This window comes from Cheilinus undulatus, linkage group 9, assembly GCF_018320785.1.
Source record: "Cheilinus undulatus linkage group 9, ASM1832078v1, whole genome shotgun sequence".
Lineage (NCBI taxonomy): Eukaryota > Metazoa > Chordata > Actinopteri > Labriformes > Labridae > Cheilinus > Cheilinus undulatus.
Window position 1 is genome coordinate 110,307 of NC_054873.1, and position 125,231 is coordinate 235,537.

General features: G+C 39.8%; 5 protein-coding genes across 5 annotated transcripts; 3 read left to right on the plus strand and 2 right to left on the minus strand.

Annotated features, from left to right (window-relative positions):
* Window positions 1-754: 754 nt before the first annotated feature.
* Window positions 755-27,715, plus strand: LOC121514999 (transcription initiation factor TFIID subunit 4-like). Its single transcript, XM_041795525.1, has 6 exons — window positions 755-926; window positions 3,215-3,345; window positions 5,481-5,606; window positions 7,383-7,439; window positions 8,377-8,499; window positions 23,456-27,715. Exons 1-6 carry the CDS (start codon window positions 788-790, stop codon window positions 23,618-23,620), a joined length of 741 nt encoding a protein of 246 aa, XP_041651459.1. The 5' UTR covers window positions 755-787; the 3' UTR covers window positions 23,621-27,715.
* A 45-nt stretch (window positions 27,716-27,760) lies between these two features.
* Window positions 27,761-45,101, minus strand: LOC121514998 (BTB/POZ domain-containing protein kctd15-like). Its single transcript, XM_041795524.1, has 5 exons — window positions 44,582-45,101; window positions 31,081-31,256; window positions 30,485-30,629; window positions 29,891-30,193; window positions 27,761-29,703 (listed from the first exon to the last, which is right to left on the minus strand). Exons 1-5 carry the CDS (start codon window positions 44,606-44,608, stop codon window positions 29,542-29,544), a joined length of 813 nt encoding a protein of 270 aa, XP_041651458.1. The 5' UTR covers window positions 44,609-45,101; the 3' UTR covers window positions 27,761-29,541.
* A 12,763-nt stretch (window positions 45,102-57,864) lies between these two features.
* Window positions 57,865-78,736, minus strand: LOC121515346 (carbohydrate sulfotransferase 9-like). Its single transcript, XM_041796051.1, has 5 exons — window positions 78,642-78,736; window positions 70,388-70,587; window positions 61,011-61,085; window positions 60,627-60,655; window positions 57,865-60,128 (listed from the first exon to the last, which is right to left on the minus strand). The coding sequence occupies exons 2-5, from the start codon at window positions 70,497-70,499 to the stop codon at window positions 59,148-59,150; spliced, it is 1,197 nt and encodes a 398-aa protein (XP_041651985.1). The 5' UTR covers window positions 70,500-70,587; window positions 78,642-78,736; the 3' UTR covers window positions 57,865-59,147.
* A 2,870-nt stretch (window positions 78,737-81,606) lies between these two features.
* Window positions 81,607-86,801, plus strand: LOC121515566 (carbohydrate sulfotransferase 8-like). Its single transcript, XM_041796394.1, has 5 exons — window positions 81,607-81,637; window positions 83,679-83,730; window positions 85,164-85,279; window positions 85,399-85,430; window positions 85,824-86,801. The coding sequence occupies exons 1-5, from the start codon at window positions 81,607-81,609 to the stop codon at window positions 86,799-86,801; spliced, it is 1,209 nt and encodes a 402-aa protein (XP_041652328.1).
* A 1,935-nt stretch (window positions 86,802-88,736) lies between these two features.
* On the plus strand, window positions 88,737-93,894 carry LOC121515568 (carbohydrate sulfotransferase 8-like). The gene is made up of 5 exons (XM_041796397.1): window positions 88,737-88,767; window positions 90,815-90,866; window positions 92,192-92,376; window positions 92,495-92,526; window positions 92,920-93,894. Exons 1-5 carry the CDS (start codon window positions 88,737-88,739, stop codon window positions 93,892-93,894), a joined length of 1,275 nt encoding a protein of 424 aa, XP_041652331.1.
* The last annotated feature ends 31,337 nt before the right edge of the window (window positions 93,895-125,231 follow it).

Here is a 125,231-nt window from a genome sequence, read left to right on the forward strand (position 1 = left end):
GAGTTGGTTGGCCTGCGTTGTCTGTTCGCAGACAAAATCACTGGTATGTCCTCATTTATAAGGCTATTCTTAATTTGCTCCCCTCTTACTTATGTGATTATATCAAGTTGAGAAATGTTGGAACTTACAGTCTTCGCTCTGTCTCCCATTCTCAAGATCTATTCTTGCTGTCTGTTCCTAAAGTACGACTTGAAATGGGAAAAAGGAGTTTTAGATATGCGGCTCCTGCTACATGGAACCTCTTGCAGGAGGAGTTGGGCCTGAGGGAGCAGGTCCCTTTGAAACCTTTTTAAAAGTAGACTGAAGTTGTTGGAGGATGATGCATCAGTTTGTAAATGCTTTGATGGTTGCTTTATTTCTCCTCTGATGTTAAACTGGATATGGTGATCTGCTTTTGTCATTGTTTTGTATCTTTGTCTGTAAATGTGTTCTTTGACGTGCTGCTGTCTTGGCCAGGACACTCTTGCAAAGGAGATTTTTAATCTCAATGAGGCTTTCCTGGTTAAATGACTTTTAAATAATAAAAAAATTAAATAAGATGATTCTGATTATGAGCATGTTTAGATTGATACATAACACTGAATGGTTAATATTAATTTATAAAATATGAATATGTAATAGTTTTAGGTTTTTCTCCTTCTCAGATGTTTTTGTTTTAACTTATTTTTTTTCTCTCTATCTGCAGAAATGATTTTTTAGCTTAAAGGCCGTGCTATTATTTTTTAATATTTACTTTATTTTCTCTGTAACCTTCAGAGATGATGACGACATCAACGACGTGGCGTCCATGGCGGGCGTCAACCTTAATGAGGAGAATGCCCGTATCCTAGCGACCAGCTCAGAGCTGGTGGGGACAAAGATACGGTCGTGCAAAGACGAGTCCTTCCTGCCCACCGGCCTGCTGCACCGCCGCATCCTCGACACAGGTAAGACACCTGTCAGAGCCTGAGGAGGCGGGGCTTGGAGACCATGTGGTTAAAAGTAATAATAATAAATTTATTTATAAAGCGCTTTCAGGCAAAGTGCTGTACATTGAGATAAAATCAAGTTGACAATAAAAACATCAGAGAATCCACATATACAAACATACCGAGACAATACAATTGGACATCAGTAAAACAAACAATTTAAGACTCATATGTAACAGTAAACAAGTGGGTCTTCAGCTTTGCTTTAAATACATCGATGAAGATGCCTGCCTGATTTCACCAGGTAGACTGTTCCATAATGTTGGTGCATGGAAAGAAAAAGCCCGTTCCCCAACCGTCTTTTTTCGGACCTTTGGGACGCTAAGAAGCCCAGTCCCCTGAGAACGCAAGGCACGAGTAGGGACATATGGGTTTACCAAATTTGATAGGTAAGAAGGGGCAATGCCATTTACAATTTTATATGTTAGCAGCAGCACCTTAAAGTCTGCTCTAACATGAACAGGTAGCCAGTGAAGAGAGGCCAGCACTGGAGTGATATGCTCATATCTACTCGCTCTGGTCAGAACATGAGCTGCTGCATTCTGTACCATCTGCAGACCATGAAGGCTCTTCTTTGACAAACCTGACAAAAGGACATTACAATAATCTAAACGTGACGAAACAAAAGCATGAATTAGGACCTCAGCATCCTGTGTCGATAGAACTGGTCTAATTTTGGCAATATTTCTGAGGTGGAAAAAGGCCACTCTGGTCACCTCTTTAACATGGAACTCGAACGAAAGAGTTTGATCAAAGACCACACCTAGATTTTTAACTCTGTCTTTACAACGAATAACACAGTCACCTAAAGACAAAGCGAAATTATCAAACAGAGGATTGAGTTTTGCTGGCCCAATAACCATCATTTCTGTCTTTGCAGAGTTCAGAAGCAGAAAATTTGTTGAAAGCCAGCTCCTAACAGCTGAAAGACAGGCCTGAAGTTTATTAGTGTCAGATCCACTATGAAGGACCAGCGGCATGTATAACTGTAAATCATCTGCATAACAATGAAAAGAGATCCCAAAAGAATGCAGAAATTGGCCCAAGGGTGTCAGATAAAGAGAAAACAACAGTGGACCCAGTACAGACCCCTGTGGTACCCCATGCCTAACAGCACGGGACTCAGAGAACACATTGTTAAAGAAAACACGTTGAGATCTCTCTGACAGGTACGACCTCAGCCACTGGAGCACCTGGCCTGAGATGCCAAAATAATTTTCAAGTCTGTCCAGTAAAATACAGTGATCCACCGTATCAAAAGCAGAACTTAAATCCAGCAACAACAGAACAGATGACGCCTCCGAGTCAACATTTAGTAACAAATCATTCACCACTTTTGTCAGCGCAGTTTCTGTGGAGTGATTCACCCTAAAAGCTGACTGAAGAGGCTCAAAAAGATTATTACATGACAAATACTTCAAAAGCTGATTCGAGACCACTTTCTCAAACACTTTTGACAAAAAGGACAAGTTTGAGACGGGCCTATAATTAGTTAGGGAGTCAGCGTCCAGACCAGGTTTCTTCAACAAGGGTTTAACAATGGCAGATTTAAAACAGACTGGGAAAACTCCAGTGGAAAGCAATACATTCAAAATATACAATAAATAAGAGCCTAAGGTGGACCAGAGCTCCTTAATAACCCACGCTGGCAGAGGATCAAGAGAGCAAGTCGTACACCAAGCCGCCATGACAACCTTGGTGAGACTGTCTAAAGAAATAGGCTCAAATTCAAAGAAGCCTACACCACCATAGATGGGAAAAGTAACTAATCCCTCTGCTTTGTCATTTGACGACTGAGGAATTTTAGTTCTGATATCCTCTACCTTGTCATTAAAATACAATTAAAAAAAAAAAAGCGTTGGCCTGAGTTGGCTGGAGACGTCAGTCTGATCAATAAAGTAGTCACCAGGTTTAAACCCTGATCTGATGGGTAGGATTGAGCAGACCTTTATGGATCACAGACTCTGGAACAGTTCAGACTCTGATCAGGAGTCAGGATTATTGATCTGTGAACACCAGAAATCAGCTGATATCCTGTGACCAGGGTTTCTGATTCTGCTGATGATGTAGAGCTGATCAGCAGCAGAAACTCGAGTAAAACAGAGAACCATCATGAGATCATTGAACACTAGGTCTGTAATGATCCATGTATATCCATACACTGACTGGTTGATTAGTTATCCAATCAGATCAGGGTAGGGGTAGCATTAGGGTTAACATGGGTGTCATCTCTGATCTCTGTCTAGCTAAGAAGATGGGCGTCAGCGAGGTTCCTCTGGACGTGGTCAACCTGGTCTCTCACGCCACCCAGTCCAGACTGCGGTCTCTGCTGGAGAAGGTTTCAGCCGTAGCTCAGCACCGGACCGACGGGGGAAAGGTAACAGACTTCAGACACTTTGGTAAACGTCTGAGCAGAGGGGGACAGAGGATCCTGAGGACAGACACGTGTCTAAATAATGATCTAAGGTTTCTACCACACAGGAAGCTAGGAGGGCTGCTTTATTCTCAGAGTGTTTGAATTGAACTTTGATTTTAAAAAAGGAAATGTGCGTCTGAATCAGTGTTACAACCAGCTCGCTAGGGGAAAGGGAAGTAACATAAAAAAACCCAGATGTTCAAGGTTTAAACAAAGTTATTTATTAACAAAAGTAAAGTTGGGTTGATAATAAACAAAGTGAGGCAACTAAGGACAAAAAGGTGCTGTGCAAAATGGAAAAACGAGAACAAAAATAGACTCTAACTTAGAGCTATTAAACTAAACTTTAGCAACACAAGAGAAACCAAAAACCTAACTACCCTAATCAACAAAAGAATCACAAAACAGCACCCAAACTAACAGATAGACTAAGTGTGTATATGAGGTAACTAAACTAAATGATACAAAAACCAAAAACACTAGTGCCTCAACAAGGTTACAGAAATACAAAAGTTAACAACTATGTCAACTGGCAAGAGGCACGTGAGCATGGCTGGTTACAGCTTGCTGCTGTCTTCTGGTGGCTGGCTCCTTTTATCCTCTGCATTCTCTTCTGGTTGGTGGATTGGGCTGCAGGACCTCCAGGCCAATCAGGCTTCTTCTACACAGGTGGATGGAATCACTGCAATAAGCCTATGCAGCAGGGGCAACCTGAGAGCTGCAGCGTGCCAGGCAAACAAGAACACTCACACACACACACTCAAATGGGGAGGTAAAGATTCCCAGACGGCGGCGGCCGTAACAATCAGGAAGACTAAGTCTAAAAATGTCCCCCCTTTAAAGGGACTGACCTGATCCAACAGACCGTTGGAGCTAATCTCACTGTTAGTAACACGAGGATCTGTGATTGTAGTAGAAAGACACCTAAGTCTGGAAGGTCCACTCACTGATAATCGGTATTCCTGGCCACCATTACACCATGGAGACAAAAGAACACTCAGAGAAAAGGTGATTGAAAAGTCTAAGTCAGTGGATGGAGTCAGAAACATCTCCAAGTCTCTGAACATCCCCCAGACTTCAGTTAAATCCATCATGAAGAAATGAAGGAATATGTCACATGTGTAAATCTGCCTAGATCAGACCGTCCTCACAGACTGAGTGGGCGTGCAAGAAGGAGACTAGTGAGAGAGGACACCAAGACACCTATGACTACTCTGAAGGAGCTCCAAGCTTCAGCAGCTGAGATGGAGAGACTCTGCAGACAACAACTGTTGGCCGGGTTCTTCACCAGTCAGAGCTTTATGGGAGAGTGGCAAAGAGAAAGACACTGTTGAAGAAAACTCAGATTCAATCTGGACTAGAGTTCACCAGAAGGACTGTGGGAGACTCCATGGTCAAGAGGAAGAAAGGTCTTTGGTCTGATGAGACCAGAATGGAGCTTTGAGACCATCAGACAAGACGCCAAACACTGACATCACCACAAACACACCATCCCCACTGTGGAGCACGCTGGTGGCAGCATCATGCTGTGGGGATGCTTTTTAGCAGGCTTGTAAAGGTAGAGGGGAAAATGAATGCAGTAGAATCTAGGAACATCCTGAAGGACAATCTTCTTCAGTCTGACAGAGAACTACGGCTTAGAGAAGATTTATTTTCCAGTCAGACATTGAGCCGAAGCATCCAGAGAAAGCTACACAGAAATGATTTAAAGACAAGGAGAATGTTCTGGAGTGACTGAGTCAAAGACCAGACCTTAATCTAATAGAGGATTAGTGTCTGGACTTGTAAAAAGCTGGTCAGTCCTGATCCCTGATCAACCTGACAGAGCGTAAGCAGTTTATCGAAGAAGAACAGAGTAAAATGCGGGAGTCCAGATGTTTGATCCTGACTGAGACCTATCCACACAGACTCAGAGCTGAGACTGTAGACAGAGGAGACTCTACTATAGACTGACATGAAGGAGGAGTATTTATACAGTCACTGGTTTTACATCACGGATTTTTATTTAACCTTTGTAGAAATCTGTTTTCACTTTGGCGTTAAAGATGGTTTGAATTTATTTTTTCTCTCTGATTTCTCTCTCTCTCCTCCTCCAGGACGAGGAGCAGCATGAGCAGATGTCTGATGTGCGCTCTCAGCTGCGGTTCTTTGAGCAGTTGGAGCGGATGGAGAAACAGAGAAAAGACGAGCAGGAGAGAGAGATCCTGTTAAAGGCTGCCAAGGTAGAAACAGACGGACCTGCTGATCCGTTTTCTCTGAGGGTCTGTGTTAGGCCCGTCTAGGGGTGGCCAGGACACAACATGAAAAGGACCCATTTCACTCATTTCTCCAAATAGCTGAATGACTAAATCTCAAGATTTAACAAATAGTACAATTTATTGACATAAGGGTGAGTTTACAACAACAAAGAATGAGAAATACCTAAGGGTGAATCAGAAGTATCAGTCTGGCTCTGAGGATCTGACTCTGAGGGTCTGGCTCTAAGGGTCTGGCTCTGAAGGTCTGGCTCTGAGGGTCTGGCTCTGAGGGTCTGACTCTGAGGGTCTGGCTCTGAGGGTCTGACTCTGAGGATCTGACTCTGAGGGTCTGACTCTGAGGGTCTGACTCTGAGGATCTGACTCTGAGGGTCTGACTTTAAGGGTCTGGCTCTGAAGGTCTGGCTCTGAAGGTCTGGCTCTGAGGGTCTGACTCTGAGGGTCTGGCTCTGAGGGTCTGACTCTGAGGGTCTGGCTCTAAGGGTCTGACTCTGAGGGTCTGGCTCTGAGGGTCTGACTCTGAGGGTCTGACTCTGAGGGTCTGACTCTGAGGGTCTGGCTCTGAGGGTCTGGCTCTGAGGGTCTGACTCTGAGGGTCTAGTTCTGAGGGTCTGACTCTGAGGGTCTGGCTCTGAGGGTCTGGCTCTGAGGGTCTGACTCTGAGGGTCTAGTTCTGAGGGTCTGACTCTGAGGGTCTGGCTCTGAGGGTCTGACTCTGAGGGTCTAGTTCTGAGGGTCTGACTCTGAGGGTCTGGCTCTGAGGGTCTGGCTCTGAGGGTCTGACTCTGAGGGTCTAGTTCTGAGGGTCTGACTCTGAGGGTCTAGTTCTGAGGGTCTGACTCTGAGGGTCTGGCTCTGAGGGTCTGGCTCTGAGGGTCTGGCTCTGAGGGTCTGACTCTGAGGGTCTAGTTCTGAGGGTCTGACTCTGAGGGTCTGGCTCTGAGGGTCTGACTCTGAGGGTCTAGTTCTGAGGGTCTGACTCTGAGGGTCTGGCTCTGAGGGTCTGGCTCTGAGGGTCTGACTCTGAGGGTCTGGCTCTGAGGGTCTGACTCTGAGGGTCTGACTCTGAGGGTCTGGCTCTGAGGGTCTGGCTCTGAGGGTCTGACTCTGAGGGTCTGGCTCTGAGGGTCTGACTCTGAGGGTCTGGCTCTGAGGGTCTGACTCTGAGGGTCTGGCTCTGAGGGTCTGGCTCTGAGGGTCTGACTCTGAGAGTCTCTACATGCTGAGAATAAACAGGCCTAATTAGCCACCAGCTCTTTAAACATACTTAAATAACACACTGACGTAAAGTTAAAGGTGATAGAACAGGGGAGGTACCATCATGACCTTGTGCAGACAAGGTTTCAGACAGCTTCATGTAAACTAAATCCTGGTTTAGGAGTCTGAGAGTCCACACATAAACAGACCATCTACATCAGCTCATTGGCTCCCTCATGTGGCCTCAGTTAGACCTGAGGCAATGATTTACTGTGATCTGCTCTAAAATACTGTTAGAATTAATCTTTTTATTACAGGATAGACTGATGATTTTAATGTGTTTACATCAGAATAAATCCTCTCAGCAGCAGCAGAGCTGGTTTCAGTGATTCTGTTGATCAGTTTAGTTTGGGTCTAACCGATCATTCAGAGGGTTGAGTATTCTTTAAATGATTTCATGTTCCATTCTGATCCTGGATTGATCTCAGACATGTCAGCTGATTAATGTTCCTCTGAAAGGTAAAGGTGATGTTTGTCCCTCCTTAGAGCCGAGCCAGACAAGAAGACCCAGAGCAGGCCCGCCTGAAGCAGAAAGCTAAAGAGGTAGGAATTAATTTAACCACCAGCATTATCAGTGTTCATTTCTGTATATCCAGATGGAGTTTATTTATCCACTAGCATTAACAGTGTTCATTTCTGTGTATCCAGATGGAGTTTATTTAACCACCAGCATTATCAGTGTTCATTTCTGTATATCCAGATGGAGTTTATTTAACCACAAGCATAAACAGTGTTCATTTCTGTATATCCAAATGGAGTTTATTTAACCACCAGCATTAACAGTGTTCATTTCTGTATATCCAGATGGAGTTTATTTATCCACCAGCATTAACAGTGTTCATTTCTGTATATCCAGATGGAGTTTATTTATCCACCAGCATTAACAGTGTTCATTTCTGTATATCCAGATGGAGTTTATTTAACCACCAGCATTAACAGTGTTCATTTCTGTATATCCAGATGGAGTTTATTTATCCACCAGCATTAACAGTGTTCATTTCTGTATATCCAGATGGAGTTTATTTAACCACCAGCATTAACAGTGTTCATTTCTGTATATCCAGATGGAGTTTATTTAACCACCAGCATTAACAGTGTTCATTTCTGTATATCCAGATGGAGTTTATTTATCCACCAGCATTAACAGTGTTCATTTCTGTATATCCAGATGGAGTTTATTTAACCACCAGCATTAACAGTGTTCATTTCTGTATATCCAGATGGAGTTTATTTATCCACCAGCATTAACAGTGTTCATTTCTGTATATCCAGATGGAGTTTATTTAACCACCAGCATTAACAGTGTTCATTTCTGTATATCCAGATGGAGTTTATTTAACCACCAGCATTAACAATGTTCATTTCTGTATATCCAGATTGAGTTTATTTAACCACCAGCATTAACAGTGTTCATTTCTGTATATCCAGATGGAGTTTATTTATCCACCAGCATTAACAGTGTTCATTTCTGTATATCCAGATGCAGCAGCAGGAACTGGCTCAGATGAGACAACGAGATGCCAACCTCACAGCGCTCGCCGCCATTGGGCCCAGAAAGAAAAGGAAGCTGGACTCACCAGGGAGTTCCACGGCAGGCTCAGAGGTGAGAATTCAAATCAGATTTATTTTATGGTTTATTTCATATGGTCAGTAAAATCTAGAATTCCCTGTAACTGACTAAATCGGCTTAATTTTAATAACCAGCTGTATTGCTACATTACTAAGTTGAACCCGCGTATGTTCTTTTCTACATGTGTTTAAAAGTTTCTATGTTCACATGTTCCTCTGCTCCTGGGTTCCTTCATTCCTACTTGTGTTCTTGTGTTCCTGCACATGTTCCTACTTTCTATGTCTCTACATTTCTAAGTGTGTTCCTCCGTGTGTACTTAGGTATGTTCATATTTTCCTCCGTGTGTTCTTAGGTATGTTCATATTTTCCTCCGTGTGTTCTTAGGTATGTTCATATGTTCCTCCGTGTGTTCTTAGGTATGTTCATATGTTCCTCCGTGTGTTCTTAGGTATGTTCATATGTTCCTCCGTGTGTTCTTAGGTATGTTCATATGTTCCTCTGTATGTTCTTAGGTATGCAGACCCGCCAACCTGTACGCATTTTGCGTACGAGGTACGCAAATTGACATGTAAATACGCTGGTACGACTTTGCCTCTCTAAACTACGCAAAAAGCTGCAGACGTGTGAGCTCTGAGGGAAATGTGCACGTGCCGTTCTCATGTCTGACAGCACGACGCAGCAGCATGGTGAAGCAGTTTCAACCAGTTATGCAGAGTAGCAGAGAATAACGAGTCTACTGAACCTATAGCGTTATATCCCCGCTCCCCCTCCTTCCTGCCCTCTGCCTCCCATCCCTCCTTTTGCTATGACAAGATGAGAGAGGTGCGTGCGTGCCAGGCGCTCAGTTTGACCTGTTGGTACAAAACTTCACTCCACTTTGATTTAAGGTGTGAGATTCATGCCCAATCCTTTCATTTTTATTTCCTCTCGTCGTGCGTAATCCTCAGCGTCTGGAGCAGGCGCCGCCACGCTCCACAGCTGATACGAGAGAAAGGCGAGAAGGTGACCTGCACGAGCTCATACAGACGGGGCAGGCTGAGGGCAATAGCAGTACAGGAGGTTGTCATGTTTAAGAGGAGAACTGCTTCAATCCCAAGTTTTTTATTGAGGCAGGTAGGCTGGACAATGTTAAAAACGAGCAGGCTATCTGCTAGCTAGCTTCTCCATTCTCCTCGCCCTCTCCGAATACGTACGGATAGTCGCGGTGTGTTGGCTGTCAGTGAGAGGACAGAGCGCTCAGTCTGCGCTAACTGCTGATAAAATATAAATGTATAAAATGATGCATTTTTTCTCCACTAATACCGTAGCTGCTGCTGTTTGGTAAACAAGCCAATACAGGTCTGAATGTAGCATACAGGTCTGAATGTAGCATACAGGTCTGAATGTAGCATACAGGTCTGAATGTAGCATACAGGTCTGAATGTAGCATACACGTCTGAATGTAGCATACACGTCTGAATGTAGCATACAGGTCTGAATGTAGCATACATGTCTGAATGTAGCATACAGGTCTGAATGTAGCATAACCGTCTGAATGTAGCATACAGGTCTGAATGTAGCATACACGTCTGAATGTAGCATACAGGTCTGAATGTAGCATACAGGTCTGAATGTAGCATACAGGTCTGAATGTAGCATACAGGTCTGAATGTAGCATACAGGTCTGAATGTAGCATAACCGTCTGAATGTAGCATACACGTCTGAATGTAGCATACACGTCTGAATGTAGCATATGGGTCTGAATGTAGCAAACATGTCTGAATGTAGCATACGGGTCTGAATGTAGCATACGGGTCTGAATTTAGCAAACATGTCTGAATGTAGCATACAGGTCTGAATGTAGCATACACGTCTGAATGTAGCATACAGGTCTGAATGTAGCATACAGGTCTGAATGTAGCATAACCGTCTGAATGTAGCATACAGGTCTGAATGTAGCATACACGTCTGAATGAAGCATACAGGTCTGAATGTAGCATACAGGTCTGAATGTAGCATACAGGTCTGAATGTAGCATAACCGTCTGAATGTAGCATACACGTCTGAATGTAGCATACACGTCTGAATGTAGCATATGGGTCTGAATGTAGCAAACATGTCTGAATGTAGCATACACGTCTGAATGTAGCATACACGTCTGAATGTAGCATACACGTCTGAATGTAGCATACAGGTCTGAATGTAGCATACAGGTCTGAATGTAGCATACACGTCTGAATGTAGCATACACGTCTGAATGTAGCATACAGGTCTGAATGTAGCATACAGGTCTGAATGTAGCATACACGTCTGAATGTAGCATACGGGTCTGAATGTAGCATACACGTCTGAATGTAGCATACAGGTCTGAATGTAGCATACACGTCTGAATGTAGCATACAGGTCTGAATGTAGCATACAGGTCTGAATGTAGCATACACGTCTGAATGTAGCATAACCGTCTGAATGTAGCATACACGTCTGAATGTAGCATACACGTCTGAATGTAGCATATGGGTCTGAATGTAGCAAACATGTCTGAATGTAGCATACACGTCTGAATGTAGCATACACGTCTGAATGTAGCATATGGGTCTGAATGTAGCATACAGGTCTGAATGTAGCATACAGGTCTGAATGTAGCATACACGTCTGAATGTAGCATACACGTCTGAATGTAGCATACAGGTCTGAATGTAGCATACAGGTCTGAATGTAGCATACACGTCTGAATGTAGCATACGGGTCTGAATGTAGCATACACGTCTGAATGTAGCAAACATGTCTGAATGTAGCATACGGGTCTGAATGTAGCATACACGTCTGAATGTAGCATACGGGTCTGAATGTAGCATACACGTCTGAATGTAGCAAACATGTCTGAATGTAGCATACACGTCTGAATGTAGCATACACGTCTGAATGTAGCATACACGTCTGAATGTAGCATACAGGTCTGAATGTAGCATACAGGTCTGAATGTAGCATACAGGTCTGAATGTAGCATACACGTCTGAATGTAGCATACACGTCTGAATGTAGCATACACGTCTGAATGTAGCATATGGGTCTGAATGTAGCAAACATGTCTGAATGTAGCATACACGTCTGAATGTAGCATACACGTCTGAATGTAGCATACACGTCTGAATGTAGCATACAGGTCTGAATGTAGCATACAGGTCTGAATGTAGCATACACGTCTGAATGTAGCATACAGGTCTGAATGTAGCATACAGGTCTGAATGTAGCATAACCGTCTGAATGTAGCATACGGGTCTGAATGTAGCATACACGTCTGAATGTAGCATACACGTCTGAATGTAGCATACACGTCTGAATGTAGCATACAGGTCTGAATGTAGCATAACCGTCTGAATGTAGCATACACGTCTGAATGTAGCATACACGTCTGAATGTAGCATACACGTCTGAATGTAGCATATGGGTCTGAATGTAGCAAACATGTCTGAATGTAGCATACACGTCTGAATGTAGCATACACGTCTGAATGTAGCATACACGTCTGAATGTAGCATACAGGTCTGAATGTAGCATACACGTCTGAATGTAGCATACGGGTCTGAATGTAGCATACACGTCTGAATGTAGCAAACATGTCTGAATGTAGCATACGGGTCTGAATGTAGCATACGGGTCTGAATTTAGCAAACATGTCTGAATGTAGCATACAGGTCTGAATGTAGCATACACGTCTGAATGTAGCATACACGTCTGAATGTAGCATACGGGTCTGAATGTAGCATATGGGTCTGAATGTAGCAAACATGTCTGAATGTAGCATACGGGTCTGAATGTAGCATACGGGTCTGAATTTAGCAAACATGTCTGAATGTAGCATACAGGTCTGAATGTAGCATACATGTCTGAATGTAGCATACAGGTCTGAATGTAGCATACAGGTCTGAATGTAGCATACAGGTCTGAATGTAGCATACACGTCTGAATGTAGCATACAGGTCTGAATGTAGCATACAGGTCTGAATGTAGCATACAGGTCTGAATGTAGCATAACCGTCTGAATGTAGCATACACGTCTGAATGTAGCATACACGTCTGAATGTAGCATACACGTCTGAATGTAGCATATGGGTCTGAATGTAGCAAACATGTCTGAATGTAGCATACGGGTCTGAATGTAGCATACGGGTCTGAATTTAGCAAACATGTCTGAATGTAGCATACAGGTCTGAATGTAGCATAACCGTCTGAATGTAGCATACACGTCTGAATGTAGCATATGGGTCTGAATGTAGCATACACGTCTGAATGTAGCATACAGGTCTGAATGTAGCATACAGGTCTGAATGTAGCATACAGGTCTGAATTTAGCAAACATGTCTGAATGTAGCATACACGTCTGAATGTAGCACACACGTCTGAATGTAGCATACAGGTCTGAATGTAGCATACACGTCTGAATGTAGCATACAGGTCTGATATAAGACGGACAGACAGCAGTGTGAGGGAGAGATGAGGGAGAATGACAGGAGCACACTGCATAAACTTTGTGTGTATTGTTAGGGTAAAGACACATTTTGGTGATAGATTTTTTGTTTTTTTTTTTACCATTGATCTCCAATAGTACTGATGTTGTCATTACTCTGTTAGAGAGAAAAGAGAGATTTATTCACTGACATTAGCTCTATAACATCAGACCCCAGTGTGATAGTGCAATATGGACAAAACAGTGTTTAATGAATTTCTAATAATGTTCAAGTTATTCTCCTATTACTGAGTATCAGTAGATATTTAAGGGGTGTCTAAACTATGGCCTGTGGGCCAACTGTGGCCCTTGGTCCTTTTGAATTGGCCTGCAAGAAATCCATTAAAAAGACCCACATAAGAACATAAAACTTGTACTTCACTCTATTTCTTAGTTTGACTAGGATTAACAATATTGAGGTTTATACAGTATGGAGATATTTACAAATTAAATTTAGCTGACATCAGTACCAATATAAAAATGCATAGACCTAACACTTCAGTCCTTGAAACACAGTTAAAAGATGAACAAAGAAACATACTTCAGTCTTTAGAACAAATTTTAAAGTTTAAGTAATAAGGATGAACACAGAAAAAGACTTCAGCTGTCAGTTGGTCCTGCCTAAAGTAAAAAAAACAGAATGATTAAAGGATTACAGCAGCACATAGCAGCATGAATGGAGCGCATATCTTCCTCTGTCTGATCTGAAATGAAAATGAAATGAAAGAAATTTATTTCAGTTCACTTGATCAAATAAAGCAATTTACAGGATCAAGCAATTTTTAAGTTTCTGAGCAAACTGAAAGGGTGTAGGCAGAAGCTAAAGCTTATTAAAGCCTACCCCTCTTATTTTACAGATAACAAAACCATCACAGAAATAAATGCATGGCAAGAACATTGTTGTTCTTTACATCCATTGGTACATTCATTAGTCAATTAATGCATAATAACATATTCACATTAACTTACATTTTTCATGGTGTATTTCAAAATCAACTGACTTTTATACAGTCTTCTCAGCCTTACCAATGTACTGCATGTTTTTGAAATATCAGAAGAAGAATTCCACAAATTCACCCCTCTAAGTGACAGACAATGAGATTTGACATTTGTGCGTGTCTTTGGTTTCTGAAAAATAAATGTTCCTCTCAGATTGTATTGACTGTTTCTCAGTATAAACGACTTCTGGATCCTTGCTGGTAATAGTCCAGTTTTAGTTTTATACAGTGTTTGTATTGTGTTATATTCACCTAAGTCTGGAAATGTTAGTATATTTAGTTGCAAAAAAAGAAGATTGGTTGGTTCACCTTGGGTTTTTTTTTACTTATAATACATATGGCTTTTTTTGTTACAGAAAAATAGAGTTTGTATTTGTTTTATAAGTGTTTCCTCAAACCTCTACACAGTACGTCTATATGGGACGGCGAGAGAGTAATAGAGAGTGAACAGAGATTTCTGGTTTAAGAAATATTGAGCTTTATACAGAATTGCAATGGATCTAGACATTTTGGTTGTGACATGGTTTATATGGGATTTCCAGTTTAATTTATTGTCAATCATTACACCTAAAAATGTATTTTCAGACACAGTTTCAATTTCAGCATCATTTATTCTGATCTTATGGCAGATGTCTGATGCCTGGTTTCCAAAAGTCATGCATTTTGTTTTACCAAGGTGAAGTGATGATTAGTTAGCATCAAACCATTTTTTAAGTTTCTGAAGTTCACTCTCTACTGTATCCAGAAGTTGTTTTAGATGTTTCCCACTGCAAAAGATTGTTGTATCGTCAGCAAATAAAATACACCTGAGTGACCTTGAGCCCAAACATAAATCATTTCTATACAGTATGAACAACAACGGTCCAACCCTGCGGCACGCCACACATAACTTTTAAAAGGTTTGAGTTTGTATTATTAATGTATTAATTCAATATGTCAATATTAATGACAAATTGGTGCCTGTCCTCTAAATAGCTGGTTAGCCAATCATGAGCCAGTCCTCAGATACCATATTTCTGTAATTTAGACATTAATAATTTATGGTCAATGGTGTCAAAGAGGGATGCAATGAAAATTCGGCCACCGCAAATTTTCGGCCGAAAGACTTTTATCACTGAAACAACAAGGCCAAAACACGACGTTGTGATGACGCAAGCAAAAACCGCGACCTGCACGCGCTTGGATCAGTGGTTCTCAAATAGGGGTACGTGAAGGCACTCCAGGGGGTACGCAAGATTTTAAAATACATGCAGACTATTTAAGAAAAATAGCGCCTTTCTTTGCATGTCAGGAGCGACACATTTTTGCGAGTATATTACGTAATTCTAAAATCACATTCGTGCTGCGAACATCTGCGGTGTGTTTTCTCTGTCCTCTGATAAACACTGATATTTATTGAAGATAAAAGGAGGTGTGTCCCTCTCTGTCCTTCACTCCGTGTGTAACGCGGCACTTTTACGCACAGCCAGGCTGTCAGAGCCGTTTAGTTTCACTGTTTCATTCACTGCCAGCCACGTTTGTAAGAGGAGGGACTGACCTTTCATTCATTGCATGTCAAATATGATCAATCAGAGTTATAATATCACACAGCTGAGGCTGGCGGTGGGAGGAGTTAACTCTCCACAGACTGGCTCACCTGTTTGTGTTCCAGACTGGTCAGAGGAGTCATTTAGCTGGTTGATCTGGAGCTTTTATCAGTCGTATGTCTGAGGTCAGAGGAGACTGTGGTGGTAAATATTTCAATAAAGTCCCGTTAGTTTAGAAACAGCTCCAGCTGTGTGAGTTTCATGGTGGTGGTGGTGGCGATTTTTAAGGCAGACAGAGGAACAAAAACGTCGTCCTCTCCAACACCACCTGATGTTTGATATCTCCTCATATCTGTCTGTATCAGTTCTTGTGTTGTTGCCTCTTTTTTATCCTGGTAGAGAGGGAGACAGGCAGCAGGCAGCCCCACATGTCCATATGAGTGCAAATGTGCTGCTTAAATATCCGCAGCAATGTCGCGCTGCGAAATGATGCTGCAGGTGAGGAAGCTTGCTTTGACTCCCTACAGGTTCAAATGTAAATATTTTGTGTGAATAATTTGCATGAAAAAAATTGCGCATAGAGTGTAAGGACCTTAAGTTTATAAACTGGAGTTAATATTTTGTAGGCTCTTAAATTTAATCACCCTAAACCCCCTGAGTCTCCCCCATGGCAGGATGGTTTGACCCACACTGGAGCATGCCTGTCAGTCACTGCATTCACAACCTCTCCATTCATAAAAAGGTTTAGGATTTATTTTTGTGAAGAAATGCTGATCTATAACTAAGTTCACTAAGTCTTTTTTATATATTTTTTTATTATTCACAGGTTTTTAGTTCTCTCTAGCTCTGTGTTTTTATTTCCATGTTGTTCCAGAGAGACGCTGCAGCTGAGCAGAGTTTTACACACTTCTGGGTTTAAAGCCTTTCAGTCTGTTTTCAACAGCTACATTCATTTGAATTCCCACATTTAGAGATGAGAAGATGGGCCATGACTTTAGTCATGCATTTTTAATATTTAAAATGTATGAAAAAAATTCTAATATTTGTCATTTGAAAGTGTTTATCAGTGACAAAGTTTGATAAATCAGAGGCTGTCTCAGCTCTTTAATGTCTTTCTTTTTGGCCAAAAGCCTTGAGCTGTTTGGGGGGTACCTGACTGAAAAAAGGCTGAGAACCACTGATATAACGTAGACATGAGTGTGGTCAAGTTAAACATTTTATTTTGTATTTTATTTTATTTTATATTGTGTATGGTTGGAATGAAGTGCTTAATAAATATTTACATAATTCTGTAATTGATTTATTCTTTGAAGCATTAATACTATTTTTTGCAATTGTAATTGATTTCAGTGAGGTTAGTACGCAGTCATAGCCATAAATGCAATGGTACTAATAATTGGCATAATAATTTCTTTCGGTTTTTTGGTTTTCGGCCTTGGTTTGCTCATTTTCGGTTTTCGGTTTTGGCCAAGAATTTTCATTTCGGTCCATCGCTAGTGTCAAATGCTTTTTGTAAATCTGGAAATATCCCAGCCGTGTATTCATTTCTCTCTGTAGCAGCTGTAATTTGTTCTATGAAGTCTATGAGAGCAAGTGAGGTGTTTCTGTTTTTCCTGAACCCATATTGTTGTTCACAAAGTATGTTGTGCTTGGAGATGAAGTCATTAAGCCTTTTAACAAATATTTTTTCTAAAATTTTTGAAAATTGTGATAACAGAGAAATGGGTCTGTCATTTGAGAACGTGTGATTCACCTGATTTGTAAAGTGAAATGACTCTGGCTATTTTCATTCCTTTAGGACATTTCTACGGTGGCCCTGAAGGCCAACACAAAATAAATATTTCAAAAGCGCAAAATATATTTCAGAAAACACAAAAACATTTCACAAAACACAAAAACATTTCACCGATCGCAAAATACATTTCACGAAACCGGAAAGGGTAGGACCATGGTGCTTGTTTGTGATTGGCTAAACCCAAGTCTGTCCGGCATCAGTCATTTATCATTTCCTGTTTACACTTCTTACCGCCAGCACGAAACTTCAAGTGTCTACCGGCATGGAAGAGGAACTTGAGTTGATAGCGGAATACTTCAACAAGGGAAATACATATAGTGTGATTCCTGATATGCTCTCCTCGTATCATGACATACACATTTCAGTTGGAAGCCTAAAATCGCGCTGAAAGTGTCGTGCCAAAAGAAGTACCCCCGGTAGGATTTGTATCCCCCTGCCGCCTTTGCCGAAGGAGCTGACTATCGACTATCAGGCGTAGATTTCGCCTCAGTGAATAAAAATGACAATAAAAGAATGTATAAAGCAGAAGATTAGTTTCGATCATCTGTTTTATTCTTCATTATCGTGTTTTTGTCAGTAATATCTTTTAAAATAAGATCTTTTAAGTAAACGTTTTAATACTGCAGCTTGGTGCACACTCATTACGCTGAACTGAGAACGCATCTTTTTCCTCCTGCGTCCTGTCATTGTATTTTGGCGGCGTGTTTGTCATCAAATCTGGGTCCACGCTGCTGTACATGAGTAACAGACATATTTTCTTCATAACTTTTATCATCTTCTATTAGCGCTGTTTAGCGTCAAGCTGCCGACATGCACTCACCACTTCCCACTTCCGCCTCGAGGTATTTCAAAATAAAGGTCCTGCATAGCCATTTCACTGAATATTAACTTGTCAATTGACCAGTCTGAACAAGATTTATGTACAGAGAGATCAATTTCAGACCATTTATTTCAACACATCGTCCACTTCGACTGCATCCCACTCTAAACAAGTGTTTCACAGTGTAAAGAACTGTAAAAAACAAAGGAACATTTCATTGCGATCAAATATGTCATCTCTTCAGGGTGTATAAATGGTGCAAAGTGTATCCCCCCCCCAGGATGCTCAAATCATGAACTACCATCATAACATTCATTTTGTGTTCATTTCTGATCAAGCCTGATAATACTGGAGAGTTTGAACAGGTTAACTCACTTCTATTTCAAGTTACAGGGGATACAAATTATTATGTCCTCTCTTCAGGGTGCATACATGGTGTACTACTGCCTTGTCTTTGCTTTAATGTAAATTACAAATGATTTTAGGTCTCATTTTAGCCTGGCCAGGATTTGTACCCCCCATCCACAAGGAAGAGGTGGGGCCCCCTGCTCTCATGACAACTGATGACATTTGTGAAATTGGAACCGTTTTGAGCTTTCCTCTTGAAGTTAGAGGGGATATAACAAATCAGGCCCTGATTCGGCCCTGAAATAATTTGTATCCCCCTGTAACTTGAAATAGAAGTGAGTTAACCTGTTCAAACTCTCCAGTATTATCAGGCTTGATCAGAAATGAACACAAAATGAATGTTATGATGGTAGTTCATGATTTGAGCATCCTGGGGGGGGGGTACACTTTGCACCATTTATACACCCTGAAGAGATGACATATTTGATCGCAATGAAATGTTCCTTTGTTTTTTACAGTTCTTTACACTGTGAAACACTTGTTTAGAGTGGGATGCAGTCGAAGTGGACGATGTGTTGAAATAAATGGTCTGAAATTGATCTCTCTGTACATAAATCTTGTTCAGACTGGTCAATAGACAAGTTAATATTCAGTGAAATGGCGATCGGTGAAATGTTTTTGTGTTTTCTGAAATATATTTTGCGCTTTTGAAATATTTATTTTGTGTTGGCCTTCAGGGCCACCGTACATTTCCCAGCCATGAGAGATCGATTACAAATATAAGTGAAAGGTGTAACAATACAATCAATAATTTTTTAGTTTTAGTTTTGTGCACAATATCAGTTATTTCTTTTTCATCAGTTGATTTTATGAACATAGAGTAAGAGTTCATGTCAATAATACTAGGACTGACTCCAACTGTATTTCCTGGAGAGCTGATTGAATGTGCTAAATTTTTCCCCACATCGACAAAATATTCATTAAAGTGATTTGCTGTTTATTCATTTTCTTTTATCATTACATTGCTTGAAAAAAATAATGTGGGTAGTTTCTTCTCCCTTTATCCTTTTTAATAATTTCATTTGGGACTTTCCAAGTATTTTTAACATTAGACCTGTTTTTTTTTTTTCAAGTAATTTACTATCATTCTTTTTTTGCAGCTTCTCATAATACTTGTTAATTTATTTTTGTATTTCTTATATCTGTTTTCAGCTTCTTTTGTTCTATGTTTGATAGATTCCTTAAACAACACATTTTTCTTTTTACAAGCATTTTGTCATGCCTTTGTTATCCATGGCTTGCCAGCATATTTACTTTTATCTACTTTAACAACTAGAGGACAGTGTTTGTTGTACAAGTTTAATATAATAGAAATAACTATGTCATAGGATTCGTCTACATTTTCAACAAAAATATCATACCAGTCATTAAGTCCTTCCTAAGGCTAATGAAAGCATTATCAGTTACGTCTTACAAATGTCATGTTTTTGTTCTATATTACTTTCAACGGCGACATCATGGGCTACAAACACTGGCAAATGATCAGTAATATCATTTATGAGTAAACCTCCAGATATACTGCCCTCAGTTACATTTGTGAATATATTATCAATAAGAGTAGCAGTGTTTGCTGTGATCCTACTAGGATGTGTGATTGAAGGACACAAACCAAGGTCTTGAGGTCTGATTTCCAAATCATATTGTTCTAATCGTCTTCAAGCACCAACACTTCTATGAAGTTAGTCAGCTTCCTGCAGGTTGCTCTTGTTTTGTGTCTGGATGTGGAGATGAACCATCAGTGTCTCTCTTCTCTGCTGCACCCCAAAATCCTTAACAATGATTGGCAGTTAGCTTTGTTAGACATTAATGTAGGGCTGTAATTTAGACTGTTTTCAAGTTCTTCCACTTACTGAGCATATATTTTGGTTACACGTTGGTTTTAGAGCTCTAACAAAATGTTATATATTGTGCTACAGGTTTTAACTTTAAAAGCCTCCCATGGACAGGTGTTGAAAATTAGCACTTAGCTATAAACACTTACAGCAGTGCATCTGGGACCTGTCCATGTCAAATAAATGCTTAATAAATACAAAAATAATTTTTTGTTCTGTGCTACAAGATTGTAAACCTCTTTAGCACCAGTGCTATGTAAATGTATGTGCACACACATCCCAGTTAGTGAAGAAATCCAGACACTGAATGGGGAAATTACTGTGCAAAGCAAAGGAGTTTCAAAAATATGCGAGACATGCCGCACCACACAAGTGGTACTCAAAATATTTTGCCAAGGTTGGCAGGTCTGGGTATGATCATATGTTCCTCCCTGTGTTCTTAGGTATGATCATACGTTCCTCTGTGTGTTCTTAGGTATGTTCCTACGTTCCTCTGTGTGTTCTTAGGTATGTTCCTACGTTCCTCTGTGTGTTCTTAGGTATGTTCCTACGTTCCTCTGTGTGTTCTTAGGTATGTTCCTACGTTCCTCTGTGTGTTCTTAGGTATGTTCCTACGTTCCTCTGTGTGTTCTTAGGTATGTTCCTACGTTCCTCTGTGTGTTCTTAGGTATGTTCATACGTTCCCGTGTTCTCTCCTTCACTCTGTGCTGCAGTGACTACAGCTGAGTGAAGGGGGTCAGTGTCTGCCTGGAGCTTTGTTATGGCTCTGGCTGCCCCCTCTCCCCCAGGAGGGGGCAGCCATAGATTGAGCTCTGCAGAAATGAGCCCGGGGCATGGAGGGGGGAGGTTTCAAAGCCTGGGGGGGTTTCCTGCCTCGTGCTCCCCCGCCCTCACCCACATGCTCTCTCCACACATCCCGCCTGAGGCTGGCCCTCCAGTAAACCCAGACAAAGAGGAGAGTGATTGGGGGGGCTCTGACAGGGGGCAGTGAACTCTGGCAAATGTGAACTATTCACTGGCCTGATGTCAGGATGTAGCTGTGTCAGTCTGCCAGATCACCACTGTAAAAGAATTATAAACTTTAGTCAATTTAACCAACCAGGACCTGCCATCATAGGGACCTGTAATCTTCAGAGGGATCAGTGAAGCAGAACCAAGATTCTTATAAACAATGACAACACTAGGATGTGTCTATAGACGATGACAACACTAGGATGTGTCTGATAGACGATGACAACACTAGGATGTGTCTGATAGACGATGACAACACTAGGATGTGTCTGATAGACGATGACAACACTAGGATGTGTCTGATAGACGATGACAACACTAGGATGTGTCTGATAGACGATGACAACATTATAATGAGTCTATAGACGATGACAACATTATAATGTGTCTGATAGACGATGACAACATTATAATGAGTCTATAGACGATGACAACATTATAATGTGTCTATAGACGATGACAACATTAGGATGTTTCTGATAGATGAGGACAACATTAGGATGTGTCTGATAGATGAGGACAACATTAGGATGTGTCTGATAGATGAGGACAACATTAGGATGTGTCTGATAGATGAGGACAACATTAGGATGTGTCTGATAGATGAGGACAACATTAGGATGTGTCTGATAGATGAGGACAACATTAGGATGTGTCTGATAGACGATGACAACATTTGGATTAGTGTTTTTTTTTTAAAGTGACATATTTTCTCTTTTCTGAAACATTAATGCGAATAAATCTTAGTACATTGTTCTAATGTAATGTTTTTGTAATTGTCGTCTGATCTCGGAGCGCTTAACATGATGTTTCTTTAACAAGAACCTATCTCTTATTCTGATTTTCTGTTTATGTAGACATCAGGCTTCCCTGTGTTTCTGTCCAGTTGGCCGTCTCCATTTATGGTTTCATATATTTTTACATCACAGTTGTAGAGTATTTTGACATTTTTGGCTTACAGCATTGACTAAACTTGATTTCATAAACTCATATTTCTACTTTAGTTGCAGACGTTTGGTGAAACTCAGCAGTTAAAGGTGGCTCAGCTTATTTGTTGTTTGCCTCACCAGGAGAACAAAGCTGCTGCGTTGCTAGCATGTATTCATAACAGGCTGCAGCCCCAGGGCACTGGGGGAGGAGGGGGGAGGGTGGGACTATCTGAAGCCTGATCAGGCCTGCAGACGGGAGCTAAAGGGCCTACTGCAGATGCCTGAGGGCCCGTCAGACTCTCAGACTCCTCACACAATCATTTTCTCTGCAGGAAGACGTTATAGAGGATTAAGCTGAACCAGACAACATGGACGGTCAACACTTGAAATATGGGAAATTATTTTAATTCAGGTTACTAAACATTCAGAGTTCTTGAAAAAAAAATGTAAAAGAGCTGTGTTTGGATAACTAACATTCAGAATCATTCAAAATGTGTTTAAAGGAGCTCTGTGTCTATGTCTGTGAGCCTGCAGGCCGTGTGGCTTCAAAATGCTCTGATTGTTCCTGTATAGACCTGGAGCTTCATTCCTATCCTGTGCTGTCAGCTCTGCCTGCAGGCTCTACTCACAGCAGCTCAGTGATCTACTCAGGCGCTAGGGCTGGGTGGTTCACACCATCGTACAATACAATACAAATCAGGATAGCGAGGGAAAAACAGGATACATAGCCCTTGTAATGTGTGGGCAAAGAGAAGGTTCTGGTTGATAGCTAACTGTTGGTAGTTAGGACCTGTTGGAGCAGACTCTGAGCAGTAGCTCCAGGGCTCAGGTGTTTCCTGCCCTCTGGCTGGTGACACACCTCAGAGATGAAGGCGTGGTGATCCTCCTGCAAGTCTAGACTCAGGGGGATCAGAGTGGGAGATCTAGTTTTAATCTGGTTTAATGATTCAGACTGATCCAGCAGACAATAACAAATCTGTAAAGGTGAAACCAGACCAGGATCCAGATAAAGCTCTCACCAGTTCATTCTCTTCAGAGTGGATTTGATTGATAGGGGCCATAGAACCACCTGCTGTAGAGGAGTCAGCTTCTACCCCTCCTTTTCTCTTCTTTTACCCCTCCTCTCCTCCTTTACTCCTCCACTCCTCCTCTAACCCTCCTTCTTTTGCCTCTCTTCCTCCAGGTGGCGTCAGGCTCAGGTACAGGCTCCTCCCCCTCAGCGGCGGCATCCCGTCAGCAGCTCCGTCAGAGGATAACACGAGTAAACCTCAGGGACTTCATCTTCTGTCTGGAACAGGACCGCTCCACGGCTCGCTCTCTGACGCTCTACAGGGCGCTGCTCAAATGACCAGGCTCCGCCCCTTCCACTTCCCACTCTCTGACGCTCTACAGGGCGCTGCTCAAATGACCAGGCTCCGCCCCCTCCAGGGCTGGCTCTCTGACGCTCTGCAGGACATTGTGGAAATGACTAGACTCCACCTCCTCTAAGGCTTGCTCTCTGACACTTTACAGGGCATTGTTGAAATGACCAGGCTCCGCCCCTTCCCTGACTCACATCTTCTGATTGGTCAAAGGTGGCAGTTCAGTCCGACTCCTGCAGCATCGTCCCGCCGGTCCTCTGGTCCGCTCAGAGATGACATAAAAGGAAACGTCCGAGTCTAACTAAGCTGTTGCCATGGCAACCCTTAAAGGGCCGGGTCATCTACTGTTGAAATGATTGAAAATGCGTTGACAACTTTTGGTCAGAGGTTGGAACCCTCCAGAAGCTCCGGTTTCTAACCTCTGGTCCAAATGTTGCCAACTGGTCTCTGCAGTTTAACCATTTAAGGACTGAACGCCAGCGGCCATCTTCACTCTACAGACCAGAACGTTGGCGGTGTTTTTGGACAGTTTAGACCAGGATGCAGGAGTTCACCTGAGTAGAAGCTGTAGAGGAGCAGAACCCTGAGGAACTCCTCTGACCATCATGAATTTAAACTCTGGTTCTAGAAGAGATCAAACAAAGACCCAGGATTTAGACTGCAGGGGTCACGCTGGATAGGACGTGTAGAGGAGCAGGACCCTGAGGAAGTCCTCCTAGTAAAAGCCTGCAGACATACTCCTCTTCACTCCTGCCAGGATCTGTTACTGATCATTCATGTAGATAATCCATCAGTGTGATCAGGATCCATCAGTGTGATCAGGATCCATCAGTGTGATCAGGATCCATCAGTGTGATCAGGATCCATCAGTCTGATCAGGATCCATCAGTGTGATCAGGATCCATCAGTCTGATCAGGATCCATCAGTGTGATCAGGATCAATCAGTGTGATCAGGATCCATCAGTCTGATCAGGATCCATCAGTGTGATCAGGATCAATCAGTCTGATCAGGATCCATCAGTCTGATCAGGATCCATCAGTCTGATCAGGATCCATCAGTCTGATCACCTCTAAAGCTAACATGACAGTCAGTCCAATGCTAAGTCTGTTAGCATGTCAATGGCAGTGTTCATTCTGTGCTAGCATCAAGCTAACAGGCTCAGAGTAGTCCTCCTCTAGGACGTCCCGTGTTCGGAGGTTTTATTGTTTAAAGATGAAAAGTTGCAGACGGACTCCTGATTGCTGTCTAAATTGTCCAAAAACATCCCCAACGTTTGTACGGGGGTGTTCAGGTGTGAACCATGGTCCTGCAGTCAGTGATGTCACACTGCCAGGTGAGCTCTACCTGAACAGGTGTGTGGTCTCTGTTCTGATGGGTGGATCACAGCCTCTTTTTTAAAGGTTCATCTGCTCCGGTCTCTTTAGACGGCTGACAGGAACGCTGGGATAAATGAAGAGGACTAACACGCCTGCTGTGGTTTCCTCTCAGTCCCATCAGTGATGAACATCGCTTCAGTCTGTCTCCTTTAAACGTGCCACTTATCCAACGCGTCTTCTTTATTTATTTATTTCAGAGCGACCTGATTGGCCGTCAGATTTTGAATTTTAGTAAACCATGAGGGATCATCATGTGGTCCCCGGAGGAGTCTAAGGAGATCCTGGATCTGGATCTAAGACCCAGATGGTTCATTATTTTAGAGTCTATGTGTTTGTTGGTGCTATAAGGGTGAGTGAAGGATTATGGGAAAAAGACACCATCAGAGGAAACCGTTAAAGGAGCAGTTCAACTTCTCTAATAACACATTAGCTTAGCTTAGCACAAAGAATAGAGACTAATGGAAACTGTTAGCCTGACTTCTCTGTCTCCATCAGCCAATCAGATTCATTTCATCATTTCCTGTTCCAGCATCCTAACAGCAGCACGCCATTTTCACCGGCGCTGAATGGTTGAGTAACGGCAGAACTGTTCTGATTACACCGTTATTACTACTCTGTTATTATTAACAGGATCAATCTGGAGTCTGATTGGCTGTCAGTGAAGAACCCCAAACAAATACTGAGGAGCATAAAAAGTTTTTACAGTACTGCTTTAATAAAAGTTCATATTTTCAAAATAAAGGTCCACAGCAGCTCTGTAGTTCATCAACAGTTCTCAGCAGACCCTGTACAAAGGGGGCAGGTCTGGATCTAGGTTTTATCTGGTCTCTGTTTCCCTCTGTTACTCTCACGCACGTGTCAGAGACACGTCTCTGAGAGGACATTTTAAAGGGTTTTATGCTAAGCTAACTAGCTCTGGTCAAACTGTTTTCAGTTGTTAGCCTAAGGAGGCTAGTTTAGCCTAGCATAATGACTAAGAAACAGGAGGAAATGTGTAGTTAGCATTTAGCTTAGCATGCTATTAAAGGTAGCCTCTAGGCTAGGTTAGCTTAGCATAATAAATAGTGACATGCTAATGTAGCTTAGCATAGGACAACATTAGTAGACGGTGCATTAAATGAACTAAATTACAGAAACTTTTGTCTAAATAGTTCCATTTTCTTCTAAATGTTGCGTGTTTTTAGCCTCCAGCAGTGAACACATTACATCACCAGCCTACTAATAAAGTTATTATTATTACTCCAGACAGCCACAGGGGGGCGACTGAGATAATTGAGCCTCGTGTCTCTGGGGCTGCCGTGGAGTTTGATGTGAAAACGCTGCGTCCTCATTGGTGAAAACTCTGTAGGCATCGTAACAGGAACAAAAGAAAAGACGCCCTAAATGCAGCGATAGATTTACTTCCCCTGAACTTTTTCTCAATTTAATGGAGCTTCTGGGGGCCGGATGTGGGCCCCGGGCCTCCAGTTGATGATCAGTGGCAGAGGACAGGGAGCACAGGAAGGTTAAAAACCAGCTAGCTAGTTTCCCTCTGTACTTGTTTATTTTAGCTCTGTTAGCCGTTGATCATGCTAAGCTACCTAGCTTGTTTCCTAGTGAAGCTAATGGTTAGCTCAGTCAGAGAAGAAGAGGGCTGACCCTGACCCTTGAACTCTAAACTCTGACCCATTCAGAGATCTAGATGTTGAACTGCTCCTTTAACACATCGCTGTTGTCGTTAGCGCTGTTAGCGTTGTTAGCAGCGTTAGCACCGCCGGTCACAGGGAGCTGGATCTCCTTAAACCCCCAGACTCAATCAGACCACCATCAGGGACGCTGTAGACCCACGGACGGACCAGAGTCCTCCTCTTCGTCTTCATCACTGCTGGTCAGAGAATTTTATCACCAACAGAACTTTTATTTTGAAATGGGAAATTTAAAATCCAGTAAAAACAAACTGTTTCCTGTTAACCTTCAAAAACCTTTTTGGGAGTTTTCATCTCAGGATCACAAAAATCCAAAAACCAGCCGTTTGTTTTTCCCACAAAGGAAATCGTTGAACAGAACGGTAGGATGTGACATTCTTTTTCCCAGTATGTTACCTGTACAGGTGTGGTGGAAAAAAGAATGTTACATCCCCAGTGTTCTGTTCTTTGATCTTTTTATTAGTTTACTGTAAATTCAACATGAAAACCAAAAATAAAGGCTTCATGGTTCTGGATCAGCGTGTTCTAGTTTCCTGTTCTAGGATTAAAAATAATCCTAATCCTTCAAAATAAAAGTCTGTTGTCCCTGGACTGACCTCTGACCTCAGCTGGTTTCACTTTCATCGAGTCATGTGACTCAGCGATCTCTGAACGATGGGTCAAATATGAACTGATCACAACCTGATCACGGATCAATCATGGATCGATTAGTCGATCAGAGTAGTTGAATATGCAGTTTTTTTCTTCTTTGAGAGTTTTGAAGGTGATTTTTGCGAGCGGCGTGTACATTGAAGGTTTTTAACGCTTTAACTGTCTTTCCTGGTTTTCAGGCGTCGGTAGAGTCTAGAGCTGCTGTGCTGGTCCTCCATCATTCAGTCACAGTGTCGGCACATGGAAGGACGATTTTTCTGACTATTTATATTTCCTACATTCTGTATCAATCCTGACGCATTTCAGGCAATGCAATTTTACAGTTGTTTGTACCTTTGCAAAAAAAAGAAATAAAGAAATGAGACTCAGAGTGACGATCACGTTTTTATTTCTCTACAAAAGTCAGAAAGAAGAAAAAACCCTGAAATAGTCCTTTAACACTGCAGATTAGAAAAGTTACATCATTCAGCTCTGATGGACCAGGAACAACCAGACCAGATCCACCAGGACCAGATTCACCAAGACCACATCCACCAGGACCAGACCAGATTCACAAGAACCAGATCCACCAGGACCAGATCCCCCAGGACCAGTTCCCCCAGGACCAGATCCCCCAGACTGCTTGGATCCAAACTAAAGTCACCGATACTGATGATCAGATCTGGAGGCTGAGACAGGGTCAGGGTCTGATTTGAGGTTTTTAAACCATCAGAGAGAGGGGGGGGAGAAAAGGAGCCACATGGAGGATTTAAACCTGACAGACCAGACCCTGTACCTGGAGAACTCTTTACTGCTGAGACCTGGACGCCCCGGCTGGACTATCAACCCTTTCCTACCGCCACAGTTTGTTTAATCCTAAAAATAAATATTAAATGTAAAATCTTTTATCGTCAATGTTCACTGAAGGTTTTAACGTGGACTGGTCTGCTTTATGTCCTGGTAGATTCTGGACTAGTCCAGTTTTTATCTCAGGTTATGAAAGACTACTTCAGATCTCTTAATGAGAGCATAAAATCATTAATAGTAGAGTTATTGATGATTCTGTCTGGTCCTGTTGGTCAGTAACGTTTAAATCCTGATGTGGATCAGACTTGAGTCTGTTTAGAGGATTAGGAACTGGCCTAGAGTCTGTGAGGACCCCGTTGTTTCTGTATGCACCCCCAAACAAGAGATAGGCGACTGGATGAAAGTGGGTGCACGTTTCATGATCAGACTAAAAAAGTCTCCGGGGGCCGTCCTCTAAAACGTACAGGAAGTGCACTACAAACAGCTGAAGGTCAAATTTTGCCACTTTTAGCCGATTCACAAGTTTCATATTTTAACCAACTAGTCGGAGGGATTTTAGCCGAGTGAGTCCAGATTGTTTCTGCTCATTCTAGACCGCCTGGAGATCTGAAGCTGAGCTGTCAGTTTTTACAGTTGGGCGGGGCCAAACTCAAACTACTGTCTGATATTTTCACCAATAATGCCTCAGAACTTTTTAATGCTAATGTCAATCCTCAGCAAACTTCACAGAGACGACCACACACTGATCCTGAACACATTCAAACATCAATGTCATTACTTTGTCACAGCGCCCCCCTCTGGCTAGTCAGCATTCCTGCCTCTGAGTTTTAAAATGTTCCTTTTAAATATTCAGCCCCTGCACACCATTCAGCTCAGGCTCGTGGTTTTTGGTCTGGTTTATGGGTCATCATCAGACCTACAAAAAGTCTCCTGGACCCATGCCAGAATCCCAACAGGAAGTCCACCAGCCTTATCTCAATCTCAAAATAAGGCATTTTTGACGGTGCTATATGATTTGAACCTGTTCTAACTTTAGTGAATACTCTGTGATCTTCTGCTCGTTCTCAGAAGACAACGGTATCACACTGAGCACGCTCACATGCTAACATCTCATCTTATTGCCCCCACTGGCAACAGGAAGTGATTCAGTTGGCCCATTTCTCTATTATCCCGCCATCTCACAAGAAGTCACTGTAACTCTGGCTGGCTTGAACCTTTATGACCTCTGAGTGAACCAAAAAGCCCGTGTGACTTATCCTCCAGAGTCCTATCTGTACATAGCATCATCATCCTCATCTTCATCATCAGGCTCCAAATTAAATACTTAAATCCAACGAGAAACTCTAACGTCCTCCACCGTTGTCTCCTGTGTCAACACGCCAACTCTCCAATGCTGACGGTTCACTGGTCAGTCCAGAGGCTCCTGTTTGATCCGGATCGGGGTGCTGGTTATGGACTGGCTGTACCTCAGATCCCGACACAGGACGTACTCGCTGAACTGAGATGAGTCCACACCGCCGCCACAGGACGCCCTGATGGTGAAACCTTTCTGGAAGAGACGCTCAAGGACCTGAGGACACAAAGACAACAGAGACGTCTGAGAGGTTGGACTAGTACGGGTTAAAAACGGGAACAGGAAACACGGGGAACTAAAAACTAAGATCAACAGCTAACCCTCTGGTGAGTCTGAGCAGGACCTTAATCCTGTGTAGACCAGATGGATTGACCAGCTGATTGTGGTCCAGGTGAGTCCTTACCTGCACAGAGTTCAGTCTGCAGTACCCGTTGAGGGGGAAACGGATGACGTGGGTGGGGTCTTGGTTCCAGCCAGCATTCACAGAGTTACACATGACATCTCCAGTCTCTGGGAAGACCTCCTCGATCAGGACTTTCTCTCCACTCAGAGCGATTCTCTCTCCAAGGTCTGGCGTCACCCGGACGACCAGGCACTCGCAGGGCGGTGTCCTCTGGGCCTCCCTCTCTGCCTGCCAGCGCTCCAGCTCTCGGACCATCGGGGTCAGCTGGTAGTAGCGGGCCTCCTCGTAGAGCTGGGGGAAGTCCTGAAGGAGACAGGGGGGTCAGAGTCAGGACCAGGTAGAGCTTCAGTTAGATGTTCTAACCTTTGACAGATTATTTAATTTTAATGCCTTTATTTCTGTTATTATAGAAAGGCCCTTGTTAAAGACACTTAAATCAACCTTATCAGAAGGCATCACTATTAATGGATGTGAGTCCTTAGACCTGTCCCCCATAGACCTGTGGGAATGATTTGGTGGATCGGGGTACAGAAGGAAGAGCCTCTGTCACTCTCATGTTTGGTAGAGTTCTGCATCCTCTGATGTCAGACTCACCTTAAAGTCTTCAGGTAGCAGAAGTTTACAGGTTCGCAGGAAGCTGAGGATGTAGCGGAAGATGTCTCCATCTCTGTCAATGAAGTAGTGCTGCTTCAGACTGTCCAACACGATGGGCTCTGTGCCATTAAACAGACGACTAATCCTACACACCAGAGACACAAGAACGGGTCAACACAACAGGATTCAAACAGACTTCCTAGAGAATCGTCTGCTTAAGTAAATAGTCCCCTCAAAAATGCATCACTCCCTATTTTTGTTCTATTAAACTAAGACTGAGTTTCAGTTTAAGTGTTTTTAAGGAGTATTTTGAAGGCTTTTATAACTTAGTTATCTGGCTTTAGATGTTTTAGATAAAGTTAAAAGTTAAAGACGTTTTACATAGAGCTTAATGTTATAGAGGTTTTAAATAAAGTTAAAAGTAATAGACACTTTAAATAAAGTTTAAAGTTATAGATGTTTTAAATAAAGTTAAAAATTAACAAAATTTTAAAAGCTATAAATATTTAGAGTGACATTTTAACAGTTTGCATGATAAATCCTGTTCTTTTTCTTAATGGGAGTATTTTCATTGGTCTTGTAATTTTAGTTCTTACCTGGACTCGGGGTACTTGGTGAGCGTGGCCAGGCTGCTGGTGTACATGTGACCCCCCACATCGATGTGGACCGGGGCGTTGGCCTTTGTGAGCTGAGCGGGGGAGGGGATTCCCTGAGCAGAGATTGGGGACACAGGTGAGCGGCTCAGAGACACCCTGGACAGGCTCCGCCCCTCCTGAAGGTAACAGCAAACAAACAAAAAACAAACAAGGTGAGAACAGTCGGCTCAGATTGAGAGGACCAAACACTGCAGTTCCTCTAGTGTCCACCAGAGGTTGAGTCTTATTCTAGGTCAGCCTCACCTTTCATCCTCCAAGTGTAAAGGAGAGTGCCAAATACGTGGACAAGTGTGTGCCGGGGTTAATCTCACGGCTGATTTAACCTCTCTGATTATAAAGCTATAATACCAAACTGAATTAACTTACCTCTAATTCTATTTCATGTCATCAAGAAGTGAAATTGTGATCTTGATCACTGACGTTTGAACGGAGCATCGTTTATTAACCCTGTGGCGTTTTCACTTCCAGCTCTCATCAGATGGTTAAAATTGTTCCCGTCACGGTAAAAAATCTTTTATCTGAACATTTAATCCTGATCTGGACACAGGCTGTCCTGTGGCAGCAGGCATCCAGAATTACGCAGAGAGCGGGCACAGTTCATGGAGCATAAAGGAATGTTAGGGGGATTCAGACAGAATACAGACACACAGAGGAACGACTGTAGGGGCTCAGACCAGTTACAGAGTCCAGGTTTCATTCAGCAGAAGTTTGGAACTTCTGATCAGGATCCAGATTAGATGCTGTGAGCGATAATTCTCCACTATGAACCTCTCTCTCTCTCTCTCTCTCTCTCTCTCTTTGGGGGGTTACTGAGGGTTTCTGGGGGGTTGTTGGGGCGGTGGTTGTTGGGGCGGTGGTTGTTGTCCCACCCCCCAGACTCTGTGTGGTTGTAAAGACAAGCTCTGAAGCATGAAGGTGAACAGGAGGCGGGCTCTGCTTCGGCTCTGCCTCGAGGCCCCTGAATGCACCCTGGGGCCGAACCGACAAACACGCTCGCTGTCCTCCGCCCGTCTGCCGCTCTCAGAGTCAGAGCGAGAGGAACACGCCACGCTAGGGACGGGAAAAAGGGCCCATTAATAATACACACAGAAATACAGTGCTGTGAAAAAGTAATCACCCCCCTTGTTAAATCATGAGTTAACTGTGATTATCATGAGTTAACTGTGATTAACATGAGTCAACTATGATTATCATGAGTCAACTGTGATTAACATGAGTTAACTGTGATTAACATGAGTTATCTGTGATTATCATGAGTTAACTGTGATTAACATGAGTCAACTATGATTATCATGAGTTAACTGTGATTAACATGAGTTAACTGTGATTAACCACAGTTGTTGGAAAGCTGAGTTCAGTTTCTCTGGCCACACCCAGGCCTGATTACCTCCAGATTAGTTGAATGAAGAAAAGATTGGAAATCTATCAGTCTGGAGAAGGTTACAGAGACATTTCCAAGGCTTTGGGACTCCAGAGAACCACAGTCAGAGCCATTATCCACAAATGGAGAAAACTGGGAACAGTGGTGAACCTTCCCAGGAGTGGTCAGCCAACCAACATGACTCCAAGAGAGCAACAACGACTCATCCAGGAGGTCACAGAAGAACCCAGAACCACATCCAAAGACCTGCAGGCCTCACTGGCCTCAGTTAAGGTCAGAGTTCATGACTGAACCATTAGAAAGAGACTGGGCAACAATGGCATCATGGTAGGGTTCCAAGGCCAAAACCACTGCTGACAAACAAGAACACAAAGGCTCGTCTCACATTTGACTAAAAACATCCTGATGATCCCCAAGACTTCTGGGAAATATTCTGAGGACTGACCAGACAGAAGAGGAACTTTCTGGAAGTAGTCCCACCTGGAGTAAAAATAACAGCATTTGATAAACAGAACATCATGCCAACAGTCAGACATGGTGGTGGCAGTGTGATGGTCTGGACCAGGACCTGGACCACTTGCTGTGATTGATGGAACCATGAATTCTGCTGTCTACCAGAAAATCCTGAAGGCCAAAGTCCGGCCATCAGTTCATGACCTCAAGATCAAGAACTCTTGGGTTATGGAGCAGGACAACGACCCGAAACACACCAGCAAGTCCACCTCTGAGTGGATCAGGATAAACTAAATGAAGGTTCTAGAGTGGCCCAGTCAGGGTCTGGACTTAAATCCAACTGGGATGCTGTGGTGTGACCTTAAACGGACAGTTTATGCTGGAAAACCCTCTAATATGGCTGAGTTAAAGCAATTCTGTAAAGAAGAGTGGGACAACATTCCTCCACAGGGATGAGAAAGACTCATCAGCCGTTATCACAGCAGTCCTCATTTAAGCAGCTATTTTTAATTTTAGTCTTTAAATGAAATGTTTTTTTTAGTTTTAGTAACATTTTAGTCATTTCTATTTTTGTTAGTCTCAGTCTAGTTTTAGTCATCGCAGATCTATTTTTGTTAGTCTAGTTTTAGTCATCACAGATCTATTTTTGTTGGTCTAGTCTAGTTTAGTCATCACAGATCTATTTTTGTTAGTCTAGTTTTAGTCATCACAGATCTATTTTTGTTGGTCTAGTCTAGTTTAGTCATCACAGATCTATTTTTGTTAGTCTAGTTTTAGTCGTCACAGATCTATTTTTGTTAGTCTAGTTTTAGTCATCGCAGATCTATTTTTGTTAGTCTAGTTTTAGTCGTCACAGATCTATTTTTGTTAGTCTAGTTTTAGTCATCACAGATCTATTTTTGTTGGTCTAGTCTAGTTTAGTCATCACAGATCTATTTTTGTTAGTCTAGTTTTAGTCGTCACAGATCTATTTTTGTTAGTCTAGTTTTAGTCATCACAGATCTATTTTTGTTAGTCTCAGTCTAGTTTTACTCATCACAGATCTATTTTTGTTAGTCTAGTTTTAGTCATCACAGATCTATTTTTGTTAGTCTCAGTCTAGTTTTAGTCATCACAGATCTATTTTTGTTAGTCTCAGTCTAGTTTTACTCATCACAGATCTATTTTTGTTAGTCTCAGTCTAGTTTTAGTCATCACAGATCTATTTTTGTTAGTCTAGTTTTAGTCATCACAGATCTATTTTTGTTAGTCTAGTTTTAGTCATCGCAGATCTATTTTTGTTAGTCTCAGTCTAGTTTTAGTCATCACAGATCTATTTTTGTTAGTCTCAGTCTAGTTTTAGTCATCACAGATCTATTTTTTTAGTCTCAGTCTAGTTTTAGTCATCACAGATCTATTTTTGTTAGTCTCAGTCTAGTTTTAGTCATCACAGATCTATTTTTGTTAGTCTAGTTTTAGTCATCACAGATCTATTTTTGTTAGTCTAGTTTTAGTCGTCACAGATCTATTTTTGTTAGTCTCAGTCTAGTTTTAGTCATCACAGATCTATTTTTGTTAGTCTAGTTTTAGTCATCACAGATCTATTTTTGTTAGTCTAGTTTTAGTCATCGCAGATCTATTTTTGTTAGTCTCAGTCTAGTTTTAGTCATCACAGATCTATTTTTGTTAGTCTCAGTCTAGTTTTACTCATCACAGATCTATTTTTGTTAGTCTCAGTCTAGTTTTAGTCATCACAGATCTATTTTTGTTAGTCTAGTTTTAGTCATCACAGATCTATTTTTGTTAGTCTAGTTTTAGTCATCGCAGATCTATTTTTGTTAGTCTCAGTCTAGTTTTAGTCATCACAGATCTATTTTTGTTAGTCTCAGTCTAGTTTTAGTCATCACAGATCTATTTTTGTTAGTCTCAGTCTAGTTTTAGTCATCACAGATCTATTTTTGTTAGTCTAGTTTTAGTCATCACAGATCTATTTTTGTTAGTCTAGTTTTAGTCATCACAGATCTATTTTTGTTAGTCTCAGTCTAGTTTTAGTCATCACAGATCTATTTTTGTTAGTCTCAGTCTAGTTTTAGTCATCACAGATCTATTTTTGTTAGTCTCAGTCTAGTTTTAGTCATCACAGATCTATTTTTGTTAGTCTCAGTCTAGTTTTAGTCATCACAGATCTATTTTTGTTAGTCTAGTTTTAGTCATCACAGATCTATTTTTGTTAGTCTAGTTTTAGTCATCACAGATCTATTTTTGTTAGTCTAGTCTAGTTTTAGTCATCACAGATCTATTTTTGTTAGTCTCAGTCTAGTTTTAGTCATCACAGATCTATTTTTGTTAGTCTCAGTCTAGTTTTAGTCATCACAGATCTATTTTTGTTAGTCTAGTTTTAGTCGTCACAGATCTATTTTTGTTAGTCTAGTTTTAGTCGTCACAGATCTATTTTTGTTAGTCTCAGTCTAGTTTTAGTCATCACAGATCTATTTTTGTTAGTCTCAGTCTAGTTTTAGTCATCACAGATCTATTTTTGTTAGTCTCAGTCTAGTTTTAGTCATCACAGATCTATTTTTGTTAGTCTAGTTTTAGTCATCACAGATCTATTTTTGTTAGTCTAGTTTTAGTCATCACAGATCTATTTTTGTTAGTCTCAGTCTAGTTTTAGTCATCACAGATCTATTTTTGTTAGTCTCAGTCTAGTTTTAGTCATCACAGATCTATTTTTGTTAGTCTAGTTTTAGTCATCACAGATCTATTTTTGTTAGTCTAGTTTTAGTCATCGCAGATCTATTTTTGTTAGTCTCAGTCTAGTTTTACTCATCACAGATCTATTTTTGTTAGTCTAGTTTTAGTCATCACAGATCTATTTTTGTTAGTCTAGTTTTAGTCATCACAGATCTATTTTTGTTAGTCTAGTTTTAGTCATCACAGATCTATTTTTGTTAGTCTCAGTCTAGTTTTAGTCATCACAGATCTATTTTTGTTAGTCTCAGTCTAGTTTTAGTCATCACAGATCTATTTTTGTTAGTCTAGTTTTAGTCATCACAGATCTATTTTTGTTAGTCTAGTTTTAGTCATCACAGATCTATTTTTGTTAGTCTCAGTCTAGTTTTAGTCATCACAGATCTATTTTTGTTAGTCTCAGTCTAGTTTTAGTCATCACAGATCTATTTTTGTTAGTCTCAGTCTAGTTTTAGTCATCACAGATCTATTTTTGTTAGTCTCAGTCTAGTTTTAGTCATCACAGATCTATTTTTGTTAGTCTAGTTTTAGTCATCACAGATCTATTTTTGTTAGTCTAGTTTTAGTCATCACAGATCTATTTTTGTTAGTCTCAGTCTAGTTTTAGTCATCACAGATCTATTTTTGTTAGTCTCAGTCTAGTTTTAGTCATCACAGATCTATTTTTGTTAGTCTCAGTCTAGTTTTAGTCATCACAGATCTATTTTTGTTAGTCTAGTTTTAGTCATCACAGATCTATTTTTGTTAGTCTAGTTTTAGTCATCACAGATCTATTTTTGTTAGTCTAGTCTAGTTTTAGTCATCACAGATCTATTTTTGTTAGTCTCAGTCTAGTTTTAGTCATCACAGATCTATTTTTGTTAGTCTCAGTCTAGTTTTAGTCATCACAGATCTATTTTTGTTAGTCTAGTTTTAGTCATCACAGATCTATTTTTGTTAGTCTAGTTTTAGTCATCACAGATCTATTTTTGTTAGTCTCAGTCTAGTTTTAGTCATCACAGATCTATTTTTGTTAGTCTCAGTCTAGTTTTAGTCATCACAGATCTATTTTTGTTAGTCTAGTTTTAGTCATCACAGATCTATTTTTGTTAGTCTAGTTTTAGTCATCACAGATCTATTTTTGTTAGTCTCAGTCTAGTTTTAGTCATCACAGATCTATTTTTGTTAGTCTAGTTTTAGTCATCACAGATCTATTTTTGTTAGTCTCAGTCTAGTTTTAGTCATCACAGATCTATTTTTGTTAGTCTAGTTTTAGTCGTCACAGATCTATTATTGTTAGTCTAGTTTTAGTTGTCACAGATCTATTTTTGTTAGTCTAGTCTAGTTTTAGTCGTCACAGATCTATTTTTGATTGTCTCAGTCTAGTTTTAGTCGTCACAGATCTATTTTTGTTAGTCTAGTTTTAGTCGTCACAGATCTATTTTTGTTAGTCTAGTTTTAGTCATCACAGATCTATTTTTGTTAGTCTCAGTCTAGTTTTAGTCATCACAGATCTATTTTTGTTAGTCTCAGTCTAGTTTTAGTCATCACAGATCTATTTTTGTTAGTCTAGTTTTAGTCGTCACAGATCTATTTTTGTTAGTCTCAGTCTAGTTTTAGTCATCACAGATCTATTTTTGTTAGTCTCAGTCTAGTTTTAGTCATCACAGATCTATTTTTGTTAGTCTAGTTTTAGTCATCACAGATCTATTTTTGTTAGTCTCAGTCTAGTTTTAGTCATCACAGATCTATTTTTGTTAGTCTAGTCTAGTTCTAGTCATCACAGATCTATTTTTGTTAGTCTAGTTTTAGTCATCACAGATCTATTTTTGTTAGTCTAGTTTTAGTCATCACAGATCTATTTTTGTTAGTCTCAGTCTAGTTTTAGTCATCACAGATCTATTTTTGTTAGTCTAGTTTTAGTCATCACAGATCTATTTTTGTTAGTCTCAGTCTAGTTTTAGTCATCACAGATCTATTTTTGTTAGTCTAGTTTTAGTCGTCACAGATCTATTTTTGTTAGTCTAGTTTTAGTCATCACAGATCTATTTTTGTTAGTCTAGTTTTAGTCGTCACAGATCTATTTTTGTTAGTCTAGTTTTAGTCATCACAGATCTATTTTTGTTAGTCTAGTTTTAGTCATCACAGATCTATTTTTGTTAGTCTCAGTCTAGTTTTAGTCATCACAGATCTATTTTTGTTAGTCTAGTTTTAGTCGTCACAGATCTATTATTGTTAGTCTAGTTTTAGTTGTCACGGATCTATTTTTGTTAGTCTCAGTCTAGTTTTAGTCGTCACAGATCTATTTTTGTTAGTCTAGTTTTAGTCATCGCAGATCTATTTTTGTTAGTCTCAGTCTAGTTTAGTCATCACAGATCTATTTTTGTTAGTCTAGTTTTAGTCGTCACAGATCTATTTTTGTTAGTCTAGTTTTAGTTGTCACAGATCCATTTTTGTTAGTCTAGTTTTAGTCGTCACAGATCTATTTTTGTTAGTCTAGTTTTAGTCGTCACAGATCTATTTTTGTTAGTCTAGTTTTAGTCGTCACAGATCTATTATTGTTAGTCTAGTTTTAGTCGTCACAGATCTATTTTTGTTAGTCTCAGTCTAGTTTTAGTCATCACAGATCTATTTTTGTTAGTCTAGTTTTAGTCATCGCAGATCTATTTTTGTTAGTCTCAGTCTAGTTTTAGTCATCACAGATCTATTTTTGTTAGTCTAGTTTTAGTCGTCACAGATCTATCATTGTTAGTCTAGTTTTAGTTGTCACGGATCTATTTTTGTTAGTCTAGTCTAGTTTTAGTTGTCACAGATCTATTTTTGATTGTCTCAGTCTAGTTTTAGTCGTCACAGATCTATTTTTGTTAGTCTAGTTTTAGTCGTCACAGATCTATTTTTGTTAGTCTCAGTCTAGTTGTCACAGATCTATTTTTGTTAGTCTAGTTTTAGTCGTCACAGATCTATTTTTGTTAGTCTAGTTTTAGTCGTCACAGATCTATTTTTGTTAGTCTCAGTCTAGTTTTAGTCATCACAGATCTATTTTTGTTAGTCTCAGTCTAGTTTTAGTCATCACAGATCTATTTTTGTTAGTCTCAGTCTAGTTTTAGTCATCACAGATCTATTTTTGTTAGTCTAGTTTTAGTCATCACAGATCTATTTTTGTTAGTCTCAGTCTAGTTTTAGTCATCACAGATCTATTTTTGTTAGTCTTAGTCTAGTTTTAGTCATCACAGATCTATTTTTGTTAGTCTAGTTTTAGTCATCACAGATCTATTTTTGTTAGTCTAGTTTTAGTCATCACAGATCTATTTTTGTTAGTCTAGTTTTAGTCATCACAGATCTATTTTTGTTAGTCTCAGTCTAGTTTTAGTCATCACAGATCTATTTTTGTTAGTCTCAGTCTAGTTTTAGTCATCACAGATCTATTTTTGTTAGTCTAGTTTTAGTCATCACAGATCTATTTTTGTTAGTCTAGTTTTAGTCATCACAGATCTATTTTTGTTAGTCTCAGTCTAGTTTTAGTCATCACAGATCTATTTTTGTTAGTCTCAGTCTAGTTTTAGTCATCACAGATCTATTTTTGTTAGTCTCAGTCTAGTTTTAGTCATCACAGATCTATTTTTGTTAGTCTCAGTCTAGTTTTAGTCATCACAGATCTATTTTTGTTAGTCTAGTTTTAGTCATCACAGATCTATTTTTGTTAGTCTAGTTTTAGTCATCACAGATCTATTTTTCTCAGTCTAGTTTTAGTCATCACAGATCTATTTTTGTTAGTCTCAGTCTAGTTTTAGTCATCACAGATCTATTTTTGTTAGTCTAGTTTTAGTCATCACAGATCTATTTTTGTTAGTCTAGTTTTAGTCATCACAGATCTATTTTTGTTAGTCTAGTTTTAGTCATCACAGATCTATTTTTGTTAGTCTCAGTCTAGTTTTAGTCATCACAGATCTATTTTTGTTAGTCTCAGTCTAGTTTTAGTCATCACAGATCTATTTTTGTTAGTCTAGTCTAGTTTTAGTCATCACAGATCTATTTTTGTTAGTCTAGTTTTAGTCATCACAGATCTATTTTTGTTAGTCTAGTTTTAGTCATCACAGATCTATTTTTGTTAGTCTCAGTCTAGTTTTAGTCATCACAGATCTATTTTTGTTAGTCTCAGTCTAGTTTTAGTCATCACAGATCTATTTTTGTTAGTCTAGTTTTAGTCATCACAGATCTATTTTTGTTAGTCTAGTTTTAGTCATCACAGATCTATTTTTGTTAGTCTCAGTCTAGTTTTAGTCATCACAGATCTATTTTTGTTAGTCTAGTTTTAGTCATCACAGATCTATTTTTGTTAGTCTCAGTCTAGTTTTAGTCATCACAGATCTATTTTTGTTAGTCTAGTTTTAGTCATCACAGATCTATTTTTGTTAGTCTAGTTTTAGTCATCACAGATCTATTTTTGTTAGTCTAGTCTAGTTTTAGTCATCACAGATCTATTTTTGTTAGTCTCAGTCTAGTTTTAGTCATCACAGATCTATTTTTGTTAGTCTAGTTTTAGTCATCACAGATCTATTTTTGTTAGTCTAGTTTTAGTCATCACAGATCTATTTTTGTTAGTCTCAGTCTAGTTTTAGTCATCACAGATCTATTTTTGTTAGTCTCAGTCTAGTTTTAGTCATCACAGATCTATTTTTGTTAGTCTAGTTTTAGTCATCACAGATCTATTTTTGTTAGTCTCAGTCTAGTTTTAGTCATCACAGATCTATTTTTGTTAGTCTCAGTCTAGTTTTAGTCATCACAGATCTATTTTTGTTAGTCTAGTTTTAGTCATCACAGATCTATTTTTGTTAGTCTCAGTCTAGTTTTAGTCATCACAGATCTATTTTTGTTAGTCTAGTCTAGTTCTAGTCATCACAGATCTATTTTTGTTAGTCTAGTTTTAGTCATCACAGATCTATTTTTGTTAGTCTAGTTTTAGTCATCACAGATCTATTTTTGTTAGTCTCAGTCTAGTTTTAGTCATCACAGATCTATTTTTGTTAGTCTAGTTTTAGTCATCACAGATCTATTTTTGTTAGTCTCAGTCCAGTTTTAGTCATCACAGATCTATTTTTGTTAGTCTAGTTTTAGTCATCACAGATCTATTTTTGTTAGTCTAGTTTTAGTCATCACAGATCTATTTTTGTTAGTCTAGTTTTAGTCATCACAGATCTATTTTTGTTAGTCTAGTTTTAGTCATCACAGATCTATTTTTGTTAGTCTAGTTTTAGTCATCACAGATCTATTTTTGTTAGTCTCAGTCTAGTTTTAGTCATCACAGATCTATTTTTGTTAGTCTAGTTTTAGTCATCACAGATCTATTTTTGTTAGTCTAGTTTTAGTTTTCACAGATCTATTTTTGTTAGTCTAGTTTTAGTCATCACAGATCTATTTTTGTTAGTCTAGTTTTAGTCATCACAGATCTATTTTTGTTAGTCTAGTTTTAGTCATCACAGATCTATTTTTGTTAGTCTAGTTTTAGTCATCACAGATCTATTTTTGTTAGTCTAGTTTTAGTCATAAAAGATCTATTTTTGTTAGTCTAGTTTTAGTCATCACAGATCTATTTTTGTTAGTCTAGTTTTAGTCATCACAGATCTATTTTTGTTAGTCTAGTTTTAGTCATCACAGATCTATTTTTGTTAGTCTAGTTTTAGTCATCACAGATCTATTTTTGTTAGTCTCAGTCTAGTTTTAGTCATCACAGATCTATTTTTGTTAGTCTAGTCTAGTTTTAGTCATCACAGATCTATTTTTGTTAGTCTCAGTCTAGTTTTAGTCATCACAGTTCTATTTTTCTTAGTCTAGTCTAGTTTTTGTCATCACAGTTCTATTTTTGTTAGTCTAGTTTTAGTCATCACAGATCTATTTTTGTTAGTCTAGTCTAGTTTTAGTCATCACAGATCTATTTTTGTTAGTCTCAGTCTAGTTTTAGTCATCACAGATCTATTTTTGTTAGTCTAGTTTTAGTCATCACAGATCTATTTTTGTTAGTCTAGTTTTAGTAATCACAGATCTATTTTTGTTAGTCTAGTTTTAGTCATCACAGATCTATTTTTGTTAGTCTAGTTTTAGTCATCACAGATCTATTTTTGTTAGTCTAGTTTTAGTCATCACAGATCTATTTTTGTTAGTCTCAGTCTAGTTGTAGTCATCACAGATCTATTTTTGTTAGTCTCAGTCTAGTTTTAGTCATCACAGATCTATTTTTGTTAGTCTAGTTTTAGTCATCACAGATCTATTTTTGTTAGTCTAGTTTTAGTCATCACAGATCTATTTTTGTTAGTCTCAGTCTAGTTTTAGTCATCACAGATCTATTTTTGTTTGTCTCAGTCTAGTTTTAGTCATCACAGATCTATTTTTGTTAGTCTAGTTTTAGTCATCACAGATCTATTTTTGTTAGTCTCAGTCTAGTTTTAGTCATCACAGATCTATTTTTGTTAGTCTCAGTCTAGTTTAGTCGTCACAGATCTATTTTTGTTAGTCTCAGTCTAGTTTCAGTCATCACAGATCTATTTTTGTTAGTCTAGTTTTAGTCGTCACAGATCTATTTTTGTTAGTCTAGTTTTAGTCATCACAGATCTATTTTTGTTAGTCTAGTTTTAGTCATCACAGATCTATTTTTGTTAGTCTCAGTCTAGTTTTAGTCATCACAGATCTATTTTTGTTAGTCTAGTTTTAGTCATCGCAGATCTATTTTTGTTAGTCTCAGTCTAGTTTTAGTCATCACAGATCTATTTTTGTTAGTCTAGTTTTAGTCGTCACAGATCTATTTTTGTTAGTCTAGTTTTAGTCGTCACAGATCTATTTTTGTTAGTCTCAGTCTAGTTGTCACAGATCTATTTTTGTTAGTCTAGTTTTAGTCATCACAGATCTATTTTTGTTAGTCTAGTTTTAGTCATCACAGATCTATTTTTGTTAGTCTAGTTTTAGTCATCACAGATCTATTTTTGTTAGTCTAGTTTTAGTCATCACAGATCTATTTTTGTTAGTCTAGTTTTAGTCATCACAGATCTATTTTTGTTAGTCTCAGTCTAGTTTTAGTCATCACAGATCTATTTTTGTTAGTCTAGTTTTAGTCATCACAGATCTATTTTTGTTAGTCTAGTTTTAGTCGTCACAGATCTATTTTTGTTAGTCTAGTTTTAGTCATCACAGATCTATTTTTGTTAGTCTAGTTTTAGTCATCACAGATCTATTTTTGTTAGTCTAGTTTTAGTCATCACAGATCTATTTTTGTTAGTCTAGTTTTAGTCATCACAGATCTATTTTTGTTAGTCTAGTTTTGAGTCTCACAGATCTATTTTTGTTAGTCTAGTTTTAGTCATCACAGATCTATTTTTGTTAGTCTCAGTCTAGTTGTCACAGATCTATTTTTGTTAGTCTAGTTTTAGTCATCACAGATCTATTTTTGTTAGTCTAGTTTTAGTCATCACAGATCTATTTTTGTTAGTCTAGTTTTAGTCATCACAGATCTATTTTTGTTAGTCTAGTTTTAGTCATCACAGATCTATTTTTGTTAGTCTAGTTTTAGTCGTCACAGATCTATTTTTGTTAGTCTCAGTCTAGTTTCAGTCATCACAGATCTATTTTTGTTAGTCTAGTTTTAGTCGTCACAGATCTATTTTTGTTAGTCTAGTTTTAGTCGTCACAGATCTATTTTTGTTAGTCTAGTTTTAGTCGTCACAGATCTATTTTTGTTAGTCTAGTTTTAGTCGTCACAGATCTATTTTTGTTAGTCTAGTTTTAGTCGTCACAGATCCATTTTTGTTAGTCTAGTTTTAAAGAAAGGCTGTGGATGAACATTTAATCAGAGTTTAGACCAGTTATCAGGGTTATTGCTTTTTCACACACAGACAAATAGGTTTGGATTTTTTAACCTTAATAAATAAAATCATCATTTAGAAACTGAATTTTCTATTTTCTTGGGTTTTTCTGTGAGATTTTAAAATTAGTTTGATGATCCAAAACATTTGAGTGTGATAACAATGCAAAAAGTCAGGAATCAGAAAGAGGTGAATACTTTTTCACGGACTGTACACATCTACCTACCTGTTTATATCTACATATAAATATAGATCTAAATCTCCCCTTCATTAGCCTCTAAGACTCTGAATAATAATAATAATAATAATAGGGGAACCGTGACTGTAAAGCCCTGATATCTGACAGAAAGACTTACTGATCCTCCATTTTACCCACAGATTGATTTTTTATTTGTTGAATCTATTTTATTTTCTGTCTATAAATCTGTTTATAAATCTTAAATCTATCTTTGATTCTGGATCCTCAGATACCTTAGCCCGGTCTAGACCCTGACTCCAGGCTCTCGGGGATTGTGGTTCTATTCTAGACTCCATTTAGAAATGTGTAGTTTTAGGTTTTCCCCCTTATAGTCCAGGTTTAGCGTCTTATAGTCCCCATTTCAGAGCTGGTCTTAGTAGGTTAAGCCCTTCTGTTGAATCCGGGACCTGGTCTGGCCCCCGTCTGCCGGTCGGTTTCTATATCTTTAACTTGAACCACTCGGTGATCCGGATCGTCCCCGTGTTAGCTGGGCGGTCATGGTGGCAGAAAAAGAGCCGAGGTCTCAGACAGAGATCTGGTCTTTCTTTATATCCGGTCTGATCAGAAACACCAAACCGGAGCCGATTTAAGCTCGGAGACCCAGTCCCACTGATAAGGGTTTAGATTAGTCTAGACTCAGTCGTTACGAGGGCAAAACAACCGGAAACTCTAAAGCTGAGCTTTCTAACATGGACTCTGGTAGACCAGACTCTCTGATCCTCTCGGTAAAACCTCGGACTGATTCCGGGTTTAAACTCCGGACTTTGGTCACCTTTAGACGTCTAAATGTCCCATGATGCTGTTCGTCCTTACCTGAGAGGAGACCGACACCGAGGACATGCTGACCGGAGCCTGGAGGAGGATTTAGCTGCGGGACCGGCTCTTCCTTCAGTCGGGCTTCCTGCCTCTGTATCCCGGTGACTGAGACCCAAGCAGGCCCGTCCGAGGTTCCTCCGAGAGAAAAGGGAGGGAGGACTGGCCCAGGGCCCTTCAGACCCCCCAGGGCCAGGATTAGGACACAGTAAGGGTCTGGTGTGTGCTCCTGTCCCGCTCAGACTCGTTCATAGACCAGATAGAGTCGGTCTGGTTCCGTCTCAGTTCGTCAGTCCCTGGATTCAGACCTTCCTCCGTAGACTGACCGAGGATCTGTCCTCTCAGGAGTCCTCCGTCTCCGCTCCTCCTCTCGGTCCGCTCCTGTAGTCTAACACCAAACAGCCCTCAGGCTCCGGGGCCAGATGACGTCTCCCGTCATGCATTCTGCCGCTCCAGCTGCCGCAGGCACAATGCGCCATTTCAATTATCGCGCGCTGCTAGATGGAGATGTGCGCCGCGAGGCTGCGCACAGATCCGGATTATTCTCCCATCAGTCTGCGGGAGGAGGGCTGAGGAGAGGGAGGGGTCAAAGGATGGGGGGTGGGGGGTGGGGGGGGGGGGCTTCTGCAGGAACCATCAGGTCCTAGCAGGAACCATAAAAAAAAAATGTGAAAGTAAAATTCTTGAAAAAAAAATCCTGAATCATAATTATGAAATAAAAAGTCATAATAATGACATAAAAGGTCATAATAATGAAATAAAAGGTCATAATAATGAAATAAAAGGTCATAATAATGACATAAAAGGTCATAATAATGAAATAAAGGGTCATGATAATGACATAAAAGGTCATAATAATGACATAAAAGGTCATAATAATGAAATAAAAGGTCATAATAATGAAATAAAGGGTCATAATAATGACATAAAAGGTCATAATAATGACATAAAAGGTCATAATAATGAAATAAAAGGTCATAATAATGACATAAAAGGTCATAATAATGAAATAAAAAGTCATAATAATGAAATAAAAGGTCATTATAATGAAATAAAAGGTCATAATAATGAAATAAAAAGTCATAATAATGAAATAAAAGGTCATTATAATGAAATAAAAGGTCATAATAATGAAATAAAAGGTCATAATAATGAAATAACGTCATAATAATGAAATAAAAGGTCATAATAATGAAATAAAAGGTCATAATAATGAAATAAAAGGTCATAATAATGAAATAACGTCATAATAATGAAATAAAAGGTCATAATAATGAAATAAAAGGTCATAATAATGAAATAACGTCATAATAATGAAATAAAAGGTCATAATAATGAAATAAAAGGTCATAATAATGAAATAAAAGGTCATAATAATGAAATAAGGTCATAATAATGAAATAAGGTCATAATTATGAAATAAAAAGTCATAATAATGACATAAAAAGTCATAATAATGAAATAAAAGGTCATAATAATGAAATAACGTCATAATAATGAAATAAAAGGTCATAATAATGAAATAAAAGGTCATAATAATGAAATAAAAGGTCATAATAATGAAATAAGGTCATAATTATGAAATAAAAAGTCATAATAATGAAATAAAAGGTCATAATAATGAAATAAGGTCATAATTATGAAATAAAAAGTCATAATAATGAAATAAAAGGTCATAATAATGAAATAAAAGGTCATAATAATGAAATAAGGTCATAATAATGAAATAAAAGGTCATAATAATGAAATAAGGTCATAATAATGACATAAAAGGTCATAATAATGACCTTTTATGTTATAATTATGAAATAAAAAGTCATAATAATGAAATAAAAGGTCATAATAATGAAATAACGTCATAATAATGAAATAAAAGGTCATAATAATGAAATAAAAGGTCATAATAATGAAATAAGGTCATAATAATGACATAAAAGGTCATAATAATGAAATAAAAAGTCATAATAATGACATAAAAGGTCATAATAATGACATAAAAAGTCATAATAATGACATAAAAGGTCATAATAATGAAATAAAAGGTCATTATAATGAAATAAAAGGTCATAATAATGACATAAAAAGTCATAATAATGAAATAAAAGGTCATAATTATGAAATAAAAAGTCATAATAATGAAATAAAAGGTCATAATAATGAAATAAGGTCATAATAATGAAATAAAAGGTCATAATAATGAAATAAAAAGTCAATAATGAAATAAAAGGTCATAATTATGAAATAAAAAGTCATAATAATGAAATAAGGTCATAATAATGAAATAAGGTCATAATAATGAAATAAAAGTTCAAAATAATCAAATAAAAGGTCATAATTATGAAATAAAAAGTCATAATAATGAAATAAAAGGTTATAATAATGAAAAAATGTCATAATAATGAAATAAAAGGTCATAATAATGAAATAAGGTCATAATATTGAAATAAGGTCATAATAATGAAATAAAAGGTCATAATTATGAAATAAAAGGTCATAATAATGACATAAAAGGTCATAATAATGAAATAAAAGGTCATAATAATGAAATAAAAGGTCATAATAATGACATAAAAGGACATAATAATGACATAAAAGGTCATAATAATGACATAAAAGGTCATAATAATGACATAAAAGGTCATAATAATGAAATAAAAGGTCATAATAATGAAATAAAAGGTCATAATAATGAAATAAAAAGTCATAATAATGAAATAAAAGGTCATAATAATGACATAAAAGGTCATAATAATGAAATAAAAAGTCATAATAATGAAATAAAAGGTCATTATAATGAAATAAAAGGTCATAATAATGAAATAAAAGGTCATTATAATGAAATAAAAGGTCATAATAATGACATAAAAAGTCATAATAATGAAATAAAAGGTCATAATTATGAAATAAAAAGTCATAATAATGAAATAAAAGGTCATAATAATGAAATAAGGTCATAATAATGAAATAAAAGGTCATAATAATGACATAAAAGGTCATAATAATGACATAAAAGGTCATAATAATGAAATAAAAGGTCATAATAATGACATAAAAGGTCATAATAATGAAATAAAAAGTCATAATAATGAAATAAAAGGTCATTATAATGAAATAAAAGGTCATAATAATGAAATAAAAAGTCATAATAATGAAATAAAAGGTCATAATAATGAAATAAAAGGTCATAATAATGAAATAAAAGGTCATAATAATGAAATAACGTCATAATAATGAAATAAAAGGTCATAATAATGAAATAAAAGGTCATAATAATGAAATAAGGTCATAATAATGAAATAAAAAGTCATAATAATGAAATAAAATGTCATAATAATGAAATAAAAGGTCATAATAATGAAATAACGTCATAATAATGAAATAAAAGGTCATAATAATGAAATAAAAGGTCATAATAATGAAATAAGGTCATAATAATGAAATAAGGTCATAATTATGAAATAAAAAGTCATAATAATGACATAAAAAGTCATAATAATGAAATAAAAGGTCATAATAATGAAATAACGTCATAATAATGAAATAAAAGGTCATAATAATGAAATAAAAGGTCATAATAATGAAATAAAAGGTCATAATAATGAAATAAGGTCATAATTATGAAATAAAAGGTCATAATAATGAAATAAAAGGTCATAATAATGAAATAAGGTCATAATTATGAAATAAAAAGTCATAATAATGAAATAAAAGGTCATAATAATGAAATAAAAGGTCATAATAATGAAATAAGGTCATAATAATGAAATAAAAGGTCATAATAATGAAATAAGGTCATAATAATGACATAAAAGGTCATAATAATGAAATAAGGTCATAATTATGAAATAAAAAGTCATAATAATGAAATAAAAGGTCATAATAATGAAATAACGTCATAATAATGAAATAAAAGGTCATAATAATGAAATAAAAGGTCATAATAATGAAATAAGGTCATAATAATGACATAAAAGGTCATAATAATGAAATAAAAAGTCATAATAATGACATAAAAGGTCATAATAATGACATAAAAAGTCATAATAATGACATAAAAGGTCATAATAATGAAATAAAAGGTCATTATAATGAAATAAAAGGTCATAATAATGACATAAAAAGTCATAATAATGAAATAAAAGGTCATAATTATGAAATAAAAAGTCATAATAATGAAATAAAAGGTCAAAATAATCAAATAAAAGGTCATAATAATGAAATAAAAGGTCATAATAATGAAATAAAAAGTCAATAATGAAATAAAAGGTCATAATTATGAAATAAAAAGTCATAATAATGAAATAAGGTCATAATAATGAAATAAGGTCATAATAATGAAATAAAAGGTCAAAATAATCAAATAAAAGGTCATAATAATGAAATAAAAAGTCATAATAATGAAATAAAAGGTTATAATAATGAAAAAAGGTCATAATAATGAAATAAAAGGTCATAATAATGAAATAAGGTCATAATATTGAAATAAGGTCATAATAATGAAATAAAAGGTCATAATAATGAAATAAAAGGTCATAATAATGACATAAAAGGTCATAATAATGAAATAAAAGGTCATAATAATGACATAAAAGGACATAATAATGACATAAAAGGTCATAATAATGACATAAAAGGTCATAATAATGACATAAAAGGTCATAATAATGAAATAAAGGGTCATAATAATGACATAAAAGGTCATAATAATGACATAAAAGGTCATAATAATGAAATAAAAAGTCATAATAATGAAATAAAAGGTCATAATAATGACATAAAAGGTCATAATAATGAAATAAAAAGTCATAATAATGAAATAAAAGGTCATTATAATGAAATAAAAGGTCATAATAATGAAATAAAAGGTCATTATAATGAAATAAAAGGTCATAATAATGACATAAAAAGTCATAATAATGAAATAAAAGGTCATAATTATGAAATAAAAAGTCATAATAATGAAATAAAAGGTCATAATAATGAAATAAGGTCATAATAATGAAATAAAAGGTCATAATAATGACATAAAAGGTCATAATAATGAAATAAAGGGTCATAATAATGAAATAAAAGGTCATAATAATGAAATAAAAGTCATTATAATGAAATAAAAGGTCATAATAATGACATAAAAAGTCATAATAATGAAATAAAAGGTCATAATTATGAAATAAAAAGTCATAATAATGAAATAAAAGGTCATAATAATGAAATAAGGTCATAATATTGAAATAAGGTCATAATAATGAAATAAAAGGTCATAATTATGAAATAAAAGGTCATAATAATGACATAAAAGGTCATAATAATGAAATAAAAGGTCATAATAATGAAATAAAAGGTCATAATAATGACATAAAAGGTCATAATAATGAAATAAAAGGTCATAATAATGAAATAAGGTCATAATAATGAAATAAAAGGTCATAATAATGAAATAAAAGGTCATAATAATGAAATAAAAAGTCATAATAATGAAATAAAAGGTCATTATAATGAAATAAAAGGTCATAATAATGAAATAAAAAGTCATAATAATGAAATAAAAGGTCATTATAATGAAATAAAAGGTCATAATAATGAAATAAAAGGTCATAATAATGAAATAACGTCATAATAATGAAATAAAAGGTCATAATAATGAAATAAAAGGTCATAATAATGAAATAAAAGGTCATAATAATGAAATAAGGTCATAATAATGAAATAAAAGGTCATAATAATGAAATAAAAAGTCATAATAATGAAATAAAATGACATTATAATGAAATAAAAGGTCATAATAATGAAATAAAAGGTCATAATAATGAAATAAAAGGTCATAATTATGACATAAAAGGTCATAATAATGAAATAAGGTCATAATTATGAAATAAAAAGTCATAATAATGACATAAAAAGTCATAATAATGAAATAAAAGGTCATAATAATGAAATAACGTCATAATAATGAAATAAAAGGTCATAATAATGAAATAAAAGGTCATAATAATGAAATAAAAGGTCATAATAATGAAATAAGGTCATAATAATGAAATAAAAGGTCATAATAATGAAATAAAAGGTCATAATAATGAAATAAGGTCATAATTATGAAATAAAAAGTCATAATAATGAAATAAAAGGTCATAATAATGAAATAAAAGGTCATAATAATGAAATAAGGTCATAATAATGAAATAAAAGGTCATAATAATGAAATAAGGTCATAATAATGACATAAAAGGTCATAATAATGAAATAAGGTCATAATTATGAAATAAAAAGTCATAATAATGAAATAAAAGGTCATAATAATGAAATAACGTCATAATAATGAAATAAAAGGTCATAATAATGAAATAAAAGGTCATAATAATGAAATAAGGTCATAATAATGACATAAAAGGTCATAATAATGAAATAAAAAGTCATAATAATGACATAAAAGGTCATAATAATGACATAAAAAGTCATAATAATGACATAAAAGGTCATAATAATGAAATAAAAGGTCATTATAATGAAATAAAAGGTCATAATAATGACATAAAAAGTCATAATAATGAAATAAAAGGTCATAATTATGAAATAAAAAGTCATAATAATGAAATAAAAGGTCAAAATAATCAAATAAAAGGTCATAATAATGAAATAAAAGGTCATAATAATGAAATAAAAAGTCAATAATGAAATAAAAGGTCATAATTATGAAATAAAAAGTCATAATAATGAAATAAGGTCATAATAATGAAATAAGGTCATAATAATGAAATAAAAGGTCATAATAATGAAATAACGTCATAATAATGAAATAAAAGGTCATAATAATGAAATAAAAGGTCATAATAATGAATAGTCATAATAATGAAATAAAAGGTCATAATAATGAAATAAAAGGTCATAATAATGAAATAAAAAGTCATAATAATGAAATAAAAGGTCATAATAATGAAATAACGTCATAATAATGAAATAAAAGGTCATAATAATGAAATAAAAGGTCATAATAATGAATAGTCATAATAATGAAATAAAAGGTCATAATAATGAAATAAGGTCATAATAATGACATAAAAGGTCATAATAATGAAATAAAAAGTCATAATAATGAAATAAAAGGTCATTATAATGAAATAAAAGGTCATAATAATGAAATAAAAAGTCATAATAATGAAATAAAAGGTCATAATTATGACATAAAAGGTCATAATAATGAAATAAAATGTCATAATTATGAAATAAAAGGTCATAATAATGACATAAAAAGGTCATAATAATGAAATAAAAGGTCATAATTAATGAAATAAAAGGTCATAATAATGAAATAAAAGGTCATAATAATGAAATAAAAGGTCATAATAATGAAATAAAAGGTCATAATAATGAAATAAAGGTCATAATAATGAAATAAAAGGTCATAATAATGAAATAAAAGTCATAATAATGAAATAAAGGTCATAATAATGAAATAAAGGTCATAATAATGACATAAAAGTCATAATAATGAAATAAAAGGTCATAATAATGAAATAAAAGTCATAATAATGAAATAAAAGGTCATAATAATGAAATAAAGGTCATAATAATGAAATAAAGTCATAATAATGAAATAAAAGTCATAATAATGAAATAAAAGGTCATAATAATGAAATAAAAGCTCATAATAATGACATAAAAGGTCATAATAATGAAATAAAAGGTCATAATAATGAAATAAAAAGTCATAATAATGAAATAAAAGGTCATTATAATGAAATAAAAGGTCATAATAATGAAATAAAAGGTCATAATAATGAAATAAAAAGGTCATAATAATGAAATAAAAGGTCATAATAATGAAATAAAAGGTCATAATAATGAAATAAAAAGTCATAATAATGAAATAAAGGTCATAATAATGAAATAAAAGGTCATAATAATGAAATAAAGGTCATAATAATGAAATAAAAGGTCATAATAATGAAATAAAAAGTCATAATAATGAAATAAAAGGTCATAATAATGAAATAAAAGTCATAATAATGAAATAAAAGGTCATAATAATGAAATAAAAGTCATAATAATGAAATAAAAGGTCATAATAATGAAATAAAAGGTCATAATAATGAAATAAAAAGGTCATAATAATGAAATAAAAGGTCATAATTATGAAATAAAAGGTCATAATAATGACATAAAAGGTCATAATAATGAAATAAAAGGTCATAATAATGAAATAAAAGGTCATAATAATGACATAAAAGGACATAATAATGACATAAAAGGTCATAATAATGACATAAAAGGTCATAATAATGAAATAAAGGGTCATAATAATGACATAAAAGGTCATAATAATGAAATAAAAGGTCATAATAATGACATAAAAGGTCATAATAATGACATAAAAAGTCATAATAATGACATAAAAGGTCATAATAATGAAATAAAAGGTCATAATAATGAAATAAGGTCATAATAATGAAATAAAAGGTCATAATAATGAAATAAAAAGTCATAATAATGAAATAAAAGGTCATAATAATGAAATAAAAAGTCATAATAATGAAATAAAAGGTCATAATTATGAAATAAAAAGTCATAATAATGAAATAAAAGGTCATAATAATGAAATAAAAAGTCATAATAATGAAATAAAAGGTCATAATAATGAAATAAAAGGTCATAATAATGAAATAAAAGGTCATAATAATGAAATAAAAGGTCATAATAATGAAATAAGGTCATAATAATGAAATAAAAGGTCATAATAATGAAATAAAAGGTCATAATAATGAAATAAAAGGTCATAATAATGAAATAAAAGGTCATAATAATGAAATAAAAAGTCATAATAATGAAATAAAAGGTCATAATAATGAAATAAGGTCATAATATTGAAATAAAAGTCATAATAATTAAATAAAATGTCATAATTATGAAATAAAAGGTGATAATAATTACATAAAAGGTCATAATAATGAAATAAAAGGTCATAATAATGAAATAAAAGGTCATAATAATGAAATAAAAGTCATTATAATGAAATAAAAGGTCATAATAATGACATAAAAAGTCATAATAATGAAATAAAAGGTCATAATAATGAAATAAGGTCATAATAATGAAATAAAAGGTCATAATAATGAAATAAAAAGTCATAATAATGAAATAAAAGGTCATAATTATGAAATAAAAAGTCATAATAATGAAATAAAAGGTCATAATAATGAAATAAAAGGTCATAATAATGAAATAAAAGGTCATAATAATGACATAAAAGGTCATAATAATGAAATAAAAGGTCATAATAATGAAATAAAAGGTCATAATAATGACATAAAAGGTCATAATAATGAAATAAAAGGTCATAATAATGAAATAAAGGGTCATAATAATGACATAAAAGGTCATAATAATGAAATAAAAGGTCATAATAATGAAATAAAAGGTCATAATAATGAAATAAAAGGTCATAATAATGAAATAAAAGGTCATAATAATGAAATAAAAGGTCATAATTATGAAATAAAAAGTCATAATAATGAAATAAAAGGTCATTATAATGAAATAAAAGGTCATAATAATGAAATAAAAAGTCATAATAATGAAATAAAAGGTCATAATTATGACATAAAAGGTCATAATAATGAAATAAAAAGTCATAATAATGACATAAAAGGTCATAATAATGAAATAAAAGGTCATAATAATGAAATAAAAGGTCATAATAATGACATAAAAGGTCATAATAATGAAATAAAAGGTCATAATAATGAAATAAAGGGTCATAATAATGACATAAAAGGTCATAATAATGACATAAAAGGTCATAATAATGAAATAAAAGGTCATAATAATGACATAAAAGGTCATAATAATGAAATAAAAGGTCATAATAATGAAATAAAAGGTCATAATAATGACATAAAAGGTCATAATAATGAAATAAAAAGTCATAATAATGAAATAAAAGGTCATTATAATGAAATAAAAGGTCATAATAATGAAATAAAAGGTCATAATAATGAAATAAAAGGTCATTATAATGAAATAAAAGGTCATAATAATGACATAAAAAGTCATAATAATGAAATAAAAGGTCATAATAATGAAATAAGGTCATAATAATGAAATAAAAGGTCATAATAATGACATAAAAGGTCATAATAATGAAATAAAGGGTCATAATAATGAAATAAAAGGTCATTATAATGAAATAAAAGGTCATAATAATGAAATAAAAGGTCATAATAATGAAATAAAAGGTCATTATAATGAAATAAAAGGTCATAATAATGAAATAAAAAGTCAATAATGAAATAAAAGGTCATAATTATGAAATAAAAAGTCATAATAATGAAATAAGGTCATAATAATGAAATAAGGTCATAATAATGAAATAAAAGGTCAAAATAATCAAATAAAAGGTCATAATAATGACATAAAAGGTCATAATAATGAAATAAAAGGTCATAATTATGAAATAAAAAGTCATAATAATGAAATAAAAGGTCATAATAATGAAATAAGGTCATAATAATGAAATAAAAGGTCATAATAATGAAATAAAAAGTCAATAATGAAATAAAAGGTCATAATTATGAAATAAAAAGTCATAATAATGAAATAAGGTCATAATAATGAAATAAGGTCATAATAATGAAATAAAAGGTCAAAATAATCAAATAAAAGGTCATAATAATGACATAAAAGGTCATAATAATGAAATAAAAGGTCATAATTATGAAATAAAAAGTCATAATAATGAAATAAAAGGTCATAATAATGAAATAAGGTCATAATATTGAAATAAGGTCATAATAATGAAATAAAAGGTCATAATTATGAAATAAGGTCATAATAATGAAATAAAAGGTCATAATAATGACCTTTTATGTTATAATAATGACATAAAAAGTCATATAATGAAATAAAAGTGCACAATAATGAAATAAGGTCATAATAATGAAATAAAAGGTCATAATAATGACATAAAAGGTCATAATAATGAAATAAAAGGTCATAATAATGACATAAAAGGTCATAATAATGAAATAAAAGGTCATAATAATGACATAAAAGGTCATAATAATGAAATAAAAGGTCATAATAATGAAATAAAAGGTCATAATAATGACATAAAAGGTCATAATAATGACATAAAAGGTCATAATAATGACATAAAAGGTCATAATAATGAAATAAAAAGTCATAATAATGAAATAAAAGGTCATTATAATGAAATAAAAGGTCAAAATAATGAAATAAAAGGTCATGATAATGACAAAATATAATTATGAAATAAGTCATAATTGAATAAATGACTTTTTATCTCATAATTTGGACTTTGTATCTTTTAATTATGATTTTTTATCTTATAAATTTTAATTTTAATTTTATAATTTTGACTTTGGATTTCTCTTTTTGTTATTTCCTTACTTCCACATTTTTCCTGTCTGTGGTGGTTTTTGGTCTGTGGTGGTTTTTGGTCTTTGGTGGGTTAGGGTCTGTGGTGGGTTTTGGTCTGTGGTGGTTTTTGGTCTGTGGTGGGTTTTTGGTCTGTGGTGGTTTTGGTCTGTGGTGGGTTTTGGTCTGTGGTGGGTTAGGGTCTGTGGTGGGTTTTGGTCTGTGGTGGTTTTTGGTCTGTGGTGGGTTAGGGTCTGTGGTGGGTTTTGGTCTGTGGTGGGTTAGGGTCTGTGGTGGGTTTTGGTCTGTGGTGGGTTAGGGTCTGTGGTGGGTTTTGGTCTGTGGTGGGTTAGGGTCTGTGGTGGGTTTTGGTCTGTGGTGGGTTAGGGTCTGTGGTGGTTTTTGGTCTGTGGTGGTCTTGGTCTGTGGTGGTCTTGGTCTGTGGTGGTTTTGGTCTGTGGTGGTTTTTGGTCTTTGGTGGGTTAGGGTCTGTGGTGGGTTTTGGTCTGTGGTGGTTTTTGGTCTGTGGTGGGTTTTTGGTCTGTGGTGGTTTTGGTCTGCGGTGGGTTTTGGTCTGTGGTGGGTTAGGGTCTGTGGTGGGTTTTGGTCTGTGGTGGTTTTTGGTCTGTGGTGGGTTAGGGTCTGTGGTGGGTTTTGGTCTGTGGTGGGTTAGGGTCTGTGGTGGGTTTTGGTCTGTGGTGGGTTAGGGTCTGTGGTGGGTTTTGGTCTGTGGTGGGTTAGGGTCTGTGGTGGGTTAGGGTCTGTGGTGGGTTAGGGTCTGTGGTGGTTTTTGGTCTGTGGTGGTCTTGGTCTGTGGTGGTCTTGGTCTGTGGTGGTTTTGGTCAGTGGTGGGTTTTGGTCTGTGGTGGGTTAGGGTCTGTGGTGGGTTTTGGTCTGTGTTGGGTTAGGGTCTCTGGTGGGTTTTGGTCTGTGGTGGGTTTTGGTCTGTGGTGGGTTTTTGGTCTGTGGTGGTTTTGGTCTGTGGTGGGTTAGGGTCTGTGGTGGGTTTTGGTCTGTGGTGGTTTTTGGTCTGTGGTGGGTTTTGGTCTGTGGTGGGTTAGGGTCTGTGGTGGGTTTTGGTCTGTGGTGGGTTAGGGTCTGTGGTGGGTTAGGGTCTGTGGTGGGTTTTGGTCTGTGGTGGTTTTTGGTCTGTGGTGGGTTTTTGGTCTGTGGTGGTTTTGGTCTGTGGTGGGTTAGGGTCTGTGGTGGGTTTTGGTCTTTGGTGGGTTAGGGTCTGTGGTGGGTTTTGGTCTGTGGTGGGTTAGGGTCTGTGGTGGGTTTTGGTCTGTGGTGGGTTAGGGTCTGTGGTGGGTTAGGGTCTGTGGTGGGTTTTGGTCTGTGGTGGGTTAGGGTCTGTGGTGGTTTTGGTCTGTGGTGGGTTTTGGTCTGTGGTGGGTTTTGGTCTGTGGTGGGTTTTGGTCTGTGGTGGTTTTGGTCTGTGGTGGGTTTTGGTCTGTGGTGGTTTTGGTCTGTGGTGGTCTCAGGCGTATAGGGTTAGGGACGTATTCAGACGCATTTATTGTTACTGTTTTCAGATTTCTTTTTGTTATCGTTTGGGGGTTCACGATCACGCCGGTGTGATGTCATCATGTGCTTCTTGTCACATGACAGCATGAAAACAACGCCACACTTCAATCTCAATCAGAGTTTGGTCAGGGCCTCACTGTGGCCAGGGGCGGGCCTAGGTTTACTATGGCTGATCTGATTGGAGGAGGACTGGCTACAGAGTTTACTTGATTAAAGATTCAAAGAAGAAGAAGAAAGGTGAGCTTTTGTCAGAAAGGTCAGTATAAATAAAACCAGATTTCCACACACAGATATAAAACTGTTTATATTTTATTATTTATTCAAACCTTGATCAGTGAAGGAATAAACTAATCTGAGGCACCAAAGAAGAAGAATCACAGGTCTTTTTCTGTAATCCCGTTTAATTGAAGGGAGCAGTAGAAAGGATTTGGCACCATCTAGTGGAGAGTTTCCAGACCAACACCAGCTGGGGATCCTGTGGAGGTCTGAGGGAGGATGAGTGCTAAGTTTGTCCTTTCTGGGCCACCATCATAGATGAGTTTAGACCCCCTGACTTGCTCTGTCTACCCCCAGAAGTCCTGGACCAACAACACAAAGGTCCTAAAGAAGATTCATATCAAAAATCATTCAGAGAAGAAAAATTGCCTGACAGACCACTCAGACTGTCTCAGTCCTCTCATGGTCTAAGTGGACTCAGATCCCAGTGTCCCAGTGAAGAAATCCCTAAACCCTCTAATGTCCCGTTAAATGGGACCTGAAACTCAAATGTGTAGACTGACAGGCAGCAAAGAGTCTGGACATCTCTGGGCTAGTCCACCTCCCTTCACTGGTCCATCCAGTTAGACCCAGGACACCTCAGGAAGGCTGGGCAGTGAGTCCCAGGGTCAGACTACCCACCACATGTAGACCCTGTTTATGCTCCAGACCCAGAACAGCATTAACGATGGGTCATCGATGCTGTGAGGACCCACAGCCAAGCATCAGCAGACCCAGGCTCATGTTAGTCAATACCACCTTTCCTACTAGAGGTCCCCTCAAGCCCCCCGATGGCTCCCACAGGCTCCAGAGGGGCCCTGAAGACCCTAGATGGCTCCCACAGGCTCCAAAGAACCCCTGAAGGCCCCCGATGGCCCCCACAGGCTCCAAAGATCCCCTGAAGGCCCTAGATGGCCCCAACAGGCTCAAAAGATCCCCTGAAGGCCCTAGATGGCCCCCACAGGCTCCAAAGATCCCCTGAAGGCCCTAGATGGCCCCCACAGGCTCCAGAGAGCCCCGGGAGGCCTTATACCGTAAGGAAGCATAGGAAGCCAAAGTTAACCCTGATACTACTGCCTGAACCAGACAACCTTTAAAGACCACCAAAACCGAGACAGGAAGTCACATGGTCAACCTGAACCCCTGTTTTTGTCCATGGCGTCTGAAGGATCGTTCTGGTCTCTACAGAAACCCGAACCCTCTACGCAGCTTTGAAGACACAAAAATACCATTGAACACTCTGCATCTTTAAGCCCACGGGGGGGGGGGGGTTAGGGTTACCTGTAGGTTGAGATTATAAACACAGGCCACCATGTTCCTGTTACACCTGCTGCACTGAGCATCCAGGACTCCAGCTGGCCCAGGACTGCTCTGCCGGACTGTAGGAACAGAGTAAACTAGGTCCTGGCCCTCCTCAGACCAGGTCTGGGAATGGCTTAGGGTAGTCAAACATCAGGTAGTCCATGCGGTAGAAGTCGTAGACCGCCTGAATCTCGGTGGCGTTCAGCTGGGAGAAATATTTTCTTACGATAGTGGCCGATGTCCTCTCGTCCTGAGGGTTCCGGTCCTTGTAGTCCGGGTATCTGACAGTGGGCGGGGCTCCCATACTCCTTAGCAGGATGTTGGCTTCGCTGTTCATGTTCTCAAACCTGCCGATGAAGTCGTAGTGGACCACACACGGGTGACACAGGCTGCTGATTGGCTCCCAGTGGATGTCTCTGCCTACTGGACGACTGGGGTCCAGGAGGTAATGAACAAACTCCCTGAAGGTGACCCCATCCCCGGTGAGCACGGCCTTAGCAGCGGGTTTCTTCCTGTACTTGTTAATGATGGCCCGTCCAAAAAGAGTGTGGTAGTACTCGTTCTGGTTCTCAAACTTGTCCCGGTAGGCTGACACCAGACGCTGGAAAGGTTCCCTGACAAACAGGACCTTGATGAAGCTGTTCAGCCTCTCTCTGACCCCGGTCAGGCTGTAGTCCTTTAGTTTGTGCAGGGTGTTGTTGAAGTGCGCTCTCTTATGACTGATGTTGAGTACCGAGGTCGCCTTGCCCCCCAGTACCATCAGGACCCGTTTCCAATTGGAGCAGCCGGCTTTGGGGACCTCACAGTAAAGCAACCTGGACCGTTCCTCCACCAGGATCATGGACGTGTGTCCTTTGGAGACATTCTGACTCCAGGGGTCTAGAACCAGTTCAGAGCAGACTTTGGCCAGATGATGGTGCCGCAAATCCTGAATCTTGATCTGCTGCTGTAGTACCTCCTCCCATCCAGTAGGAGTGCTGTCAGCTGCTGGGGTGCTGTTGAGGAGACTGGTGACAGGAGGCTCCAAGTTACCGGCCATCAGAGACTGGTGCCCAGAGGCCATGTGGGCGGGTCTTTGAGAGTCTGACTCCTCCTACAGAGAGGGACACACATCAACTCTGGTGGTTTAAATACTAACACAGACCCTGACCCTGACCCTGTCCCTAACCAGACCCTGACCCTGACCCTAAGCTGTGTCAGGTCTACCATCTCCTGGTTCCTCTCCTCAGAGCTCTACCGCCTCAGGTAACATCTGTGCATCCCTGTCAGGACCTGCTCATATTCTTGGTGGATCACAAGGACCTCTTACAGGCTGGACCACCATCTAAACCTTAGATCTGTCAGAACTAACACTGACTCACTCCCTGGATGTTTATCAGACCTGGCTTTAGCCACACCCACAACCTCTAATCAGCTCAAAAGTCACTAAGAAGGTATGATAATATAATTATGATCAAATACAACAGAACAATAATATAATATCATAAACATCATAACATGGGTTAATGAATACAGTATAGATGAATAAAGAGGAGTCTGTGTTTGTGTTGTAATACTCCACCACACCAGCAGGGGTCACTGTCAGACTCACCTCCTCTACAGACAGCTGTTTGATCAAATCTGCACAGAAACAGAAGAGAGATAATGATATGAACAGCTGATCTATAGTCACATGATCAAAGATATCAGCATACTTCAGATACACCAACAATCCTTCCTCTTTCTGTCCTTGGCTGGAAACTTTTAGAGAAGTGGGTGGAGCCTCTGCTCCTCGCCAGTCCACCAGTACCAACTTCTTCAGTGGTCCAGGGAGTTCAGCGTGGTCCTGAATCTCTACCTTTAACCTGATGTTTAGACTTCTCCTTCCACTATAGCTGATCATGTGATTTTATTATGGCTGAGTGTCCCAACTTTAATGACATCCTGCTGTGATGGTCCTCCACCTACAGCCTCTAATCAAACAGGAAGTACACACCTGGAGGGTGAAGGTGGGCGAGGACTGATCCATTCTGGTCTGATAGGTGTCGGCTGGACGGTCGGTCTGATGAGCCTGAAGACAACAGAGAGGGAAAAATAAGCTTTATGACATCATCATGGGAGGATGGTCCTGTGTTTGGACCAGGTCTGACATCAGAACCAGGTCTGTAGAGTTCAGATCCTCCTCAGGGGTTCTGAGGATGTAAAAGTCTCTGTAAGGTTTCAGGTCTGAGAGACTCTGGGGACGTCTCTGCGAGGGTCCAGGTCTGAGAGACTCTGGGGACGTCTCTGCGAGGGTCCAGGTCTGAGAGACTCTGAGGACGTCTCTGCGAGGGTCCAGGTCTGAGAGACTCTGAGGACGTCTCTGCGAGGGTCCAGGTCTGAGAGACTCTGAGGACGTCTCTGCGAGGGTCCAGGTCTGAGAGACTCTGAGGACGTCTCTGCGAGGGTCCAGGTCTTAGAGTTCATCTGGAGTTCTCTGCTGCTGTTTGACATCATCCTATCAGAGCTGAGAGTTTATCATGAGGGCGGGACTACTGCACCTGTCAATCACCTGCTCTAGCATCAGTTTAACCCTCTCTCTCTCTCTCTCAGGTGTAGATCCATAAATCAAACACACCTGCAGATAAACAGAGAGAAATGTCACATCCTGTTTAGACATCAAACATCCTGTTAATCACTACTGAGCATGTGCGAACTGACAGCAGCCTCTATAGTCAAATACTGATCCTGTTAATCACTACTGAGCATGTGCGAACTGACAGCAGCCTCTAAAGTCAAATACTGATCCTGTTAATCACTACTGAGCATGTGCGCACTGACAGCAGCCTCTATAGTCAAATACTGATCCTGTTAATCACTACTGAGCATGTGCGAACTGACACAGCCTCTATAGTCAAACATGGATATCAGTGACAGTCTGTGGTGTTAGCCTAGACCAGGAGGAGGATCTCAGAGGTCTGACTGGAGGAAGGTTAGAGAACACAGCAGTATGAGCCCGTTAGCAGACTCAGTGATTATTAATAGAGGCTGACAGGTCTCTGCTCTACTGTATCAGCAGGGCCTCAAAGACAAAGCTGGTTTCACTGGTGGACTAGGAGAGGTGATCACCCCGGGGCTCTGAGGAGCCAAAATACAGGCCAGAGAAGAGGACTACGTCTACAAGTGTTCAGAGAACAACTCATCTGATTGGTCCGAACACAACCATGAACCAGTGAAGACCAGCTACCACTAACATCAATGACCCACTGAAACCAGCTCTGGGTCCCACTTTCAGGCCCTGGCCCACCAGTTGAGACCCTCTGCTGTGAAAACGCTGTCATTAGAAACAGCTCAGTACAATCATTAGCTCCACTACTGTCCCCGGTCACACCCCCCCCCCCCCCCAAGGTGAATAGTAGGAGGAAGAGAGAGAAGGAGCCATGATTGGTGGAATTTAGACTCTGTGGAGGATAGGATGGATGGATGGATGGATGGATGATTGGATGGATGGTCCCATTAGGGTCCCAGTTTGACCCAGTATTCTAGTGTCTCGTTCCTCTGACAGTGCGCTTGTGTAACAGATAATAGTGACAATAACAGAGATAAACACAGAGATGATGTTTAATGTTTAATCTTGGTCCTAGTGTGCCTCAGTTTCCAGGACGTTGACCAGGATTCAGACTGGTAGTGAAAAACAGGAGCTTCCTGTTCAAACAGACGCTGTGGTTAACCTCTGGGAGGGTTTTTCCTCAGCTCAGTTTGAACTCGACTGTTAATAAGCTTTAAATAAATATTCTAATCTTCCCTTCACAGTTGATATCAGAGCAGCAGGTTAGACCATAAAATGATGGGGGACAGAGGGTGAGGAAAGGGACAGAATGATGGGGGACAGAGGGTGAGGACGGGGACAGAATGATGGGGGACAGAGGGTGAGGAAAAGGACAGAATGATGGGGGACAGAGGGTGAGGACAGGGACAGAATGAGGGGGGACAGAAGGTGAGGGACAGCGGGTGAGGACGGGGACAGAGGGTGAGGACGGGGACAGAATGATGGGGGACAGAGGGTGAGGACAGGGACAGAGGGTTAGGACAGGGACGGAATGATGGGGGATGGAGGGTGAGGACAGGGACAGAATGATGGGGGACAGAGGATGAGGACAGGGACAGAGGGTGAGGACGGGGACAGAATGATGGGGGACAGAGGGTGAGGACGGGGACAGAATGATGAGGGACATAGGGTGAGGAAAGGGACAGAATGATGGGGGACAGAGGATGAGGACGTGGACAGAGGGTGAGGACGGGGACAGAATGATGGGGGACGGAGGGTGAGGACGGGGACAGAATGATGGGGGACAGAGGGTGAGGACGGAGACAGAATGATGGGGACAGAGGGTGAGGACGGGGATAGAATGATGGGGGACGGAGGGTGAGTACAGGGACGGAATGATGAGGACATAGGGTGAGAAAGGACAGAATGATGGGGACAGAGGATGAGGACGTGGACAGAGGGTGAGGACAGGGACCGAATGATGGGGGACTGAGGGTGAGGACAGGGACAGATTGTTGGGGGAGTGAGGGTGAGGACGGAGACATATTGTTGGGGACAGAGGGTGAGGACGGGGATAGAATGATGGGGGACGGAGGGTGAGAACGGGGACAGAATGATAGGGAAAGGAGGGTGAGAACAGGGACAGAATGATGGGGGACGGAAGGTGAGGACAGGGACGGAATGATGGGGGCGGAGGGTGAGGACAGGGACGGAATGATGGGGGACGGAGGGTGAGGACAGGGACGGAATGATGGGGGACGGAGGGTGAGGACAGGGACTGAATGATGGGGGACGTAGGGTGAAGACAAGAACGGAATGACGGGGGACGGAGGGTGAGGAAAGGGACAGAATGATGGGGGACGGAGGGTGGGGACAAGGCCATAGGGTGAGGACGGGGACAGAATGATGGGGGACAGAGGGTGAGGACGGGGACAGAATGATGGGGGACAGAGGGTGAGGACGGGGACAGAGGGTGAGGACGGGGACAGAATGATGGGGTACAGAGGGTGAGGACGGGACGGAGGGTGAGGACAGGGACAGAATGATGGGGGACCGAGGGTGAGGACAGGGACAGAATGATTGGGGACAGAGGGTGAGGACAGGGACAGAATGATGGGGGACAGATTATGAGGACGGGGACAGAATGATGGGGGCAGAGGGTGAGGGCGGGGACAGAATGATGGGGGACGGAGGGGAGGACAGTGACAGAATGATGGGGGACAGAGGGTGAGGACAGGGACAGATTGATTGGGGACAGAGGGTGAGGACAGGGACAGAATGATGGGGGACAGAGGGTGAGGACGGGGACAGAATGATGGGGGAGGGAGGGTGAGGACAGGGACAGAATGATGGGGAGAGGGTGAGGCGGGACAGAATGATTGGGGACTGAGTGTGAGGACGGGGACAGAATGATGGGGACGGAGGGTGAGGGACATAGGGTGAGGACGGGGACAGAGAGTGAGGACGGGGACAGAATGATGGGGGACAGAGTGTGAGGACGGGGACAGAATGATGGGGGACAGAGGGTGAGGACGGGGACAGAATGATTGGGGACAGAGTGTGAGGACGGGGACAGAATGATGGGGACGGAGGGTGAGGATGGGGACAGAGGGTGAGGACGGGGACAGAGGGTGAGGACGGGGACAGAATGATGGGGGACAGAGTGTGAGGACGGGGACAGAATGATGGGGGACAGAGGGTGAGGACGGGGACAGAATGATGGGGGACAGAGGGTGAGGACGGGGACAGAATGATGGGGGACAGAGTGTGAGGACGGGGACAGAATGATGGGGGACAGAGGGTGAGGACGGGGACAGAATGATGGGGGACGGAGGGTTAGGATGGGGACAGATCTGCTCGGATCTGTGTCCCTCTGATGTCACCTCTGGTTTCTATTTGTAGCGTCTACAGCTTCACTGAGCTCACGTTTCAGACGCTCTCTGTTTTTAGCTCCTCTCTCTCTGACCTCACGCTTCACAGAGGAGAACGCCCACCAGCAGCTGTCACACACACATGCTAACACACACTCGTGACCAGGTTAATGTCCCTCCTTCTGACTAGTATTCAGACTCAGTTTCATCCTGTCGTTTAAACTCAGTTTTTTTCTCATGGATTTTCACTCATTTCCCATCATGACAGAGACAAAGCAGAATTTTAGACATTTTTACAAAATAATTAAAAAATAAAAACCTAACTTGGGCTGCTAGCAGCACTGACAGGCCCTCGCACCATGCCAGCGTGCGTCACAACCACAGGATTATGAAAATAATCGGCTGTAAGCGACCTGTGCTGATCCTAGGACTGTTACTGCTAGAGGTGCTTCTGCCATCCTACTGTAGGAGGCGCTTTAGCAAAAACATTTAAATACACATTTACACATGTCAGGGTCAGACTCTAATCATGTGAGACTAGATATAAATCAGAAGTTTCATGTAAGGGTTAGGGTTAGACTTCCTGTGAAACGGCGAGATCACGAATTACACACTAATAAAGAAATGGTCCAATTATGTCACTTCCTGTGGCCACTAGGGTGAATGTAGTTCACCCTAGTGGCCACAGGAAGTGGAACGATGAAATGACCCTGTTCGTGTGTAGAGGGGCAGACCTTCATCATATTTGTGAAACTTGAAGCTAATCAGATATTCCATGTTAAAGTTATGGCAACTTCCTGTGAAACTGGCGAGGAATCCTTAAACAGACATGCTGAGGCCTTTCTGTCAAAATCTGACATGATCATTTCAAGTCAGTAATTGGAATGAAGGTATGACCCACTTGTGCCACTTCCTGTTGCCAGTGGAGGGCGCTATGATGAGATGTTAGCATGTGAGCGTGCTCAGTGTGATACCGTTGTCTTCTGAGAACGAGCAGAAGATCACAGAGTATTCACTAAAGTTAGAACAGGTTCAAATCATATAGCACCGTCAAAAATGCCTTATTTTGAGATTGAGATAAGGCTGGTGGACTTCCTGTTGGGATTCTGGCATGGGTCCAGGAGACTTTTTGTAGGTCTGATGATGACCCATAAACCAGACCAAAAACCACGAGCCTGAGCTGAATGGTGTGCAGGGGCTGAATATTTAAAAGGAACATTTTAAAACTCAGAGGCAGGAATGCTGACTAGCCAGAGGGGGGCGCTGTGACAAAGTAATGACATTGATGTTTGAATGTGTTCAGGATCAGTGTGTGGTCGTCTCTGTGAAGTTTGCTGAGGATTGACATTAGCATTAAAAAGTTCTGAGGCATTATTGGTGAAAATATCAGACAGTAGTTTGAGTTTGGCCCCGCCCAACTGTAAAAACTGACAGCTCAGCTTCAGATCTCCAGGCGGTCTAGAATGAGCAGAAACAATCTGGACTCACTCGGCTAAAATCCCTCCGACTAGTTGGTTAAAATATGAAACTTGTGAATCGGCTAAAAGTGGCAAAATTTGACCTTCAGCTGTTTGTAGTGCACTTCCTGTACGTTTTAGAGGACGGCCCCCGGAGACTTTTTTAGTCTGATCATGAAACGTGCACCCACTTTCATGCTCTGATCCAGTCCCCCATCTCATGTTTGGGCCCCCTGTGGGGCCCCTGCTTGATGGACTTTCACAATTCTACCAAAATACCAAACTTTCCACTGAGGGGCAGTTTTCTACGGAGCCCCACACACGACATGGTAAAAAAAACCCACTGTGGCCACAATATTGCTCTAACATTTGCGAGAAATACTGGTTCATGGCCACGAAATACTAACATGTGGCCACAAAGTAGGTTTAATGTGCACATGAAACACTAATCAATATTATTAATATCATTCCTGACAGCTGGGTAAGCAAATGGAGCGCTCCTTCTCTAAGGTCAAAGGTCGAGGCAGTAGCGGGGCTGAAGCTACACAGAAAAATCTAGGGAGTAATTTTTCCAGAGTAAATAATATTTTACTCAAAAACAGTAAAATTTACTCTTTTTTGAGTGTATTTATTAGCAGCCACCACCAGAGTTGGAGTAAAAAAACAGAGTAAATTCTGCTGGAGTAAAACTTTAACACTGGTGTCACTGGTCACAGCTGCAGCTTGTTAGCCGTCCCAGCTGCAGATAATCCTTTGCAGTCCAGACCTCCTCACCTGGTGGTGAACTCTCAGACACCTGTGGACTACAGCTTCTAACCAGGTACCCCGGCTCCTCTCCAACTCTGACCATTCAGGGATTTTTCACTGACTTTTTTGCCTTGTCTAACTCCATTTTGTCCATTTTTTGTAGTGTCTCCATCTCTCTGCCAGTGATTCTGCCAACCAGCAGCCAGCTCACCATCATTGCACTGTTGTTGTCAAAGAAACTTCTTTAACCTTTAACCTCATCTCTGCTCCTGGGTCCTCGTCATGTTCATCACAGTTGTTTCTGTAATATTAGAACTCTGTGTCTGATACATTTAAACAAACAAAACCTCCTTAGTTGTCATGTCATTTTTGATGGAAAGGCAGAACGATCTGTTAAGAGGAAATGTAGCTCTATATAAAAAGGAAGATTAATCTATTTAGAGGAAGATACAGCTCTACACCAGTGTTACTCACTGTAAATGGAGGAGAAATTGTTCCATAATGAGTAGAAACATTTCTAAAAGTAGGGTTAAAACAGCTCTGAAAGGACTAAGTATCACTTTATATTGAGATTAAACAGCTCTTTAATGAGTAAACTAAATCTGTATGACTCTGTAGTGAGTACAGCTGCTGTAGAGTTGTTTTTAGTTGGTTTGTTAGGGAGTACATAATCATCATTTACAGTTAAAATCATCACTCTGCAAGCAGAGTCAAATGTGACCGAAGCCAGATAAAGTTCCTGCCAGTCATTCGGCTGGTTGAGAAAAATGGATCAGTCATTTTCTTCAAAATGATCATTTTTTGTTTTTTCTTACTTTAAATAAGTCCGATATTAAACTACTCATTGGATAAATACAGTAACACCAATGTGACATTTAAAAGCGTTAATTTTGTGTTTTAAATGCTCTGTTTTCAGAGTTCCTGCGGGGAGATTGAGGGGAGGGGAAAGTGAAACTGCTGGGTGATAATTGGCCACTCAGCCTGCCATTGTCCCCAGTTTCACCCATTGAGATGGACAACAACAAACAGCACATGGTTCAAACGCCACCCCTCCCCCGGCACCTAGATACAGCTGTTTGTAGTCATCACCTTTATCAGCAAGCCTCAAGATGCACCCTGCAGCCAAGAAGAGTAGAAGGGACGATGAAGAAGAACCATCAACAGACCTGGGACAACTTCAGGATCACTCCACAGAGAGAGCTTGATGAAGGCGGATTTCCTATGGGAATATTTTGATGAGCGTCACCAGTCCGATTCAGAAGCTTGGTCTGGGTGGACTTTATGTAAATGTGGCCCTGTTGTTCATGCCCATTACCTGGCCTGCCTGAAGGTCAGAAAAGTCCTGAAACTTTGAGCCTGGTTTTCTCAGAACAAACAGAAACTAGAAGTTAACACTTAAAGAGCATATCTTTGTAAAATCTACTCAGATTAAAGTGATGATACACCCTTAGAAAGCCTGGAATCTACACTTTAATAATGTGTAAAAAAACAAAACAAAAAAAAGACCTTGGACGACCAGCTTTGGTCACAATTTTACTCCAAATAGACTGGGACCAAACGTTCGATTTTTCAGAGTAAAATTTTATCCAATTTGAGTAAAATTTACTCAGGGAGATTTACAGTGTATGGACAGGCTGGAATGAGCCACAGAGACATCCTAAAGTCTGGCATTGAAGGAACCGTTATTACCCAGAATTCTGAGAGCCAGGTTGTTCTACCGGCGGAGGGACGGCATGGACGCCAGGAGAGGAAGGTGCGTTTGATTTGCTTACCCAGCTGTTCAGGAATGATATCAGTATTATTAACCAGTATTTTCTTCAACGTTATAGCTATATTGTGGCCACAATTTAGTTTTTTTTTTTTTTTTTTGCCATGTCATGTCTGGGGCTCCGTAGTTTTCTGTAAAGTTGGTGAGTTTTTGATGTTAAAGCGAAAAATCTTCTGAGTGAAAAACGCCAAACAGATACCACAGAGTCCTGGCTGACCCTGGTCGGTGCTCAGAGCTCGATTTAAAACCCTCCCTGACTCAGAACCAAAGATCTTTCCAGTCCTTGAGTCCATATAACCTGAGAGGTTTTTGTGGATTTACTGTAAAAGCAGACAAAGGTGTAAAAGGGGAGGAGCTTCTATGATTGACATTAAACTCTCTTCTCAGCAGACTCGGGTTCAACCTCTGAGTGTGTGATGGCTGAGAAACAGCTCCCACATTAGACTCAGGTCCGACCACCATAGCACAGAGGGTAAACGGGGTCAGAGTGAGCTGCTCTCTAACATCTGTGATCAGGACCGGCTGCTGGTCTTCAACGATCCATCTGACTTAGACCTGGAAGTTCTGGTCTAGATAGAGTCTGGGCTCAAGCTGGACTAGGGAGTTTGTGTTCCTGTAGGGGTTTTTGTTGAGCCCAGGTTGATGTTTCAGGGCTCCTGGGTCTTCATGAAGGAGGAACCCAGACCAAGCAGGTTCTGGACTGATGTTTGTGATGTTCTCATTTTTAGAGAGTGATCAGCTGTGATCATCAGGAAAAACTAAAAAGTCATAAATATTCTATGTTGTATGGATCTAGAATATCCGGAGTATCAGCTCTGTGAAAAAAGAACGGTTCTGTGATCTTCTTCTGGTTCTGGTGGTCTGGTCCTGTCCCTGTATCCAAAGAGGTTTTTATAGAGTCCTGATCCCTGTTGTCTGTCCTTAGACTCTTCAGGCCAGGGTGTGGTCTCCTCCAGGACTCGCTGGTAATCAAACGGCATCTCTGTGATGTCACTTCCTGTCGATGTTGATCTGAAAACGTCCCACACAGACGTCATTGTGAATGAGTGCAAATGTGGCGTAGGGGTGGGGCTCATACCACAGACCCCCCCCCCATGGTCCTGACTCTCTGCTGGTCTTCAAAGCAGTCTTTGTGTGGCCGCGCCCACACGCTCATGCATACATGGGTAGACAGAGAGGCTTTGAGAGGCTCCGCCCATGCTCTGAACCATGGGGTCATTATCAGAGATCATGGATCAGGCCAGACCATCATGAATCACCTGGATCAGTCTCACAGGACCTTCACAGACTAAAGAGTCCTCAGACTGGCCCAGGTTACTGAGACGGAGGTAACGATCACGGAGTCTGACTAACTCAGTCGAACCCTGATCTGTAAGACTGTAATCAGCTTCTATCGTATGCTTATCTATAAGGCCGTAATCAGCTTCTATCGTATGCTGATCTATAAGGCCGTAATCAGCTTCTATCGTATGGTGATCAGTTTTATTGATCTGACAGTCTTACCTGGGCTCAGGTGTCTGACGGTGTCGTTGAGGTTCTCCAGGTGAAGCAGCACAGGTAGAGACCCCACCCCCAGCAGAAAGAGGAACCAGAGGTACGAGTGTGGCGACCTCATCACTCGGACACACAACAGGGACGCCAGGACGCTGACATGAGGACGACGGACCGCCACGCCAACCCAGGAGAAGAGTAACCCTGCCAGCCTGGGGGATGGGGGGGGGGGGGGGTTTACAGGAATATATAAAAGTCTCTATCAGCTGTAAATATCAGTCTGTATCAGCTATAAATATCAGTCTAAATCAGCTGTAAATATCAGTCTATATCAGCTGTAAATATCAGTCTATATCAGCTGTAAATATCAGTCTGTATCAGCTGTAAATATCAGTCTATATCAGCTGCAAGTATCAGTCTATATCAGCTGTAAATATCAGTCTATATCAGCTGTAAACATCAGTCTCTATCAGCTGTAATTATCAGTCTATGTAAACTGTAAATTTTGGTCTGTATGAGCTGTAAAAATCAGTCTATATCAGCTGTAAATATCAGTCTATATCAGCTGTAAACATCAGTCTCTATCAGCTGTAATTATCAGTCTATGTAAACTGTAAATTTTGGTCTGTATGAGCTGTAAAAATCAGTCTATATCAGCTGTAAATATCAGTCTATATCAGCTGTAAACATCAGTCTCTATCAGCTGTAAATATCAGTCTATATCAGCTGTAAATATCAGTCTAAATCAGCTGTAAACATCAGTCTCTATCAGCTGTAAATATCAGTCTATATCAGCTGTAAATATCAGTCTATATCAGCTGTAAACATCAGTCTATATCAGCTGTAAATATCAGTCTAAATCAGCTGTAAACATCAGTCTCTATCAGCTGTAAATATCAGTCTATATCAGCTGTAAATATCAGTCTATATCAGCTGTAAAGATCAGTCATTATCAGCTGTAAACATCAGTCTATATCAGCTGTAAATATCAGTCTATATCAGCTGTAAAGATCAGTCATTATCAGCTGTAAACATCAGTCTATATCAGCTGTAAACATCAGTCTCTATCAGCTGTAAATATCAGTCTATATCACCGCTAAATATCAGTCTAAATCAGCTGTAAATATCAGTCTATATCAGCTGTAAATATCAGTCTATATCAGCTGTAAAGATCAGTCATTATCAGCTGTAAATATCAGTCTCTATCAGCTGTAAACATCAGTCTCTATCAGCTGTAAATATCAGTCTATATCACCGCTAAATATCAGTCTATATCAGCTGTAAATATCAGTCTATATCAGCTGTAAATATCAGTCTATATCAGCTGTAAATATCAGTCTCTATCAGCTGTAAATATCAGTCTATATCACCGCTAAATATCAGTCTATATCAGCTGTAAATATCAGTCTATATCAGCTGTAAACATCAGTCTCTATCAGCTGTAATTATCAGTCTATGTAAACTGTAAATTTTGGTCTGTATGAGCTGTAAAAATCAGTCTATATCAGCTGTAAATATCAGTCTATATCAGCTGTAAATATCAGTCTATATCAGCTGTAAATATCAGTCTATATCAGCTGTAAATATCAGTCTAAATCAGCTGTAAATATCAGTCTATATCAGCTGTAAATATCAGTCTATATCAGCTGTAAATATCAGTCTATATCAGCTGTAAATATCAGTCTATATCAGCTGTAAATATCAGTCTAAATCAGCTGTAAATATCAGTCTATATCAGCTGTAAATATCAGTCTATATCAGCTGTAAATATCAGTCTATATCAGCTGTAAATATCAGTCTATATCAGCTGTAAATATCAGTCTATATCAGCTGTAAATATCAGTCTATATCAGCTGTAAAGATCAGTCAATATCAGCTGTAAACATCAGTCTATATCAGCTGTAAACATCAGTCTCTATCAGCTGTAAATATCAGTCTATATCACCGCTAAATATCAGTCTAAATCAGCTGTAAATATCAGTCTATATCAGCTGTAAATATCAGTCTATATCAGCTGTAAAGATCAGTCATTATCAGCTGTAAATATCAGTCTCTATCAGCTGTAAACATCAGTCTCTATCAGCTGTAAATATCAGTCTATATCACCGCTAAATATCAGTCTATATCAGCTGTAAATATCAGTCTATATCAGCTGTAAATATCAGTCTATATCAGCTGTAAATATCAGTCTATATCAGCTGTAAATATCAGTCTATATCAGCTGTAAATATCAGTCTATATCAGCTGTAAAGATCAGTCATTATCAGCTGTAAATATCAGTCTATATCACCGCTAAATATCAGTCTAAATCAGCTGTAAATATCTGTCTATATCAGCTGTAAATATCAGTCTATATCAGCTGTAAATATCAGTCTTTATTAGCTGTAAATATCAGTCTCTATCAGCTGTAAATATCAGTCTATATCAGATGTAAATATCAGTCTATATCAGCTGTAAATATCAGTCTATATCAGCTGTAAATATCAGTCTATATTAGCTGTAAATATCAGTCTAAATCAGCTGTAAAGATCAGTCATTATCAGCTGTAAATATCAGTCTATATCAGCTGTAAATATCAGTCTATATCAGCTGTAAATATCAGTCTATATTAGCTGTAAATATCAGTCTAAATCTGCTGTAATTATCAGTCTATATCAGCTGTAGATATCAGTCTATATCAGCTGTAAATATCAGTCTTTATCAGCTGTAAATATCAGTCTATATCAGCTGTAAATGTCAGTCTATATCAGCTGTAAATGTCAGTCTATATCAGCTGTAAATATCAGTCTATATCAGCTGTAGATATCAGTCTATATCAGCTGTAAATATCAGTCTAAATCAGCTGTAAACATCAGTCTCTATCAGCTGTAAATATCAGTCTATATCAGCTGTAAATATCAGTCTAAATCAGCTGTAAATATCAGTCTATATCAGCTGTAAAGATCAGTCTATATCAGCTGTAAATATCAGTCTATATCAGCTGTAAATATCAGTCTATATCAGCTGTAAAGATCAGTCATTATCAGCTGTAAATATCAGTCTCTATCAGCTGTAAACATCAGTCTATATCAGCTGTAAATATCAGTCTATATCAGCTGTAAATATCAGTCTATATCAGCTGTAAAGATCAGTCATTATCAGCTGTAAACATCAGTCTATATCAGCTGTAAATATCAGTCTATATCAGCTGTAAATATCAGTCTATATTAGCTGTAAATATCAGTCTATATTAGCTGTAAATATCAGTCTATATTAGCTGTAAATATCAGTCTAAATCAGCTGTAAATATCAGTCTATATCAGCTGTAAATATCAGTCTATATCAGCTGTAAATATCAGTCTATATCAGCTGTAAATATCAGTCTAAATCAGCTGTAAATATCAGTCTATATCAGCTGTAAATATCAGTCTATATCAGCTGTAAATATCAGTCTCTATCAGCTGTAAATATCAGTCTATATTAGCTGTAAATATCAGTCTATATCAGCTGTAAATATCAGTCTATATCAGCTGTAAATATCAGTCTATATCAGCTGTAAATATCAGTCTATATCAGCTGTAAATATCAGTCTCTATCAGCTGTAAATATCAGTCTATGTCAGCTGTAGATATCAGTCTATATCAGCTGTAAATATCAGTCTATATCAGCTGTAGATATCAGTCTATATCAGCTGTAAATATCAATCTTTATCAGCTGTAAATATCAGTCTATATCAGCTGTAAATGTCAGTCTATATCAGCTGTAAATGTCAGTCTATATCAGCTGTAAATATCAGTCTTTATCAGCTGTAGATATCAGTCTATATCAGCTGTAAATATCAGTCTATATCAGCTGTAGATATCAGTCTATATCAGCTGTAGATATCAGTCTATATCAGCTGTAAATATCAGTCTTTATCAGCTGTAAATATCAGTCTATATCAGCTGTAAATATCAGTCTATATCAGCTGTAAATATCAGTCTATATCAGCTGTAAATATCAGTCTATATCAGCTGTAAATATCAGTCTATATCAGCTGTAAATATCAGTCTATATCAGCTGTAAATATCAGTCTTTATCAGCTGTAAATATCAGTCTATATCAGCTGTAAATATCAGTCTTTATCAGCTGTAAATATCAGTCTATATCAGCTGTAAATATCAGTCTATATCAGCTGTAAATATCAGTCTTTATCAGCTGTAAATATCAGTCTATATCAGCTGTAAATATCAGTCTATATCAGCTGTAAATATCAGTCTATATCAGCTGTAAATATCAGTCTATATCAGCTGTAAATATCAGTCTATATCAGCTGTAAATATCAGTCTATATCAGCTGTAAATATCAGTCTATATCAGCTGTAAATATCAGTCTGTATCAGCTGTAAATATCAGTCTATATCAGCTGTAAATATCAGTCTATATCAGCTGTAAATATCAGTCTATATCAGCTGTAAATATCAGTCTCTATCAGCTGTAAATATCAGTCTATATCAGCTGTAAATATCAGTCTATATCAGCTGTAAATATCAGTCTATATCAGCTGTAAATATCAGTCTATATCAGCTGTAAATATCAGTCTATACCAGCTGTAAATATCAGTCTATATCAGCTGTTAATATCAGTCTATATTAGCTGTAAACATCAGTCTCTATCAGCTGTAGATATCAGTCTATATCAGCTGTAGATATCAGTCTATATCAGCTGTAAAAATCAGTCTATATCAGCTGTAAATGTCAGTCTATATCAGCTGTAAATGTCAGTCTATATCAGCTGTAAATATCAGTCTATATCAGCTGTAGATATCAGTCTATATCAGCTGTAAATATCAGTCTATATCAGCTGTAAATATTTGTCTATATCAGCTGTAAATATCAGTCTATATCAGCTGTAAATGTCAGTCTATATCAGCTGTAAATGTCAGTCTATATCGGCTGTAAATGTCAGTCTATATCAGCTGTAAATATCAGTCTTTATCAGCTGTAGATATCAGTCTATATCAGCTGTAAATATCAGTCTATATCAGCTGTAGATATCAGTCTATATCAGCTGTAGATATCAGTCTAAATCAGCTGTAAATATCTGTCTTTATCAGCTGTAAATATCAGTCTATATCAGCTGTAAATATCAGTCTATATCAGCTGTAAATATCAGTCTATATCAGCTGTAAATATCAGTCTATATCAGGTGTAAATGTCAGTCTATATCGGCTGTAAATGTCAGTCTATATCAGCTGTAAATATCAGTCTATATCAGCTGTAAATATCAGTCTATATCAGCTGTAATTATCAGTCTATGTAAACTGTAAATTTTGGTCTGTATGAGCTGTAAAAATCAGTCTATATCAGCTGTAAATATCTGTCTATATCAGCTGTAAATATCAGTTTATATCAGCTGTAAATATCAGTCTATGTCAGCTGTAGATATCAGTCTATATCAGCTGTAAATATCAGTCTATATCAGCTGTAAATATCAGTCTATATCAGCTGTAAAAATCAGTCTATATCAGCTGTAACTGTCAGTCTATATCAGCTGTAAATATCAGTCTATATCAGCTGTAAATATCAGTCTATATCAGCTGTAAATATCAGTCTATATCAGCTGTAAATATCAGTCTATATCAGCTGTAAATATCAGTCTATATCAGCTGTAAATATCAGTCTATATCAGCTGTAAATATCAGTCTATATCAGCTGTAAATATCAGTCTAAATCAGCTGTAAAAATCAGTCTATATCAGCTGTAAATATCAGTCTATATCAGCTGTAAATATCAGTCTATATCAGCTGTAAATATCAGTCTTTATCAGCTGTAAATATCAGTCTATATCAGCTGTAAATATCAGTCTATATCAGCTGTAAATATCAGTCTATATCAGCTGTAAATATCAATCTTTATCAGCTGTAAATATCAGTCTATATCAGCTGTAAATGTCAGTCTATATCAGCTGTAAATGTCAGTCTATATCAGCTGTAAATATTTGTCTATATCAGCTGTAGATATCAGTCTGTATCAGCTGTCAATATTGGTCTCTATCAGCTGTAGATATCAGTCTATATCAGCTGTAAATATCAGTCTATATCAGCTGTAAAGATCAGTCATTATCAGCTGTAAACATCAGTCTATATCAACTATAAATATAAGTCTATATCAGCTGTAGATATCAGTCTATATCAGCTGTAGATATCAGTCTATATCAGCTGTAAATATCAGTCATTATCAGCTGTAAACATCAGTCTATATCAACTATAAATATCAGTCTATATCAGCTGTAGATATCAGTCTATATCAGCTGTAGATATCAGTCTATATCAGCTGTAAATGTCAGTCTATATCAGGTGTAAATGTCAGTCTATATCGACTGTAAATGTCAGTCTATATCAGCTGTAAATATCAGTCTTTATCAGCTGTAAATATAAGTCTATATCAGCTGTAAATATCAGTCTATATCAGCTGTAAATATCAGTCTATATCAGCTGTAAATGTCAGTCTATATCAGGTGTAAATGTCAGTCTATATCGGCTGTAAATGTCAGTCTATATCAGCTGTAAATATCAGTCTTTATCACCTATAAATGTCAGTCTATATCAGCTGTAAATGTCAGTCTTTATCACCTATAAATGTCAGTCTATATCAGCTGTAAATATCAGTCTATATCAGCTGTAAATATCAGTCTTTATCACCTATAAATGTCGGTCTATATCAGCTGTAAATATCAGTCTATATCAGCTGTAAATATCAGTCTATATCAGCTGTAAATATCAGTCTATATCAGGTGTAAATATCAGTTTATATCAGCTGTAAATATCAGTCTATATCAGCTGTAAATATCTGTCTATATCAGCTGCATCAGTCTGTATAAGCTGTAAATATAAGTCTGTATCAGCTATAAATATCAGTCTATATCAGCTGTAAATGTCGATCTATATCAGCTATAAATATCAGTCTCTATCAGCTGTAAATATCAGTCTATATCAGCTGCATTAGTCTATATCAGCTGTAAATATCAGTTTATATCAGCTATAAATATCAGTCTATATCAGCTGTAAATATCAGTCTATACCAGCTGTAAATATCAGTCTATATCAGCTGTTAATATCAGTCTATATTAGCTGTAAACATCAGTCTCTATCAGCTGTAGATATCAGTCTATATCAGCTGTAGATATCAGTCTATATCAGCTGTAAAAATCAGTCTATATCAGCTGTAAATGTCAGTCTATATCAGCTGTAAATGTCAGTCTATATCAGCTGTAAATATCAGTGTATATCAGCTGTAGATATCAGTCTATATCAGCTGTAAATATCAGTCTATATCAGCTGTAAATATTTGTCTATATCAGCTGTAAATATCAGTCTATATCAGCTGTAAATGTCAGTCTATATCAGCTGTAAATGTCAGTCTATATCGGCTGTAAATGTCAGTCTATATCAGCTGTAAATATCAGTCTTTATCAGCTGTAGATATCAGTCTATATCAGCTGTAAATATCAGTCTATATCAGCTGTAGATATCAGTCTATATCAGCTGTAGATATCAGTCTAAATCAGCTGTAAATATCAGTCTATATCAGCTGTAAATATCAGTCTATATCAGCTGTAAATATCAGTCTATATCAGCTGTAATTATCAGTCTATGTAAACTGTAAATTTTGGTCTGTATGAGCTGTAAAAATCAGTCTATATCAGCTGTAAATATCTGTCTATATCAGCTGTAAATATCAGTCTCTATCAGCTGTAAATATCAGTCTATGTCAGCTGTAGATATCAGTCTATATCAGCTGTAAATATCAGTCTATGTCAGCTGTAGATATCAGTCTAAATCAGCTGTAAAAATCAGTCTATATCAGCTGTAAATGTCAGTCTATATCAGCTGTAAATGTCAGTCTATATCGGCTGTAAATATCTGTCTGTATCAGCTGTAAATATCAGTGTATATCAGCTGTAAATATCTGTCTGTATCAGCTGTAAATATCAGTGTATATCAGCTGTAAATATCAGTGTATATCAGCAGTAAATATCTGTCTGTATCAGCTGTAAATATCTGTCTGTATCAGCTGTAAATATCAGTGTATATCAGCTGTAAATATCTGTCTGTATCAGCTGTAAATATCAGTGTATATCAGCTGTAAATATCAGTGTATATCAGCAGTAAATATCTGTCTGTATCAGCTGTAAATATCAGTCTATATCAGCTGTAAATATCTGTGGACAGTAGTAAACGAGACGAGAAGAAACTTTGGAGGAGACCAAGTCCCCCACTTCTCTACAGCATACCTTTTCTCACTCACCTGGACTTGGAGAGTCTCTCTCACTTTCCAGGCTGAACAATCGGCACGACGAAGGAGCTGGACTAGTCTGATTGTCCGGGGAGAGAGAGAGGGTGAGGAGGGTGTGAGAGTGAGACAGAGAGAGAGAGGCAGATCAGGTTTCACAGAGAGGGCAGGAACCCTCCATGAGCTGAAGGATTTTCACAATAAAAGCCTCATTCGAAGCCCCCCATGAATGACGCTGTCCTTTAATAAAGTATGAGAACAAAGACATGCTGGAGTTTTGTTATCAAAGCTGCTCAGTTAAGATAAACATCATCATCAGGACACTAAGATCATGATCATTTAACCTGATTTTTTTTTTTGTTTAAATGTTCAACTTAAACATTCATGACAGTTGAACAGAGAAGCAACAAAGGAACTCAAAGGAGTGACAACATTAGTATATAACATAATGATTTACAATCAAAACCAGGAAAAACAATAATCACTTTTCAGGCCAAAATTTCAAAACAAACACTGAAACTTTGACCGACCAGCTAAAGCAGACTAACAGCTTGAAGAACAATCTTCATTTATTCAGAATTAGCTGGTTTTTGTGATTGTGAGGCCAAAATGTAATTGAAATTTAAATTCATTTAACTGAGCAATATTTATGAGGGCCAAACTCAGGAGTGGCCAGGACCCTGATTCACACTATTGATATCCATGTGAATGATTGGAAGAGCTTTTTGATGTGTATCACAGACACCAGTACCAGGTTTCAGTGCAGAGACCAGTATCAGGTTTCAGTGCAGAGACCAGTATCAGGATTTAGACCAGATACAAGTATCAGGCTTTAGTGCAGAGACCAGTATGAGGTATTGGGTGGATATACCAGTATTAGGTAAAGGGTGGAGATACCAGTATGATGTAATGGATGGAGATACCAATATGAGGTAATGGGTGGAGATACCAGTATTAGGTACTGGGTGGAGATACCAGTATGAGGTAATGGATGCACATATCAGTATGAGGTACTAAGTGCAGACACCAGTATGAGGTAAAGGGTGCAGATACCAGTATGAGGTAATGGGTTGAGATACCAGTATGAGGTACTGGGTGAAGATACCAGTATGAGGTACTGGTTGCACATACCAGTATGAGGTTTTTGGGTGGAGATACCAGTATGAGGTACTGGGTGGAGATACCAGTATGATGTATTGGGTGCAGATACAAGTATGATGTAATGGATGGAGATACCAGTATGAGGTACCAGGGGGAGATACCAGTATGAGGTACTGGGTAGAGAGACCAGTATTGGTATTGGGTAGAGATACCAGGATGAGGTACTGGGTGGAGATACCAGTATGAGGTAATGGGTGGAGATACCAGTATGAGATAATGGGTGCAGATACCAGTATGAGGTAATGGGTGCAGATACAAGTATGATGTAATGGATGGAGATACCAGTATGAGGTACCAGGGGGAGAGACCAGTATGAGGTACTCGGTGCAGACACCAGTATGAGGTAAAGGGTGGAGATACCAGTATGAGGTAATGGGTTGAGATACCAGTATGAGGTACTGGGTGGAGATACCAGTATGAGGTAATGGATGCACATACCAGTATGAGGTAATGGGTGGAGATACCAGTATGCGGTACTGGGTGCAGATACCAGTATGAGGTAATGGATGCAGATACAAGTATGATGTAATGGATGGAGATACCAGTATGAGGTACCAGGGGGAGATACCAGTATGAGGTACTGGGCAGAGAGACCAGTATTGGTATTGGGTGGAGATACCAGTATGAGGTACTGGATGGAGATACCAGTATGAGATAATGGGTGAGGATACCAGTATGAAGTAATGAGTGGAGATACCAGTATGAGGTACTGGGTGAAAATACCAGTATGAGGTACTGGGTGGAGATACCAGTATGAGGTATTGGGTGAAAATACCAGTATGAGGTAATGGGTGCAGATACCAGTATGAGGTAATGGATGCACATACCAGTATGAGGTAAAGGGTGCAGATACCAGTATGAGGTAATGGGTTGAGATACCAGTATGAGGTACTGGGTGGAGATACCAGTATGAGGTACTGGTTGCACATACCAGTATGAGGTTTTTGGGTGGAGATACCAGTATGAGGTACTGGGCGGAGATACCAGTATGATGTATTGGGTGCAGATACAAGTATGATGTAATGGATGGAGATACCAGTATGAGGTACCAGGGGGAGATACCAGTATGAGGTACTGGGTAGAGAGACCAGTATTGGTATTGGGTGGAGATACCAGTATGAGGTACTGGGTGGAGATACCAGTATGAGGTACTGGGTGGAGAGACCAGTATGAGGTAATGGATGCACATACCAGTATGAGGTACTCGGTGCAGACACCAGTATGAGGTAAAGGGTGGAGATACCAGTATGAGGTAATGGGTTGAGATACCAGTATGAGGTACTGGGTGGAGATACCAGTATGAGGTACTGGGTGCACATACCAGTATGAGGTAATGGGCGGAGATACAAGTATGAGGTACTGGGTGCAGATACCAGTATGAGGTAATGGGTGCAGATACAAGTATGATGTAATGGATGGAGATACCAGTATAAGGTGCCAGGGGGAGATACCAGTAAGAGGTACTGGGTGGAGATACCAGTATGAGGTAATGGATGCACATACCGGTATGAGGTAATGGGTGCAGATACCAGTATGAGGTAATGGATGGAGATACCACTATGAGGTTATGGATGCACATACCGGTATGAGGTAATGGGTGCAGATACCAGTATGAGGTAATGGGCGGAGATACAAGTATGAGGTAATGGGTGCAGACACCAGTATGAGGTACTGGGTTGGGATACCAGTATGACGTAATGGATGCACATACCAGTATGAGGTACTCGGTGCAGATACCAGTATGAGGTAATGGGTGGAGATAGCAGTATGAGGTAATGGATGGAGATACCAGTATGAGGTACTGGGTGAAAATACCAGTATGAGGTACTGGGTGGAGATACCAGTACGAGGTACTGGGTGAAAATACCAGTATGAGGTACTGGGTGGAGATACCAGTATGAGGTAATGGGTGGAGATACCAGTATGAGGTAATGGGTGCAGATACCAGTATGAGGTAATGGGTGCAGATACCAGTATGAGGTACTGGGCGGAGATACCAGTATGAGGTAATGGGTTGAGATACCAGTAAGAGGTACTGGGTGGAGATAGCAGCTTCCAAGTACATGAGAATGAAAGCTATGCACTGAATAATTGTTAAGAGGAGGGATGAGGACAAAAATATTTGAAGAACTTCTATTGTTTTCGTAAGAACTTTTATTTCTTCTGTGTACCAGAACCTAAACATTAGTAGTTGGTCTGATCAAAATTTGGTGTCTTTGCATCCACTTTATAATTAAACATCTAGTCATTCACTGATAATACAATTTATAATAATAATATTAATTAAACAATAACAATGTTAATAATAACAACAACAACAATAGTAATAATACCAACAATAATAAAAGTAATGATAATAAATATTAATAATAATGATAATTAAAAAGTAAAACAATAATAATGATAATAGCAATAACAACAACAACAAAAATAGTAATAATAATAATATTATTCATAATTTAAAAAATAAAATAATAATAATGATAATAACAACAATAATAGTAACACAATAATAAATAATAATAATTTAAAAATAAAACAATAATAATGATAATAATAATAACAACAACAATAATAGTAATAATAATAATAATAATAAATATTAATAATAATAATTTACAAATAAATCAATAATAATGATAATGATCATTTCAGCAGGATTTGGCCAATCGTGTAATAAATGGAAATTTTTTAGTGAGCCACTTTGATGACATGATGGAGCATTTCAATTTAAGGGGCCGCCATGGCCACGCCTTTCAACTAATAAGGAAACCCCGAATAACTTTTGACCTAAGACGTCTCTTCTTGCTCTACACCAAAGATGAAGTAGTTTGGATGAACACCCTCGGACGAGTTTGTTCAAATAAGACTCCCGAAATATGCCTTGTTTGACCAAAAAAATTCAAAATGGACGACTTGCTATTTGACTTACGATATGGGTCCAAGAGGATTTTTTTGTGTGTTCTGACATGACGCATCTGCACAGACATGTTCGTAATCCTAGGCCAAACCTGCTGGGGGGGGGCTGAATTTTGAAAGGTTGTAGGGGGCGCCACTGAGCCAATAGGCCACACCCACCCACAAAATGAATAGTTGCAATTTTGTGTCAAGTTTCATTGCTCTAAATGTCTTATAACATTTGAAAAATCTTCTTCCTGTTTCATGGTGAACAAAAACTCACCATGTCCGCACCCTTTAATGTAGATGTTTGACCATTGTGTATGTGTAAGGCCAACTCCTTGGGAACAGCCTGAGTGATTGTCAGAATGATTTGTCCAACCATGTAGGTACCGCAACGTGAAATTCAGCAGTAGTGACTTTCTGTTGCCAGAGGGTGGCGCTGTAAAATTTTTCAAAATTTCCAGCATGGATGTGTTCTGGCCTGGACTGTTACCAAGCACATGAAATCTGTCTCAGATATGACCATGTATACTAGAGTTATGACTGTTTAAACATTTTTGACGAGACAAAATGGCAACTCTTGACTTTGTCGCCCCGCCTCTGACAAAAAGTCAATTTCATTTTGCACAAAGCTAAATGCAGGATTCTCACGTTGTTGAATACTTTAGCGGTCTCAAGAGTCCACGACAGAAAATAACAGGTTTACTATCAGGTCCTCAAACCACTTGGTGCTAGGGCCCTAATAATCCTAGTGATTACAGTTAGGTCCTCACACCACTCGGTGCTAGGGCCCTAATAATCCTAGTGATTACAGTTAAGTCCTCACACCACTCGTTGCTAGGGCCCTGATTCTATCCATGTTTAAATGATCTTTTTGACCTTTAAGGGGTGGATCCAGGTAGATCTGTGTACCTAAAGGGTTAACCTGGACTCACCTGGATGGATCCTGCTTGTGAGCTCCTCTCTGCTCCCTTTCTCTCTCACCTGCAGCTCAACCACTCAGGTGTGTCAGCACTGACAGTGAGAACGGGGCTGTGGACAGGTGAGTGTGACGTCATACCTGTAGAGGTTTTATGTCTGTTTCCTACCTGATTAATTTAAACTCAGATCTCCCTCTCTCTCTCTCTCTTTCTCTTCCCCTCTCTCCCTCTCTCGCTCTCTATCTCTCTTACCCTCTCTCACTCTCTCTCAGTGTCTCTCTCTCTCTCTCTCTCTTTCTCTCTCTCTGTCTTTGTCTCTGCCTCTCTCTCCCTACCTCTCTTTCTCTGGCCCTCTCTCTCTCTGTGTCTCTATCTCTTCCCCTCTCTCCCTCTCTCCCTCTCTTTCTCTCACTTTTTCTCTCCCCCTCCCTCTCTCTCTCTTTTTCTCTCTCTCTCCCCCTCTCTCTCTCTTTCTCTCTCTCTCTTTCTCTTCCCCTCTCTCTTTCTCTCTCTCTGTCTGTCTCTCTCTCTCGCTCTCTCTCTTTCTCTCCCTCTCTCCCTCCCTCCCCCCCCTTTTTCTCTCCCTCTCTCCCCGTCTTTCTCCCTCTCGCTCTCTTTCTCTCCCTCTTTTTCTCTCTCTCTCCCTCTCCCTCTCTCTTTCTCTCTCTTTTTCTTTCCCTCTCTCCCTGTCTCTCTCCCTCTCGCTCTCTTTTTCTCTCCCTCTCCCCCTCCCTATCTCTCTCCCTCCCTCTCTCCCTCTCCCCCCCCTTTTTCTCTCCCTCTCTCTCCCGTCTCTCTCCCTCTCGCTCTCTCTTTCTCTCTCTCTCCCTCTCCCTCACACTCTCTCACCCTCTATCTCTATCTCTCTCTCTCTCACTCTCTTTCTCTCTCTTTTTCTTTCCCTCTCTCTCCCTGTCTCTCTACCCCCTCGCTCTCTTTTTCTCTTCCTCTTCCCCTCCCTCTCTCTCCCCCTGTCCCCCCCTCTCTTTTTCTCTCCATCTCTCTCCCCGTCTCTCTCCCTCTCGCTCTCGCTCTCTCCCTCTTTTTCTCTCTCTCTCCCTCTCTCTTTCTCTCTTTTTCTCTCTCTCTCTCCCCCCCCTCTCTTTTTCTCTCTCTCTCTCCCCCCCTCTCTTTTTCTCTCCCTCTCTCTCCCCGTCTCTCTCCCTCTCGCTCTCTCTCCCTCTCTCTCTCTTTTTTCTCTCCCTCTCCCCCTCTCTCTCTCCCCCTCTTTCTCTCTCCCTCTGCCTCCAAAACTCAAACCAGCTTCATTATCAGTAAGAACACAAATGTCTGTTTCCTGCTTCCATCTCTGTGGGGGCTCTGGTCAGACCCTCTGATCCAGGGTGATGAAAGTCCTCACTGTGATCCTCTGACCAGTGAGGGGGGTTGTCCATCAGATATGGGATTTAAAGAGGAGGACAGGTCCTGGAGTGGTCTCAGGATTACCCTCAGGTGCTGGTCTGATCATGTTTGTCCTCCTCCAGGCTGGTCGTTGGCTGTGTTCCTGGATCAGTGTTCCGGTCCTGGATCAGTGTTCTGGTCCTCCATGTCCCAGGGGGATGAAGCGTCCCTGGTTGCTGCTCTGCTTCCTCTTCCTGTTGGGGGCGGTGTCTCTGCTGTTGCTGTTTCACATGAAGACCCTCAACGACATCATCAGACACCTGAGACCAGGTCAGTGAGGGAAGATGTTTAGAGCTCCCTCTGCTGGCCGACTGCAGTATAGGCCACAGGCTCCACCCCCTCCATCTTAACAGATGAACCAATCACGATTTCCTCCCTGTGTTTCTCAGCAGGTCTGAAGATACGGCTGGCTGCAGAAAAGGTGAGTCTACACCTTCCTTAGTCTAGATTGATCAGAGTCGCTCTGTCACACCAGGTTAGTCTGGTCTAGATGCTTTTACAGTGTCAGACCTGACCTCAGACCTCAGTCCGACCTGACCCTGTCGAGTCCTTCCATCCATGCTGGTGTTTAAGAGTAGCTTGTGGCAGCAGGCGTCAGGTCCATGGGTCTGCCTTCATGTAGAACAATTAGCTAGACCAGGACCAGAGTGGGACTCATTTTCAGCTCTGGAGTACTGGGTGACTGAGTCCTGGTCCTGGGTGACTGAGTCCTGGTCCTGGGTGACTGAGTCCTGGTTCTGGGTGACTGAGTCCTGGTCCTGGGTGACTGAGTCCTGGTTTATAAATGAAGATTTAAGTGTCCTTGTCTATGCAGGAGGAGTCAGACCATCAACCAGCTGGGATCCAGTCTCTGGTCTTGTCTCTGATGAATGACAGCTCCACGCCACCTGTCACTGAACCTCGAGGTAACACCTCAGCTTTCAACATCACCCCTGCTGAGGAGGAAGAGGAACTACAGCAGCAGATGGCAGTACAAGAGCATAGGCGCCGTCACCTGACCAAAGTCTGCTCTGAGTTCTTTCCTGGTTCCTGGAAGAAGGCCGTTAAGACAAAGCACATCATTAGGATCCTGGTGGAGGAACGGTTCAGGATTCTGTACTGTATAGTCCCCAAAGCCGGCTGCTCCAACTGGAAACGGGTCCTGATGGTTTTGGCAGGTAAAGAAACCTCCGTACTTGACATCAGTCACAAGAGAGCGCACTTCCACAACAACCTGAAGGGGCTGAAGGCCTACAGCTCCAGAGAGGTCAGAGAGAAGCTGAAAACCTTCAACAAGGTCCTGTTTGTCAGGGAACCTTTCCAGCGTCTGGTGTCAGCCTACCGAGACAAGTTTGAGAACCCTGAGACCCACTACCACAGGCACTTTGGACGGTCTATCATCGCCAGGTACAGAGCCAACCCCTCCAGGGAGGCCCTGTCCACCGGAGACGGGGTCACCTTCAGGGAGTTTGTTCATTACCTCCTGGACTCCAGTCGTCCAGTAGGCAGAGACGTCCACTGGGAGCCAATCAGCAGCCTGTGTCACCCGTGTGTGGTCCACTACGACTTCATCGGCAGGTTTGAGAACATGAACAACGAAGCCAACATCCTGCTGAGGAGTATGGGAGCCCCACCCACTGTCAGATACCCGGACTACAAGGACCGGAACCCTCATGACGAGAGGACGTCCACCATCATCGCCAGGAAATATTTCTCCCAGTTGAATGCCACCGAGATTCAGGCAGTCTATGAGTTCTACCGCATGGACTACCTGATGTTTGACTACCCTAAGCCCTTCCCAGACCTGGTCTGAGGAAGATACAGTATGATGTAATGGATGGAGATACCAGTATGAGGTACCAGGGGGAGATACCAGTATGAGGTACTGGGTAGAGAGACCAGTATTGGTATTGGGTGGAGATACCAGTATGAGGTACTGGGTGGAGATACCAGTATGAGGTACTGGGTGGAGAGACCAGTATGAGGTAATGGATGCACATACCAGTATGAGGTACTCGGTGCAGACACCAGTATGAGGTAAAGGGTGGAGATACCAGTATGAGGTAATGGGTTGAGATACCAGTATGAGGTACTGGGTGGAGATACCAGTATGAGGTACTGGGTGCACATACCAGTATGAGGTAATGGGCGGAGATACAAGTATGAGGTACTGGGTGCAGATACCAGTATGAGGTAATGGGTGCAGATACAAGTATGATGTAATGGATGGAGATACCAGTATAAGGTGCCAGGGGGAGATACCAGTAAGAGGTACTGGGTGGAGATACCAGTATGAGGTAATGGATGCACATACCGGTATGAGGTAATGGGTGCAGATACCAGTATGAGGTAATGGATGGAGATACCACTATGAGGTTATGGATGCACATACCGGTATGAGGTAATGGGTGAAAATACCAGTATGAGGTACTGGGTGGAGATACCAGTATGAGGTATTGGGTGAAAATACCAGTATGAGGTAATGGGTGCAGATACCAGTATGAGGTAATGGATGCACATACCAGTATGAGGTAAAGGGTGCAGATACCAGTATGAGGTAATGGGTTGAGATACCAGTATGAGGTACTGGGTGGAGATACCAGTATGAGGTACTGGTTGCACATACCAGTATGAGGTTTTTGGGTGGAGATACCAGTATGAGGTACTGGGTGGAGATACCAGTATGATGTATTGGGTGCAGATACAAGTATGATGTAATGGATGGAGATACCAGTATGAGGTACCAGGGGGAGATACCAGTATGAGGTACTGGGTAGAGAGACCAGTATTGGTATTGGGTGGAGATACCAGTATGAGGTACTGGGTGGAGATACCAGTATGAGGTACTGGTTGCACATACCAGTATGAGGTTTTTGGGTGGAGATACCAGTATGAGGTACTGGGTGGAGATACCAGTATGATGTATTGGGTGCAGATACAAGTATGATGTAATGGATGGAGATACCAGTATGAGGTACCAGGGGGAGATACCAGTATGAGGTACTGGGTAGAGAGACCAGTATTGGTATTGGGTGGAGATACCAGTATGAGGTACTGGGTGGAGATACCAGTATGAGGTACTGGGTGGAGAGACCAGTATGAGGTAATGGATGCACATACCAGTATGAGGTACTCGGTGCAGACACCAGTATGAGGTAAAGGGTGGAGATACCAGTATGAGGTAATGGGTTGAGATACCAGTATGAGGTACTGGGTGGAGATACCAGTATGAGGTACTGGGTGCACATACCAGTATGAGGTAATGGGCGGAGATACAAGTATGAGGTACTGGGTGCAGATACCAGTATGAGGTAATGGGTGCAGATACAAGTATGATGTAATGGATGGAGATACCAGTATAAGGTGCCAGGGGGAGATACCAGTAAGAGGTACTGGGTGGAGATACCAGTATGAGGTAATGGATGCACATACCGGTATGAGGTAATGGGTGCAGATACCAGTATGAGGTAATGGATGGAGATACCACTATGAGGTTATGGATGCACATACCGGTATGAGGTAATGGGTGCAGATACCAGTATGAGGTAATGGGCGGAGATACAAGTATGAGGTAATGGGTGCAGACACCAGTATGAGGTACTGGGTTGGGATACCAGTATGACGTAATGGATGCACATACCAGTATGAGGTACTCGGTGCAGATACCAGTATGAGGTAATGGGTGGAGATAGCAGTATGAGGTAATGGATGGAGATACCAGTATGAGGTACTGGGTGAAAATACCAGTATGAGGTACTGGGTGGAGATACCAGTACGAGGTACTGGGTGAAAATACCAGTATGAGGTACTGGGTGGAGATACCAGTATGAGGTAATGGGTGGAGATACCAGTATGAGGTAATGGGTGCAGATACCAGTATGAGGTAATGGGTGCAGATACCAGTATGAGGTACTGGGCGGAGATACCAGTATGAGGTAATGGGTTGAGATACCAGTAAGAGGTACTGGGTGGAGATAGCAGCTTCCAAGTACATGAGAATGAAAGCTATGCACTGAATAATTGTTAAGAGGAGGGATGAGGACAAAAATATTTGAAGAACTTCTATTGTTTTCGTAAGAACTTTTATTTCTTCTGTGTACCAGAACCTAAACATTAGTAGTTGGTCTGATCAAAATTTGGTGTCTTTGCATCCACTTTATAATTAAACATCTAGTCATTCACTGATAATACAATTTATAATAATAATATTAATTAAACAATAACAATGTTAATAATAACAACAACAACAATAGTAATAATACCAACAATAATAAAAGTAATGATAATAAATATTAATAATAATGATAATTAAAAAGTAAAACAATAATAATGATAATAGCAATAACAACAACAACAAAAATAGTAATAATAATAATATTATTCATAATTTAAAAAATAAAATAATAATAATGATAATAACAACAATAATAGTAACACAATAATAAATAATAATAATTTAAAAATAAAACAATAATAATGATAATAATAATAACAACAACAATAATAGTAATAATAATAATAATAATAAATATTAATAATAATAATTTACAAATAAATCAATAATAATGATAATGATCATTTCAGCAGGATTTGGCCGTGTAATAAATGGAAATTTTTAGTGAGCCACTTTGATGACATGATGGAGCATTTCAATTTAAGGGCCGCCATGGCCACGCCTTTCAACTAATAAGGAAACCCCGAATAACTTTTGACCTAAGACGTCTCTTCTTGCTCTACACCAAAGATGAAGTAGTTTGGATGAACACCCTCGGACGAGTTTGTTCAAATAAGACTCCCGAAATATGCCTTGTTTGACCAAAAAAATTCAAAATGGACGACTTGCTATTTGACTTACGATATGGGTCCAAGAGGATTTTTTTGTGTGTTCTGACATGACGCATCTGCACAGACATGTTCGTAATCCTAGGCCAAACCTGCTGGGGGGGGGCTGAATTTTGAAAGGTTGTAGGGGGCGCCACTGAGCCAATAGGCCACACCCACCCACAAAATGAATAGTTGCAATTTTGTGTCAAGTTTCATTGCTCTAAATGTCTTATAACATTTGAAAAATCTTCTTCCTGTTTCATGGTGAACAAAAACTCACCATGTCCGCACCCTTTAATGTAGATGTTTGACCATTGTGTATGTGTAAGGCCAACTCCTTGGGAACAGCCTGAGTGATTGTCAGAATGATTTGTCCAACCATGTAGGTACCGCAACGTGAAATTCAGCAGTAGTGACTTTCTGTTGCCAGAGGGTGGCGCTGTAAAATTTTTCAAAATTTCCAGCATGGATGTGTTCTGGCCTGGACTGTTACCAAGCACATGAAATCTGTCTCAGATATGACCATGTATACTAGAGTTATGACTGTTTAAACATTTTTGACGAGACAAAATGGCAACTCTTGACTTTGTCGCCCCGCCGAGGCCACGCCCTCTGACAAAAAGTCAATTTCATTTTGCACAAAGCTAAATGCAGGATTCTCACGTTGTTGAATACTTTAGCGGTCTCAAGAGTCCACGACAGAAAATAACAGGTTTACTATCAGGTCCTCAAACCACTTGGTGCTAGGGCCCTAATAATCCTAGTGATTACAGTTAGGTCCTCACACCACTCGGTGCTAGGGCCCTAATAATCCTAGTGATTACAGTTAAGTCCTCACACCACTCGTTGCTAGGGCCCTGATTCTATCCATGTTTAAATGATCTTTTTGACCTTTAAGGGGTGGATCCAGGTAGATCTGTGTACCTAAAGGGTTAACCTGGACTCACCTGGATGGATCCTGCTTGTGAGCTCCTCTCTGCTCCCTTTCTCTCTCACCTGCAGCTCAACCACTCAGGTGTGTCAGCACTGACAGTGAGAACGGGGCTGTGGACAGGTGAGTGTGACGTCATACCTGTAGAGGTTTTATGTCTGTTTCCTACCTGATTAATTTAAACTCAGATCTCCCTCTCTCTCTCTCTCTTTCTCTTCCCCTCTCTCCCTCTCTTTCTCTCTCTCTCTCTTCCCCTCTCTCTCTCTCTCTCCCCCCTCTCCCTCTCTCTCTTTCTGTCTCTCTCTCTCTCTCTCTTTCTCTCCCCCTCTCTCTCCCTCCCTCTCTTTCTCTCCCCCTCTCTCTCTCTTTCTCTCTCTCTCTTCCCATCTCTCCCTCTCTCCCTCTCTTTCTCTCACTATTTCTCTCCCCCTCCCTCTCTCTCTCTTTTTCTCTCTCTCTCCCCCTCTCTCTCTCTTTCTCTCTCTCTCTTTCTCTACCCCTCTCTCGTTCTCTCTCTCTGTCTGTCTCTCTCTCTCTCTCTCTTTCTCTCCCTCTCTCTCTCCCTCCCTCTCTCCCTCTCTCCCCCTCTCTCTCCCACTCGCTCTCTTTCTCTCCCTCTTTTTCTCTCTCTCTCCCTCTCCCTCTCTCTTTCTCTCTCTTTTTCTTTCCCTCTCTCACAGTCTCTCTCCCTCTCGCTCTCTTTTTCTCTCCCTCTCCCCTCCTATCTCTCTCCCTCCCTCTCTCCCTCTCCCCCTTTTCTCTCCCTCTCTCTCCCCGTCTCTCTCCCTCTCGCTCTCTCTCCCTCTCTCTCTCCTCTCCCCCTCTCTCTCCCTCTCCCTCTCTCTGTCTCTCTCTCCCTCTCTCTTTCTCTCTCTTTTTCTTTCCCTCTCTCTCCCTGTCTCTCTCCCCCCTCGCTCTCTTTTTCTCTTCCTCTTCCCCTCCTCTCTCTCCCCTGTCCCCCTCTCTTTTCTCTCCCTCTCTCTCCCGTCTCTCTCCCTCTCGCTCTCGCTCTCTCCTCTTTTTCTCTCTCTCTCCTCTCTCTTTCTCTCTTTTCTCTCTCTCTCTCCCCCTCTCTTTTCTCTCTCTCTCTCCCCTCTCTTTTTCTCTCCCTCTCTCTCCCCGTCTCTCTCCCTCTCGCTCTCTCTCCCTCTCTCTCTCTTTTTCTCTCCCTCTCCCCTCTCTCTCTCCCCTCTTTCTCTCTCCCTCTGCCTCCAAAACTCAAACCAGCTTCATTATCAGTAAGAACACAAATGTCTGTTTCCTGCTTCCATCTCTGTGGGGGCTCTGGTCAGACCCTCTGATCCAGGGTGATGAAAGTCCTCACTGTGATCCTCTGACCAGTGAGGGGGGTTGTCCATCAGATATGGGATTTAAAGAGGAGGACAGGTCCTGGAGTGGTCTCAGGATTACCCTCAGGTGCTGGTCTGATCATGTTTGTCCTCCTCCAGGCTGGTCGTTGGCTGTGTTCCTGGATCAGTGTTCCGGTCCTGGATCAGTGTTCTGGTCCTCCATGTCCCAGGGGATGAAGCGTCCTGGTTGCTGCTCTGCTTCCTCTTCCTGTTGGGGGCGGTGTCTCTGCTGTTGCTGTTTCACATGAAGACCCTCAACGACATCATCAGACACCTGAGACCAGGTCAGTGAGGGAAGATGTTTAGAGCTCCCTCTGCTGGCCGACTGCAGTATAGGCCACAGGCTCCACCCCCTCCATCTTAACAGATGAACCAATCACGATTTCCTCCTGTGTTTCTCAGCAGGTCTGAAGATACGGCTGGCTGCAGAAAAGGTGAGTCTACACCTTCCTTAGTCTAGATTGATCAGAGTCGCTCTGTCACACCAGGTTAGTCTGGTCTAGATGCTTTTACAGTGTCAGACCTGACCTCAGACCTCAGTCCGACCTGACCCTGTCGAGTCCTTCCATCCATGCTGGTGTTTAAGAGTAGCTTGTGGCAGCAGGCGTCAGGTCCATGGGTCTGCCTTCATGTAGAACAATTAGCTAGACCAGGACCAGAGTGGGACTCATTTTCAGCTCTGGAGTACTGGGTGACTGAGTCCTGGTCCTGGGTGACTGAGTCCTGGTCCTGGGTGACTGAGTCCTGGTTCTGGGTGACTGAGTCCTGGTCCTGGGTGACTGAGTCCTGGTTTATAAATGAAGATTTAAGTGTCCTTGTCTATGCAGGAGGAGTCAGACCATCAACCAGCTGGGATCCAGTCTCTGGTCTTGTCTCTGATGAATGACAGCTCCACGCCACCTGTCACTGAACCTCGAGGTAACACCTCAGCTTTCAACATCACCCCTGCTGAGGAGGAAGAGGAACTACAGCAGCAGATGGCAGTACAAGAGCATAGGCGCCGTCACCTGACCAAAGTCTGCTCTGAGTTCTTTCCTGGTTCCTGGAAGAAGGCCGTTAAGACAAAGCACATCATTAGGATCCTGGTGGAGGAACGGTTCAGGATTCTGTACTGTATAGTCCCCAAAGCCGGCTGCTCCAACTGGAAACGGGTCCTGATGGTTTTGGCAGGTAAAGAAACCTCCATTGACATCAGTCACAAGAGAGCGCACTTCCACAACAACCTGAAGGGGCTGAAGGCCTACAGCTCCAGAGAGGTCAGAGAGAAGCTGAAAACCTTCAACAAGGTCCTGTTTGTCAGGGAACCTTTCCAGCGTCTGGTGTCAGCCTACCGAGACAAGTTTGAGAACCCTGAGACCCACTACCACAGGCACTTTGGACGGTCTATCATCGCCAGGTACAGAGCCAACCCCTCCAGGGAGGCCCTGTCCACCGGAGACGGGGTCACCTTCAGGGAGTTTGTTCATTACCTCCTGGACTCCAGTCGTCCAGTAGGCAGAGACGTCCACTGGGAGCCAATCAGCAGCCTGTGTCACCCGTGTGTGGTCCACTACGACTTCATCGGCAGGTTTGAGAACATGAACAACGAAGCCAACATCCTGCTGAGGAGTATGGGAGCCCCACCCACTGTCAGATACCCGGACTACAAGGACCGGAACCCTCATGACGAGAGGACGTCCACCATCATCGCCAGGAAATATTTCTCCCAGTTGAATGCCACCGAGATTCAGGCAGTCTATGAGTTCTACCGCATGGACTACCTGATGTTTGACTACCCTAAGCCCTTCCCAGACCTGGTCTGAGGAGGGCCAGGACCTAGTTTAGATCAGACCACCTTTAGTCTGTTCCTGCAGAGCTGATAGTCGGATCAACAAATGCCAATCAGTCCCAAAACATTCAAATATAATGACACTGATCAGATTGACACAAGTCCGTCACCAGAACCATCATTTCCTTTTCTTGGTCTTACATTTGAACATGTCATGACCATGTTTAGTACTCATTTTACCAAGCTGACCTCAAACACATCATGACTGTTTTTAGTATGACCTCCTAACTGGCTTCCATCATTTTTATTTAATTATTAAAGATGAATGTGAAAGTGACAGGATTCTAGTTTATTTAAGTGCATTGTTGGGGGCTCGGGGCCACGAGCCACTCTCCTCCCATACCAAAGCTATAGAGTGGTGCAGGACTGAGTCCTAAAATGCAAAAGTAAGTTAGCATTTTAGCCCTTCCGGTTCCCTCGTCTGAAAGTCGTTGGGAATTTTTAATGCACTTTCGGTTAAATGCCTAAAATAAGGTCTGTGGTGAACACAAGTTCAGGAGAGTTTAATGTTTTATCCTACGACATAAAATACATCAGAAACGTGCCCCACTTTTGAATTGTGTATCTTTTCACATCTTAATAAAGGTGGTTGCTAAAAGATAGCTAACAAGGACTACATATGTCATCATCTGAAGTGCGGCAACTGAGCCGTTCAGTTGTATCCACGGGTGATGACGTTAATTCAGTCGACCGTGTTGTAGTTCAATATAGCATGACGTTAGCTTTTTACTTTCGACAGTTAGATTAACAAACCAGATACGAATCTTACATTATCAGTTTATGAAGATTATCTTTGTGAACAAAATGTGTAATTTTAAAAAACTTTTATTGGACACAGATCTTATTTTCAGCAATAATCCAAAAACCCATTGAAAAATCCCATAGGCTCGGTGCCGAGGGAACCCATGTAATGCTAACTTCCGGTTTGCCTACAAAATGACGTCACGACTGCACCACTCTATGGGAGGAATGAATGGAGAGAGGGACGATGAAACCACAAAAATAGGGTTTTTCACCACCCCTACTGCTTCGCCATACTTTCACCTACAGAGATCATTCAAACTTTAAAACGCAGGTATTTTTGTCCTGTCTTCAGGAATGTCTTTGTTATGATGATGGGGTTTACAGTTTTCGATAGGCAAGTCTTCAAATCTCCTGTGCAAAAAAATGCTTAAAAATCGCCCTGCTAGAGTGGGTGATGTCATCACCCCAGAGGCTGGTAGAGCTGACACATCAACTGAGACTTTTGCGAACAACTAGTGACTACGGCCACAAATCTAACACCACACACATAAAAAATATATCAAAATGGAGGAAATCTTGTCCCGCTACTATGGAACCACGAACCAAAGCCATATCATGTGCAGTTTTGACATGAGAGGACCAACTGTCCCAAGTATGGCAACTTCTCTCTCATCTGCTGCAATGTTATAGAAGCTGAGATTTTGGTCGTCAGACTCAGAAAGATGCCCGTTTTTAGCTCAACCCCCTGGCCTCACTTTTTGCACAATCAACACCAAAATAACATCAGTGATAGTTCCAAGCCTGCTGATGCTCACGCTGAAATCCGTTTGATGATAGCATGCATGCTGTTCGCACACGGAGAGGAGATAGAGACTGTGTTTACAAGCAAAATCATCCAAAACTGCTCTCTTATGACATATTCAAACTCAGAACTCTTAAAAAAACCCAGTCCATCCTTGGTGAACCAGACCATCCATTCTTTAAGGAGTTCACACTGCTCCCCTCTGGATGCAGGTATGTCCTTCCATCATGCAAGACAAACAGACTGAAGAATTCTTTTATCCCGACTGCCATTAGCCTTTTAAATAGTTCAAGGTGAAATCTGCCCAGGACTTATTTATTTTGAGGCCATTGCCATTGTTTTCTGTCTTTGAATGTTTTGTATGTGTATGAACTTTTATTTTATTTCTGTGAGTGAAATTGCTTATATGGTACTGCTGGCTGTGAAGCAAATTGCCCCTCAGGAATAATAAAGATATCCTTGATCTTCTCTCACAGGTGTAACTGCTCTCTGTGATCACTGATGATGATGTCATCACTGATCAACACACATACAGCCCTCAATGAGCTCTGATCACGCAGGCACATGGAGCTGTTCCAATAAAGCAGCCCATTTAAACAATGCTTTAACAGGATGGAGGGACACTGTGGGTGGCTTCTCATCCACATACAGTCCCCCATAAAGTCTTTGGCAAAGTCAGTCGCCAAAGACAGCCACACATATATCCCATATGAAGTGAATGGGAGAGACTGTGCATTTGTGTGTGTTAGCGCGCGAAGCGTGAGTGTGTGGGTGTGTGGGTGTGTGTGTGTGTGTGTGTGTGTTTGTGTGTTGTCTTGACTTTGGTGATGTCAATAAAAATAAGAGCCCACAATCCTTTCTCAATAAAAGTTTTTAATGTGTTCAAATGGAGCTGGAAATGATAAAATTCATCTCCTCTGCACCTGATCTCATCAAGACCTTGACAGGAACTGCATAGGGAGGGCCAACACCACCAGGTAAATCAAGAAGACAGCTGAAGCTCAGGTGCCAGGTGATCAGCATCAGCTAATCAGGCCACATGACTAAAACACATGAATAAAGTCTTCTGTCATGTACAGTGTTTATCAACATTTTCACCATGTCTGTGCAGCTACATGCTGCTTCAGCCTGGACTTGGACATGACCTTATAATGACAAGTTGGGTCTACTGTCAGGAACAACCTTGCGATGAAACCACCCAGTAGTGGAGAGGACACTGGAAAAATGCAAACCAAACCAACAATCAGCCAGAAAAAACGAGGAGAGGGAGATGGTTTGTGGCCACCGCCTACAGAAGCATCCTTTACAGTGTCACTGGGCAGATTCTTTTATCCAAAGCAACCTCCATCTGAGACAGGTGTTACTGGGCTGGACACTCATGCACTGTTTGGGATTTGAACCCCCAATCTCCCACACCACAGTCAGTGATGTAAACTACTGTGCTATCCACCTTTATAGGTCTGGGTTAGGGTTCCACCTGTTGTCTGTCCCATTTACACAACAGCAGGTGAAACTGATTCACCGTCAGTGCTGCTTCCTACCTGGACAGGTGGATATCCTGGGAGTGTGACTGACTTGGAGTTGCACTGTGATGATTGTGTGTTCCCTTTGTTTGTGTGACCAGTGTATAATGTTTAAGTTACACCTTAGGCCTACATTGAAACTATCGTACTCCAACATCAGACTGACGTTCTGACCAGGCCAGTTTGAACCTGTAGCTGACTTTAAAAGAGTTTAGATAGAAATAACCCAAGACTTGCATGACTTTCAGAAACAGAAACTCTTTTGTGCTCCATCTCTCTCTCACCTGAGCTCCACCACTCAGGTGTGTCATGACTGACAGTGAGCGCGAGGCTCTGGACAAGGCCCCGAATAAGAATACAAAGGCCCCTAGGCACAACATCCTGGAGGGCCCCTGAGACCCCCACTACCTCTGCCACCACACATCCATGCAGTAAAGACTTATATCAGGCTGGTATAGGCTCTGCTTGGAGGGGTGGGACGTTTTCAGCTTGAAAATTAGGCGGCCTGAAAACTTCATCCAAACGATCCATGCTCAGCCAAAACAGGACCTACTGTCACCGTTCTCCGAAAGCAAACCGTCCTATACCGCATTTATTTGTCAGGTCTGTTTTTTAGATTGTTGTTTGTGTTTACTCTTTATCATAATTGCATCCAATCGTTCTAAAATGATGTTTCAAAGATGGGTTGAAAGCACTTCTGGAAATCATTGCTGTGTGCCACAATATACATCTTCAGTGAAATTTAACTCCTTGTTGACAGTCACCCTGGGAAACTCCTGCAAACACCTGCCATCATAAATTCTTCTGCGTCTGTCTCCCAACCAGAGGTTTTGACCACCCTGATGTCAAATGTGGAGGTGATGCGTGCAGAGAGACCATTTTTTGGAAACACTTGTGGCTTAAAGATGGCTAAAGAACAGATATTTCTAAAAAAGGATGAAATCAAGACCCAGAGATCCTCCGTCATAAAGGATTCACACTGAATAACACCTGGATCCTCCAGCTTCCTCCCAAACTCTTTTCCATCACAGTCTCTGCAGAGACACCATTAATCACAATTCAAAACAATTAGTGCTCTAATTGTTTAACTTAACTGACTGTGGTTAACTCAATTAATGTGGCAGCCCAGAAAACATAAAAATACAGAACCACATGTAGAGAAAAAAAAATTAGCATTAACATATTAGGCTTACATAAAATATTTTATGAGGTTTAAAATATTTTTATGTAAATATAGATATATATTTCTACTACATTCAGGTCTACAGCTGTCATGGTTCCAGGTCTACAGCCGTCATGGTTCCAGGTCTACAGCCGTCATGGTTCCAGGTCTACAGCCGTCATGGTTCCAGGTCTACAGCCGTCATGGTTCCAGGTCTACAGCTGTCATGGTTCCAGGTCTACAGCCGTCATGGTTCCAGGTCTACAGCTGTCATGGTTCCAGGTCTACAGCCATCATGGTTCCAGGTCTACAGCCGTCATGGTTCCAGGTCTACAGCTGTCATGGTTCCAGGTCTACAGCTGTCATGGTTCCAGGTCTTCTAGAACACTAGAATGTTTTATTTCTGTTATTTTTTAAATAACTCAACTCCACAGCAGGAGCTCACACAAAGACCAGATCCACAATGGACCAGGTAAGACCCAAGCCTTAGAATGTTTTAGCTTTAAATTGAAGGTTTTAGGATCTGGATTTGATCTGATAGACCTGAATCAGGACACACCATTAACCTGCGATGCAATTAGCTTCATTTAGCCTCAGACACTGTTAGCCTCAGACACTGTTAGCCTCAGACACTGTTAGCCTCAGACACTGTTAGCCTCAGACACTGTTAGCCTCTGTTAGCCTCAGACACTGTTAGCCTCTGTTAGCCTCAGACACTGTTAGCCTCTGTTAGCCTCAGACACTGTTAGCCTCAGACACTGTTAGCCTCAGACACTGTTAGCCTCTGTTAGCCTCAGACACTGTTAGCCTCAGACACTGTTAGCCTCTGTTAGCCTCAGACACTGTTAGCCTCAGACACTGTTAGCCTCAGACACTGTTAGCCTCTGTTAGCCTCAGACACTCTTAGCCTCATTTAGCCTCAGACACTGTTAGCCTCTGTTAGCCTCAGACACTGTTAGCCTCAGACACTCTTAGCCTCATTTAGCCTCAGACACTGTTAGCCTCTGTTAGCCTCAGACACTCTTAGCCTCATTTAGCCTCAGACACTGTTAGCCTAATTTAGCCTCAGACACTGTTAGCCTCTGTTAGCCTCAGACACTGTTAGCCTCTGTTAGCCTCAGACACTGTTAGCCTCAGACACTGTTAGCCTCTGTTAGCCTCAGACACTGTTAGCTTCTGTTAGCCTCTGTTAGCCTCAGACACTGTTAGCCTCTGTTAGCCTAAGACACTGTTAGCCTCAGACACTGTTAGCCTCTGTTAGCCTCAGACACTGTTAGCCTCTGTTAGCCTCAGACACTGTTAGCCTCATTTAGCCTCAGACACTGTTAGCTTCTGTTAGCCTCATTTAGCCTCAGACACTGTTAGCCTCAGACACTGTTAGCCTCTGTTAGCCTCAGACACTGTTAGCCTCTGTTAGCCTCAGACACTGTTAGCCTCTGTTAGCCTCAGACACTGTTAGCCTCAGACACTGTTAGCCTCTGTTAGCCTCAGACACTGTTAGCCTCAGACACTGTTAGCTTCTGTTAGTCTCTGTTAGCCTCAGACACTGTTAGCTTCTGTTAGCCTCTGTTAGCCTCAGACACTGTTAGCTTCCGTTAGCCTCTGTTAGCTTCAGATAATGGTGCTGAAGCATCAGCCCTGATCCAGGCTAACTGGCTTCTTGTTAGCTTGAGTCTGGTCTGTGAGGGAATGCTGTCAGCCCCGCCCACTTCCTGTGAGAGTAGGGCTCAGAGTTTCCTGGAGTTGACATCAGGGAACTGTGGTGTTCTGTTTGTTACTGCACTGATTAAATTAGAAGAAACTGTTTTAGCTGGTTGTTGATCTAACACACAGGTTTTAATGTGTATGTGTCCCTAAGAAACAGGAAGTGATGTCAGAAAGTGATGCCAGCAGCATCAAAGAGAGGAAGTGCTCAGAGCATCCTCAGACGGTCCTGATACACGGTCTGAGCGTGGAGCGCTACAGAGAGATCTATAATACAGTGTTAGAGCCCAACGCCATCGCTGCTCTGTCCGCCAAAAACACGGTGAGACATGGCTACCGCCATCACATTACTATGGCAACCACTGTCACATTACTATGGCGACCACTGTCAAATTACTATTGTGACCATTGTCACATTACCATGGTGACCATTGTCACATTACTATGGTGACCATTGTCACATTACCATGGTGACCATTGTCACATTACCATGGTGACCATTGTCACATTACTATGGTGACCACTGTCACATTACCATGGTGACCATTGTCACATTACTATGGTGACCACTGTCAGATATGTCACTATGGTGACCACTGTCAGATATGTTACTATGGTGACCACTGTCAGATATGTCACTATGGTGACCACTGTCAGATATGTTACTATGGTGACCACTGTCAGATATGTCACTATGGTGACCACTGTCAGATATGTCACTATGGTGACCACTGTCTGATAATGTTACTATGGTGACCACTGTCAGATATGTCACTATGGTGACCACTGTCAGATATGTTACTATGGTGACCACTGTCAGATATGTCACTATGGTGACCACTGTCAGATATGTCACTATGGTGACCACTGTCAGATATGTCACTATGGTGACCACTGTCAGATATGTCACTATGGTGACCACTGTCAGATATGTTACTATGGTGACCACTGTCAGATGTGTTACTATGGTGACCACCAGTGGTGGGTAGAGTACACAGTTACAGTACTCAAGTAAAAGTACCGTTACTCAACGATAATAATTACTCAAGTAGAAGCAAAAGTACTCATTAAAATAAGTACTTGAGTAAGAGTAAATAAGTACCTTGTTAAAAGACTACTCAAGTAGTGAGTAACTTTATGAGTAACTTCATTTTGTGCAATTTATTAAAACATATTGCTCTTCAACATATTATTCAGGGGTAGTAATGTAAACTGCACATTGTCATAAATAAAGTAGCATAACTTGCCAAAAGTAAAAGAAATAAAAAACTTAACATAAAGCAGCAGTCTGATTATGTTTGTTAATCAAAATTATTGGATGAAAAATTCAATATAATGAGAAAAAAACAGACTCTTTCTCTTATTATAGCTATCTTATTTCAACATGATGGTTCTAATCTCATACATAAATTTATACCTTGCAGTTCTTACTTTTTAATCACATTATGTTAATTTTATCATGTGTTAATGATTTTTGGCTCATATTTATGAAATTAATCTTATGAACTGGCCTCAATACTGACTTTTTGCCCTTTTTATTTAATTGTTAAGCGCCAATTTATGAATTTTTATCCTGGTTATCACTCAACAAATTCGGCAAGCCAAACTGAAACTTATTAAAACTAAAGACAACGTTGGCCCACTGGCCCCACGTTATAACCATGTTAGGTATAATCAGAGATATGCCACAAACATGATAATAGTATCACCTATGACGTAACGTTAAATAATGGCGTGTAAAATCACATTTGTGGCAGAGTTGCAGAGGTGGTCGGACACGTGACGTCATTTATCACTGACACAACTGTGTGTTTGCAGTCTGCAGGTTAAAACAGAGGTTTGAACTTACATGTTTAGCTAACTAGCAGTGCAGTCGTTAGCTTGTTTATCTTACTAACCATGGCAAGCTTTCTTAGATTTGATGTGCTATTTTTGAAGCTTGACATTTCCACCGTTTTAGGCAGACACAGTCAGCAGCGCAGTATGTGTCTGTTGTTCCTGGTAGGTTGAAAGGCAAAGAGTCTTGATGTTGGTCCGAGGATGGACACGCTCCTCTGAAGGAGACGCAGGTGTTACAGCTTCAGCCATTATCTCCAGCTGTTGAAGGTTAAGGGGGCGGGGTCACTCCTCCGTTTATTCTGTGGTGCTGACGATTTTACCTCACGCTGCTGTGAGAGCTCAGCTGAGTGTAAAAATACTTAATGAAAATAAATTATAGACAAGAAAAAGTAGCGACCAGTGCATGCCCAATGTAACGGAGTAAAAGTATTGTTGCAACGGAGTAGAGGAAAAAGTACTCTGCTCAAAAACTACTCTCAAAAGTAGGATTTTTCAAAAAAAATACTCAAGTACATGTAACGGAGAAAATGTAATGCGTTACTACCCACCTCTGGTGACCACTGTTACTATGGGGACCACTGTCAGATATGTAACTAGGGTTACCACTGTCAGATATGTTACTATGGGGACCACTGTCTGATATGTTACTATGGTGACCACTGTCTGATATTTTACTATGACGACCACTGTCAGATATGTTACTAGGGTTACCACTGTCTGATATGTTACTATGGCAACCACTGTCTGATATTTTACTATGGTGACCACTGTCTGATATGTTACTATGGTGACTACTGTCTGATAATGTTACTATGACGACCACTGTCAGACACATTACAATGGCAACCACTGTCAGATATGTTACTATGGTGACCACTGTCAGAAATGTTACTATGGTGACCATGGCTGATATGTTACTATGGTGACCACTTTCTGAAAATGTTACTATGACAACCACTGTCAGATATGTTACTAGGGTGACCACTGTCTGATATGTTCCTATGACGACCACTGTCAGATATGTTACTATGGTGACCACTGTCTGATAATTTTACTATGACGACCACTGTCTGATATGTCACTATGGCGACCACTGTCTGATATGCTACTATGGCGACCACTGTCTGATAATGCTACAATGGCGACCACTGTCTGATAATGTTACTATGGCGACCACTGTCTGATATGTCACTATGGTGACCACTGTCTGATATGTTACTATGGTGACCACTGTCTGATATGTGACTATGACGACCGCTGTCTGATATGTTACTATGGCGACCACTGTCTGATATGTTACTATGGCGACCACTGTCTGATATTTTACTATGGCAACCACTGTCTGATATGTTACTATGGTGACCACTGTCGGATATGTTACTAGGGTAACCACTGTCAGATGTGTTACTATGGTGAGCATGGTCAAATATGTTACTCGGGTGACCACTGTCAGATACGTTACTATGGCAACCACTGTTTGATATGTTACTAGGGTGACCACTCTCAGATATGTTACTATGGTGACCATGGCTGATATGTTTCTCGGGTGACCACTGTCAGATACGTTACTATGGCAACCACTGTCTGTTAATGTTACTATGGTGACCACTGTCTGATATGTTACTATGACGACCACTGTCAGATATGTTACTATGGTGACCACTGTCAGATATGTTAACATGGCAACCACTGTCAGACACACTACTATGGCAACCACTGTCAGATATGGTACTATGGTGACCACTCTCAGATATGTTACTATGGTGACCATGGCTGATATGTTTCTCGGGTGACCACTGTCAGATACGTTACTATGGCAACCACTGTCAGATATGTTACTAGGGTGACCATGGCTGATAATGTTACTATGGCGACCACTGTCTGATATGTCACTATGGCGACCACTGTCTGATATGTTACTATGGCGACCACTGTCTGTTAATGTTACAATGGGGACCACTGTCTGATATGTTACTATGACGACCACTGTCTGATATGTTACGATGGCGACCACTGTCTGATATGTTACGATGGCGACCACTGTCAGATATGTTACTATGGTGACCATAGCTGATATGTTTCTATGGTGACCACTGTCTAATAATGTTACTATGTCGACCACTGTCAGATATGTTACTATAGTGACCACTGTCAGATATGTTGACATGGCAACCACTGTCAGACACATTACTATGGCAACCACTGTCAGATATGTTACTATGGCAACCACTGTCAGATATGTTACTAGGGTGACCACTGTCTGATAATGTTACTATGGCAACTACTGTCAGATATGTTACTATGACGACCACTGTCTGATATGTCACTATGGCGACCACTGTCTGATATGTTACTATGGTGACCACTGTCTGATAATGCTACAATGGCGACCACTGTCTGATATGTTACTATGGTGACCACTGTCAGATATGTTAACATGGCAACCACTGTCAGACACATTACTATGGCAACCACTGTCAGATATGTTACTATGGTGACCACTGTCAGATATGTTACTATGGTGACCATGGCTGATATCTTACTATGGTGACCACTGTCTGAAAATTTTACTATGACAACCACTGTCAGATATGTTACTAGGGTTACCACTGTCTGATATGTTACTATGGTGACCACTGTCACAAGCACATTCCTGAAACCATTACATCAACAACATCATACTAAAATATATTAAAATCTATCAATATTGTAAATATTTTATATTTCAGGTAGACACACTCTTAATGGGTCATTCAGTATTCATGAAGCTGTCCCAGAATACATCTGTGCTCTGCTATCACTTCTTGCATGAACACAGAAGTGCCTTTTAGCAGCTTTTCACTCTTTTTTCTGATAAATGAAGAAGTAAATAAATGAAAATAGAACATCTGTTGTTATTCCTTAGGACTTTTTATTGGAAAGTGTCACCAATTCACAAAAGGAAGTAAACGGCAGAGACGAACAGAGCTGATCATACTGTGTGATTGTATTGGTTGAGTGCCCCCTGGTGGTGTAATTGTACATACAGTCCATGTTAATAACAGAGATTCTAACGAGCCGTTTCCCTCTGAAGGACTATGTGTGTCAGGTTCTGGAGCTGAAGCAGCGCCTGTGGACGGCGCTGGGTCGACCACGGCTGCAGGAGAAGGTGATGGAGGACGGACGGGTGGAGGTGACGGAGATACTCGACCTGACCTGATCAAATTTTTCTCTATCATAAAAATAAACAAAGATACTGTGATTTTAGAAAGACATCAGCCGACTGGCTTATTTCTGACTGAGAGTGCAGTCTAACGTCCGAGGTGTTACACCTGCTGAGGTAGATCTACGTAGGCGAGCGCTCCATCTCTGACCCTCAACTGATCGAGGGAGCATTTTGGTTTCTATGCTTTTCAAGTTCCTCCTGTAAGTTCAATTTATTTGGTCCCTCTAAAAACCAGGACTAGACTTGGACCACAACAGTTCCCTTACTGGAACAGCTGGTCTCAACAGTCTCTGCTGGTCTGGACAGTCTCTGCTGGTCTGGACAGTCTCTGCTGGTCTTTGCTGGTCTGGACAGTCTCTGCTGGTCAATCTCTATTGATCACTTATCAATCACTACTGGTCTCTAATAAATCACTATTGATCACTAATCGATCACCATTGATTACTAATCGATCACTACTGGGACCCTCAGGGTTCAGGGTCCAGGTCTTTCTGTGGTCAGCGTGTTCAGGACCGTCCCGGAGTGTCCCCAGGGTTTTTGTGGACTATGTGGGTTTCAGACGCCAGAGGAGAGTTCTCTCTGACCTGAAGCTGATGGAGATGGAGGTCATGTCGACCGTATCTAAATTAAAGACGCCATGGTGGTCCTGAGGGTCAGGTGACTCACAGAGACCGGGATCTACTCCCTCTGAGTTTGGGCATTGGGACTCTGTTGGTCTTTGTTGCAGCATCTCGCCTGGCGGAGGCGGGACACGTAGAACAATGGACCAATGAAGAGTCCAAAGTTTGGGAAGAGCAGCAGTACCTGCAGGACGTCACAGTGGGTGGGGCCGATGGCGGTCTGATGTTTGGATGTGATCACTGCTATGTAAGGAACCAGAGCCACCAGAGGAGAGTACGCTATGACCGCCGGCACCGTCACCGCAGCCACGTTCTTCAGAGCCCTCCTCTTCAGGGGCACGCTTGATCCAGAACCTTCTCCAGGTCCGCTCTGACACAAGACTGCCACGATCCCCAGCAGAGACAGGAGCATGAGCAGGAAGAGCAGCGAGATGATGGCGGACAGAGCCAGGAGAATTGAGAACAGACCCACAAGGAACCCCAGCACGCCAAGGCCCACGGTGGAGATCCACGCACAGACGCACAGGAACACGCGGTACTCCTTCCTGCCCAGTCTGATGTACGCCACGGGCCGAGCCGCCGCCACGTAGCGCTCCAAACACATGAGGGTGAGCAGCAGCGGGCAGCCGAACATGTTAAGAACAAACAGAGACTCTGTGGCGGACTGGACAGAGTCAGGGACGTGGTTCAGGGTGGAGTACAGGTCCAGGGGCAGACTGAGGCAGTACAGGACATCCATGATGGACACGTGGAGCCCCAACACCTCCGACGGCGTCATGGATCTCCTGGTATTCAACAGCATCCAGATCAACGCCACGTTAGCTGGGAACGCCGTCAGCAGGATGAAGACTTTAACCAGCAACCAGCCCAGAGACCCGCCCTCCATGTGGCAGTGGTCGATGATGTCAGAGAAATCAGATCCACCAAAGAGCAAAGACAGGAAGCTGAAGTTAGCTCCTGGAGACAGGAAGCCGAAGTTAGCCCCTGTAAACGACAGGAGGCTAACGTTGGCCCCCGTAGACGACAGGAAGCTAGCGTGAGCTCCTACAGAGGTGGCTAACGGCGATGTAGACACGTTGATGTGGTCAGTGGTGCCTGATGGTGCTGAGGTTGTGCTGCTGTTCCCCATGATGGCGGTCTCCTGTAATAAAGAGGGAGGGTTAAAATGATGGCGGAGTATTTGTGGCGTGGTTGTAGAAGGATCTGGTCAGTGGTCGATCTACAGGTAATGATGGTCAGACCGTCCCTTTAAGGAGAGACCAGCTGGACGAGTGGAGGCTAGACCACACCTCTATGCAGACCATGTTGTTTTCTCTGCAGTGAAACATTGGTGGGTAGATATGGAGTCATTATTGTTGCAGAACTCTACATCTCATTTTAACCTCCTGAGATCCAGACTTAAACCTGCCGCTGTGCTCTATATGTCTCTGTGGCGTACCGAACTTCCTGTGAGATCTAAACGTGTGTTTGCTGATGACTCAGCCAATAGGAAACAAGTAGAGGAAGGACCAATCACGTTAGGTCTGTGCTAACTCCACCCCAGCTCCTCCTCCAGACTTCATTCTGGCTTTAAAAGCAGAAAAATAATTCAGCTGTTCATGCTGGATTCATTTGTTTTTCTATCTCTGACAGATTTTTAATTCTTCCTGTTAAAGTCTGGTGAGATCAGAGGAGAACAGCATAGCAACAACAGGCAGAGCTGACCTGATTGGTCCATCCTCTACCTGTTTCCTATTGGTTGGAAATATGTTTTATGAAATCGGAGAGAAAGTTTAGTACGCCACAGAGAAAAATCAGAGAGTTGGTTTGACAAACGAGCAGAATGAACCAGAGTGAGAGGAGAATGTTAGAAATCTGATCAGAGGTCAGTCAGACGTTTAGAGAACAGACGGGTTAGAACGGAATCAATAAGAAGGTTAAAATGAGCCCTTTAGGTTTGTAACATTAATGACTCCATAAAACCAGACTCTACTGTTACAATAACCACCTGAAGGCAGTAAACCTGTGTTTAGAGATCAAATCAGAGTGATGAAGATGAACTGACCTTCAGAGGATGAGGATGATGGAGGTCTGAGAGCTGAAGAGTCAGAGCTCTGGAGTTCGTTCAACCGCTTTGCATAGAGACACGGTGGTGGTCTCTCTCTCTCTCTCTGGTTGTTAAAAGTCTTTTTCTGTTTCTGGTTGTCCAGTGTATGTAAATGTTCCAACCCCTCACATTTACATCAGCGCTGGTCTCCTGGAGGTGGAGGCTGTGTTCAGAGAAATCTCCTCTTCTTCATCCCTATTAACTCACAAACTAAGACTTCACAAACTCAGACTTCAAAAATTCAGACTTCACAAACTCAGACTTCACATACTCAGACATCACAAACTCAGACTTCAAAAATTCAGACTTCACATACTCAGACATCACAAACTCAGACTCCACAAATTCAGACTTCACAAACTCAGACTTCACAAACTCAGACTTCACATACTCAGACATCACAAACTCAGACTTCACAAATTCAGACTTCACAAACTCAGACTTCACAAACTCAGACTTCACATACTCAGACATCACAAACTCAGACTTCACAAATTCAGACTTCACAAACTCAGACTTCAAAAATTCAGACTTCACAAACTCAGACTTCACATACTCAGACATCACAAACTCAGACTTCAAAAATTCAGACATCTCATACTCAGACTTCACAAACTCAGACTTCAAAAATTCAGACTTCACAAACTCAGACTTCACATACTCAGACATCACAAACTCAGACTCCACAAATTCAGACTTCACAAACTCAGACTTAAAAAAATCAGACTTCACAAACTCAGACTTCACATACTCAGACATCACAAACTCAGACTTCACAAATTCAGACTTCACAAACTCAGACTTCAAAAATTCAGGCTTCACATACTCAGACTTCACAAACTCAGACTTCACATACTCAGACTTCTCAAACTCAGACATCTCATACTCAGACTTCTCAAACTCAGACTTCACAAACTCAGACTTCTCAGACTCAGACTTCTCATTCTCAGACTTCACATACTTAGACTTCACATACTCAGACTTCACAAACTCAGACTTCACATACTCAGACATCACAAACTCAGACTTCAAAAATTCAGACTTCACAAACTCAGACTTCACATACTCAGACATCACAAACTCAGACTTCAAAAATTCAGACTTCACAAACTCAGACTTCACAAACTCAGACATCAAAAATTCAGACTTCAAAAATTCAGACTTCACAAACTCAGACTTCACATACTCAGACATCACAAACTCAGACTCCACAAATTCAGACTTCACAAACTCAGACTTCACATACTCAGACATCACAAACTCAGACTTCACAAATTCAGACTTCACAAACTCAGACTTCAAAAATTCAGACTTCACAAACTCAGACTTCACATACTCAGACATCACAAACTCAGACTTCAAAAATTCAGTCTTCACAAACTCAGACTTCACAAATTCAGACTTCAAAATTCAGACTTCACATACTCAGACTTCACATACTCAGACATCACAAACTCAGACTCCACAAATTCAGACTTCACAAACTCAGACTTCAAAAAATCAGACTTCACAAACTCAGACTTCACATACTCAGACATCACAAACTCAGACTTCACAAATTCAGACTTCACAAACTCAGACTTCAAAAATTCAGACTTCACAAACTCAGACTTCACAAACTCAGACTTCACACACTCAGACTTCTCAAACTCAGACATCTCATACTCAGACTTCTCAAACTCAGACTTCACAAACTCAGACTTCTCAAACTCAGACTTCTCATTCTCAGACTTCACATACTTAGACTTCACATACTCAGACTTCACAAACTCAGACTTCACAAACTCAGACTTCAAAAATTCAGACTTCACGTACTCAGACTTCAGATACTCAGACTTCACAAACTCAGACTTCACAAACTCAGACTTCAAAAATTCAGACTTCACATACTCAGACTTCAAAAATTCAGACTTCACGTACTCAGACTTCAGATACTCAGACTTCACGTACTCAGACTTCTCAAACTCAGACTTCACATACTCAGACATCACAAACTAAGACTTTACAAACTCAGACTTCACATACTCATTTACAATCTCAGACTTCACATACTCAGACTTCACAAACTCAGACTTCAAAAATTCAGACTTCACAAAATCAGACTTCACATACTCAGACTTCACAAACTCAGACTTCACAAACTCAGATGTTACATACTCAGACTTCTCATACTCAGACTTCTCAAACTCAGACTTCACATAATCAGACTCCTCAAACTCAGACTTCACAAACTCAGACTTCACATTCTCAGACTTCTCAAACTCAGACTTCTCAAAATTAAGACTGCTCAAACTCAGACTTCTCAAACACAGACTTCTCAAACTCAGACTTCTCATACTAAAACTTCTCAAACTCAGACTTCACATACTCAGACTTCTCAAAAGACTTCCCATACTCAGACTTCACATACTCAGACTTCTCATACTCAGACTTCTCAAACTCAGACTTCACATACTCAGACGTCTCAAAAGACTTCTCAAACTCAGACTTTACAAACTCAGACTTCGCATACCCAGACTTCTCAAACTCAGACTTCTCAAACTCAGACTTCACATACCCAGACTTCTCAAACTCAGACTTCACAAATTCAGACTTCACAAACTCAGACTTCAAAAATTCAGACTTCACAAACTCAGACTTCACAAACTCAGACTTCACATACTCAGACTTCTCAAACTCAGACATCTCATACTCAGACTTCTCAAACTCAGACTTCACAAACTCAGACTTCTCAAACTCAGACTTCTCATTCTCAGACTTCACATACTTAGACTTCACATACTCAGACTTCACAAACTCAGACTTCACAAACTCAGACTTCAAAAATTCAGACTTCACGTACTCAGACTTCAGATACTCAGACTTCACAAACTCAGACTTCACAAACTCAGACTTCAAAAATTCAGACTTCACATACTCAGACTTCAAAAATTCAGACTTCACGTACTCAGACTTCAGATACTCAGACTTCACGTACTCAGACTTCTCAAACTCAGACTTCACATACTCAGACGTCACAAACTAAGACTTTACAAACTCAGACTTCAAAAATTCAGACTTCACAAACTCAGACGTCACATACTCATTTACAATCTCAGACTTCACATACTCAGACTTCACAAACTCAGACTTCAAAAATTCAGACTTCACAAAATCAGACTTCACATACTCAGACTTCACAAACTCAGATGTTACATACTCAGACATCTCATACTCAGACTTCTCAAACTCAGACTTCACATAATCAGACTCCTCAAACTCAGACGTCACAAACTCAGACTTCACAAACTCAGACTTCAAAATTCAGACTTCTCAAACTCAGACATCTCATACTCAGACTTCACAAACTCAGACTTCAAAAATTCAGACTTCTCAAAAATTCAGACTTCACATACTCAGACATCACAAACTCAGACTCCACAAATTCAGACGTCACAAACTCAGACTTAAAAAAATCAGACTTCACAAACTCAGACTTCACATACTCAGACATCACAAACTCAGACTTCACAAATTCAGACTTCACAAACTCAGACTTCAAAAATTCAGACTTCACATACTCAGACTTCACAAACTCAGACTTCACATACTCAGACTTCTCAAACTCAGACATCTCATACTCAGACTTCTCAAACTCAGACTTCACAAACTCAGACTTCTCAGACTCAGACTTCTCATTCTCAGACTTCACATACTTAGACTTCACATACTCAGACTTCACAAACTCAGACTTCACATACTCAGACATCACAAACTCAGACTTCAAAAATTCAGACTTCACAAACTCAGACTTCACATACTCAGACATCACAAACTCAGACTTCAAAAATTCAGACTTCACAAACTCAGACTTCACAAACTCAGACATCAAAAATTCAGACTTCAAAAATTCAGACTTCACAAACTCAGACTTCACATACTCAGACATCACAAACTCAGACTCCACAAATTCAGACTTCACAAACTCAGACTTCACATACTCAGACATCACAAACTCAGACTTCACAAATTCAGACTTCACAAACTCAGACTTCAAAAATTCAGACTTCACAAACTCAGACTTCACATACTCAGACATCACAAACTAAGACTTCAAAAATTCAGTCTTCACAAACTCAGACTTCACAAATTCAGACTTCAAAATTCAGACTTCACATACTCAGACTTCACATACTCAGACTTCACAAACTCAGACTTCACATACTCAGACATCACAAACTCAGACTTCAAAAAATCAGACTTCACAAACTCAGACTTCACATACTCAGACATCACAAACTCAGACTTCACAAATTCAGACTTCACAAACTCAGACATCAAAAATTCAGACTTCAAAAATTCAGACTTCACAAACTCAGACTTCACATACTCAGACATCACAAACTCAGACTCCACAAATTCAGACTTCACAAACTCAGACTTCACATACTCAGACATCACAAACTCAGACTTCAAAAATTCAGTCTTCACAAACTCAGACTTCACAAATTCAGACTTCAAAATTCAGACTTCACATACTCAGACTTCACATACTCAGACTTCACATACTCAGACTTCACAAACTCAGACTTCACAAACTCAGACTTCACACACTCAGACTTCTCAAACTCAGACATCTCATACTCAGACTTCTCAAACTCAGACTTCACAAACTCAGACTTCTCAAACTCAGACTTCTCATTCTCAGACTTCACATACTTAGACTTCACATACTCAGACTTCACAAACTCAGACTTCACAAACTCAGACTTCAAAAATTCAGACTTCACGTACTCAGACTTCAGATACTCAGACTTCACAAACTCAGACTTCACAAACTCAGACTTCAAAAATTCAGACTTCACATGCTCAGACTTCAAAAATTCAGACTTCACGTACTCAGACTTCAGATACTCAGACTTCACGTACTCAGACTTCTCAAACTCAGACTTCACATACTCAGACATCACAAACTAAGACTTTACAAACTCAGACTTCACATACTCATTTACAATCTCAGACTTCACATACTCAGACTTCACAAACTCAGACTTCAAAAATTCAGACTTCACAAAATCAGACTTCACATACTCAGACTTCACAAACTCAGACTTCACAAACTCAGATGTTACATACTCAGACTTCTCATACTCAGACTTCTCAAACTCAGACTTCACATAATCAGACTCCTCAAACTCAGACTTCACAAACTCAGACTTCACATTCTCAGACTTCTCAAACTCAGACTTCTCAAAATTAAGACTGCTCAAACTCAGACTTCTCAAACACAGACTTCTCAAACTCAGACTTCTCATACTAAAACTTCTCAAACTCAGACTTCACATACTCAGACTTCTCAAAAGACTTCCCATACTCAGACTTCACATACTCAGACTTCTCATACTCAGACTTCTCAAACTCAGACTTCACATACTCAGATGTCTCAAAAGACTTCTCAAACTCAGACTTTACAAACTCAGACTTCGCATACCCAGACTTCTCAAACTCAGACTTCTCAAACTCAGACTTCACATACCCAGACTTCTCAAACTCAGACTTCACAAATTCAGACTTCACAAACTCAGACTTCAAAAATTCAGACTTCACAAACTCAGACTTCACAAACTCAGACTTCACATACTCAGACTTCTCAAACTCAGACATCTCATACTCAGACTTCTCAAACTCAGACTTCACAAACTCAGACTTCTCAAACTCAGACTTCTCATTCTCAGACTTCACATACTTAGACTTCACATACTCAGACTTCACAAACTCAGACTTCACAAACTCAGACTTCAAAAATTCAGACTTCACGTACTCAGACTTCAGATACTCAGACTTCACAAACTCAGACTTCACAAACTCAGACTTCAAAAATTCAGACTTCACATACTCAGACTTCAAAAATTCAGACTTCACGTACTCAGACTTCAGATACTCAGACTTCACGTACTCAGACTTCTCAAACTCAGACTTCACATACTCAGACGTCACAAACTAAGACTTTACAAACTCAGACTTCAAAAATTCAGACTTCACAAACTCAGACGTCACATACTCATTTACAATCTCAGACTTCACAAACTCAGACTTCACAAACTCAGACTTCAAAAATTCAGACTTCACAAAATCAGACTTCACATACTCAGACTTCACAAACTCAGATGTTACATACTCAGACATCTCATACTCAGACTTCTCAAACTCAGACTTCACATAATCAGACTCCTCAAACTCAGACGTCACAAACTCAGACTTCACAAACTCAGACTTCAAAATTCAGACTTCTCAAACTCAGACATCTCATACTCAGACTTCACAAACTCAGACTTCAAAAATTCAGACTTCTCAAAAATTCAGACTTCACATACTCAGACATCACAAACTCAGAATCCACAAATTCAGACTTCACAAACTCAGACTTAAAAAAATCAGACTTCACAAACTCAGACTTCACATACTCAGACATCACAAACTCAGACTTCACAAATTCAGACTTCACAAACTCAGACTTCAAAAATTCAGACTTCACATACTCAGACTTCACAAACTCAGACTTCACATACTCAGACTTCTCAAACTCAGACATCTCATACTCAGACTTCTCAAACTCAGACTTCACAAACTCAGACTTCTCAGACTCAGACTTCTCATTCTCAGACTTCACATACTTAGACTTCACATACTCAGACTTCACAAACTCAGACTTCACATACTCAGACATCACAAACTCAGACTTCAAAAATTCAGACTTCACAAACTCAGACTTCACATACTCAGACATCACAAACTCAGACTTCAAAAATTCAGACTTCACAAACTCAGACTTCACAAACTCAGACATCAAAAATTCAGACTTCAAAAATTCAGACTTCACAAACTCAGACTTCACATACTCAGACATCACAAACTCAGACTCCACAAATTCAGACTTCACAAACTCAGACTTCACATACTCAGACATCACAAACTCAGACTTCACAAATTCAGACTTCACAAACTCAGACTTCAAAAATTCAGACTTCACAAACTCAGACTTCACATACTCAGACATCACAAACTCAGACTTCAAAAATTCAGTCTTCACAAACTCAGACTTCACAAATTCAGACTTCAAAATTCAGACTTCACATACTCAGACTTCACATACTCAGACATCACAAACTCAGACTCCACAAATTCAGACTTCACAAACTCAGACTTCAAAAAATCAGACTTCACAAACTCAGACTTCACATACTCAGACATCACAAACTCAGACTTCACAAATTCAGACTTCACAAACTCAGACTTCAAAAATTCAGACTTCACAAACTCAGACTTCACAAACTCAGACTTCACACACTCAGACTTCTCAAACTCAGACATCTCATACTCAGACTTCTCAAACTCAGACTTCACAAACTCAGACTTCTCAAACTCAGACTTCTCATTCTCAGACTTCACATACTTAGACTTCACATACTCAGACTTCACAAACTCAGACTTCACAAACTCAGACTTCAAAAATTCAGACTTCACGTACTCAGACTTCAGATACTCAGACTTCACAAACTCAGACTTCACAAACTCAGACTTCAAAAATTCAGACTTCACATACTCAGACTTCAAAAATTCAGACTTCACGTACTCAGACTTCAGATACTCAGACTTCACGTACTCAGACTTCTCAAACTCAGACTTCACATACTCAGACATCACAAACAAAGACTTTACAAACTCAGACTTCACATACTCATTTACAATCTCAGACTTCACATACTCAGACTTCACAAACTCAGACTTCAAAAATTCAGACTTCACAAAATCAGACTTCACATACTCAGACTTCACAAACTCAGACTTCACAAACTCAGATGTTACATACTCAGACTTCTCATACTCAGACTTCTCAAACTCAGACTTCACATAATCAGACTCCTCAAACTCAGACTTCACAAACTCAGACTTCACATTCTCAGACTTCTCAAACTCAGACTTCTCAAAATTAAGACTGCTCAAACTCAGACTTCTCAAACACAGACTTCTCAAACTCAGACTTCTCATACTAAAACTTCTCAAACTCAGACTTCACATACTCAGACTTCTCAAAAGACTTCCCATACTCAGACTTCACATACTCAGACTTCTCATACTCAGACTTCTCAAACTCAGACTTCACATACTCAGACGTCTCAAAAGACTTCTCAAACTCAGACTTTACAAACTCAGACTTCGCATACCCAGACTTCTCAAACTCAGACTTCTCAAACTCAGACTTCACATACCCAGACTTCTCAAACTCAGACTTCACAAATTCAGACTTCACAAACTCAGACTTCAAAAATTCAGACTTCACAAACTCAGACTTCACAAACTCAGACTTCACATACTCAGACTTCTCAAACTCAGACATCTCATACTCAGACTTCTCAAACTCAGACTTCACAAACTCAGACTTCTCAAACTCAGACTTCTCATTCTCAGACTTCACATACTTAGACTTCACATACTCAGACTTCACAAACTCAGACTTCACAAACTCAGACTTCAAAAATTCAGACTTCACGTACTCAGACTTCAGATACTCAGACTTCACAAACTCAGACTTCACAAACTCAGACTTCAAAAATTCAGACTTCACAAACTCAGACTTCACAAACTCAGACTTCACATACTCAGACTTCTCAAACTCAGACATCTCATACTCAGACTTCTCAAACTCAGACTTCACAAACTCAGACTTCTCAAACTCAGACTTCTCATTCTCAGACTTCACATACTTAGACTTCACATACTCAGACTTCACAAACTCAGACTTCACAAACTCAGACTTCAAAAATTCAGACTTCACGTACTCAGACTTCAGATACTCAGACTTCACAAACTCAGACTTCACAAACTCAGACTTCAAAAATTCAGACTTCACATACTCAGACTTCAAAAATTCAGACTTCACGTACTCAGACTTCAGATACTCAGACTTCACGTACTCAGACTTCTCAAACTCAGACTTCACATACTCAGACGTCACAAACTAAGACTTTACAAACTCAGACTTCAAAAATTCAGACTTCACAAACTCAGACGTCACATACTCATTTACAATCTCAGACTTCACATACTCAGACTTCACAAACTCAGACTTCAAAAATTCAGACTTCACAAAATCAGACTTCACATACTCAGACTTCAGAAACTCAGATGTTACATACTCAGACATCTCATACTCAGACTTCTCAAACTCAGACTTCACATAATCAGACTCCTCAAACTCAGACGTCACAAACTCAGACTTCACAAACTCAGACTTCAAAATTCAGACTTCTCAAACTCAGACTTCTCAAACTCAGACTTCACAAACTCAGACTTCACATTCTCAGACTTCTCAAACTCAGACTTCTCACAATTAAGACTGCTCATACCCAGAAGTCTCAAACTCAGACTTCTCAAACTCAGACTTAACAAACTCAGACTTCACATACTCAAACTTCTCAAACTCAGGCTTCTCAAACTCAGACTTCTCAAACTCAGACTTCTCAAACACAGACTTCTCAAACTCAGACTTCTCATACTTAAACTTCTCAAACTCAGACTTCACATACTCAGACTTCTCAAAAGACTTCCCATACTCAGACTTCATATACTCAGACTTTCCATACTCAGACTTCTCAAACTCAGACTTCTCATACTTAAACTTCTCAAACTCAGACTTCACATACTCAGACTTCTCAAAAGACTTCCCATACTCAGACTTCATATACTCAGACTTTCCATACTCAGACTTCTCAAACTCAGACTTCACATACTCAGACGTCTCAAAAGACTTCTCAAACTCAGACTTTACAAACTCAGACTTCTCATACCCAGACTTCTCAAACTCAGACTTCTCAAACTCAGACTTCACATACCCAGACTTCTCAAACTCAGACTTTACAAACTCAGACTTCTCAAAATCAGACTTCTCATACTCAGACTTCTCAAACTCAGACTTTTCAAACTCAGACTTCACATACTCAGACTTCTCAAACTCAGACTTCACATACTCAAACTTCTCAAACTCAGACCTCTCATACTCAGACTTCACATACTCAGACTTCTCAAACTCAGACTTGTCATACTCAGACTTCTCAAACTCAGACTTCTCAAACTCAGACTTCTCAAACTCAGACTTCTCATACCCAGACTTCTCAAACTCAGACTTCTCATACCCAGACTTCTCAAACTCAGACTTCTCAAACTCAGACTTCTCATACCCAGACTTCTCAAACTCAGACTTCTCAAACTCAGACTTCACATACTCAGACTTCTCAAACTCAGACTTCACATACTCAGACTTCTCAAACTCAGACTTCTCAAACTCAGACTTCTCATACCCAGACTTCTCAAACTCAGACTTCTCAAACTCAGACTTCACATACTCAGACTTCTCAAACTCAGACTTCTCAAACTCAGACTTCTCATACCCAGACTTCTCAAACTCAGACTTCTCAAACTCAGACTTCTCATACCCAGACTTCTCAAACTCAGACTTCACATACTCAGACTTCTCAAACTCAGACTTCTCAAACTCAGACTTCTCATACTCAGACTTCTCAAACTCAGACTTCTCAAACTCAGACTTCACAAACTCAGACTGAACCTACTCAGACTTCTCAGACTCAGACTGCTCAAACTTAGACTTCTCATACTCAGACTTCTCAAACTCAGACTTCTAAAACTCAGACTTAAACTCAGACTTCACATACTCAGACTTCTCAAACTCAGACTTCTCATACTCAGACTTCTCAAACTCAGACTTCACATAATCAGACTCCTCAAACTCAGACGTCACAAACTCAGACTTCACAAACTCAGACTTCAAAATTCAGACTTCTCAAACTCAGACTTCTCAAACTCAGACTTCACAAACTCAGACTTCACATTCTCAGACTTCTCAAACTCAGACTTCTCAAAATTAAGACTGCTCATACTCGAGACTTCTCAAACTCAGACTTCTCAAACTCAGACTTAACAAACTCAGACTTCACATACTCAGACTTCTCAAACTCAGACTTCTCAAACTCAGACTTCTCAAACTCAGACTCTCAAACACAGACTTCTCAAACTCAGACTTCTCATACTTAAACTTCTCAAACTCAGACTTCACATACTCAGACTTCTCAAAAGACTTCCCATACTCAGACTTCATATACTCAGACTTTCCATACTCAGACTTCTCAAACTCAGACTTCTCATACTTAAACTTCTCAAACTCAGACTTCACATACTCAGACTTCTCAAAAGACTTCCCATACTCAGACTTCATATACTCAGACTTTCCATACTCAGACTTCTCAAACTCAGACTTCACATACTCAGACGTCTCAAAAGACTTCTCAAACTCAGACTTTACAAACTCAGACTTCGCATACCCAGACTTCTCAAACTCAGACTTCTCAAACTCAGACTTCACATACCCAGACTTCTCAAACTCAGACTTTTACAAACTCAGACGTCTCAAATCAGACTACTCATCCTCAGACTTCTCAAACTCAGACTTTTCAAACTCAGACTTCACATACTCAGACTTCTCAAACTCAGACTTCACATACTCAAACTTCTCAAACTCAGACCTCTCATACTCAGACTTCACATACTCAGACTTCTCAAACTCAGACTTAACAAACTCAGACTTCTCAAACTCAGACTTCTCAAACTCAGACTTCTCAAACTCAGACTTCTCATACCCAGACTTCTCAAACTCAGACTTCTCATACCCAGACTTCTCAAACTCAGACTTCTCAAACTCAGACTTCTCATACCCAGACTTCTCAAACTCAGACTTCTCAAACTCAGACTTCACATACTCAGACTTCTCAAACTCAGACTTCTCAAACTCAGACTTCTCATACCCAGACTTCTCAAACTCAGACTTCTCATACTCAGACTTCTCAAACTCAGACTTAAACTCAGACTTCACATACTCAGACTTCTCAAACTTAGACTTCTCAAACTCAGACTTCTCAAACTCAGACTTAAACTCAGACTTCACATACTCAGACTTCTCAAACTTAGACTTCTCAAACTCAGACTTCTCAAACTCAGACTTAAACTCAGACTTCACATACTCAGACTTCTCAAACTTAGACTTCTCAAACTCAGACTTCTCAAACTCAGACTTAAACTCAGACTTCACATACTCAGACATCACAAACTCAGACTTCACAAATTCAGACTTCACAAACTCAGACTTAAAAAATTCAGACTTCACAAACTCAGACTTCACAAACTCAGACTTCACACACTCAGACATCTCAAACTCAGACATCTCATACTCAGACTTCTCAAACTCAGACTTCACAAACTCAGACTTCTCAAACTCAGACTTCTCATTCTCAGACTTCACATACTTAGACTTCACATACTCAGACTTCACAAACTCAGACTTCACAAACTCAGACTTCAAAAATTCAGACTTCACGTACTCAGACTTCAGATACTCAGACTTCACAAACTCAGACTTCACAAACTCAGACTTCAAAATTCAGACTTCACATACTCAGACTTCAAAAATTCAGACTTCACGTACTCAGACTTCAGATACTCAGACTTCACGTACTCAGACTTCTCAAACTCAGACTTCACATACTCAGACATCACAAACTAAGACTTTACAAACTCAGACTTCACATACTCATTTACAATCTCAGACTTCACATACTCAGACTTCACAAACTCAGACTTCAAATATTCAGACTTCACATAATCAGACTTCACATACTCAGACTTCACAAACTCAGACTTCACAAACTCAGATGTTACATACTCAGACTTCTCATACTCAGACTTCTCAAACTCAGACTTCACATAATCAGACTCCTCAAACTCAGACTTCACAAACTCAGACTTCACATTCTCAGACTTCTCAAACTCAGACTTCTCAAAATTAAGACTGCTCAAACTCAGACTTCTCAAACACAGACTTCTCAAACTCAGACTTCTCATACTAAAACTTCTCAAACTCAGACTTCACATACTCAGACTTCTCAAAAGACTTCCCATACTCAGACTTCACATACTCAGACTTCTCATACTCAGACTTCTCAAACTCAGACTTCACATAATCAGAGTTCTCAAAATACTTCTCAAACTAAGACTTTACATACTCAGACTTATCATACTCAGAATTCTCAAACTCAGACTTCTCAAACTCAGACTTCACATACCCAGACTTCTCAAACTCAGACTTCACAAATTCAGACTTCACAAACTCAGACTTCAAAAATTCAGACTTCACAAACTCAGACTTCACAAACTCAGACTTCACATACTCAGACTTCTCAAACTCAGACATCTCATACTCAGACTTCTCAAACTCAGACTTCACAAACTCAGACTTCTCAAACTCAGACTTCTCATTCTCAGACTTCACATACTTAGACTTCATACTCAGACACAAACTCAGACTTCACAAACTCAGACTTCAAAAATTCAGACTTCACGTACTCAGACTTCAGATACTCAGACTTCACAAACTCAGACTTCACAAACTCAGACTTCAAAAATTCAGACTTCACAAACTCAGACTTCACAAACTCAGACTTCACATACTCAGACTTCTCAAACTCAGACATCTCATACTCAGACTTCTCAAACTCAGACTTCACAAACTCAGACTTCTCAAACTCAGACTTCTCATTCTCAGACTTCACATACTTAGACTTCACATACTCAGACTTCACAAACTCAGACTTCACAAACTCAGACTTCAAAAATTCAGACTTCACGTACTCAGACTTCAGATACTCAGACTTCACAAACACAGACTTCACAAACTCAGACTTCAAAAATTCAGACTTCACATACTCAGACTTCAAAAATTCAGACTTCACGTACTCAGACTTCAGATACTCAGACTTCACGTACTCAGACTTCTCAAACTCAGACTTCACATACTCAGACGTCACAAACTAAGACTTTACAAACTCAGACTTCAAAATTCAGACTTCTCAAACTCAGACTTCTCAAACTCAGACTTCACAAACTCAGACTTCACATTCTCAGACTTCTCAAATGCAGACTTCTCACAATTAAGACTGCTCATACCCAGAAGTCTCAAACTCAGACTTCTCAAACTCAGACTTAACAAACTCAGACTTCACATACTCAAACTTCTCAAACTCAGGCTTCTCAAACTCAGACTTCTCAAACTCAGACTTCTCAAACACAGACTTCTCAAACTCAGACTTCTCATACTTAAACTTCTCAAACTCAGACTTCACATACTCAGACTTCTCAAAAGACTTCCCATACTCAGACTTCATATACTCAGACTTCCCATACTCAGACTTCTCAAACTCAGACTTCACATACTCAGACGTCTCAAAAGACTTCTCAAACTCAGACTTTACAAACTCAGACTTCGCATACCCAGACTTCTCAAACTCAGACTTCTCAAACTCAGACTTCACATACCCAGACTTCTCAAACTCAGACTTTACAAACTCAGACTTCTCAAAATCAGACTTCTCATACTCAGACTTCTCAAACTCAGACTTTTCAAACTCAGACTTCACATACTCAGACTTCTCAAACTCAGACTTCACATACTCAGACTTCTCAAACTCAGATTTGTCATACTCAGACTTCTCAAACTCAGACTTCTCAAACTCAGACTTCTCAAACTCAGACTTCTCATACCCAGACTTCTCAAACTCAGACTTCTCATACCCAGACTTCTCAAACTCAGACTTCTCAAACTCAGACTTCTCATACCCAGACTTCTCAAACTCAGACTTCTCAAACTCAGACTTCACATACTCAGACTTCTCAAACTCAGACTTCACATACTCAGACTTCTCAAACTCAGACTTCTCAAACTCAGACTTCTCATACCCAGACTTCTCAAACTCAGACTTCTCAAACTCAGACTTCACATACTCAGACTTCTCAAACTCAGACTTCTCAAACTCAGACTTCTCATACCCAGACTTCTCAAACTCAGACTTCTCAAACTCAGACTTCTCATACCCAGACTTCTCAAACTCAGACTTCACATACTCAGACTTCTCAAACTCAGACTTCTCAAACTCAGACTTCTCATACCCAGACTTCTCAAACTCAGACTTCTCATACTCAGACTTCTCAAACTCAGACTTAAACTCAGACTTCACATACTCAGACTTCTCAAACTTAGACTTCTCAAACTCAGACTTCTCAAACTCAGACTTCTCAAACTCAGACTTAAACTCAGACTTCACATACTCAGACTTCTCAAACTCAGACTTCTCATACTCAGACTTCTCAAACTCAGACTTCACATAATCAGACTCCTCAAACTCAGACGTCACAAACTCAGACTTCACAAACTCAGACTTCAAAATTCAGACTTCTCAAACTCAGACTTCTCAAACTCAGACTTCACAAACTCAGACTTCACATTCTCAGACTTCTCAAACTCAGACTTCTCAAAATTAAGACTGCTCATACCGAGAAGTCTCAAACTCAGACTTCTCAAACTCAGACTTAACAAACTCAGACTTCACATACTCAAACTTCTCAAACTCAGGCTTCTCAAACTCAGACTTCTCAAACTCAGACTCTCAAACACAGACTTCTCAAACTCAGACTTCTCATACTTAAACTTCTCAAACTCAGACTTCACATACTCAGACTTCTCAAAAGACTTCCCATACTCAGACTTCATATACTCAGACTTTCCATACTCAGACTTCTCAAACTCAGACTTCTCATACTTAAACTTCTCAAACTCAGACTTCACATACTCAGACTTCTCAAAAGACTTCCCATACTCAGACTTCATATACTCAGACTTTCCATACTCAGACTTCTCAAACTCAGACTTCACATACTCAGACGTCTCAAAAGACTTCTCAAACTCAGACTTTACAAACTCAGACTTCGCATACCCAGACTTCTCAAACTCAGACTTCTCAAACTCAGACTTCACATACCCAGACTTCTCAAACTCAGACTTTACAAACTCAGACTTCTCAAAATCAGACTTCTCATACTCAGACTTCTCAAACTCAGACTTTTCAAACTCAGACTTCACATACTCAGACTTCTCAAACTCAGACTTCATACTCAGACTTCTCAAACTCAGACCTCTCATACTCAGACTTCACATACTCAGACTTCTCAAACTCAGACTTAACAAACTCAGACTTCTCAAACTCAGACTTCTCAAACTCAGACTTCTCAAACTCAGACTTCTCATACCCAGACTTCTCAAACTCAGACTTCTCATACCCAGACTTCTCAAACTCAGACTTCTCAAACTCAGACTTCTCATACCCAGACTTCTCAAACTCAGACTTCTCAAACTCAGACTTCACATACTCAGACTTCTCAAACTCAGACTTCTCAAACTCAGACTTCTCATACCCAGACTTCTCAAACTCAGACTTCTCAAACTCAGACTTCTCAAACTCAGACTTAAACTCAGACTTCACATACTCAGACTTCTCAAACTTAGACTTCTCAAACTCAGACTTCTCAAACTCAGACTTAAACTCAGACTTCACATACTCAGACTTCTCAAACTTAGACTTCTCAAACTCAGACTTCTCAAACTCAGACTTAAACTCAGACTTCACATACTCAGACTTCTCAAACTTAGACTTCTCAAACTCAGACTTCTCAAACTCAGACTTAAACTCAGACTTCACATACTCAGACATCACAAACTCAGACTTCACAAATTCAGACTTCACAAACTCAGACTTAAAAAATTCAGACTTCACAAACTCAGACTTCACAAACTCAGACTTCACACACTCAGACATCTCAAACTCAGACATCTCATACTCAGACTTCTCAAACTCAGACTTCACAAACTCAGACTTCTCAAACTCAGACTTCTCATTCTCAGACTTCACATACTTAGACTTCACAAACTCAGACTTCACAAACTCAGACTTCACAAACTCAGACTTCAAAAATTCAGACTTCACGTACTCAGACTTCAGATACTCAGACTTCACAAACTCAGACTTCACAAACTCAGACTTCAAAAATTCAGACTTCACATACTCAGACTTCAAAAATTCAGACTTCACGTACTCAGACTTCAGATACTCAGACTTCACGTACTCAGACTTCTCAAACTCAGACTTCACATACTCAGACATCACAAACTAAGACTTTACAAACTCAGACTTCAAAAATTCAGACTTCACAAACTCAGACTTCACATACTCATTTACAATCTCAGACTTCACATACTCAGACTTCACAAACTCAGACTTCAAAAATTCAGACTTCACAAAATCAGACTTCACATACTCAGACTTCACAAACTCAGACTTCACAAACTCAGATGTTACATACTCAGACATCTCATACTCAGACTTCTCAAACTCAGACTTCACATAATCAGACTCCTCAAACTCAGACGTCACAAACTCAGACTATACAAACTCAGACTTCAAAATTCAGATTTCTCAAACTCAGACTTCTCAAACTCAGACTTCACAAACTCAGACTTCACATTCTCAGACTTCTCAAACTCAGACTTCTCAAAATTAAGACTGCTCAAACTCAGACTTCTCAAACACAGACTTCTCAAACTCAGACTTCTCATACTAAAACTTCTCAAACTCAGACTTCACATACTCAGACTTCTCAAAAGACTTCCCATACTCAGACTTCACATACTCAG

Coding starts and splice junctions, on each gene's coding strand:
- LOC121514999 (XM_041795525.1), top strand. CDS start 788: ATGGCGGGCGTCAACCTTAATGAGGAGAATGCCCGTATCCTAGCGACC. Junction 927..3,214: donor CCGCCGCATCCTCGACACAG/GTAAGACACCTG, acceptor ATCTCTGTCTAG/CTAAGAAGATGGGCGTCAGC. Junction 3,346..5,480: donor ACCGGACCGACGGGGGAAAG/GTAACAGACTTC, acceptor CTCCTCCTCCAG/GACGAGGAGCAGCATGAGCA.
- LOC121514998 (XM_041795524.1), bottom strand. CDS start 44,608: ATGTCCTCGGTGTCGGTCTCCTCTCAG. Junction 30,194..30,484: donor TGCTACCTGAAGACTTTAAG/GTGAGTCTGACA, acceptor TGTCTCCTTCAG/GACTTCCCCCAGCTCTACGA. Junction 29,704..29,890: donor GCAGACTGAACTCTGTGCAG/GTAAGGACTCAC, acceptor TTGTGTCCTCAG/GTCCTTGAGCGTCTCTTCCA.
- LOC121515346 (XM_041796051.1), bottom strand. CDS start 70,499: ATGAGGTCGCCACACTCGTACCTCTGGTTCCTCTTTCTGCTGGGGGTG. Junction 60,656..61,010: donor CGCCCACCTTCACCCTCCAG/GTGTGTACTTCC, acceptor GTTTCTGTGCAG/ATTTGATCAAACAGCTGTCT. Junction 60,129..60,626: donor AACAGCTGTCTGTAGAGGAG/GTGAGTCTGACA, acceptor CCCTCTCTGTAG/GAGGAGTCAGACTCTCAAAG.
- LOC121515566 (XM_041796394.1), top strand. CDS start 81,607: ATGAGGTACTGGGTGGAGATACCAGTACGAG. Junction 83,731..85,163: donor GAGAACGGGGCTGTGGACAG/GTGAGTGTGACG, acceptor TCCATGTCCCAG/GGGGATGAAGCGTCCCTGGT. Junction 85,431..85,823: donor TACGGCTGGCTGCAGAAAAG/GTGAGTCTACAC, acceptor TTGTCTATGCAG/GAGGAGTCAGACCATCAACC.
- LOC121515568 (XM_041796397.1), top strand. CDS start 88,737: ATGAGGTACTGGGTGGAGATACCAGTACGAG. Junction 88,768..90,814: donor GGTGGAGATACCAGTACGAG/GTACTGGGTGAA, acceptor TCTCACCTGCAG/CTCAACCACTCAGGTGTGTC. Junction 92,527..92,919: donor TACGGCTGGCTGCAGAAAAG/GTGAGTCTACAC, acceptor TTGTCTATGCAG/GAGGAGTCAGACCATCAACC.